Source organism: Meleagris gallopavo, chromosome 4 (assembly GCF_905368555.1).
Source record: "Meleagris gallopavo chromosome 4, MGAL_WU_HG_1.1, whole genome shotgun sequence".
Lineage (NCBI taxonomy): Eukaryota > Metazoa > Chordata > Aves > Galliformes > Phasianidae > Meleagris > Meleagris gallopavo.
Genome location: NC_139407.1, coordinates 50,628,029 through 50,772,207, shown reverse-complemented (window position 1 = coordinate 50,772,207; position 144,179 = coordinate 50,628,029). Strand labels below are relative to the sequence as shown.

At 33.9% G+C, this 144,179-nt stretch overlaps 1 long non-coding RNA gene and 1 pseudogene across 3 annotated transcripts; one reads left to right on the top strand and one right to left on the bottom strand.

Annotated features, from left to right (window-relative positions):
• The first annotated feature begins 29,881 nt into the window (after positions 1-29,881).
• On the top strand, positions 29,882-120,174 carry LOC146544503 (uncharacterized). 3 transcript variants are annotated; one of them, XR_014883177.1, is made up of 4 exons: positions 29,882-30,028; positions 62,522-62,587; positions 89,106-89,205; positions 113,872-120,174. It is a non-coding gene; the product is annotated as an uncharacterized LOC146544503 (long non-coding RNA). The 3 variants fall into 3 exon arrangements; XR_014883175.1 differs by lacking the exon at positions 29,882-30,028 and adding an exon at positions 30,038-30,564; XR_014883176.1 differs by lacking the exon at positions 29,882-30,028 and adding an exon at positions 30,038-30,564 and having other exon boundaries at positions 89,106-89,192; positions 113,872-120,173.
• Positions 44,835-61,378, bottom strand: LOC146544504 (uncharacterized; annotated as a pseudogene).
• Positions 120,175-144,179: the final 24,005 nt, after the last annotated feature.

Sequence of the window (144,179 nt, the reverse complement as noted above, 5' to 3'; positions counted from 1 at the left end):
TCTTAGGAAGATATGAAGTTTATCTGGTGGATATATTTTATTCTCTTTTGTACAGAGATCAGACAAATAAAAACTTTTCTTTCTTGTTGTGACTTTGTTAGCAAAACAAATCACTACAGTTTGTAAAACTCTTAAGACCTATAGAAATGAAGTTCCATAAGTTCAATAAGACTATGAGACACAGGGAAAAGGAGGGTATCAGAAAAGAAATCTTCTAAGAATACTATACTGTTATATTCTAGAAAGTAAAATCACATGTAGATCCTATTTAGCCCTTTAAATATACATAACACCTGTCAGCTCAACAGATAAGGCTTTTAACAAATCTTTTTAATACGTTTTTGTTTTCCTCGAGTCCATATATTGAACTACGTTTCCAAGCTCGCTTCTAAAATTAACATTTCAGTGAATGTCTTGCCATTATTTCCATAAAGGAAACTGGAATACAGGGCATACATAGCCACTGTCCATGTTAAGATAGCCTTTTGTAAACTGTTCAATTCCTTCTTCATTTCTACGTTTTTCTATATTCTGGAAAGTCTACATTTTCTAGGTTGTCATGACAGAAGGATCCCAGCTATACTTCAGATACACAGGCAAAAGTGCAGACAGTTACCTCTCTTTGACCCAGATCCTTCAGTAACTTTCCAAGAGCATAAAAAATCTTCACATTGTCAACACTTTGCAGATGTCTACATTCTTACATTCCATTGTAGCATTTACCACACATTTCATATTCTTGTTTTGCATACTGATGGATGTCTAGTAGATACACTGCCATAAGATTTCTGGACACTCAATGACATGCATATATTCCTGGAATATGAGTTGATCAAGATAAGTCTGGACTGACAGAAGAGATGTTATTATTAAATGTGACAGAGAAACTTCACAGAACTCAGATTCATTTATTTATTAATTTTAATGCCTCTGTCAACTAGCTGGGTATCCAGATCTAAATCACTATTTTTATTCCAGTCAGAACACTGATAATTTAACTTAAAATTTTTTAAGTGCTTACCTTCCCTATCCATCCTGGTAAAGTCTGTAGTAATTGCCCTCAAAATCAGTGAGCATAAAAACTTCACGAAGAGCATGAGCAGAGCATGTTCTGAGGGGTAATCAAAGCAGGGGAGCAGAAGTGAGTGTCTCTACACTTGACCAAGTAGGGACAAAAATTAGGCAGGCTCAGAAAAAAGAAAAAAAAAGAAAAAAGTAAATTTGCATGTTATTCATACTACTGTAGAAAATGAAGAAAAGTGAAGATGTTATTTCCTAAGCAAGAAGAATGTAGGAGTGCCAAAGTCTTAAAGTCTCCAGCTGACATAAATCAGCATAGCTGAAATGAAACACACTAGAAATAAGAAGACTTACACATGCACATAATCTGGATGAAGTAAGCTTTGCAAAAGATAAAAAATAAAAAATGTTTTCTAAATTGCCTTCTATTTCATAACAGAATAGGCAATGTTAAAAGGAATCTTAAGAAAAGAACAGTGGAGCCTTTAGTTATGCAGACAACTTGAGTTTGTATGGAAAAAAAGAGATTCCCTCGTGTAGGACTAAAACTTGAAATATCAATAGTGTACAATTCATTTAAGAATAAAAAGGAAACAGAAACAAGATTGTAGGGTCACAAAGATGATGAAGGGCCTGGAGCATCTCCCTTACAAGGAAAAGCTGACTGACCTGGGACTGTTCAGTTTGGAATGATTATAAATATCCAATAAACAGGAGTCAAGTCAATGGGATGGGCTCTTTTCAGTGATGTGCAGTAATAGAACAAGGGGCAATGGACAGAAACTCAAACACAGGAAATTCCATACAAACACAAAGAACTTCTTTACTGTGAGAGAGAGAGCACTGCAACAGGCTGCCCAGAGAGGTTGTGAAATCTCCTTCTCTGAAGATATTCAAAACCCATCTGGACACATTTCTGTGTGACCTACTGTAGGGAATCTGCTCTAGCAGGAGGTTAGGACTGGACAATCTCCAGAAGTCTCTTACAACATCTAAAATTCTGTGATTCCATGTAATGGAAGAATTTTAAGAAAATTCAAATTAATGCAAAATCAAATTAATCAAAAAAGGGTTATAGCTGATTTTCATACATCCAGCAGGAGGTTATGTTTCCTGGCAGACTGCGAAACAGAAATGAAACCATAGGTAAAGATTTGATCCTCAAAAGATCCTCATCATTTTAGCATCTAAATAATTAATTTAAAAGCAATGAAGATGATTCTTGTGTGTGAGGCTTCGTGGAACTAGATGTTCATTGTCACACAGCTGGTAGAAAATGAAACAAATTAAAACTCACTAAAATATTTGCAATAATTATGTCTTTCACCTCCACCACCACTGAAATTCAACTGCCTTTAAAGAAATGAGTATTTTCTTTCTATATTTGATGACAAGTCTTTAGTTTGTTATGGTTAGATGGGAAAAGCAACTTTAACTCCAAGTAGCACTATCAATGCCTCCTCTCAAAATGCATGCATAGATATACAAAGTTAAAATATGTAACATTTCTGAAAACCTGCCTAAAAATCTTCTTCACTGAATAACACTAGACAGCAGAGCTCCTTACTTCAGCAATAGAAATACAGACCTAGTTTTAAAAGCTCAGTATCTTCAAGAACTTTCAAAATGCCATAAATCTTCCAGAGCCTTCATAGTATGATTCAGAGCTTTAGATTAAGCTCTACTAGTATTATGACAGTTACTGGTTCATTTACTCACTTTTATACTTATGTAAGGATAGCTTCTGGGACTCATGTACAAATTAGAGCCTTAATAGTCTATAATGCAGGGGATGCATTTATAAAAAGTACTACCAACAATTATTCCTACAATTAAGCCTAATTCTTCTACAAATATATTAAAATAAATGTATATATAAATATATATGTATAAGGCTCCTTAAGACAGATAAAAATAAGCTTTGTGCTAAGACTTCTGTTCCTTTGGCTTGAAATACTAGAAATACCATGTGGATTCATCACAAAAAAGACGTAGAATTCTTAGAATGGGTCCAGAGGAGAGACACTAAGATGATCAGAGGGCTGGAGCACCTCTCCTATGAGGAAAGGTTGAGGGAACTGGGCTTGTTTAGCTTGGAAAAGAGAAGACTCTGGGGAGACCTCATTGTGGCCTTCTAATATTTGAAGGGAGCATATAAAGAGGAGGGAGAATTGCTGTTTAAAAGGGTGGATAGGTTAGATATTAGGAGGAGTTTTTCACTCAGAGTATGGTGACACACTGGAACAGGTTGCCCAAGGAGGTTGTGGATGCCCCATCCCTGGAGGCATTCAAGGCCAGGCTGAATGTGGCTCTAGGCAGCCTGGTCTGGTGGTTGGTGACCCTGCCCATGGTAGAGGGGTTGAAACTAGATGATCATTATGGCCTTTTTTAACCCAGGGCATTCTCTGATTCACCCTGCCTCTTTCACTTCACTGAACTTAATAAAAAAAAAAAAAAGGAAAAATAAATTTCTATGATTACTGATTGTGGTTTACTCCTCTTTATAGTTGTTCAGTGAGGTGGTTTGTCTTGCTTTGATTTTTATTATTATTATTTTGAATTTTGTTCAGTTAGAATCTTCATGAAGTAAAGAAGTATGTTCCTATTTTAATTTTCCATTCTGGCTTTGTCAAAATCCAATAAATGAACACTAAGACAGGGGACAAAGGGTATCATAAGTCCTCACACTCTGATTCGTATTTTTCCAAATTGACAGATAACTACTAACATTTGCTTTGAATTCTGTTGGCCTTAATTCTGAACATGAATCACTCTTATCAATTATTCTTTCATTCATGAGCTATGTCACTTAATTCAATGTAACTTTGCAATTCAGTGGTTTACACGTATATATAATTACATCCATATGTATATATTTATACATATGATATACATGTACAAAAACACGTACACATTTTTACGAAATTTTTGTACCCTTATATTAACTTTTTCCTGAATGAATGGCAGGTACAAAATCCAGCAGGTCAAGGGAGGTGATTCTGCCCTGCTACTCTGCACTTACCTGGAGTACTGCATCCAAACGTGCAGTCCTTAGTACAGGAGAGACATAGGCCTGTTAGAGCACGTCCAGAGAAGAGCCACAAAAACAATCCATGGAATGGAACACCTCTCCTATGAGGACAGGCTGAGAGAGCTGGGACTCTTCAGCCTGGAGAAGAGAAGGCTCTGAGGTGACCTGGTAGTGTCCTTTCAGTATCTAAATGGGAACTAAAGGGGAAAGAAGTGGACAGACTCTTTACCAGGGTCTGTGGTGACAGAACAAGGGAAAATGGCTTCAAGCTCAGGGAGGATAGATTTAGGTTAGGTAAAAGGAAAATATCTTTTACAGTGATAGTGGTGAGGCACTGGTACAGGTTACCTGGTGTTGTGGTTGATGCCCTGTCACTGGAGACTTTCAGGGCAAGGCTGGAAAAGGCCTTGGGCAACCTAATCTAGCTATGCATGTCCCTGTTCATTGCAGGGGAACTGGATTAGATGGCCTTCAAAGGTCCCTTTCAACTCTAAGGACTCTATGATTCTATGAAAAAGGAGGAAGTGTTGCTGCATTAACAAATGAAGAACAAAAATTTTTGGTTTCTTTTATAATGTCTTGGGTTTTTTTTTGTTTGTTTTTGCTGTTGTCATTTGTGTTTTGCCTTTTCTTTTTTTTTTAAATAAATACAGCTGACATGCATTTTCACATTTAAAATGACTTTTCCATATTTAATGAGCTAATTGTGCACACACTGTAAATGATCATGTCCAAAATACTGATCCAATATTAAAAAAATCAATTACAAGGCCCAGGTGCCATATCTTACATGCATAAAGTGCTTCAGATACAAAGGTTGTATATAATAACATCACCTAAACTCAGATGATATTTTCAAAATACAAACATTTTGGTAAGTATACGAGGGCTCGCAATTCTCTCCATGATAGGGTTGGAATTAGGTGATCATTAAGGTCCCTCCCAACCTAAAATATTCTCTGATTCTATGACTCTAACAAGGTAATTCAGGAACATAGTCTTTATGTCAAAGACCTTTGATCAAAGATCTTTCTAAGGAATTAACTCAATTTGTATCTAATTTAATTGGTGTATGGCTAACTGAACTGTAATCGATGGTTTTCAACTTCTGTGTCAATTTGAAAGCTGATGCTTTTCTTCAGTAAGCTTTCCTTTCAGATATGAAGAAAGGCCTTCAAGTCTGAAAGTTTGTCTGATTTTTCTGTCACAACAGCTGATTTAATAAAAAACATCTCCAACTAAAAGCGTGTCATGTCATGTTGTTAGAACATCACGAATACACTGACTTGGCACAATTCATGCACTTCTGCAATTCTTTCTTTGCATTGTAGATATATAATTTCTTACTTTGAAAATGAAGAGTAATTTATACCTTCTAAGATTTAAAGAGAGAAATGTTTGTAACTAGAAAATAAAAGCCCTATTTTATATCTTCATTATTAAAAAAAGAGTATATCTAGCTTTGATTCTGCAGAATAATACTGGCAGAACACATGAATTTTGCATAGCTATAAAATGGAATACAACCTATAAAAACCATTTTCTATTTGGTTATAGAACAAATAGAAATGGAGTTTTTATAAATCTGAAGCAGATCATTACTGGAACTATCATTTAGTATAATTTGGGAGAAAAAAAAAATCTAAGGTCTTCCAAGTACTTTACTCCTGCTGCTCAAGTTATGTAAATTATGATTGCATGCAAATGGATAGATAATTTGCCTGTTTTGTTTGTTCTGCAGTTTCAGTACACAAAATTCTGAAGTGAAGCTAAAAAAAAATGCTGAAGTTGTTCAATATCTGAAAATATGACTCTTAAACAATTTTAGTAATCTACGTCTGAGGATATGCAAGCATATTGCTAGTACAGGCAACACAGCCTATAGCCAAGACACTCTGCATCTTTACATTACCTCATAAATTCAACAGGCTGTTTCTGACTACAATTTATAGCTGATGACTAGATGTACAATGGAATTTCTTTACTAATATTTCACTGACTCAAGAGCAGAGTATGACTGCTGATTTTTTTCCCTTTTTTTTTTCCCTAGTTGTTTTTGAAGATATATACTTTTCACATTATATTTTCTCACTTTTTTTTTTTTTTAATGTTTTTTATCCTTTTGCAAAAACCTTTTATGTTGTCACCACTGGCTGGCTGTAAGCCTCTCTATTTTTTTCCCCATACAGTAACTCTTTAAGTCTACTGTCGAAGCATGAAAAAACAGCTTAAATACAAATTACATTATTGTAGACAGAGGCAGAAACATCCTTTACCAGTCTTGTTTTCCTCTAGCAATATCTCACCATACCGAGAACCACATATTTTAGCCAAATTAAAAATGGAAAAGATTAGTCGTTAACAGAAACAGAGAGATCTCATTCCCCAAAAGATGTACTTTTGAGTTCAAACTCAAACTTAACAATACAGTTTTATGACATTGCACTATAGCTGCCTCTGCCAATCCGTTGTCTCCACAGTGTCTCCAGTTGCTACTACTAACAATTCAAAACTTCTAATCAACAGTTCTTTGGAGCATATGTTAAAGCGTTCTTTCCTATTCCAGAATTTTTTTTTTTAAAGAATAAAGAATCCTATTTCTTAGTGAATGAATATTTAAATGTATATATCCAAATGTGTCAACTCAATTCCATAATCATTAAACTACCATAGACAACAGATGGTAGATGGAGAATAAATGGAAGAACATATATGATTATATCATAAATACACTCAGCTTTGTAAGTTTTTAAATTTAGCTATAAAGCCAAATATTTCTCAGCACAACTTCTTGTATTTAAAAACCTCAAGCTCTGATATTATCATCAACAGTTTTCAGAGGTCTTTACATCAACAATGCCAAATGAGGACTAGCTCATTTTAAGTGTCCAGTAAGAGACCTGTTTCTGTTAAATGAACAGTACAGTAGTCATGAATGACAGATCAGTTATATTTCTCTTCATACTCTGTATAATGGTACATTAAAGACATGGAAAAGGAGTACAACAGACTCCACTATTTCTGAAGTCACAAAGGATAAGGTATTTTTTTAAAAAAGTGGAAGAATAGAACAAGAGATCTGGTAAGAAGGATTTTACAGGGAAGGGGTTTTTTGTGTGTTTTTTTTTTTTCTTTTTTTTTCAGATATTTTTTATTTCGGACACAATTGTAATGAAATTCTTTCTGTAATGAATCACAAAAAATTAAATTCATGTTGTGTTGAAGTTATCACTAGCTAATATGAATTAAAAATAAACGTTGATACTTGCATTGTATGATTTATATATTGTCAACGGTATCAACTTTTAAAACAGCATGTTCACTAATGTATTCTCACACAGCTTGCTTTCTACATAATTTTTAAGCTTACTTCACATATCCATGCAGCTATCTTGAGCCATTCCTTCTGTTGTTGAAAATTTATTCTAGCACTATGACTGAGAAGAACTTCAATTGTGGGATGTTATTTAACGCTGGAAAAGGCTAAAGTGACAGCTTGGGCAAAATGAAAATCATTGAGAAATTTGTGATAGAAATGAGTGTAAACAGATGGTTTGGAGTGAGATGAAGTATTGTTGAATTTCTATGTTAGGATGATAGAAGAACTCCTGATTAAGATTATTATTTTTTTTTTTTCAAATGGAAAACTTCAAAAAGTCTTCAGTATGCTAGACCATGGGAGATGGATGAGCATTTCCTAAGGTTTTACATAAAGCAAGAAGTTGCTAAGATCCTGCAGCAACTTTTGCAGCTGGTCATGAAAGCCTAAGTCTTTCCATCTGCACACACTACTAAAGAGGTTCTTTATAAATCTGGACGAAAGTACCATGTTTTTGGAGAAGAGTAAAATCACCTAATCTTTGCTACTGCTCTCAAATACATTATCTCTAAGTGTTTTCAATAAACATTCACTTGAACTTGGAAATCTTTTTACATTCCTTGCAAACTTCAAAATGTTTAGCATAAACATTTGTACTGTTTATAAAAATCATTTCAGTAAGATTGGATTTTACAGAACATTATACATATCAAACATGTTTCTATTGAAAGTTGTAATACTTTGTTACAATTGTGTTCAATATAATATTGCTATGGTGATGTTCCAATTTTGTGTAATTTTGTAGAAAATTGCTTAACATGCATGTACAGTCAATTCCATAGAAATTATAATCAATTCAGCAACCAATTTCTTTTGGGAGTCTAAGTGTACAAACCAATCTGAGACATAATAGCCCTTCATTTACTGTATTGTAATGTACTAATGTTTCACAAAACTAGGAGAATTTCTTTGTATTTTTCCACTCTGAATAACTGCCTAGTAAATAAATCTAGGGAAGTAGGACACTAACTGGAGATGTGTATCTAAAGTGTAAGCTAATTAGAATAATGCAACTGATCCTTAACACTAAAGAAATAGAGAAGGAAAAAAAAAAAATCAAGTTGTGACTATACTTAGGCCAACAATAATGTTAATCAAGATGTAGCTGCACAGTTGAATATAGCTAAAATTGCATTAAATTAGAGTTCACTTAGCGTTATTAGAACTCTTGTGTTATTAAAAAAATCAGCTCACAATACTACTTAGATCTATTTTAAATGTAAGAGTTTAATTTCGGAGTTGAGTTACATAATCTGATGTGAAGTTAATATGACATGAAACAATCACTATGTTTGTTTCTCTTTTTAGATTAGGTTATTATTTATTAAAAAAAAAAAAAAACAACTTTACATGAACTTTCAAGCCTTTTTGAAAATTCTGAACAGTTATTCATCCCTGACCCAAATGAGTTGGGAGAATAAGTGGAGAAACTTACACAATAACTTTGTAGGAATAACGGATATTATGTCTTACGTTTTAGAAGTACGTCTACCTCAGAAATATTTCTCTTCAGAGTATTCTCATGGAAGGACATCGATCTCTTTCATATTGTAAATATACTTCTAAATATCCTTTCCCGATTTAAAGTAGAGCAATACAGAAAACAAGGGAAAAACAAATAGTAAATGCCAGAGAATCATAGAATCATGGAATAACCAAGGTTGGAAAATACCTACGAGATCATCCAGTCCAACCATCCCTTTATCACCAATAGTTCTCACTAAACCATGTCCCTCAAGACAATGACTAAACATTGCTTGAATACTTGCAGGATCAGTGACTCCATCATCTCCCTGGGCAGCCCATTCCAGCACCTGATCACTCTTTCAGAAAAGCAGTATTTCTTAAAGTCCACTCTGAATCTCCATTGGTGCAACTTGAGGCCATTCCCTCTAGTCCTATCACTAGTTACACAGTGAAGAGGCTGACCCCCAGGCCACTGCAACCTCCCTTCAAGTAGTTATAGAGATGTCACCACCAATGGAGATTCCACAAACTATCAATTCTCCTTCAAAGATGACAAGTCAGGGACAGAAGGAGAAGCATTTAAATAGTGTAAGAGCACAAGAGTCTACTGGTTTCACTGGTTCTTGACATTAAGGCTTTTAGTTTTGATATCCTGATTATTGTATTTTCTGAAATACATTAGTACCTAGTCCCACAAACAGTGAATCTAAGAAATGGTGAGTTATCAGATGTAAAGTTTAGTTAATTCCAATATTACAAAACAATACCAAAACAATTCTCATTTCTACATTTTTTTTCTAGAGATGCTGGATTAGGAAATAAAACAACATGATTACAAGTGTGAAACAATCAAGTTTATTAAAACAAAAGTTTAATTATCTAGTCCATAGAATAGTAAGCTTTGGGAGTTCATCATAGTGCCTAGTGGAACTGAGGTTATACACATCTACAATTGGTCCTTCAAATTAAGTTAATATTATACAATGACCTTCATGTTTTAAACTGAATTTGAATAGAAACTCATTCATTGGATTATTTCCATCATAATATTTCTCTGAAGATAATTAAGCATTTCAGTCCCCAGTGGATCCAGTGAAATGTTATGAGACTCTTAAAGTACTTACTAATCAATCTTTTCAACAAAGAGGTGAATTCTGAGAGATGACAATAGAAAATAGAACTCCAGGATACCAGACATTTTAACTCTTTAAGCAACAACGCATCAAAATATATATATAAGAGACTATTTTAGCTAGCAAAAAGTGTTGAAGCTTATATTTTTCATATACAGACCACAATTTTAAAAATAATTGCAACCAACAGACAATCACATTTTTGTAATTAAAGTTACTCTGCAAAGACTGAAGTCAGGCATTTATAAGTCAGACCAAAGCCTTGGAGACCTGAAATTAAGAGCAACGTGCTTATTTCTTATTTTTTCCTTCCTACTCTTACTAGTATACTAATCATATTTGTATCAAAGTATGATTTCTGTTTCTCCAGTTGATCCACATTATAGTTCCTACTGAAGATGCAAACCTTTATTTGTGGTATCACAAATGACTACGAGAACATTTGCATAATCACAAAAGACTGAGTAATGAATGATGAGGCAAGAAAATCTCTCAGATTCCATATTGCTTCATTTACTTCACAGAATCCCAGAATGGCTGAGGATGGAAAAGATGTCTGGAGGTCATTTAGCCCAACCTCCCTGTTCAACCATGGCCACCCAGAGCCAAAAATAACAAAATGATGTCCAGATGGTTGAGAGAAACTCCACAACTTCTCTAGGCAATCTGTGCTCAGTCACCTACAGGGTAAAGTGTTTCCTGATTTTCAGAGGGAACCTTCTACATTTCAGGTTTCTGTCCACTTTCCTCACAGCACAGGTGATCTAGTCCCTTCATAGCTCTTCAGTGAACTCTCTCCAGTATGCTCACATCTCTCGTCATGGGGAATCCAGAACTGGACTCCGCGCCCCATGTGTTACCTCATTATTACTGAAATAGAGGAGAGGGATCCACTCCCTCAACCTTGAAAGATATTAATAAAGATATTAATCTATTTTACATGATGTCCCATACTTTCTTTCCTGCTTCTTCTACTTTCTATCACGTGTGTGTTTTGTGATATTAACTATTCACTTTGTATTAAAGAATTCTGATGAGTTTTAATCCATCTACCACACACCACCTACCATTAATTCACAAATTCATTTTAGACAGAAGTTTAACTAAACCTATAAAGTAAATAAACATAACATCTTCATGATCAGAACATAGAGGTAGTTTCCCTTCTCTTAATATGGTGCATGATAAACTAGTTCTAAATAACTATCCAGATAAGATGGATAAGTTGTGATAAAAATATACAATTGACCAAGGTCTGCATCTGGAAATTCACTCTATTGCACAAGGCACAAGACACACTAGTGTATAAAGAGATAAGACTTTGGAAAGATTTAAAAAAGGGAGGACAGAACAAACAGTAAACATTGTGAAGTACAATGCTACGAGAGTAGAATGAGAGCAGAATACAGCTATAGTCATGATATTACAGCATGCTTTCTTTCTCCTTCCATTAAAATAATTATTTTGTTTAAGTAAAGAAAACCTGAGGAAGGAAATCTGAGTATCCATTTCACTTGATTGATCCTTCCTGTGCTGGAAGAAAGATCTACTTGGAGGATGAAAATAAACATTCTCTTACTATCTTAACCATTTTTTCCTGTCTCATCCACTCAACCAAGTATTAGACATTAAGTTTTAAAATTATATACTATGTTTTTGAGTGTTTCTTTTGCTTGTTTCTGTTACTTCAATAACAGCCATCATGGAAATCTACCTCCTGAATTATGACTGTTATTGACATTTTCAAAAAGTAACAGGTATTTCATTAATTAGTTGCTTATTTATCAAATTTCTGTTTACATAAGATCACATTTCTTGTATTTTTTGTTTATGAATTGAGAACTACCCAAACTCTGGCATGTAATTCGTCATACTACAGTCATCTTATCCATTATGAGCTGCTACAGAAATTCACAAGTGGTTAGTGTTCAGAATAGCTATGGAAATATAACTGATAGAAAAGCCTGACACTGCAGATTTCTTAGGGGAAAAAGGAGTGGAGAAGGAACAAAATGTAACAGAATAAACAAAATGAGCAAAACGTAATTAAAAAAAAATAATAATCAATGTACCTTTTAGGGCCCAAAATTCATTTTCAGTTGATATCTTACAAGATACAAATAAAAAACATGCCATGAATTCCATGTTTTTAATAGCTCCTTTCTCAATTTTGTAATGAATTATTACACTGTAAAGAAATGAGAGAATTTATGTTATCAATTACAATGGGTTTTTTTGTTTGTTTTTGCTTGTTCTTTTTACTTTTTAAGGTACGGTAAAAATTTAAGAAAAAATGAAAACGGAAGAAAGATTTCCATGTCTGAAATACTGAATCAAAGTGATACTCAGAAAAGTGGCAAGAACACAATATTGGTACTCTTAATTCCAACACAGTAGTCTCAGAGATAGAATGGTAATATTACACACACACACAAATATATCTGCATCTATATTTGGTTTATATATTTCTAATAAGATATCTCATCAAATTTGATGTTGAGGATGCCATTGACAATTCTGCCTTGCTACATGCTACAACCGAGACAAATTAATATTTTGTCTCCTAAAATTTGAGTTAGATTTTGCAAACATTTACTTCAATGTGCTAATCTCAGAGTGATTTATAAATTATGAGTATTTACAAATTATAATTGAATCTGGTTTGCCACCAGGTTCTGAGTAACTGGAAAATTAAATAGAAATTTAATAGTGAAAGAACTGATTACAGACAACCTGTTTGGACAAGGTCAGGGTGTGCTGAGCTATTTCTACTAACATTTTTTTGAATAATCTCAGAAGTTTTTTTTTTATTTCATTTGAACGTAGTATACTCCCCATGGATGATTTTAAATGACAGATTTTTAAGTTATTTATTGATAAATATGTATATCATCTCATATAAAAAATGCAGTATTTCATAATTTCATACTAAGTAGAAGAGTAATATACAAAAGTAAATAAATTTGTATCTGAAGTTTTGCCAGTTCTTTTAAGTAGCAAGAACTAGGCTCAATATAAAAGCAAAGCAAAGGGAACAGAGTTTCAAATATTAAAAATAAAGTCTTTTGATGTGAGTAGCTTTGTTATTGTGTAGAAACTTATTGTGAATTAAAAAGTTACCCTTTAACTATCCAAATTCCTATATTTTGAGGGGATGAAATGAGAATAAAGACTATGTACTTTTCCAGAAGATCCAGTTCTAATTCACACTGAAATTAATTCAGAGAAAGACTTATCTGCATTATTTAGATTAGCAGCGTAAATACAAAGGGTTTAAAATTCTCTGAAGCTACAATAAATAAAAAAACATTTTAAGGTAACTTCTAGCGATTATTGTTATTTTGATATTAACCTTATAGGACCGCAATTATGAAGAAGATCTATTTGTGCACACAAATATCTGTAACCACTGTTGTCTGTAGCATGGAAACAAAATCCAAGTGATTAGATGTTTTTATTTATCAAAAATATCAATTTGCTTTCTTTCTACTGGGATATTATACAACCCCCATACTTCACATTTTGACAGAGACAACACAAAATACTTCGTCAACCAGGTTTTTTGTTTTTTGTTTTTTTCTTTTTCCAAGTGAAAAGTAGAATGACTGAACACATGCAAATACCTATCAGCTCGGTGGGGAAAGGGACATCACTGTCAATCCATTTTTGCTTACATTTCTAGAGAAAATACTTACAGGAATAATTTTCTCTTTATCAAGAACATCTGTATAAATCAGTTTTCACCCTTGTATGGCTGAAAACAATGGGGTGTCTCTGCAGATGACTGAACATTAGCAGGAGATTGTCTTAAAAGGAAATAGAGACGCAAAATGACAGAAGGGATCTTCATAAATTGTACACTTATACCTCCTTCCTACAACAAAACATAAACTGCTAACATAAGTTTGCTTTTGACAGAACCATATCACAGCTATGGTAGTTCAAGCCTTTAATGGGGATAACAGCCTAAAGAGCAGAACTATAATGCTATGCCAAACAAAAACAAAACAAAAAACCTCCTAAGTATGCACACAAATTTAGTTTGTACTTCCCCCCTCCCAAATGAATAAGGCACTGCTATATCTTGTTACTCAAGCTTCTGCCTACAGCTTTTGGAGCAAGCACACCAGCTACTCAATTAAAATTTTGAAGCGTTTCATCACAGTTTGACATAATGCAGTACTGTAAAAGCTTTAATCTTGAAATGCCACTTCCAGTCAAGAACTCAGCTTACATGTTTGATAATCTAATTGTGATGTCAGTCATCTAAAAGCATTAAACAAGAAAATAACATTTTCATTATTTCAGAATAATTAGTGTAATGCATTCAGGTTCATTTGAGCTCCAATATATTATATTCATATACTGTCAAAATTTCTCACAGATATTCTGAGCTATAGCACTGAGATTTTATTTTTGTCACAGAAATATTCACACAAACTTTTAAAGCATTGCTCCTTACACCTAGGAAATACCAAGACTGAGTTCATCAGTGCCTGAATGGCCCTGACCAGCCTCATGCAGGCCTACTCCAAGCCCTATCTATGGTCCCAGTCTGCCTGTGCACTGCCTCTCTTCAGACACATCACAGCCTGAACTAGAACTCACTAGTCCTGTTATGGAACCCAGCCTGCAAACTGATGCTCTGGCTTGATTTTGGCCCATCCCTGTCCCTGTGGACAAAAATCACAGGGTTTGTGATAAAAAGCGTGCCTCCACAAAGACCGATTAGTACAGAAGAACAATGGTAGGGAGAGAATCTAAATAACCCCCCAGACCTGACTAATCCAGGACCCATCACAGGAATGTATTCAGTTCGTGAAATGCTCACCTCCATTAGCACAAAAGAGTGAAGAGGGACAAAGGCAGGTAAGGGGAGACCAAGTCACCCCATCAGAAGCACAAGCCCAAACCCAGATGCTCAAAGGATGTCATAGAGGGTGACAGCACCCAGATGCATCAAGGGAGCAATTCTCCAAATCTTCCTAGAAACACAGGGGTATCAATGCCTAGAGTGATAGGACTCTTTAGAGGATGCAGGAGAGAAGAATCATGGGATTTATCGGAAGAGCCAAAGACGGTAAAAAGGAGGGAGCAGAGTGATTTGGAAAGGAATAGGAAAGGGGAAAAGGAGAGATAAAGCAATAAAAGTAATGTGTAAAGAGGTGACTGGTCAGTACATTTCTCTGGACGTGTTGGCTGCCATCTCTCCTGGGGTGCTTTAATCACATTTTGGTCTCATATTTGTTTTACTTGAAGTTATTACATAAAGTATTAAAGTTTTAATAGCTACAATCACTTCAGAGATTTTCAAGTGTCTTCCAAACATAACCTATGTGATATTTTAAAGCACTCATCACATGAGCCTCGTCCTCTGTAGGATTTTATTGAATTTATTCAAATGAAAAATTTCAAAACCTTATTCATGCATATTTGCTATTTTATCTGTCAAAAAAGTCTTACTTTATTTAATTTATGACTATGCTTCAGCAGAACAGATCAGTTAATGCAATCTTTGAAAAATCCTGAAAATGAACTTGCCACATCTAATCCATAAGCACTCAAAACCTAAAAGTTTTATCCATATTGTTATTTACATTATAGATCATCGTATAATCAATTAATATTAAGATATTGTAATTACAAAATAAAAAAGAGAGTTAGGTTATAATAACAAAAAGAGAAGAGACAGAAAGTTTACCCATATCCTGGACTCTCTTATGAAACTCCAGCAAAGTGGATCTCCTGAAAAGATCCTTCCCCATCCTAGCCAGCTCTTAAATGGGTCTAGAAGAGGTGGAGCCAGGCTCCACCCCTTCTGGCAGCACAGGTGAATTGCCTTCACCTATGCTCCGGTGGCTGACTCATTGCTCACCTCAGGTGATCAATCAGAGGTTCAGGCCATGATTCAGCAGTTATCATACAATCATCAAATTCATTTTTTTTTTTTTCTAAGACAAAACATTTACTGTAAAAGTGACATTTAAAAAGCAAGCAAAGTCGTAAATTGAAAGACATTAATAAGAGGAAGATTTTATATTATGTCATTTTCTCCTCAGGTTTATCATCAAAAGAAAAATGATAGACAATAAGAAGAGTAAAATCAACAAGATGTTTTCTTAATTTCTTTCTAGTAGCAATGAAAGGCCTACAGTAGAACAGAACATATAGCATTCTACAGAAATAGGAAGCTTCTTACCAGTCAGAGAATGAAAAGAGAAAACGGGAAGTTTGAGGAAAGGAGAAGAAAAACAGTAAAACTCACTTCTCCTGTTATCCAGTAATTTAAAAATAATTTAGAAACTGAGATCAGTTTTTATTGCTATACACAATACAGTTTATAGAGACTGAACGCTAACCCATTATTAATGTACAATACTGAAGAAACTAGAGTTACACTATAGTAACTATGGTAATACAGGCATGTCTTCCTTCGGGTTGTCACTGGATAGTTGCTAAATGAAAAATAACTAGCATAAACTAGTGCAATGAATATATGGCAAAAGGAGAAACAAATAATTAGAGCATTGAAATATATTGGTTTTGCAGTAATATTTAGTACTAATGTCAAGTAGAAATTAATAAGGTATACAATTGCTGGTAATGCTATTTATTGGATACTTTTTAGGAGAAAGAAGAATTGATTTTCTGGAAGAAATTACAGTGCACTTTGGTAGCACACATTTAAACAGATAACACTTACTTATCTTATTACATCATTTTCTGCTATTTATAAATGTAGCATAGATTTAATGAAATATACTTGGAAACTGCAGAATACGTTCATTCACAACTCCCAAATACGCTTTTTTAGCAGATCAAATTTTTATTTATACATCATTGAAATGCAATTGTTAATTCTCTGAAGTTCTACTGTCTCAGAGAAAGTTGGAGGTGTTTGGCACTAATACAAGGGCTGCTCTGAAAGTAATGCCTTTCATTTTATTATGTTGGCCCACATCTCCAGTGGTGGATGTTGCTGGTACAGCATTAGAGGCTAAACATTCCCTCCAATACTTCATTCCATTTTGTTGCCACGTGACAGATGGCAGTAGAATGGCAGGCTGACAAAATGGTATCTGAAATGGAAGTATAAATGATGCAAAGGTACAAAATCGAATTCCTCCATGCAGAAAAAAATGACACTAAATGCCTGCTGAATGTTTATGGGGATCAAACAGTGCGTGTGAGTACAGTAAGGTGGTAATGTGTTTCAGCAGTGACAGCTACAGTGGGTCACCTCCACTGGTGCAGATTTTTATGAATGCGGCATATAGGCTCTTGTTCAGTGCAGGCTAAGATGCACAGCTAATGGTGGTAATTATGTAAAAATATAGTGCCTTGTAGCTGAAAATTTGCTCTATCAAACAATGTTATTGTGCTCTTTTCCATGGAAATAAATAGGAGGCATTACTTTCAGACTGATCTGCGTATTTTCATGAATGTTTGTAGAATGTAGACTAAAAACAATTTCTTCTGTTTTTATATGTGAAACAATGCTATAAGTCTCATGCTTGGTTTTTGCACCTCACTCATTAGCATTAAACCATATTACTTAGCAATAACTATGAGAAAAGAAGATAAATATGGAAAAAGGAATTAATTAATACTACAAGCCCTGAAAAAATTAGGCTAAACCATTGTCCGTTAAAGTACATAAATGAGGATATTACCCAAAGTACATTGTTGCGAATTGTCATTAAAACATTACTTCTTAACAAAATTCCACAAATGCAGAAAAAGTTGAACTACAATTTAAACATAGTAAGTGAATGTTACTAATTCATTTTAAAGAGCTTAAAAATACATATTTTTTAAAGAAATATGTAAATAATTTAAAAAACTAAAGCCTGACAGTGGTAGACCTGAATGAAGCAAAATGAAAATCTCATCATGCTCACATATAGCTTGCAATCTAGTCCAAACTGACACAAAATATTACAGTTTTCTTTCTTTCTTTTTTTCTTTTTTTAATTGTTGACTAGATATTTTTTTAATTATGGCATTACTAGCCTTATTTTCAAATGATAAAAATAATAATTAAAAAAAGAACAGGACAAGTAGATTTGTACTGTTCAAATAATCAGAAGTCATTGTGTGTGAAGTTTTATATGGCCTTAAAGGAAAGCTGAAATTTTGAAAATACTGTTATTACTGTGTATGCTGAAATGTATCATTTAGGTTCTCAGATGTATTCCACTTCTGTCATAGCTACTTCAGCTTTTTTATATATTGTCTTTATTTAAATGCTTATCTGATGCTTTCAAAGCAATGGAAATATACTTAGAGCTATGCTAAAGGATTCTACGTATCTTTCTAGCTGATACTTTCCTTTTGATTTTTTTGTTTTATTGCTTTTAATTATTATTATTTTTCAAATTGTTACATAGAATATCACTAGAAAAAAATTGGCTATGTCATTATAAAACCTGTTTTCCAAGGCCTAATACAGTATTATGGGCAGTGGCATGGGGCATGGAATATATGTTTCATGCCACCCAGTATTGCTTCCACCATGGCAAGCACATAATGTTTGCCACTGTGAGTTCATGGCAGAGTCATATAATCAACCTGCCAAGCCTCTCCATACTTACAGTTCTGCCATCACCCTTCATGCCACAGACATTTCATTCCCTTGGCTTCTTTAACTGCAGTGCATGTTTCACATTCATGAATAACTTGCACAATAGTGTCCATGGCTAAGTCCATCCCTCAAGCCCATTTGTATGTCACATCTTTTCCCTGATGGCCTGAGGAGTCATGGGCCCACCAAGGTAGAAATAACTCACTCTTGTGTTGTCAGTCCAAATCTATCAAAGCCACTTCAAATCTAGTGCCCTGATCTATCTGATGGTTATTTTTATGTACTCCAGTGAACTAGTTCCTGGGTACATGAACATCTACCCAATGCACCTTTATGGCCATATTCTCTACCAGTGTAGTAATGTCCTTCCGGCATAGCAGCTGGCTGCCTTTGATTCCAGTTCATACTTAAGTTCCAGAAATCAGATTAAGCAGCACTTGACATTGGTGTTACTTCATTAAAATCACAACAAAAATCTTACTACATTCAGAAAGGAGGGGAGGGCTTAAGAACTTGATCAAATTATTTATGCATAGACTTACTCTTCTGTCTTCCAGTCAACCAGTGCCATCTAATTTGTTCTTTCCAGAGATAGTCCTGCATATAGTTGCAAATTTCTGTCCTGAATTTCCAGAAATGTGACATCTTATTAAACAAACTTCTTCAGAAGGACATATCGCACGGTGATTTGGAGAGAGCAATTATTCCTTTCTAGCCAAAATTAATACTGTCTTTGACTTAGAAAGCATTTTTTAAGCAAAAATACTCATATTTCATTTTGCCCAATCAAAAATAAAGATACTGAATACAGTACTAAATATATAGATGGACTAAATATATACAGGACTAAAGTTTCAATTAAGTAACATTAATTCCTGTGGGAACTTAACTGCGTCAGCGTAGTCTGACCATGGTGTCTTTGTCTCTGTCATTCATTCCTGAAACACAGTGTCTCTTTTTTCTAATATTTTTCCTTAGTGCAACAACTTAACCTAGCACAGCACAACACAGTATAGCATAGAGTAACATAATGTAACATAGCATAAACATCTGTTATAATGTAACAGTTTTCATTACCGGGCATTGCCAGAAGGTGCTATGCCTTCATCAGAGCAGTGACACTTTGATAAAGCACTGGTGCAATACATCATCAAGGAGCTGCATAGGGTGATGTATTGGTGTAATACATCAAAATGCCACTGCTGATGAGAGGTTTGATCCTGCTCCTGTTGAACTCTGTAGAATATTATCATTAAGTAAAATGAAAAAGGAGCAGGATCACAATGTGCTTTAGAAAGAAACGAGTATTTTATATATTTTTTCGTATTTTGAAAGTCTTTTTAAATTTGTCACCTTTAGTATTTTAATTTAGTATTTCAGTGAAGATTTGTATTACAGAATTTAAGATAGAAATACATAGGAGATGATCAAATCTGTACATGTTATTCTTCCTCTCTAAAATCACCAGGGATTTATGGGATAATAAACTGGAGGGGTTTTGAGTTCACGTGGCTTGCACTGCTAGATGCAGAGTTTGTTGCTGTGAGAATAAAACCTTAAGCACTGGCAATGTAAAAAATATCTGTTGTTAGAAATGCCGTAAGAATAGAAGACTATAAAAACAGTAATGGACTAGGCCACAGATCATGCATATTACCAGTATCCTACCTCTGACAATAGCTAAATGTCACTTGCTTATATATAAAAACAAACAAACAAACAAAAATAGAAAAAGCCTATTCTACCTAGTGCTTGGCACATTCAGTGTTTTTGCTCTTTTCTGGGTACCTGTCACATTTGTGCCCTGGCGCACAGAATGCTTTCAATCTACCTTTTTACAGACTCCCAAGATATACCAGACTGTCCTGGGGCAGATACTTGTGGCATGTGCAAAGCTTTGACATTATCTGTGAATCCAAATTATTGTTACTGTTTTTATGATTAAACACCCCACTCACTATCTGCCTGATTGCCATAACTTTTCAGATATGATTGAGAGGGTTTGGTGACCACATCAGCCAATTCTCTCAGGATTCTGGAATTCATCTCACTGGGACCCACAGACTCATCCTCAGGTTCCTCAGGTGGTCACAAACCTGATTTTCACTGGAAGGACACTGCCTTCCTCATCCCTCCTACCAAACCAAACATTTGAGGGCTGCGCGGCAAGCAGTTATCAGAGAAGACTGAGGAAAAAACGTTGTCAAGTACCTCAGCCTTCTCCCTGTACGTTGTTACCACCTTGTTGGTGTCAGTCATTGAAGGGGGAGGGTGGTGTGGGGGTGGTGGTTAGACATTGAATTCCTAGATAATAAACAAAATAGAAAATTAATAAGGAAGACAACCATCTCAAAATCAAATGAAAAAAAAAAAAAACAAAAACAAAACAACAAAAAAGCAAACAAAAAAAAAACAAAAAAAACACCATAACAAAAATAAAACAAAACAAATATGTTTGACAATCTTTTCCAACAATGTAGAGAAAAAGGCCTCTCAAGAACTTTGAAACAATGAAAATTATTTTGATGCATTCTCTATAGCAGTCAGATGAAAATAATGCTTTAGTGAAATACGAGTTTTCTTCATTATATAGCATTAAGGGGGGGATTTTTCAAAGAACAGTGACTTAATTCAGCTTGCACTGAAGTCAGTAGGATATTTACAATTGATATCAGTGAGAACACAGGCCACAGTGAACACTTTAAAATGTCATAATCTATAGTCTCACTGTAGTTATGACAGTGAGCTTAAAAATTGCCAATTAAAGTTTTAAAGTCAATAATTAAAACAAAGTTTAAACCTATTCTCATATGGTTTTTGTTTGCCTACAGGTTACAGTAACATCACAGGTGTTCAAGTACATATGTATTATACATTAAAAAATGTATAATATTTTATACACAAGTGTACTTCAAGTAAAGAATGAAATAATGAATCCCTGAAGATTTTAACTAATATTAAAGAAACTTCCTGTTGCACAGCCTTGGGAAGTTCTTATGACTGAAGTGACCTCAAAGAACAACACATTAAGAAAATTCTTCACATAAAGGTTACAAAAGAATAGGAATGGTCCTTGAATTCAGCTCTTCTGCACACTTGGGAAAGTGTATTCTCTACCAAGAAAATGGCATAGCAATTCTTCCAGCATAAGCAGTCTGCAAATCAAAGCTTCAAAGAAAACTGTAATGACAGTTTTGCTCCGTGTTTTGGACTGGATCAATAGAATAAGTAGAAAAGTGTAAGAAGTATAAGTTTCCATTCCATCTGAATTAGAGAATCAAAAAGCCAAACAATAAAAAAAGGACTTCAGGAATGTGAGGGAAGAGGAAATTAAAAAGAAAAAAGAAAAAGAAAAAAAAATACAAAATGAAAATGCAATCCATACGAAAGTAGTAGTTCTGATTCTTCTCTAATCAGAAATTTATTTTCTATGTATAATGTGCTACACTTGATGGCACAAAATTTTGTTGGAATCTTTCTACTTTCATTATTATATTCTGTACCTGATAAATGTATCAATGTAAAAGTATATTACCAAATCTATTGAAAACTTAATTCATTTTACAGAATGACCACAAAATGCCTTGCTCAATATTGTTGTTATTCTTTTCATTCCCAATTGTATCAAATTGAAATTACTGAAAGTGACAGGTCCTGTCAATCAATGGCAGCAGGTTCCAGCTTCTTGAGATTGGTTCAGCAGGACTGAAAGTCAATGCCTCCACTGATGACAGAAAGAATTTTAAGTCACTATAGCACCACTTTAACTGAAGAAAGGTGAGTGATTTCAGGAAAGGAATTGAGAAGCTGAAACAATTAATAGTGTGTAATGAACAGAAAGAAGAATACACAACAATACAAAAGATCATCATTACTTTAGGAATATTAAAGTAAAAGATTTTGTAGGAGCTTACAAACATTTTAGGTTTCCAAAGAGTATTAGTATCTTTTAATTCCATTGAAATATAACCCACGATCCATGTTATTTTTGAAAATTTCAGATACTAATTTACTATTAATGTCTGTAGCATAGAGGCGAATCACCATGTCTGCTCAAATAATTATACTTTGCAATAATATTACCCTACAGAATCATTACTACTTATATAATAGACTATACCCTCAAGTTGAGCTCATACTGGAAAAAACCTTACTGAGATATTTCTCTCTGATTCATTTTAGCCCAATGAATAACTCTTATCCTACCATCCCTTCCAGAGCACAGTCATTTGTCTCCCACCCAAAATGTAAAACGTAAAATCATATTTTAAAGAGTAACAAGAACACAGAAACAAAAGAAATATAGTTTACACAAAAAGATTACATAGCATACGTGTTACTAACCTAACAGCAGCAACGTAAAAATCAGTGGAAAATTCATCTTGAGTTTCTAGTTGACTGATAATGAAAAAAAACACCTAAATACCTATAATTTAGAAATAATTTTTGATTTATGATTTAATTTAAAAGATGCAGCTGAGCATAAAGTCTTGTTTGAAATTTCAATATTAGAATTAATTTAGTGTAAAATAAAAAGCCTGACAAACTTCCTTCCTGTTTGTTAAAACATAGCTAGACTTTGATTTCAGTTTTGGATTTACAACACCAAATCAATTCATATGTATACACATTATTTTAGGGTGTTTGCACAATACAATAATTGGCATGGTACATATAATTGGAGATGAAAGAAAACTGCAAACTGACACAACAGTTAATACAAAATAAGTACTGTGAAAAAAAATCTTATTCAGAAAACCTATGAAAAAATCCAACCCAATAGCACTTTTTGCTCAGTTACAATTTTTTGATAATTTTCACTGCTAGAAAATACTAAACAATGAGTCAATAACATGGAAGAGAAAGAAACAAGGAATTAATTGAACAAAAAATCACTTACTGACTTTTAAAATGCTCATTTGATGAGCTTAATGAGTTACAGAGACCAAAATATTCATTTTCTGGCATGTGAAGTTCAGGCATTTCTGCATACTGACTTTCTAAAACCAGCTAACATACTTTTATGTGTAAGTGATGTTGCACCTGAAATCAGGAGGCAACAATTCAAGGATTTTAGAACAGATCCCTGAATTACAATTACTGATGAAATACTGATGACTTTAAAAGCAGAAGGAACTAACAAGTCAATATCTATGATTTTTTAACAATCCATCATTGCTCATCTTTGAAGAAGTATTTTTTCCACTGCAAAAGTAAATAACAGTATTTATAGAGGCCTAAAAATTTTAGGCCAGAAGCAAGCTCAATATAAAATTATTAAGTTATAAGGACATGTTTTCCATTATCATTCTCATGTGGTAAACTACAGTACACAGAAAATACATGGTTATTTTCAGACTGCCTCTGTGGTGACTGATTCTGATTCAGACATCAGACAATTCTGAAATACAGCCCTTGAGGATTTTCAGGCCAACAAGGTAAATTATATACTTTGTACAATTATTGTGGGTACTTTTCTTTCCTTTCTTAGATAATGAGAAATCAAGTATCTGTATAAAATCAGGAGACATTAATTAACCTGCAAAATAAGTTCAGTGCATAAGCTAAAAAGACTGTGCTTAAAGCTGTCCACCTACACTATGTTTTATAATGAGAACAGAATAAAATGGATTCTAAAGGCAAATTTACATAGAATGGAAGAGCGATCATTAGTAATAAGGTGGACCTCTGCTCCTTGATCTCATTTAACATCTTACTTTTTATAATTATGTCTTTGTATATTTTTAAGCTATGTAACAATCACTTTCCATTGTGTCAGCTGTAATCATTTGAACCTGTTATGTGCTTGACTCAGTCCATAATGGAACATTACACATTCCTTTTTTTTCAAACACACTTGAGTTCAAATAGAAATCTATTTCATACTGCCCAGAATTCTAAATCTATAGCTTCGTTCCTTTTTTTTTTTTTTTTTTTTTTTAAGTAACATAAATAAAGCTGAACACACACAAAGTAAAAACTTTTGTCATGGAAGAAAACAAATACATTTTTATAAGTGCGATAGAGGAATACTTATTACAAAAGTGCTATAGTGCTATCTCAGGACTACTTCTATTAATTGTATTATCCCAAAATATCTTTGCCGTCTGAGAAGGGGGCATTTAGCTGTATGAACTAATATTCTAAGGCTTTTAAAATGTGGTAGTCAAATTCCAGTCCTATTCAAAGTCCTACTATAATCAAAGTTAAGTGATTACCATAAAAAAAAAAAAGCCAATACTTTAGTCAGATAAATGCAGCTTCCATTGCTCAATGATAGATATCTCCTGAAGATATTGTTGATTGTAATTGTCTGAATGACATATTCTAATTGGCCTGATGAGGAAAGCAGACGTCTGGAAGCAGAGATCATACTCAAGTGGGGAAAAAAAAAGAAAAAAAAAAAAAAAAAAAGAATGGTTTTGCTAAACAACTCATAAAGTAATAAAAATAATTATTCTAGAGATTTTTAAACTGATTTTACACTGCAGGCTGTGTATAGATGTTCAAAGTTCTGATTCACTAACAGTGAAGCAATTCAATATTGGAGTGTTAATGTATCTCCCCTTTCAAATTATGCTGTTTTCATGAGATGCCATGAATCTGGGGAGAAATCCTTTGAAGAAATGGGACAAATGTCGTTTTCACTGTTTTGTTGTTGTTGTTTTTTTTTTTAATAATATCATTGTGGGTCTCATCATGAGATTTCTAAAAACACCCTACTGAAGGAAAACAAGACTTTGTTTATTAAGTGCGTATTTCTAGATGTATATTAATATTTTAATGTTTTCCATTGATAAAGAGATGCCTGTTACTTTCAATACATCGAAATTTATATGTACACTGAATAGTGAACTGAAATGTAATTAATACTTCTTCTCCTATTTTAAAGAATATTTCTTGCATACACGGTATTGTTTCATTGTTAACAATTCTTAACAATTCATAGATAAATCACATTAAGGGTACTGGCTTTACTATGTCTTTAATGGAACCACTTCCACATAATTCTTCAATTAAAAATTTTTCAAACTCTGTTGTTGAAACATTATGAATGGAGAATTGCTGATTTAGAGAATGCTGTAAGAATGGAAGATTGGCAAAAGTTTGCAGAATACAAGATGATGAGAAATAATTTAGAATGAAAAATAAAATTGTCCCTGAACTTCAACAATAAAAATCCCTGAAGACAGGGATTTTTTTAGACAGGGATTAATTTTAGAATTGGAGTTACATCATAATTCCTCTAAAAATGATAATACAAGTGTTTCAAAAGACTGATTGGTAAGAATAAAATACACTAGCAGTAAGTAATTCATAACACAGCTGCCAAAGCTATGAGAACTCTATTAGTCTCTTCGTAAAATATCTATTAATAAAAAACTACATTAAATACTGTGCATCTGCTGAGCTTTCCCAGCAAGATGATTCCTAAGAGTGATATGATGTGGACTCAAACCACACATCAGAAGTCAACTAGCAGAATAACAAGTGGGCTTTCGTGCCAGGGAGGAACAATCAAGCAGATGTTTATTCTAAGACAAGGAGCTAACTGAGAAATTCCTTGAGCATATAGACAGGGAACTATATAATGTTTTTATTGATTTTTAAAAGGCACTTGATAGAGTGTGTCAAAATAATTATTCTGCATCTTAGAGCATTACACTATCCCAGAAAGCTAAAAGCAATTACCCCTGACTTAAGAATATGGAAAACACAAAGAAAGTTAACGGTTCACTCACCAATTTTCTCTCCTCAGACATTTCTTTTCACCTCATTTTGCCAACCATACTTTATGACTACATCTGAGATGACAACTTAAAAAGAAGTGTCAGAGCTGATCTCTGTTTTCTCGACAGTATTAACCCAGTAACTTGAGCTTCTGGAAACATCATAAAATCCTTGAAGAAAATTTAATATTTAGAATTCAGATTTTGAGAAGAAAGAAAATACAGTCTGAAAAAAAATGAATTATAGACAACAGTGAATTTGAAGCAGAAAGAGACAAACTGCTTCAAATACCCAGAAGTAACAATTGCTACAGCAAGACTGATATGATAAGACTGATATATTTTTCAACAAAAGCAAGTGTAGGGTCTTACACCTAGGGAGGAATAATTGCATGCACCAATACAGGCTGGGGGATGAGCTGCTGGAGAGGAGCTCTGCAGAGAGGGACCTGGGCGTCCTGGTGGACGACAGGTTGGCCATGAGCCAGCAGTGTGCCCTCGTGGCCAAAAAGGCCAATGGCATTCTGGGGTGCATTAAAAAGAGCGTGTCCAGCAGGTCGAGGGAGGTGATCCTCCCCCTCTACTCTGCCCTGGTAAGGCCACATCTGGAGTACTGTGTCCAGTTCTGGGCTCCCCAGTTCAAAAAAGACAGGGATCTCTTGGAAAGAGTCCAGCGGAGGGCCACAAAGATGGTGAAGGGCCTGGAGCATCTCCCCTAGGAAGAAAGGCTAAGTGAACTGGGTCTGTTTAGCCTTGAGAAAAGAAGACTGAGAGGGGACCTGATCCAGGTTTATAAATATCTGAGGTGTGGCGGCCATAGTGGTGAGGCCAGTCTCTTTTCAGTGGTACGTGGAGACAGGACGAGGGGAAACGGACATAAGCTGCAGCATAGGAAGTTTCGCACGAATGTGCGTAAGAACTTCTTCACGGTGAGGGTGACGGAGCACTGGAACAGGCTGCCCAGGGAGGTTGTGGAGTCTCCTTCTCTGGAGATATTCAAGTCTCGCCTGGACGCCTACCTGTGCGACCTGGTGTAGGGAACCTGCTTTGGCAGGGGGGTTGGTCTCAATGATCTCTGGAGGTCCCTTCCAACCCCTACAATTCTGTGATTCTGTGATTCTGTGATATGAGACTTGATTTAGTCAACATAGCAGCAGGGTAAAAGTTAGGGAGCTAGAAAGGTGTATCAAACTCAGAATCTGCAATACAAGAGAAAGACAATGAAACAGTAAGTTACTTCTCTGAGAAAAGTTAAATGAGTTAAACTTTAGAGCTAGATATACTAATCTAAGAGAAAAGGTAAAAGTAATCACTGAATGTTTACAGAGTCTGTCTTGAAGACTGTCCATTACGTACCTTGCAATAGCTGCAGTCTGGTCCTGAGAGAAGACACAGTAGCTGATGAAGGTCGCTGTTTTGCAAAAGAATTATCTACAAAGAGAGAAAGTGCTTAGATTTGCAATTGTATTTATGTAGTGCAGTACTTACTCTGCATTTATGTAAGAGAGTGTGACATCTGGGATACAGAATGATCATCTGCTTAGGGGAACACAAACCTACTATCTCTTCAGAAAGTATTTGCATTCTTCAAGTTATAGACTGGGTAGGATGTAAACCATTGTCATTCCTCACGTTGACATCTCTGTATATTACCGTATGTTTATCAAAAAGAATGGGACCTGAAGGAGAACAAAAGGGAGCTGAAATCTGCACATTGATAGTCTGCCTCCCTTCTTCCACAGTGACAAGACTTTTAGATTGATTTTATATTATATAACTATTGAATCTAAAACCAGAAATCAATAACCACAGAAAAAAAATGAATGGGCACAGTCTTCTGTGCAGATCTGTTTCCTCTACAACTTGTCTATGGTGCCAGGAGAATTTGAACCAAACAGAAATCTATTTGTTTTCTATCTTCTTGTTATTCTAGGAATTAGTGTGAATCAGACCTTTGAGAAACTGGAAAATTCTACACTACTGTGAGTATTTGTGCTGCCAGGACTACCACGTCTTGCATATTTTGACCTTGGAATGTGGACCTAGAATAGCAGATAGAGGCTGAGATACAACTTTTTAGCTCTTCTTGTATCAGCTAGTCACCTATCATTGTCCATGACTCCCATCCAGGATCTAACAGTTGAATTCGTGCTTAATTAAATACACATTCAGCAAAATACCATTAGAAAGACATGCAAAGTATATTAATTTTTGAAATTAAAATTGGATTTGGATAAGAAAAGCAGATCCTTGTGAAAATCATGCATAAGTTAAATGCAAGAGAAGTGGAGCAGAAAATTGATGTAATTCCATAACCAATACTGTTATAGTAGAGAGGGAGAAAATAATAATAATAATAATAATAAATATATATATATATACACATACATATAAGAAAAAAAGGTAAGATATTGATTAAAGATAATCTAGATGTAGATCATAAATTGAAAAAAAAAATATTTCAATTTTTAGTTAGAAGGTTAATTGATTGGAATGAAGATGCAGAAGCAAGCAGATCTCACCTTACTTCTTTTCAGCAATAACAGCCTTTATTTTACTGTAACATGAGTGTAAATCTGAGAGAAAATGTATATGTTTTCTAACAATTCTGCATAACTAATGATAATTGCACATGATATCTGTATTACGTATGAAATACTATGAAGAAAGGAAAACATCATCAAATAAAGACAACCTCCTTGGGCAACCTGTTCCAGTGTGTCACCATACTCTGAGTGAAAAACTTCCTCGTAATATCTAACCTGTCCTATCACTATCCACCATTTTAAACAGCAATTCTCCCTCCTGTTTATATGCTCCCTTCCAGTATTGGAAGGCCACAATGAGGTCTTCCCAGAGTCTTCTCTTTTCCAAGCTAAACAAGCCCAGTTCCCTCAACCTTTCCTCATAGGAGACATGCTCCAGCCCTCTGACCATCTTAGTGGTCCTCCTCTGGACCTGCTCCCAGAGCTCTATGTCCTTCCTGTACCGGGGGCCCAGCACAAATTATGATGGGGCAATTTACAGTTCTATGATTATGGGCAAGCAGAATACTTTGTAGAGGTTGAACAGAGACACCGGGATTGTGTGAGCCAACTTGTTCCATTTATTATACATATTTGTATTTGTTTATACCAAATACACACAATTTTAAAATATATGAGCAGATCTAGGAAGCACAGAGTATGATAAACAAATGTAACAGGACATCTATTTTTTGTTTTTCTACTTTAAAACTATATTTCTGTGTAATGTGATAAAACTAGCAATGAATATTTTTCATTCTTTCATTATTTATTTTTTTGCTGTTCCTTGTAAACTCTTACTTGTAATTAGATGAAGAAAATAAGGAAAATTGATATTGATAATGATATTGATAATTGATATTGATATTGATAAAATAAGGAAACTGATATTTCTAAGTAGAAATTGGTACGATGGTTATTATTATACACAAATTGAGTCCCTCACACCATGAATGACTCACATGACAACAAAACACTACAAAAAAAAGAAATAGTCTCGTTGCTAGGCAATTAGTTTGCCACCGGGCAAAAGGAAAAATACACAAACACACAGTCAACAAATACTTTTAGTACAAATTGTCACATGGCAAAGTCCTGTATCCAAGGGAACCAGTGTGAAAGTTTTCAGGAATCTGAAGACATTTCATTCTAATCTGAGGTGAGAATTAAATTTGTTCTTCATACTTTTGACCAAGTACCACAATCAGCAGAGAATTAATTGTTTACACAAATATTTAGCTAGAAAGAAGAAAGTAAGAACCTTCTAAATGTCAAACTGGAATGCTAATTCACTATTGCTTCCTGCCTTTTAACTTCCTGCCTGTTTTTAACAAGAGCTGAACAGTATAACTACACTGATAGGGAGAACATAAATACCAAATACAAGAGATGGCATGAGCAATGCTTTGTGATTCTTTTGAGAATGGGAAGCTACAAACATCTTACAGCTAGTATAAGGAAATGTTTGCATTCAGACCTTTGCCAGGAGACAGTGTAAACAGAAACTGCAGTGCATGTGATATGAAATTAAAAGAAAAAAGGCAGTGAATCCTTCCTTTGGTATCTCCAAAACCTTTCAACATGAACAGCACACTATGCAAACAAATTAAATTTGATTTCCTTAAAAATTAACAAAAATCTTCTCTGCTCTTTTGGATGCAAGTCAACCAACCTGCACAATTAATCGTAATGTGGGTAAGCTAACTCTAAAGAGCATTTTATATTTGAAATGTATTAAGATAATAACATGAAGCAAGCACAGGAGAAGGCAGCCTGTTATTTAAAATTTGTAGAAAACCACCAGAGTTGATTGTAGCAGGAGGTGGAATCTGCTCAAAAACAGCACAATTTTGCTTTATAACAATAACATATTAATAATTTTGAAGTGCTCGGTAACAGAAATGTCTTAAAATGTATTTAGTTAATCAGGAAGAACGCTACTGCAAAGGACAAAAGTTCTTTAGAGCACGTTTTATAGCAGGACACTATTTCTGAGTCCTGAAACAATGTAAGATCTGTAGCAAGGAGATACTTTCCGTGCCATAGCTTAAAATAAATAAATAAAAATAAAAAAATCAAACTTTCAGATGTCAGGTAATTTTCTCCAACTTCTACAGAAAATTTTACTAAGATGACAACTGACAAAAGACAAAAAACTTATTTGCAATCATCAGTGATACTATGCAAAAAAAAAAAAAAGTATCAAGAAGGATAAAAAAGCACACTTAGAAATGTGATGTAAAGTCAGAATTATACAATTGCTACAGGGACAAAGCAATGAAGCAATAAGATTAAAGAAGAGACCTTTATAGCTTGAGAAAAGATTATAAAATTTCAATGAAAATTCCAAAAAATTCCAAAATGATATCAAAATATAATTTTGTTCAATTTAAATTACTCTAAATCCATTATAAGAACATTAGCAGGATATCTCAAATCTCTTGCAGAGGATTTCTAAGAATTTTCCTTCTTACTTGATTTTTAGAGATTCTGACTAAAAGAAAAGAAATATATTGGTCAGCAATAAACTACTTTTTGGGTTTGTTTGTTTTTTTTTTTCTTTCTCTAGACTTTGTATTCAATATTCTTAAATTCAATTTGGGTTGGCATATTTAAGTGAGGGGAAAAAAAAAAAAGATTTTAGGAAAAGATACAGCAGCACTGTGTGGCTCATACAATCTTGAAGATATCAACAGCCCTTTTCGACAGTCTTCTGTTAGCCAAGTCAGAAAAATACTAGAATTAACTGTCTGTCCTCAGAGAAAGAGATGTCAAGGTAAACTAATGCTATTAAGGAAATGTAGTTCACATAGGTGAACGAATTCTGAAAGAACTTCAAGAGAAACTTGAACAGCAAAATCAACTTCAAAGCAAAATACCAGAATTTCTGACAAACTATCACAATATTTAATTTTAAACTAAAAATAAATTGAAATAATAGAACTATTTTTTTACAACATTCCAAAGGAAGTCCTAGCTATGGCAATTATATTTAGTTACTGCTTCCTTTTGAAGCATTATATTCTTACTCCGACTTACACTTTGTAAAACTAAGGCTGCTGGATTTATACTGCAGGATCTTTCACCAACAATGTTTAAGTTAGTATCTCCGATTCTCAGGTCAGTAAAAACTGCAAAAGGACATTTATCCAAACATATTATTGATAAAAATCATACTTTACACTAAAGGTTACTTCACATCATTCATTTGAAACTCCTATTACTAAGTTAAAAATACTAAATTTTCCTACAGCTGTGCACTATCAGCTTTGACTGTCTGCACCCTCTTTTCCTCCCCCTATCCTGTCCACACTCCAGATCCCCATTTCAGCCCCTGATCCATCAGCCCCTGCCCCAACACGACACAGAAAGGCCAGTCTCCAGCCCCTCAGAGCTCTGCCCTTCTTGGACATAGAAGCTGTCAAGCAGGCCGACTTGCAAGCCTATATCCTAACCTGGCCCCAAGGAGGAACCTGGTGCCCAGGGCAGCAGCTGCCCCTTAACAGTGGGATATAATCCCATGCTTCTCCTTGGCAAATTGTTTACAATTTAAGCAAGTCAAACGAACAAACAAACCCTTTACCCTAACATCCAAGCCAAACTTAAACACGTAGAAGTAATAGGGTACTCTACAAAATATGAAAAATAATGAAAAATGTTGTGTATGTTTGTTAACTGTAATTCTCTCTGGAGAGAACCTGCTACATTTGTGTTTGTTAATTCATCTAACACAAAGAGGCATATTTTCTTTAATGCAATTCTAAAGAAACAACGCAGCAACAGTTTGAATGGTTTTAAAAGGAAACATACACAAAAGCTCAATAATTTCCTTCATGCAGCTCAACTGATATTAAACACTTTGGATTCTTCTTTTCAAAAGCACAATATATATTTATATTCATTCTAACCTAGATGCCACCTTACTATACCAGCCTCCAATTTATTTAAAACATGCTTATCCTCAATACTCTTTCCAAAATGATTATAATAGGAATAGAAAAGACACAAGTTGCAGTCATTTCACTCTTCTATTTCTAACCGCTTCACTGCTTGGTTTAAAATCAAGTTTTAAAAAACATATTACCTCCTACAAGTCTCTGTAGGGTTGACAGGACAGAGTCTTACACTGCACTGGTATTAGAAACTGATTACAGATCCCATTTTAATTCATTTGTTTCAGAACACACAATCACAGAGTGTTTTCACTTTCAGCATAAAAACAGTGAGAAAACATGCCCTGTCCATTGGTGAGCATTATCAAATAGCATTAAATTCTTCTCTTTCCTTTTATCCAGGCAGCTGAATACTTTATGGAATCACAAACAGCTTTGCTGAGGAAAGATAACAGATACCATGACAATAGCATGCAACCAGTAGTTAAACCCATAAATAACACATAAATCACCTTCACATAAAGCTGTTTATCTAATGTGGCCTCATAGTAAAGTTATATCACAAGTATAAAGACATGATTTGTACTCAAATTCAGATAGAAATCTCTAAGTAAAAACAAAAGAGAATAATAAAGCTGTATCAATTCTCGACTATTTCTGTAAAGAGTTAGGGGTTTGGAGTGTAGTGGCTGGGGAGGAGAGTTGTTTTTGGTTTTTGTTATTCGATTTATCGGTTTGGTTTGGTTTCTGTAGTTTCTCTAAATGAAAGATATTTCTGCATTCTCCTCTTTGAATAGGAGAAAAATTATTTTAGCATTCCTATTTACAGTGTCTTAATGTAAGGGATCTGTATTTATTTATTTATTTTTTCCAAAATTATGAAAGAAAACACTAATAAGAAAAGAAATTACAACTACTGCAAAAATGCAGTAAAATAATATATCAGAAGATTTATCTAAACAGAGAAAGATACCGGTTGTCTAGGAAAACACTGCTCGTTTCACCGTGGCCTTTAGGAAAACATACCCCAGGAGACTGAGAGTGAATGACATGAATAGGAACAATTCAGCTGTATAAGAACTTTATCAATGTTGCAAATGACAGCTTTTAATCAATTTGAAAAATTGCAGAGCTCCAAATTGTATAAAATAACTTCTGAAAATGACAAATAATTCGTCAGCTATGATTACTGTAGCATTTGTAATACAATTGTAAAACAGGAATATCTCCCTGGTGATATTTTCTAAACCTGGTAAAGTAATGCACCATCTTGTTAGCATAGGAGTTAACCTAATCTTTGATGCAGTATTTGTACAGTACAATAATATTAATGCAATAAAATAAATTAACAATCTGTAGCTGAGAGTTTGTTCTATCAAATAATTTTGTTGTGCTCTTTATAACTTCAGTAGTTTCAATGGAAATAAATGAGTAGGAGGCATTGCTTTTGGAGAAACCTACGTATTTCCTATCTTAATTATTTATCAAGCATTTCCACTTATTCTGACTGATGTGTTCCTTTGGTCACCTGATCATCAATAGAGTTGTGATTTCAATCCTCACAGCCTGTCTTGTGTGCAGGGGATGCTACTTGTACTTGTAAAGATTTCCTGTATGTGAATCCAGATTCATCATAATATTTAGTAAAATAAACATCACCTTAATAATGCTTATGATGATCTTTTCTGTTTTTAAAGAATCTTACTTATGAATATAATATGTAGAAAAACATATATATATATTTTACTAATAAAAAATAGTAAATACATCTTCCCCCGCCCCCCCCCTTGGACACTATCAACTTTTTGGGTGAATAATAATACCAAAGATACCCCCAGGAACCTGATTTTCACTGAATATCATAATATCATGAGTGTTTTCATGTTTCCATGATCCTAAAAATCAATATAAAGTAAAACATATATTGCAGAGTAGATTTCTGATGTGTTATGTGCACAAATCTGTCTCTTCTGGTTACCTGGAAACTGCCAAGAGATTACTCAAGAGATTCATTAACATACAGTAGAATTTCTTATATACTGGAAGCATAAAAGAAGGAATAGTAGATTAACACTGATAATGTCTCACGGGTAGAGTTAGAAAAACCTTACACCTACTAACAAAATAAATTACAAGTGACTGAGCTTTCATTGCTTAGAGACTTCTGGTTTCAAATAATTAACAGCACAAGCAATAAACAAGTTATGTGTACTGAGGGTACATTTTAAAGTAGTAATGGGATAAAAAAAAAACAGACTTCTTTCACAATAGATCATCTCATATAGGTAGTCGTTATGTAGAGCTTATTTTATGAACTAGACATAAATTTTGCCATAAATGTTGAAAAAATTATATTGGTTTATCCTTGAAAAGATCTGTTATAAATGGTTATATCCCAACATTTTTATATTTTATCCCCTATTTAACAATTATCTTAATAAGACTATGCTGTTCTGAATTAAAAGAAATGCTGGTGAAAAGGAAGAAAATTTTAAAAATCTAAAATTAAGCTGTCTGTGCTTTCCCACATCTCTCTTCCTCCTACTGACTTCACTGGGAATTCAGACTGTCAGGATGTCTGAATATTAGGGCATTTACATTGAGGTGCTTTAATATATGTTTAAAAGCCAACTGCAAGGGCTTCTGTTTATAATTTTTTCAACCAATCTAATTTGGAAGAACAGATATCTTAAGAAAGTCATGTCCCTGTGTACAGCTCTGAAGAAGCAAAACATGAAAATTTACACCTTTCCTCACTGTCTTGAATTTTGTTTTAAGGACATATGCCACATGAATACAAATGTCTGCATTAAATGCATTTGTACGTATAGACATATGTAAGGGATATTTATGAAATTGAATAGAAACATGGGGCCATTACTGTTCCTTAGCCCCTCAATCCACACAGAAAAGGGAAGTACATACTTGAAGATAAATTCTACTCAAATGCTGTCATTGGTTGGAACTTTCCTCAACTAAGACTACAAAATACCTAATAAATAATTAAGTACTTTTAATGACAATTTACTGGTTTATTTGTATACATACAAGTATGTTACCTACAGTTTGTATCAATTCCAGGATGATTAATGAAGTGGCAGAACATAACACATATCTACCTACACTCACAAAAACATAAATCATATCATAAAGTAATAACAAATTCCTTTTTATGCTATTTCACTCTAAAATGAAACTACATTTGTAAGGATACATGATTGATTAAAATTTTACATCAGAAAAAATTAAAAAAAAGTTACTTTCATGTACGGAGCAGGGACTAAATAGATTTTAAGATAATGAAGAGAAGAGCTTGAATATTTGATTTCCTGTTTTCTTGATACATCTATGTGGAAGATGTACAAAAGACAAGAACATTTGGCTTTATGGCACATTTATTTTCATTCTAGACACAGAAAATAGCCATAAGCATAGCCAAAAGGGAAAAGAAAAAAAAAAAAAAAAAAGGAAAAAGTGCTACTTATCTTTAAATTTGTATTTGTCTCTGTAAAAAAAAATTGCAGAAATGCTACTAAAATTGTTGTGTAACATTCTGTAGAGCGCAGAAATACTTGTCTACCTCAAAAATTTGGAAGCTATTTAATTTCAATTTACTTTCATTCTAATATTACACCAGTAAACAAAATGTAACAGAATAGATGACTAAACCTCTTCTCATCATTTCTTACATAGGTTGCACCAAAAGTAGTAATGTCTTCTATTTATTTCCATAGAAACTATGTAATTATTCAAATCTGATAGCTTTTTACTTATAGTAAACACATAGTAATTAATAATGTCTGAGAACTAAATGTATGTTGCTAATAAAACCAATTACTGAAGTTTTGTTCCAAATTTAAGACTGGTCTGAATTAATATATTAACCACACCCATCAGAGACCTATAATTCCCTGATATGCATACAGATATACACTCAATTTCCTGAAATAGACTGTCAAAAATGTGACCCAAATATCTAAATATTGAATCATCAAGTTTAAAAGATGGTTTTCTCTTAAAGATATAATACTGCTGCATAGTTTTCTGATGTTTATAAAATTATTTTGTCAAATATAAAAATACTTACTAAACTTTATATCAAAATAAAGCTTGGCAAACTCAGCCTTATTAGACAGCCAGCTTTGCTACACCATTTTCCATACAAGAAACAGGAAGAATTGTACTCGAGTCAATCAAAACTATTAGTTCCTCATATAGTTACATACACACAAATACTAACAATCAGATGTAGTCTTCACTTCTAATCTGAATAGTCAGCTTTTTCTGAGTATTAAACATAAATTGAAAAGGTAATAACATCCATTCTCAACAAGTTGGCAATTAGTCCTCTGTATCAATGGTTTTCATGTATCAGTCTAATCACTGACCTGGTCAAGTTTGAATGAACTGCACAAGACTCACAAAAGAATCAAAATCAATAATTTTGGCACTTGGATTAGAAAAACAACATTTTTTTTTATGATTACAGTGGTGCAATTATTGTAAATCAATAAAGTTGAACAGCAATATCTCTCTTATTATGTTAACCAAATGCTTTTTAAGGTACTTACTCTGAAGCGTTGTAAATATTTATTAAGCCCCCTTTATCAAAAACTGATTCAAAACTCATGAGAGCAGCCTAAGTGTCTATCTCTCAAAGGTAATTGGAGAGTTAGAATAATGTCAAATGAGAGAAATCTAAAAGGTGGTTAAGATGTTGTTCAACATAAATATAACAGGTTTTTCTTTTTAATAATAAATATCTCTATGTTAATAAATACATTAAACATAAAATTAATTTAAAATCATTATTCTGCAAGTATGGGACACAAGTTGTACCTTAAATCCTAGTAAATTTCTGCATTGTTTTATTTATAATTTGCTAAATACATTACTTTAATTCTGATAACAGCTGAGTCTGTAGTTTTTCTGGTGTCAGTAAAGACACTGTTCATAGGAAAGGAAAAATCCTAGAGACATCCACATCCACACGAATCTAAGTTTATCCACATTTGTAACAAATGCAAATTAACATTCAATCTTTCATGCTTCTCTGACATTCTGATGTTCTTTATATCACGGAAATGCAAAGATCAATAGAATAATTTAAGTGGATTGAAATATGGATAAAGTTTCCAAGTAATTCTTACACTGTAAAGAGCAAATATATATATTTTTTCTTTTTAGAATTTACATCAAACTAAATCTTTACTGGATTTCTTTTTCAGTCATTTGCTAAATATTTGCACTGACTAAGAAATGCAATTGGTATTTGCAATGAAACTTTAAGAAGTATAAGTAGGTTTCAGAAAGCTTCACCCAGCATAATTTATGCTTTTAGAAATGTGTGGGTTTGGAATGGCTGTGGATGTCATGGGGATGATGGCTGTCAATGAAGTTTCAGAACATATTGGTGCAAAAAAGGTCATTATGAGGTTTGAAAGCCCAATGTAAGTGCTGAGGAAGTAGAATATTGCTAATGTCAGGAGGGGCATAGTTACCTTTCTCCAGCTTGTCTCAATTGGGCTGAAATTCAGGTCAATTCAATAAATTAAAAACATTTCTAAACTCTGTTTTCAAACTTTATGATGACAAATCATCTCAATCTCTGAAGGTATTAGGAATATTTGGAAAAAAAAAGAAAAAAAAGAGAAAAAACAAACAAACAAACAAACAAAAAAAAGCAAAAAAAAAAAAGCAGAACTAGCCAGGCAACTGTCACAGAGATAAGCAATCATTATTTTAGGGTTCCAGACAACAACTCTTGGAATATGGCAAAAGTAATTGAGGTTACTGTTTTTCTCTTAAATAAATAATAATAATTAAAAAAACAAAAACAACTCTAATAAATGAGACATTTTTTGAAAAGCTAACAGTTCATAAGATCTAAAAATTTTAGATAAAATAAGGCATTTTCTTCGAAAAACAAACAAAAAAGTACCAGTGCTGTATCATTCAAAGAACTACTTTTGTTTAACAGAACTCAAAAAGATGTTTTCTGGTAATTGTCTCTGTAAGTGATCCTATCAAATGATAAGGTCAGCCTCCGAATATCAATCCAGAAAGATACATATAACCTTTGAAACAAATAAGTAAAAACATCTATCACAGAATCACAGAATGGCCTGGGTTGGGAGGGACCACAAGGATCATGAATCTTCAACCCCACCAAATCTATACTACTATGATTTTGACTTGAACAAGCTCATGTAAGTCTAAGGACTAGAATTTGTACCTATATCTGTTCATTCTCATCCTAGTGTTTTAAACATAGAAACAAATCTTTTCATGGTAGTCAAACATTAGTAAACTAAAAATGTATCTGTGTAATTCATGCTAAATCTTAAGACAGAAATAGGTAATAGTGCATTAATATTTCACAGTCTTCTTATTTTCAGGCTGTAGAATTGCAATCATTGTGCTTTCTAAAATGTTTTATTGACTGCCCTCAGGGTGAATATAATGAAATACTTTATGGAAATATCGTAGGCTGTTTTCTGTAAAAACTGTGCAGTGATTTTTCTAGCAAGATATTTTTAGAGTTGATTAGGGACAGCCATACCTCACTTTTTTGTCAAATTTGGACTTGAAGAATTGTCAAAAATAAAAGTTCAGATAATTTTAACCGACTCTAGTTGCATCTAATTAATGTCTATTTCACATAGCATGTGTGGGACAACAAGGGGATCAAGCCTAGCCATCACGGGTTCATGGCAATGAATTTGGTGAGCTCTGGAGCACAAGTCTTATGAGGAGTAGTGTAGGGAGCTGGGACTGTTCAGTCTGGAGAAGAGGAGGCTCAGGGGCTATCTTATTACTCTCTACAACTACCTGAAGAGAGGGTGCGGTGAGGTGGGGGTCAGGTTCTTCTATTTAGACTTGAATATACTACTTCAAAAGAGCTGTTCTTCTGTCCTAATAAGCATTAAGTTATTTGAAGGTAAGCTGTGCAAAAAATATTTTTCTAGCAAAATAATTCTTCTGAAATAATTATTGTTCTTTACTTTCCTCACTGGTATTAACAATTAATTGCCATTTAGAAAGTTTATCAATACATATAAAGCTCATCTCTAAAGATTATTCTGTGTCACTGAACTGCAAAAAACTTACAATCTTGTGCAATTGCATGAATATTTTCATTTCACAAAACCAGAACAGTTTGCCCTCAAATACAGAAAATTCACTTCAGTAAAAAAAATACCTTCCCCATTCTGTCTGTTATAGTTTACACAGTGGTAGTTTGGGTCACAGTAACTCAGATGGCTTGTACTAACTCATGATATTGTGAGGAGACTGTCTTGCCTTTTAACTTTACTCTTTTAGCCAACTGTCTTTGTAGCAGTTTAGAAATGAAATGGTCTTGAGACAGAAGCTCTTTAGAGTATTCATCCAGGCTATGAATCAGTGAAGTGATGCTGGATTTCTTTATTTTCGGTCGAATGGATATTTGTGCAAAGCTGAACCAAATAAGATGCTAGTAGGACTGCCCTACAGTAAAGTCAACTGCTCCTTAATGACAGGCAGGCAAGAAACTAAAATCCATGAACCAAATCAGAGATAACAGGGATTTGAATTTCTGGGTACTTCAGTAATTACTACGAGGAGAAATATCTTCTGTTTTAGCCATGTATTCCATTTAAAAATTAAGGAAAGATATTTTTCTTGAGCTCATCCCAAAAAGTTTTCATTTTCAGAAGCATACATCCTTCAGCTAGCATTTCTATGAACTTAAAACTTCAGTTCTAACATGCCACATGGAATTATTTTTAGTCCAGAACTAGCTCTCCTGAATTGATGAGTGTCTAAGAAAGTTCTAAAACTTACCACAGATGGGATAAAATTCACATTTTCTTTCATAATGCCAGACTAATCATTCAGACAGAAAAGCAATTCCTTATGGTAATTAATTGATTGCATAACTTATCATAACCCTATTTTCTTTTTCTTGTATTCACTAATATATCTAGAAATGTAACATTCTAACTCTTTGTCACAGAGTATAAAAATTAATCACCTTCTAAAATACCTAGGAGCTTAGCATACTGAAAGCAGAGTATAATTAACAGTGTTATATCAATTGAAGTTTCAGCAATTATTTTTTCTACAGCATGGAGTTCAAAGCAAATTAATGGTGTAGAGTTGAAAAGACAATTACATTTCAAATTTGGAAATAATAGTTCTGTCCATTAAATATTGACTGTCTTTAAACTGTTTTCTTGCTGGAGCTATGAGCTTATCCTCTGAGTAAACATGATGAAGACATTGAGGACCTGGAGTGTGTCCAGAGAAGAGTAATGAAGCTGATGAGGTGTCTGGAGCACAAATCTTAGGACTTCCTCAGCTCTGGAGTGGCTGACAGAACTGGGATTGCTTAGTCTAGAGAAAAGGAGCCTCAGGAAAGACCTTACTGCTCTCTACAATTGCCTGAAAGGAGGCCGTGGTGAGGCTGGGGTCGGCTTCTGCATAACTAGTGATAGGACTAGAGGGAATAGCCTCAAGTTGTGCCAGGGGAGATTCAGGTTGGATATTAGGAAAAATTTCTTCTCTGAAAAAGTGGTCAGGCACTGGAACAGGCTGCCAAGGAAGGTGGTTGAGTCACCATTCCTGGAGGTGTTCAAGAAATGTTTAGATGGTATACTAAGGGATGTGGTTTAGCAGGGAAATATTGGTGGTATGTGCATGGTTGGAATGGATGATCTTGGAGGTCATTTCCAGCCTTGGAGATTCTATGATTTTATGAAGATGAAGCCTTCCTTCTACTGCCAGAAATCACAAGCTTCCACCTGCCATTCTTCTCCGCTGTTTCTATCCAAAATTCGCCATACATTACATGCCAGCAGTCTTAAGATTCTTGCTACCGAAGTCTTTATGAATTTACTTTTGTTTTCTTGTGTATCATTCCAGCTGCAAAGAAAACCGTTCTCTTTTTCATGCATCTTCCTCACCTTACACCGCTCTACATCTACTGGAGTACATCTTCTCAAGCATGAGACACCTTCACCAGTTTTGTCTTCAACAAGAAATAGCAAGGTTTTCTTGCCAAGAAAGACCTAGACAGTGGGATCTATCTTAGAAGTTACATTTGGACAGAGACTACTGCAATATCAGAAGAGATATTTGCAGCAGCTGGGGCAGAGGATTTCATCCTGCAGTTTGCTATTGTTACTTGTTGTTAATTTTCTCACAAGTACCATTTCTGGTCTTCCAATATGTGCACGTTTTGCTACTGTTTTACAGCCTATTCACAAAGCTCATCATTTGGCTCTAAGGGAGCCAAATACAAGTCTAGTTCTTCATACACCTTCACATAGGTCAGAACCTGACAGGGAACATCTCACACTATAAGCGAGATTCTGCTCATGTCTCACTTAACCTATAAGTGGTGGGTACACTGCTTTCTCTCATGCCTTAGCATGAAGAAGCGTGAGATTTTTTATTGCTGTTTTTTTTTTTTCCCCTCCTCTTCTGCGTCCACATGTAATCAAACACACACACACACACACACACACACACACACAATCCCCTTCAGCTTTCTTTTACATAAAAATAATAATAAAAATAATTAGCATGCTAACACATTATCTGGCAAATTTTACGTATTTGCTGATAAATTTACAATGTATTCATAACACCAGAAGAAATGACAGTAACTATAAAATATATTAGTATGGTACAAAAAATACCTACTAATATGTAAACACACTGTTACTCAGTAGGACAGATGAGATTTTTTTTCGTAAAAGGAAATTCTAGATTAAAAGTGCATCTTTTGCTGAGGAATATATTGTCATTTACAGCACTGAGATGTTATCTGAAAAGAACACTGAACTTACTGATTAATGGCACTGTAGCTAGTAACTGCTGTGCCACCTCCTTAAGCTTTTCATAACTGATATGGAGAGAAATATTTCCTGAAATGTAATTACAGATGATTAATAATAATAATGAAATGAAATAGCAATGCTGTCTAGCTTCAATTATTTATAAGTGTAACATTACTTAGATTTGCCTCCACAGTTTTAAAATAACGTAGTACTTTTTTTTATGTAGCTCATAAACATTTTCCTGAATTACTTACTGGATGTGTATATGCTTACGTTTTTAGAATCCTTTCAGCTATTTCTCTTTGCTGTATCCTTCTTCTCTGTTCATTTTTGAATCTGCACTCTCTTGTTTCCTCATCCTGTTTTGACAGATTGAGTGCTTTTCTGCTGTCTAATTTTGTCTCCTTTAAATTCTTCGTTTCTCACTTAACACTTTCAAGTGACCTATCAGCCAACTCCTAATGTACATTTAAATCAGGCTATTCTGAATAACATTTACATACAGAATTTGAGAATTTTTTTTTTCTTATTTCAAGTTCTTGGCTGGAAATTATATTATGGTCCTCTCAGGCCACTTTCACTAGTTCAGTCAGCACAGAAATAGCAATCTATGTATTGCAGGTCATCTGTTCTTTGCCAAGAAACTCCTCTTTATGATTCATCTGCACTCTGAAACTGTTAGAAAGACATATAAATTACATGGAATTGAATATATCCTAGGAACATACTGAGACAAGAGAAAAATTTTAAAAGCTCCTATAATTATTAATTCAGATAAAAAAAAAATAAATACTTTAACTCATTTCAATATTGCTTTTATCTTCTGAATAAATATGTTATTAAGATTATACCAATATTAAGGAAGTTGTAATTATGAAAATATGTATCAAAGAACTGCACAACAGGGTAAAAATCAACTTGTGGTTGAACCCAACAGACAGCTAAGCAACATACAGCCCTCACTTCCCCTTAGTGGGATAGCAGACAGAATGAAAAACTGGTTGGTTGAGATAAGGGCATTTAATAAGGGAGAAAACAAGAATAAATAAAAAAAAGTGATGCACAGTGCAATAGCTTGCCATCAGCTGATCAATACCCATATAGCCCTTGAGCAAAGCAGCCCCTCTGGTAAACTACCTCCAGTTCTATTTTTCAGCATGATGTCATCTGCTATGGAATACTTCTTTGGTCAGTTCGAAGTATCTAATGCCTGTTTTATATCAACTGTCAACCTTTTCAATAAATCCCCTACAGCAAACAAATAAATATAAAAACTGAAAGATAAAATAAACAAGAGCTTTATGAAAGATAATTTTAAATTTCAGTCAAACTTTAAACTTCACCAGTTATTAGGCAAAGTTATCACATTAGCTTTTGAATACAATTGGATACTTAGAAGTAAAGAGGTACAAACTTTTTTGGGTGGAAAATAGTTTGTAAGAAATACAGATGACCACAACCTGACCACAACCTCTTCTAGTGAGAGAGTACATCTTTAATATGTTCAAGTGAAAGTTTACCAGTTGTTCAATTTGGATTTTGCCAAATTTTTGTGTGCATACATGTTCAATTAGCATGAAACCTTAAAGAATGTCTGTACTGGCTTTATCATTCAAGGACAATAGACAATATTTCACTAAGTAAAACAGATTTAATTGCCAAACAAGATTTCAAGGAATAGAACTTGATTTAATCACAAAGAAGCTGCAAGGCAATTTTCAATTACAGCTAGCTTTTTATTTTTATCCAGCTGTGTATCCCTGCTGATTCCTGAAATTACATGTAAATTGTCCCAGATTTTGAAGTGCTACACCTACTGAGGTTTTCTTTTGTCAGCTGATGAAGTATCTGTGATTAGAAACTCACTAAATTGGCATTTTTAAGATTCATTACCCCACCCTGCATATTTTTGGACTTGAAGATGGAATACGAAGAAGGTTTTGTTGTCCCAGGGGAGATTATTCTTCCTAATTAGGCTGTTGGTAGTGCAAACTGCACACCTACACTACAACTTCAAAAGGTAATACAAAAGCAAAGCCTTCAAGAAGAGTCCATAGAGTATTATTGAATCAGGTCAATAACATTCTTGTTCTTTGAAAAAAAAAAAAAAAAAAAAGATAAATTCACTCTAGAACAGTTTGCATAATGATACTGCATATAAACTTTTACAATTATTCTACTAATTTTCCATACCTGAAACTTAGGAATATACACCTGTGAGTATAATATTTAACCCAATTATTCATATTTGCAATGCATGTGTGCTAATGTGAAGAGTATTTGAACTCACAAGGTTGCCTCTTTACATACCATAATTATGCACGATGTTAACAGAGAATCACAGTCACAGAAATGCAGCAGTTGGAAGGAACCTCAAGAGATCCTGAAGTCCAATCCCCCTGCTAAAGCAGGTACTCTACAATAGGTCTCACAGGTAGGTGTCCAGACAGGTCTTGAATATCTTCATAGAAGGACACTCTACAACCTCTATAGGCAACCTGTTCCAGTGCTTCAACACCAATACTGTAAACTTCTGTATATTAGTATGGAACTTCGTATGTTCAAGATTTAGGCCATTACTCCTTCTGCTATTGCTACATACCAGTAAGCAGAGCCTGGCTTCATCCATTTGCTTCCCATCTCTCTTTAGATATTTATCAACATTAATCAGATCCCCTCTCAGCCTTCTTCTCCCCAGGCTGAACAGATCCATGTTACTCAGCCTTTCCTCATAGAGGAGATGCTCCAGGTTTTTTATAATCTTTGTGGCTCTTCGCTGGACTGCTCTTAGGAGATCCCTGTCTTTTTTGAACTAGGAAGTCCAGAACTGGACACAGTATTCTAAGTATGGCCTGATGAGGGCAGAGTAGAGGGGAGAATCACTTCCCTTGACTTGTTGGCCATGTTCTTTTTAACACATCCCAGTATACTTTTGAATTTCTCAGCCACAAGGGCACACTGCTGACTCACGGCCAACCAGTTGTCCACCAGGACATGCACGTCCTCTTCTGCAGAACTCCTTTCCAGCAGGTCATCTCCTAACCTGCACTGGAAACGGAAGAAACAAAGGACTCATTTTTATGCACAGTTAACCCATATGTATTTTAAACACAAATGAAATACTTTTGGAAACTACAGACCTACGTATATCACAGACCCAAATATACTGCAATAGAATAATAGCTCCATGTAGCATGAGTATTAAAACGGACCTGTAGATTGCAGCCATTCAGCATCTTTGACAGGTACAACATAACAGACAATGATAGTTTGTAAACTTGCTAGCAAGAAATGAAAGTATTTTTCTCAGTATTTGGTAAATATAGTGGAAAGATTGGCAAAGCAGTGAATTAGAGATAGTTTGTAGTTAAAACAAATACAAGCTCATTCCAAGAAAGACAGACACTGAGTAAATCAAACTATGGCCTCTCACTAGACACTAAAATAACTCAGACATGTCACAGATGGAAAACTACAGTACACTGCACTCATAGAAGAGAAGCCAGAATATATTTATTGATATAATACAGATATGGTATAATGATTTAACAAAGCTTACTTGTAACTAAAGCAGCAACTTAACAAGATTCAAGATGGCTAAATACACTTGATTATTTACTGCATAGAAGGTAGGGTTAAACACACATCAGTCAAAGATGTGATCTTAGTGAGGCTAACAAAGCCTAAAACAAACTTAGCAAGGATCCATATCAGCAAGGTGTAAGGGATCTCTGCACAGGTGTAACCTTGAGAAGCACTCCTACTCAAGGAGAGATGTTGTGCAGCCAGCTGATATACAGGAGAGCTTAAAAAGTGCTCTTGGGCTGCTCATCCTTTATAGGGGTAAATGCATGTACTCCCATCTCTTTCCTGAGAGGTCACTACAAAGCACTTTTTGTTTTGGGTAGGATAAGCATGTAGATAGTTGTATTTCTACAGAAGCTTAATGCTGCTAAGATTAGCTGTCTTTCAACTAAAGCTTCAATAATAAATAAATAAATAAATTAGTAACTAAAGGTATATTAATATTAATTTCTGTTATGAAATAAAGATACAAATCTGGCTGTTACACTCCATAGTGGTAAGAAAAAATTAATGTTAGTAATTTGAAGTTTTTAAACTCCTAACCAAAATTTTCTTCTTTCATAAGATGTTATTATTCTAAATTTTCAATAGTATGTCACAAAAAAAAAAAAAAGAAATACTCATCTTCATTTGCCTGTTAACTGAACTCATATGATTCAAGATTTTTCAGTACTCTGAGAATAATTCATCATTTCACAGGACTTAGTATCAGACACTTTTTTAAAAATAGGAGGAAAAAACCCTGCTCTCCCAGAGCCAATATTTACATACTTGATAATCAAACACATAATTACAACAGCAACTTCCAGTTTTCTCTTTGAATAGTTATGCTGTGGAGTCAAGTCCTGAAAGCATATGTAAATGGTGGTGCAATACTGTACTGATATATGCCAATACTTATATTTTTATTTGCTCATGATGTCATAGCATGCCAAACGTAATCCAACTGGAAGTTATATATATATTTGCTAGATTGTACTAAAAAAAGAAAAGCAAACCATTTTGTCTTTCCTGTTATTTTTATAATTTTTATATTCCTCTGTTAATATCAACCCACTACTGCAATTGAACACAGAGGGCATTTAAAAAAAAAAATCCTCTCCAAAAGCAATTTTAAACTGGTTGTGTTTTATCCTACAGCATATGATTCAAAACATATTTTACTACAACAAAACAGAACTCTAGAACTTTTGACAATTTTGAAACAAGGCAACTGCATTGAAATTATACCCTAAGGAGAAAAAATATAATGAAGTTGAATGTATTCACTTTTGGCTTGCAAAATAGCTTTTTTTTCTCTCTCTCTTCTGTTTCTTCTTTTCCTTTGGTTGGGTTTGTTGTTCTTTTTTCTTTTCTTTTGCTTCTTGGCTTGATCAAGGTAAGTCTGCTGCTAAGAGAATACTGCAAGCGATAATCAGATATTCTTTTACAGAAATACTTTTGAATGCCGTGTTTAAATATAACACACAAAAAAGTAACCACAGCCACGCTCTGTTCTCATCTCTGAAGTTAGCTGATGTACAAATCTAGCATTAACAAGTTTTATGTTTTTTTTTTCTTTACATTTGTCAACTGTCACTTCCATTTAAAGTGAAAATAAAAAGATTTTTTTGAGCAGGCTAACAGTTAACAGTACCTTTGATGTTCAATAGCGTAAATTTAAATCCAATTTTGTATCTTATTTCATCTCAGAAATGCTTTTATGAAACTCTCAAACTACGCAAAAGATATCAATTATAATAGTAGTCAATCTCATGACTCAAATGATAGAGAAGATTTTGTATATATCATCTGTGGTTAATGACATCCCATAAAAATATAAAATATACTGTTTTCCCCAGAGTTATTCCCAAAACTCACCCCAGCTGCTTTAATACACCAGTCACAATCTAGATCCTTGCAAGCGAGGTGGGAGTGTGGGCATATGCCTGCTAGGCAAACATGAAGGAAAGAAATGTAGACAAGAAGTCTGAAAATGCAACAACTGAGTTGACAAAGACTTTAGACAGCAAGAGACAGAATGCTCAAGTGTTTTCAAAAACATAAAGATTTTTTCTATACGTGTGAATGACCCTGCCAGAATGAAAACAGCTTTAAGCAAGGATTTTTGTTGTTTATTCCATGGTACAGTTAGACAAATGTAAAACTACACAAGAGCCTGTAAGCAATTTAGAGCTCAACTCTCAGTTGCCTTTCTGTATCTGTAATAGTAGCAGATTAGATTTTCCATTATGCTCTGATTGAAAATGTGAACTCTGAATTTTCCTTTAGCACTGTCTAATATTAAGTATTACACAGCTTGAATTGTGGAGATGAAAATTAATAAAGGGATCATTACATAACTTTGTACTGCTTTAGAAAAACAGAATGTTGCTAATGTACTCTTGAATGCATGAGCATAAGTTGAAAAAATAAACTTCTATCAATTTTCAAGAAATGAAAGAGGTTTTGCTTCAGCTAGAAGCATTTATTTTGATAGCAATAAGGATACTAAATTACTCTAAAGTGAGCTTTGGAAAGGGTTATACTAAAATAAAACTTTATTGGATTTCTAGACAGAAGTAAGGAAAGTTTTAACTTCTCCCTCTAGACCAAAAATAAAAAATAAAAAAGAGCACTTAACAATCTAAAGGGCAAAGTTCTAAAAGTGGGAAATGTTATCATTTGCTTCATACCTTGAAATGGCAAACGTGTAGCCTGGCCTTTTGTTACTTAAGAAGTTCTCTTCCTGCTTTGGTCATGATGGATTAAATAATTTTGTGCCTCAAAGCTCATCCCTTATACTCAGCTCAACAAGTATTAAAAGAATTCACTCATAACTCTAAACCATTAGCATACTAATTTAGGCCCATTCCACACTTCCTTATTTTTATGAGCAAGCCTTTGTCTAATTGAAAATAAGTTTCATATTCATTTACAGTCACTGAAATAGGTGTTACATTTTTACTGGTATTACTCCTTCCCCCTTATAACTTAATCATGGATCAAGCTGTAAGAAACCATCATCAAACCAATCTAAGTGCTGGAAGGTCTGGAAGCACTTTTTCAGCGTTTACACATTGTGACCACTAAGACAATGCTGATGTGGTAGTTGCTGTAGCTTATGATGTCATCAACTATTTTTGCTGTAGATTTATTATATCCTACTCAATTTTAATCTCTTTATTTTGCAGATTTTGAGCCCATTATCTGTAACATAACAAACCTCATCAGTATAGTTACATCAACAAATAGAAACAACTAAGTAGAACAGTCTCAAAGAACTAGTTTTGTAAACTTGCAAAAAGAATACTTGCTTGCTAAGGGCTGAGGGTTGAACACAACTCAGAAATTGCAATGTAAGATAAACTTCAGCAAAACCTGCATTGTTTCTCACATAATCTACACCTACTTTAATCTACATTTTTAAAAGTGTTTAAAGGAAAGTCAGTATAGAAATTTGAAAGAAAAACAGATACTTTGACTAGTTGATTAGAGGTTTCTGTTCAATGTGGTCTGCCATAAATGTAAAAAACATTATAATGCAACTCATATAACATCTGTAATAGGTAGTTAACAACATTTGGCCTTTTAAAAACAGAATAAAGGGAATGCAATATATTAACTGCTTTTCAAAAGTGTAGGAGAGTTAGGGTCTTTTCTTTCCTAAATACTCTCTGAAAAAAAAACCCACATTTTCCTCTGAACTGTATCAGATCAAAAACAAATACAGAACAAAAGTGAATTTATTTCAAAGTGATTCTGTTATATATTTGTTTGTTTGCTTATTTCTTAGTTTTAAGCTGGTGAAAGTGTATTGCTGTCTCAGCTTGCCTCAGGCACGATCATCTGAAGGGAAAGACTTCTGGATCTGCCTGGTTTTAACCAAGCTCTTGGGACACATAAGCTGGTAAAAAGCTGATAAAACAAACAAACAAACATCACCAACTTTCCCAGCTCAGTCAACAGTTTTTACATAAATGTGCATGCAAAGATTTAAATGATTGAAATAAAAATAAAACACCTTACCCAATTATCTGCTTTTTTCTAATGTATTATAAGTTCACTGAATCTTTTCCCATGCTTGAGATTTTTATTAAGCAATTAAGTAATTTTACTGAGATACTCACAGGCTTCAAATAAGATTACACTTGCTGGCTTTAGTTATCTCTTTTTTAAACATCAGTATTGGCCTTTCTGTTACACTTGAAAATGTATTCCCATGTCCTTTTTTTAAATCTAAATACCGTTTTCCTTTATAGTAATTAAAAACAAATTGGGTCAGGACAAGGATGAAGGCATATTTCGCATGATATTTACATGGCATTTATTCTCATATTGGATGCTTTTCGCACACACATCAAAAATTACTTCAATCCATCTCTAAAAGTGATGTCACCAAATTTAAAAGTTTTCCAAAATTTTCAAAACACATTTTTTCTCAGTTAATAATATATCAGAATGGATGAATGCTCAGCTTAAGGATAACATAACATGACATGAAAATGGATCATAAAGATCACCTACAGACTTGAGAAAAACATTTCTACTACTTCACATTTTAAAGCTAGCTACCTCATTTGCAACTTAATCTCTAGCAGCAAATCTTTTCTTTATTCAATAGCGCCTAATATTAAAGATCAAATAGATAATATTTCTTCCATCATTCTAAATGAAAAAAAAAAAAAATTAAAAATGGATGAATAACTTTTTGAGGCCTGTTAATATAAATAAATTATGTACGTTATGAAAGTAATGCCTCCTATTTATTTCCAGAGAAACTACAACAGATACTGAGTGAACAAAACTATCTGATAGAGCAAATTCTCAGCTATAAAACACTGGCCTTCAACATAGTCACCATCATTAGCCAATTCATGTGGATGAGCTGATAAAGAATCTCTTCATTTTGTGGTGTGACAGTTCTGCATGGACATCCAGCATCACAGAACAGCCTAGGTTGTAAGAAACCTCAAAGATCATCTAGTTCCAACCCCTGCCATGGACTGGGCTACCACTATTAGATCAAGCTGCCTAGGGCCCCACCCAACCTGGCCATGAACAACTCCAAAGATTGGGCATTCACAGCTTCTTTGGGCAAGCTTTTCCAGTGTCTCTCCACTCTCTGAGTAAAGAATTTCATCCTTACATCTAATGTAAATCTCCCCTCTTTTTGCTTAAAATCATTCCCCCTTGTCCTATCACTATCAGACCACATAAAAAAAATTAATCTCCTTGATTACAAGCTCCCTTCAAGTACTGGAAGACCGCAATGAGGTCTCCCCAGAATCTTCTCCAAGCTAAATAAGCCCAGCTCCCTCAAACTTTAATCAGAAGAGAAGTGCTTCAGCTCTCTGATCACCTTCAGGGCCCTCCAACAGCTCAACATCTTTCTTATGAAATAAGATGATAAAAGCTTACATATATGAGCTCTATTTGTCCCTTACCTTTTCTGTTTGTTTGTTTTTCTCATCTGGTGGAATCTGTTTTACTTTTGACTTTATTCCACTTGGATGTGTTCTGTGCACACTATTGTGAAAAGAAAATACTTTAACTTTTTGTCTTGCCCTCTTGTAAAATTAAGCTACAAAGATAATTAACAATTATAATTAACAATTGTAAAAAAAAATGAAAAGAAAAAAGTGAGCATTGAAAACTAACAACATTTTAAAAACCAACACAATACTGTTGTTACAAGTAAGATTCTTAGGATAAATTTTTGTCAGCTAAGTCAGGCTATTTTCTTTCTACATTCTGCAAGAACAACTTAGGCTCAATGAAATAATGGTTTGAGCAGTTGAGTACCACATATGGTGTGTTTCTTGCTGTCAGCATGAATTCTTGGCTTGGAAACACTAATATATTAAACCACATGTTTTGATCAAAACACTACTTTCTTGCAAGCAATTTGTAATCTGTATGCATACAGCTCTAGCTCTATGCAGACTTCATATAATCTGAACTAATTAAAGGACTTCAATACCTATAGAAAGGTCATCTACAAGAGCCATTTGATACACTCAGAGTTCATTCTGATGTTCAGTAATGATCTAACGCTGAGTCACAGACATGTTTTTTTGAGGCTAGCATCAGGAAATTGCAAGCAGTGACTATTCAGTCAGGATGAGAATTCAAACATTTATAGTTATAAATTTATTTGAATTCTAGGAATCTAAATTTTGAAAGATTAGAATTTTTGTATCAAATTAATCATAATTTTAGTTTCATTTTTAAATTTTTAAATTTTATTAACTGAACTGACTGTTAAACTGCTGAAATGTATTACTCACCATTTCACTGTGCTCACATCTGCTGTTTGGTCCCCAAACAGTAAGCACCAATGAATGTCAGTAGGTGACATTTTTTCTGCAGAGAGGAATTCAATTTCACACTTTTTCTTCATCTACACTTCCATGTCAGACACCATTCTGTCAGACTGCCCCTCTGCTGCCATCTGTCATACGCCAACAAAACGTAACGGAATCTGAAAGGCCCACAAAATAATACCAGTACCAGAGACTGATAAATGCCTGTAGATGTTAGTTGCTGCAATTGGTTACCATTTTTGAGTAGGTGTACTTGTATCAGTATAATCCGACTGGATTTGCAGTCTTTCTGAATTTTATCAATTCTGAAATAAAAACAATTATGATTTTTAATTTTCATGAAAATTGAGCTTGAAATACAATGATACAATGTGTAATGATATACAAAATGTAATGTAATGATATACAAAACAACTATACTGTTTGTGACACGAGTAGTCCAAAAGTGGAAAAGATTGAGACTAGGTATACATTGTAGGAAACTTCTGAAAAATCACATTCAAGTCTGATCCATTTGTCACTTGCATGATTTCCCTTTCCATTTTTTTTAATCATAAGAAATGTACAGTATTCATTAGCTTAAATCTCTAAACTGAACATACAGTCTCAGATTTTTGTAACACAGCAACAACCAAGAGCATTTGTAATTACATGGCGCAAGACAACACAAGCACTACATCTATCTTCTGTTATCCGTTAATGATAATCAACACAATTCCATCAAAATAACTCTTACTTGTAAGAGAATCCAAAACACACTTTTATTGCCTTACACATTGTTTGCAGTCAGAATAACTTCTAGTAGGTGTTGAGAACCTACCACCTTTCCCTGACTCCTTGCAGAAAACTTTTTATTTAAGAAACAAACAAACAAACAAAAAAGAAAAGAAACAAATAAAAATAAAAGTATACCACGGCAGTACTGAAAATTAAATATTTAAGGGAAAATATATATTTTTTAATTGTTTAATCTTACTTTTTGACTAGAAGTTGAGGAAGAATCTGCTGTGGACTTGCAAAATGCATAGAGAGATATATGGAAATTAATAAACAAGATAATTATAAAAACAATTTCAGCACACTTGTTACAGATCCAATTGACAAGACTTTTAGCCTTTCTTACTATGATTTGACAGGGTTATTACTGACTTAATATGATAGGCATTGAGTAGCTATTAAAATTAGTTTCTTTAAGAATATACATAATAAATCAAGACAGACCCTTTTGTGTCCTGCAATACAGAAGGTTAAGTAATGTAAAAGCAACTAAATTCTTAAGTGAAAAGCTTAACTCTTTATATTGGAAACTGAGTATTTGGTAGCATAATCCTATTGTTCTGAAATGTTAGGGGTGAATCTGTTCTAAAGAAAGACAAGCTAATTAAAAAGAAAAAAGATTGTTTTAACCTTCTTTTTAACTCTATTCACTGAGCTCTCTTTTTCATGTTATGAATGTTATGAAACATTTATCCTTTTTTCTTGCAAAGATTTTGATGCAAGAATCTTCCTTAGTTTCTGCACAATATCTATTAATACAAATAATTAAATTAATTTTTCTGCTATTGCTTTGTCCTTTCTGAGCACTACTCTGAATTGCAAAGAGTATCCAATTATCTTTCTCTCCATTTCCAGTTCTCTGGATGGCACTTCTTTCATGATGGTTTTGAAATTCTTCTTATTATTTACTGTTATTTATCATCAGCTTCATCAGTTGGTTCCTGGATATTTCAATCTTCCTACCCTATTATGGATATGCATATAATTTCTATGTCAAACTAAACATATCACGTGCACTGCAGAAACTTTTCAGATTGTAATACCACTATCACTCTGAATCACTAAATACTCATAGCTTATTCCCTAACAGTAAATGCAATGACATAAATATATATATATAAATGTATATATAAACATATATAAAGAAAAACTATGTATTTTCTTTTATCCAAAAACACTTCTGGTATGCTAAGTCAATGAAAACACTCATGGAAATAAAGATGTTTATTGTAATAAAACTAGTGACTCTAGTCACACAAAAGTAGAAGTGAAGTTCGTATTGAGCTTCTCTTGAACATTCACTTGACGATAAAATAAGCTATAGAGTTTTAAAAGTAAAGTAAAGAGGGTGCACTCCCACTGGTAGCAAAGCATTCATACTGATAATTACTAACTCTCCCAAGCTAGGACAAATTTTAGTTGCCTGTTTATTGCAGCTTTAAGTGCACTTCTTGAGACAAAAGTACATAGGAGACAATCCTTGATGTTACTGCTCTATAAAAGTTAATGAAGTTAAGGCTATATATCTTAAATTCCAGAATAGTCGCACAATTAAGGAGAGTTTAAGACAAAAGATGGTGTTTAATCACATAAGCAAGTGTCTGAAAAAAAATAAATTATGTCTATTAATCTGAAGTGTATAATAAGCAGAGGTAATTCTTATGAATGAAATACAATTTGTAATAAAATCCTCTGTACTATTTAGCATAATTACTTAGTTACATACGAGTTTCTCTGGATAATAGCTAGAGATTTGCTTAGGAAATATACAGCTTCATAGCAGAATGGTATAAATAACTGTTTTTGGCTGAGGGTATTGAAGGGAGAAATAAATTGAATAATGCATTTTAAAATGTTCATGATCAAAAAGTACCAACTTGTTTTCTGATACGCATTGTTTTCCAAATAATAATGATCTTGTGACTGTAGAAAGGAAAATAATGGGCTTACAGGTTGGAATTCCTGTAAATTCTTTCATTACTTTTTCTGTTTGCTAGTTAATTGTGTGTGAAAAATCAGAGGTCACCCTGAAACAATCCCCTTAAGGCCAACTTACTGAACTATGAATCATTGCTCTCTACATTTTCTTTTTTGTTTTGTTCAACAACAATCAATTTCAAGTGCCTGTCTGAGCTGAAGGTTTAGTATTATGAAACAAGAAATATAAAACATGATTTTCAAAAATAAACAATATTTGTTGCCAAGTTTTAACTGAAGTAAATGTTATCACACAACATTTTTCTGATGTTACTTGAAATTCATTGTCAACAACTTATTAATCAACTCTTAATAAAGGCGTTAGTTTATATGAATAGCTAAGAAACATGTCTCTGACAATGATGTAAAGAGCTGTAAGATGAGGAAGAAAAGGATAGAAAAGTTTGGAGAAGACAACATTTGGAACAGTATCTTTCCTGTGCTGGTTGACCCAGAACCGTATCCAGCCTAGAGAAAAGAAGACTGCGGGTTTGACCTCATTGCAGCCTTTCAATACCTAAAGGGAGCCTATAGAGGGGAGGGGAATCAACTTTTTGAATGGGTTGATAACTGCAGGATGAGGGGAAATGGTTTTAAGTTGAGGGAGGGGAGATTTAGGTTGGACGTCAGGGGGAAGTTCTTTACTATGAGAGTGGTGAGATACTGGAACAGGCTGCTCAGAGAGATTGTGGATGCCCCCTCCCTGGAGGTGTTCAAGGCCAGTTTGGATGGGGCCCTGGGAAGCCTGGTTTAGCATTGAATGGAGAGATTGGAGGCCCCGCATGTGGCAGGGGGGGTTGGAGATTCATGATCCTTGAGGTCCCTTCCAACCCTGACCATTCTGTGATTCTGTGATTCAGAACTCCAGATGGGGTTTCACAAGAGTGTAGTAGAAAGGAGAGAATCTTCACTCTCAAAGTGCTGCCTACATTTATATACTCATATACACATATATACATACATACACATGATAATAAGAACTGAGTTCCAGATATTTGAAGGTAACAAAAACATGCTGGAAAAGAAATCTGAACTGAAAATTGCACTGGTTTTGGCTGAGATAAAGTTCATTTTCTTCATAGTAGCTGGTATGGTAGTGCATTTTGGGTTAGCGATCAGACTAGTGTTGATAATATATCCAGTGTTTTAGCTACTGCTGAACCATGTTGACACAGTCTCACAGACTATCCTGCTTCTCATGCAAAAAAAGTTGGGAGTGAACTGTTCTGGCCTCAGCTGGTATGTTTTGATTTTTGGAGAAAAACAAGTAACACATCACTGTTCTAATTTTTGCTGAGCAGGACTGTAGAGAGCCAAGGACATTTTAGTTTCTCAGCTTCTCATACTGTCCTGGCAGTGGGGGGGGAGAGGGCTGAAGTGGAGGGATAAGGGGCCGGGGAGGAGGGCTCCAGGAGCTGTGAAGGGACAGAACCAGCACAGTCGACCTAAACTGACCAAAGGGATATTCCATACCATATGCCATCAGGCAGAATGAAGTCTGTAAACAAGTGAAGCTTGTCAGGCAGCCTGCTACTGCTTGGAGACTGGGGGGGCATTGGTCAGTGGGTGGTGAGCAATTGCTAGTACATCACTTACTTATATACATATAGAATTTATGTATGTATGATTATATATTATCATAGCTACTATTCTTTGTTCCCCTCTTTTTCTCTTAGTAAATAGTTTTTCCCTCAATCCCTGAATTCTATTTTGTATTTTTCCCCTAATTCTCTCCTCCATCCCATTGATAAGAGGGGGAGTGAGTGAATGACTGTGTGGAGTGGAGTGGCTTGCCGGGATAAACCACAGCAAAAAACAGCTGACTCCAACTGACCAAAGGGATATCCCATACCATGTGATGTAATGCTCAGCAATAAAAGCTGAGGGAGAGAAGGAGGGAGTGTGTATCCAGTGGCATGGTGGCAAGGGCTTGGGAATTATGGCAGCTTTCTTCCCCCATGATCATTACACATGTGAAGCCCTGCTTCTCAGAAATGACTAAACATCTACCTTCCAACAAGAACTAGTGACTGAACTCCTTATTCTGCTTTGTGTGTATAGCTTTTGTGTTGCCTTATTTAATACATGACTCTTCTTACTTTTGCCTTTTCCCATCTGCTGTGTGGGGGTAAGCAAATGGCGGTGGGAGACTTAGCCACCTGCCAGGTTTGAACTACAACAGTAGACAAGCTAGAAATACTGTTGAGGCAAGACGGAAACAAAGGTAAATGTAGTGACCTAAAATAGGGTTACTAAGATTATATATATTAAAGAAATGATAATATATCATGAAAAGAATGAAACAGTTTTAAACTACGTGAGAACGAAGTGGTATTTCATGATTTCTCTTCATATATACTTTGTCATTCTGTTCAGAGACATTACATAAAAGTAAGGGATTTCTGTGTCCAAACTAATACTAGCCTTCCCAAGTAGTGCAACTTAGAGTTCACTATGAAATGCATGTATGATGTTTCGTTGCATTTCTCTCTTTCATGGAATCTTGTAGAAGGAAAGAGCAGAGAAATCAATTTCCCCTCTTTTCAGTTTCTTCCATTCTCATTTTTGGGATTTCAGATAGAGATTTTCTTTTTCCAAACGAAACCAAATCATGAAAGGGAATATCACATATATACTTTAAAAATATATATATACTGTCAAAGTACAGATATATAGTATATTTTGGAATGTTTAGAGGGGTGTTCTGGATTTTTTTTCCCCCACTGAAGTTCCTACACCAAAATTGAGTTACAGTATTGTGAGTTAAATTCACAGGAACACAAATAGAAATGTATAGAGAAATATACTGTTAGTTGCTCGTATTTGTAACCCAACTTAATGTAGCATCACTACATTCCTAGAAATCTCACCACAGTTCACTGACTTAGCATGAATTATTTCCAATAACGACTCATCTAAATTCATAGTTCTGTGGTTGCACGGTATATCATCATTTTTCTCATTTGCATTAACCTATAACGAAAACAAAAAAGATGAAATTTCTAGCATTATATATGTAAGCCTTTGCTTAGAACAAAGGAAAATATTCTGAAGTTTTCAGGCTTTCATACTTTCACAAATGATTCTAAATGTATTATTAATTTATTTTTACTTGACACTTTTGTCCCTCAAGAAATTTATTTTCCACATCAGTTGATAACGCATACTAAAAATATAGCAACCAAATATTTCTCTTAATGTACTGACTATCTTGAGAATTGTATAGAGGCAGAGGTTTTAAATTTGTCATCTTAGCAATGCAGGTCTTTTTAATTGTTCATGCATTTTCTCTGCATAGGCAATATAGAAAATAGGTATGATGTTTTAAAATAGAGATGGTCCACAGAGTAGGACAGAAGAAATGCTGCAACCTGTTTGTTCTTTTTCCCTTAAGTTTTCATCTAGTACTTCTCCTGATCATCCTGTTGCTTCATTGCAATTAGTATATCTGGATTTAGGTATCTAAGCTTTTTCAGCTAGCTGTGACAGCAAAGCTTTTATTCCAACACAGACATAGGGGTACGCTCAGAGCAAGGTTGAACACTAACAGTGTGAACATATCCACTTACATTACACTAATTTTGTCCAAATAGGAAAGGTTATTAGAAAAAGGTTAAACAGAGGCATATACCTGGCAGTCTACTGTAAGAACAGTTAGGAATGTGACAAAATAGTTGTGGCTGTGGCACCTGACATCTGGATTATATTTGCTTTTACTTTTTTTTTAATTATTATTATGAAATAGGAATAGTTCATCGAAAGTAGATGACAAATGTTTTACCTCTCTCAATATAAAACCACCATCAGAGGAGTTATAAATCATTACAAATATATTTGTATCTGAAACATATTGACTTTAGAAGCTTAATTTGTATCAAAGCGTGCTGTAAAGATTAAAATTAGTTTATTTCAATGAAAGCAAATTCAGATGAACAACTGAAATCCTCATGATCACAAGATTTTTTTTTTCCCTCCAGAGAAGGTCATCCTAGACAACATGTATAAGATGATAGTTCAGATGTTTTGGTTATGATTCAATGTAATTTCAGTTATTTTATTGCAGGCACAACAGTGCATAAGTGCTGAAAAGCTTGCATTAACATCATTTACCTATCTATTGCTACAGAAAGTTTATAAATTAAATGGGTGAGCTGTGAAACAAAAATTTTTGATGAAATGTGTAGAATTTACATTAAATAGTTTACATGAATATGACAAGCAACAGGTATACAATTACCAAAATAGAACTGGAATGAGATTAACAGAGCGCGATGGATAAAAGGAAGAATTGTAGGAGAAAATACAGCGATGCACAGAAAAGCCAGAGGTAGTGCTTTGTTATGAAAGACTCGCGTATATTAAACTGAATTGAAAAAATAGAACCTAGCACACCTGCATCAAGACTGTTCATAAACTCATCTTATGGTGCTGAGTAGAACTTTGAAAAAAATACATATATTTCCTAGGAAGTTTTCAGTCCTGGCAATCTACTGTTGCCTGGTATGTGTCTTAACTGTACATCTTATGTAGAAATAGACAACAAAAGTAAGTTAAAAGAGTTGTAATCACCTTGTGATCCCTACCTGCCCTGCATAATGAAAATCAGGAAAGGGCTGGAGGGGGGAAGGGAACAATTCCCTCCATCCCCCTCCAAAAAACAAAAAAACAAACAAAAACAAAAACAAAAAACCTTTGTTTTCTATTGCCAGGGCAAGTTGCGATTTGAGGACTTATGCCTGCACTTTTTGTCTCACCTCTGCAAACAGAGCTATAGACTCAAATGTCACAAAAAACTTAATATAGCACCATGTGAAAGTCTGATTTACTACACTAAGACATCTGAGTCTTTTCACTTTTCCTCACAATGCTAAGAGATCACTCAATACTATGTATTTTATGGCATCAATACAACAACAGCAAAATATATTCACAGTATGTTAGATATCTGTTTCATTTATCCTCTTTAAATACTATTTTCTAGTATTACATGATCAAATAATTTTGCTGATATTTCTCAAGGTCTGTATCTGACCAAAATTTCATTTCTCTCATTCCTGGGAAACACAATCTAAATGGAAAAAAGTACAGGCATTTTTTGATATGTTGGAAAAATGAAGGATAGAATGCCAATAAAAGAGCATTTTTAAGTTTATGAATGAGCCTAATGCTTCCAATATCTAATACTAACCATAGTAAGTGATTTCAGTTTTAACTAAATTATTTAGTAATATAGCTTAAGCAGAATAATGACATCACATTCTACCTCAATTGTATATAAGAGAATGCTTAAATACAATTACAGCACATACACAATTTTAAACTTATTGTATTACCCTGTACATTTTTTCCTATTATTTCATATTACTAATAGTTATCTCTAAAATACATAGAAATCAAACACATATTCCATTCAACTTATTTGCATTATTATATCAGTGTTAACCTACCATAGACAATTTTCTTCACTTTTATCTCATACTAAAAGCTGACATCTCTACAACTGCAGATAAAGATAAATTCAATTGTAATTCTTTACAAGAAACTTGTGAACTTTTGTTTACTAAGCACTAGGAAAATTTTCATTAAAATTATTAAGTTGGTAAAGTTAAATAATCAAAAGAAAGAATATATAGGATTAATCTCATTGTCATATATATGCATTGAAACATACACTTCTGTAAATGTTTTCCTAGCACATGGAAAACATGCTGCTTACGGAGCAGACGGTTATTTTTTTTTTCCCCACAAACAGCATTTTTCTGCAGTATTCCAAACCTTCTCTGAGTACAAAACAATTGTTCACTAATTTCCATCTACTGATATGTGACATATCAACATAATAGCATTATGATGACAAATTTTAACATAGTGACTTGATGCATCCGTTAGCCTTCTATATATTGCTACTTTAATGCACTGACAGCATAGAAACGTTCAGCATAGTTTGGTCTGGGCTTTCTCCACTCTTTCCCACTTCCTCCTCCTGGCACTATCACTGCCCACTGCCATTCATACCTGGTACAGAGTGGAAAGTGTACTTGAAAAAAATTTGTTTTCCTCCTCTTAACAAAGAACCTCAGTAGAACAGAATTGTCATGTAAATGAGACAGACCATAACCAGCTGTTGAGGAGAAAAATCATCTTTCATGGAATCTTTAGAAAGGGGAATCCCTCAGATACAACTTAAGTAGCATCTGTTGTATTAAGAAATAAAGCATAAGAAAGGATGTGTGAAGAATGCTCTTATTCTCCTTTATTTCATCATATCACCAAATGTTTTGCTTTGATATCAGTGATACAGGAAATTTCAAATAGTATCATGAACAATAACTGGAAGATTCCTCCCAAACAAACCAATTCCTGTAATATCACTATATAAAGAAGGGTACTGCCATTAGTTATGCTCTATTATCATATAGGAAACACAGGTTGAGAACCAAGATGCAGGGACAATAAGGTAAAAAAGAGCCAGTAAATTTATGTGTCAAATTTCACATAACCCAAGCCTGATTTTTAGATAACAATATATTTCACTTAATAAATTCAAGCACTGCTCTAAATTGCTAATGATGCAGTTACAAGTGCCTAGCTGTTCTGTAAATCATACCACTGGGAATAAAGTCAGTCACCCAGAAAATAACGAATACACAATTACTGTCCACCTGTAAAAATGTTTTTTAAATGACTCACCCAGAATTACATGGGGATGTTGTGAAGCAGAAATCTGGATCCAGATCACTGCCCTGGACACTTCTCTGCTGGCTTCACCATGACTCCATCCTCCTTCCTGCAAGTCTCTGCCTCCTTTACTTAACGTATTTCAATCTTAGTGACAGCTGAAGGAGTCCTACAGACATCTCTCTCCCTTACCTTACTGTTTTAAGGTGGTAAAGGCTAATCTGCACACCAACAAAGGAGCCCAGACAGACAATAGTGAAACAAGGGAGAGGAGTAAATAACCCTGGTTGGAGTCTGGAATGCACATCATAGGAGAGCCTTCAGCCCACCAAGGGCCCATCTCCCTAAAGACACAGAAGCACAGGCCATTATGGCAGACAAGAATCCAAATTAAAGACCCAAAGGAAAAAACGCCCTGTCTCAGTCCCTTCCAAGAGAGTCATTAGCCCTGTTGTCCAGACAGGAAACCAATAAAGATTAAGAAAATGATAACAACTCTACAGATCACATTTCAGACTTGGCTGAGTTGTTGCCCAGGAGGTAAGAAATTTTATGGAATGCAGGGGAAATATATATATTTTTTTGCTTGATTTTTATTCTATTTTATTTTTAGGTTACACATGATGCGTTAGAGGATATTGAAGGGATGAAGCAAAAGTAGAAAAAGAAGAAAATTCAGGTAATGTGGGGAAGAAGCAGCTTAGGAAACAGAACTATCCACTGATGTGGACTCAGAGAGTTGGCCAGTAGCTTCACTGGTCATGCCCTGCACCTAATCACTTTGGTGTGTCCTGTCTTCTTACTAAACTCCACATTCAATTAAGGGTAAAGGCCTTTTTTTCTTGATGCACGTGTGCGTGTGTACATGTGTGCATAGAAATTGGACTGTGGAGTGACCATGGGTATGGAAGCAGGTATGCAAGCACAAGCAAAGATCATGCCTAGACAGTGAATATTAATAGAGTGGCCTGGGTGCAGGGGAGCGAATGGATTTCTGAGGGCCAGCACTGGGTTAGAAAGCACCTATATTTCTCTAAGGGTAAGTGCACATGTAGGATATCCTTTCTATGGGGCCAGTTAACTCCTGGATATGTCTGTATGTACACATGTGTACAAGCGTGAGATGGTCTGCACCACCAGCTAAAGTAGGCAACTGCTGCAATGATTGACACTGTACATAGGTACATATATTTTTACTACAGGATAGCCTTTGCTGTCTTTGATTGCAAATGCTCCATGTGTCCATCTGTTATTTGTGTAGCTAGCCATATATGTATGTGTATACATGTAGTTTACATGTGCTCTGTGTATTTACTGGGAATACATTTTCAGCCTTGCTACAGATTAGAGCTGGGGGCATGGAGCTATAGCAACCTCACCTCTCTCAGGCTGTCACATCCAGCATGACATATTTTCCTCTAACAACTGCGATTTACGTTCTGAATAGTAGGCTGTGTAAAATCAACGGATCAAGGAATCCTCTCAGTAAATGTTGCATCTTAAGTAAAACAGAAGGTGTGCACATAAACAGGGTCACATATTAATGTCAGTATGATGTCAATCACACTTTTTTCTGACCTTCAAATTCTTGGTTTTGTAACCCCTTACTATGCTTTTGTTAATACTCTGTAACATTTGTGGTTTGGTTTTTTTTTTTTTTATATATTTTTATTTTATTTTTAAACCTTTAGTAAAAATTTTGTAAAATTTCCAATATTCAAAAATAAATTGAACTCAAAAACATAGTGAAATCTCATCAGAACGCGTTAAATGTGTAAAATCAAACACCTCAACAGAAAGACTAGAATATTTAACACTGACAAAATTGAAGGAATGCTGGGAGGACAGCAGGACTGCCAGTACCTGAGGGATCTGTGAGTGTGTGTATGCTCATGAAGCTGTGCATAAGCCTGTACCAGTGTGACCTGCTGTCTATCCCAGTGGAAGAGGACAAAGGGAGGATTAGGGCCTGCCTGTATGTAGTCAAGTTAATAAGATGTGAATCTCAGATTTCTGCCCATATCTTTTTCTCTACTAGATAACTAGAATCTCTAATTTTTCCCAAATAAGTCCCGTTACTGCTAATGTACCATACAGTGGCACTTTGCATGCAGAAGTCGCTGCGTTAAAGCAGAACTGGTCCAAAATATGAAACACGTACTAAATTACTCACTTATATTTTACAAAATCTGAAGCAGCTCATATGATCCCAGAATTTCCCAAGGTTTTATGATAATTTGGAAAAAACAAACCAGTGAGACAGATAAGTGAGCAAAACGTGGCAAAATCATTAAATTTGTAGAACTTTCTGTCCCAGAAAATTTCTACTATATTCCCTGACACTTTAGATGCTTTAACCTCTGTAATATTGAGGGTCTTCCTCTTTCAGCTCTGTAGCATGCTGTTCACTTGTGCCCTTGCAACCTTTCATTACACTGCAGCTGCTGTGGCACTGTCTTTACCCAATATGTCAAGTGCAGCCATCCACACGACCTTGCAGTGGCAAACTCTGAAGTATAGTCATGTCTTTTATATCAGGTTTCTTGTTGAAAGTGATTGTCATTAATGTTTAAAACACCCTTTTCTTCCTCCTCACTCCTGCCTTGTAGCTATTATTTTTAACTCCGTACTATGGTTTCATCAACCACAGTCCTGAATTTTCATCATACTTGACCAGGGCTGTATATTCTAGTAATTAAGAAGCAGTCAACAGTTCCAAGCAAGTAGAGCATTCAACACTTACCTTCTTCTGTTCTGAGAACCTATTTCTGATACAAGTACCTACATGAAGTAAACACTTTTTTTAAAACAATAAATTCTTCCAGGAGCTACAAATCCAAAGATAACAATCCACTTCTAAATACAGAAGAATCCTTCTCAAGACCTTCATAAGGTACACAAATACTTGGTTGTGATCCAAGTGTTTTTATCACCATTAATGGATATCATGGATATGCACTGGACCTAGTAGCAGCTCTTAACACCCAAATCAATTAGATTTTTTTTTTCCCCTCTAGTGTTTGATCTTGTACGTGATACTGGCTTATCTCAGCATTTCAAAACACTGGTAGAAGCAGTAATTCTAGCAAGTAATTTCCTTTGTTTATAGCAAATTTCTAGTTTCTGTAAAACGGGTTGGTTTATAGTACTCTGTTCCTTTAAGTTTAGGCCTATTTGCCTTTTGTAATGGCTTTGATCATTACACTGAAAAATTTGTAAGTGTGGCTGACAGTATTTATCATCATTCCATACTCATGCTATCACACCATAAAATGTAGTTATCTTATTCCATATCTTATATCTTTTCTCAATATATGTAATCCTGAAAGCACACTAGTCCTTTTCTTTTCCTCCTAGCATAGCATTATGACATGAGTGATTCAGAATTTATTCTTTTTTTTTTTTTTAAATGACCATATCAGAACATCATTCAAATTTCATCTGATCTTTTTTTACCCAATAAATTATATTTTATTGTCAAATATTAATTCTGGAGCATTTTTTATGCTCTACACCATGCTGCTGAGGTGTTTTGCTTTCATTTTTTTTGTTCTTCTCCCTCATTAGGAAACCGTTTCAGATCACCTATTTCTGATATAATGAACTGCTACGTTTTCAGATTTAAAGAAGAAATTTAAATAGATTCATTATTTCCTTTTGTTCCACTTTTTGTTTGGGTAGAAATTTCTATCTTACATGAAAAACAAATCTGTAGAGGTATTTTATCTTCAACTGGAACAACTGACATAAGTGATGAAAAATGATGTTAATTAACTAGGCCATCTAAAAAGATGGTATTGGAGGTAGAAAAGGGCAGTATAATATACAGGGAAGAGAAAAAGCGGGTAATCTGACATCTTGATATGATGATACAATAAATACTGTAACTGTAGATGTAAATTTCTTAATTATAATGAGAATAATAGAGTCTTGCTTCAAGAACAATCTAACCAGCAGTGCAGACAACAACATAACACAAGATATGGTAATAAGTGATATTACAGAGACCCAACATGGAGGACCACTTCATACAGTGATTCACCTACCTACAGTTTTGTATACACAACTGACTGTAAAATTCCTTCTTGCATTGTTTCAGTCTTCAACTATTAATTCAGCTCCATGAATAAAGACCTCTGCTAACCACTGAAAAAGAGACCACAAATCACAAATATAGAGTTGAGGATAACAAAATAGAATTAAATGCCTTTTCATAACACTGTAATCTAAAACACCTCCAAATCTGCCCCAGTAGAACAGCACAGGCAACATAACAAGACTGTGACATGCATTTAGAAACTCCAGAGCAGAAAAGTGCAACAGATGGAAAAGTCTACCTGAGAATTTAGCTCACAATCCAACAACAGAATTGTGCCTACTTCTAGTACCTATAACTAGATAATATCTTAGTAATACTGAAAAAAATAATTATTATTCTACAATACTATTAACTCTGCTCCATTATCTAAACTGAATGATACTTCTAATTTATTTGTAATCAAAATATTAAAGTATACATCTCTCTCTTTTTTGGGTTTGAATAAATGTTACATATTGTACATCTCATAATTCTCATTTGCTTTTCTTTTTCTATATGCAATTATTATTTACCCTTTTGGGTGGAATGCTTTGATCACTACTTAGAGTTACATTGTCAAAGAATTTAGAATGTAGGAATAATATACCTTTTAAGTTACTGTGCGTAGCTGTATTTACAGAATAGTCTTAATAGTCCACAAAATGACAACTTAGTGAAGGATTTTTTTTTTTTTTTTTTAATGTAACCTCTGTAGTGACAAGAATATTAAAGGAAAAATGGAAAGCATGCCTTCACACACTGTATGCATGTTACATGCATTTTAATAGAAATTCAAATTGCTGCAAAGGTAAATAACACAGTAATAGGGTACACAATGGTTGTTAATTTGAGAGAACATTTCAAGGACAAGTTAACATTGAAATGGAGAAACAAGCAATGACTAATATCAGTCTCAAATATCTGAATGCCTTCTAAATATTATCCAATTGGACATGTTCATAATATTCTAAGTTAAAAAGTCAAATATTAATATTCATAGTATGCTTATTGGAAGCATTTATCATTTCATATGTCAGGCATTTACTTGTGTAGAGTACAGTCTCATCAAAAACAGTCGGCTAATGCAGCATACATCTTCAGAAGAGATAAATTTGAATGTGTGAAGTTCTCTTTACATTTAATAGCTGCAATTGTTTTAGGTGAGAAAACAACTTTTAGTATCACATCCTGCCAAAAATGCTGACAGTAATAATGTTGGCAATGCAAAAGGCACTTTTCAGATAAAGCCTATGCAGACACACATCAAATTATAACTCACATGTAGAGCTCTCAAACTATCTCAATATTTCCAAACTGTTTCTTTTTAAACTACAAATACTGAAACAAAACAAAACAAAAAAAAGCCAACAAACTTTAGAAATGATAGTTGTATCGAGTTGTCACAGCTTGTTCTCATTCAACATTCTGCGGAAGAATTAACAGCTACTTTAAATTGTTTCATTGTTTATTTCAGATACAAAGAAAGTTTCTTTAAACTTGCCCTCTTAATAGAAATCTGTTTCTAACCAAAAATATTTTCAGGATTAAGGTTTACAGAATGCATTTATATATTTTGCATTGTATTCATATAATTTAAAAGTTTCCCATTTTTTTTCATACTGAACTAATTTTCCCAGAGTATTTGACTATAGTAATAGCAATACTATCTTACATGTTGTATAAGTCCATTGGCCATAAGTTGCTACAGGTTTGTTAGCAACCCATGAATTTATCTGCAAGCAAATGCAAGTGACTTATTTTCATCCAACCTGAATGAACTGCAGATTTAAGCTGTAAAAATTACTATATATTCACACAAAACCATTGATAGAGATTATTCCTTGAAAATCTGTGAATACTTGCTGAGAATGTAGTCCTATATAAAGAAATAGCTCATGAATTCTTAAATCTAGCCTGCCTTAGAAAACAAAAGACTTGTGCCACTGTGTAAATGCATGGAGATATGACAAAATCCTTGAAACTTGTGACTACATATTTCTCAAATCTAGTGAAGTATCCCAATATCATTGCTTTGTTTTTCACCGTTTTAATTTCAGAAAAGTTAATGTTGTTGTTAAAAAAAAAAAATTGTAATTATGGATTACGCAGTCTTTTATCCACATTGTTAGAATAATATTTACACACTGCTTTGGTTAAATGCAACTTTCACTCCTACTTGGTGAAGATTATTTTTGTTTGAACAGGAAAAATGTTCCTTGAGATGAGCCTTTTTTTTTTGCTTCTCGTCTTCTGTCACAGAAACAGCAGTTACTGCCTTAATTTTCTTGTAACTGTATTTGCTCCAAAGTTGCTATTAATTTCCTTGCTTATGGCACTGAACTGCAATACAGACAAATTCAGACATTCCTTCCACTCCGATTTCTCTAAATTTTCTGTCTGCTTCTTAGTAAAACCTTCTAAATGCGCCTCTTATCTTCCTTGTCTGTTTCCTGTAGTAAAAATGCAGACATACAGTACAGTTCTGACTAGCACTGGGTCATAATAAGCTTAGCACTGAATTTAGAAGTGTCAGGACACCTATGTGAACTTTTCTCAAGTTCTTTTCCCCACTTGGTTTATCTCTAGTAACAGTACCTCTAATAGACCAGATGTCCACAGCTAATTTGTTCTACTACTATTTACCTATGTGCGGTACAACATAAGTTTTATAAACACAACAGTAGCCCCCAGTCAACAACCCTAAGGTGCAGGAAAGCACAGTAAGCAAATTGACAGAAACAACTGAAATAACACCAGAAAACAGAGATAAAAGGCTTTTAACCATTTTAACTGTATTCTTATACTTTCTTTTTCTATATGGTTGGGTTGTCCCCAGCAGACATGTAAGCCCTCCCATCCAGCTGCTCACTCACTCACTCTCTCAACCAGGATAGTGGAGAGAATTGGACAGGCAGAAGAGAAAAAAATTAAATTGATTGAGATAAAGACAGTCCAGTGAGTGAAAGGAAAATAAACAATTTTAAAAACAACAACAAAAAATCCAAACAAAGAACTTACACTATGATGTAGTTTCCTTATTTAGCAGAACCTCCACTGAAAATCAGACATGCCACTCATAACGATATCCTCCTGGTTACTCACATGGTGGGAAAAATATTAGAAGTTTAACTATTGCACTGATAAAAGTATGGCTTCAAATTTTTACATTTCATAATCCTTGAGACTAACAACCATTTACAGGAATTTGTTACGTGAGTTAAAAGAACCAGTATCTGGTTGACAGAATAAAAATTTAGACTATCAGTGGCCAAATGCTTTACCTAACTCATTTTTCTAATCTTAATAACCTTTTCCTGAAATGAGTGAGAACAGAAAGTAATGCCAAGTTCATTTGTGACTTGCTTTTGGTAATGCACTTATACAGTTGATAAATTATTATTCACAGTATTTCTACTAAAATAAATTTGGAAATTAAGTCATCTGTGTCATTTCCAAATGAGCTGTATCTCAAGCCAAGAACTTTTACCTAGTTTTTCTTATCATACTTTCTTAGCTACAGTATGACAACGTACAATTCTCTCAATTATTTTGGTATCTACTTTCCCAGAGTCCCCAGTAATAAGTATGGGATTCCTCTGGTACTTTCAATATCTTTTCTTTTAATTGTAGGGCTATTTGAAAATTAGAATTAAATGTTCCAGTTTGTTACTGATAATAAAGCATAATATTACCTTACATGATAGATATTATTCATAAAAACAGAGACAGAAGCACACATGAACAGGTAAAGCTAGGAAATAGGATCCAGAATTGAATTCCATATCTAGTCCAGGTATTCTTATTCACCTTCTGTATTGGTAGGGATTTCACCCATGTGAAGTCTGCCAAAAGGAAACTACATAAAATTTAAAAATATGTGCTATTTTACATAAAGCAATAAAAAAAGGATACACTACCTTGAAAGCAGTCACCCTAGATACAGATTTAGAGCGGAGGAAAATCAAATGAAATTGCACCATTGCACAGGCTTAATAGGGGAAATCGAAGAATTATCATCTGTAATATTACCCTTTTTACAATATATAATTGATGAAGCATCCTATACTGGGTACTAATATTGCATTATGATAGCAATACAGCTTTCAGCTAAGAAACCACATTGACTAACCAGTGTGCAGTACAGTATTTTAAAACTGATCTTTCTTTTTTCTTATTATATTTATTTGAAGGGCCAGGAGCGTGCTCCCTGTTTCTTGCATACATTTATGACTGTGGTTCGGAATAATAAGAATATTTTACACCTTTATGGTTCCTTCTGCTCCAGTGTGCCTCAGTGAGGAAATTCCTTCTGAAGACATCCTTCTGGAGGATAAAAATGATACACATAGCAGCACATTCTTTCTGAGTAATTTTGTGGAAGCACAGCTTTTAATGATGTGTAAACTTACCATAAAGACAGATGAAGCTAAAGTATATAATGGAATTTTTTTTCTTTGTTTCTACAGTCTTTTATGCAAACAGGAGTTTCAGTTTTGTTTGCCCATTTTTTTCCCCCCATACTTGTTTTATATTTCCAAGAGAATCAGTATTCATACATAGAGGACATTTCATATTACAGGATACTTCCCTAAACTTTCATAGAATGGTTTGGGTTGGAAGGGACATTTAAGATCTTCTAGTTCCAACCCCGCTGCTACATCCAGGAACACTGCCCACTAGACCAGGTTGCTCTAAGCCCCATGCAGCCAGGCCTTGAGCTCCTCCAAGGAGGGGGCATCCACAACCTCTCTTGGCAGCCTATTCCAGCATCTCCCCACTGTCACAATAAATAATTTCTTCCTAATATCTAGTGTAAAACTACTGTTTTCGAGTTTAAAGCCATTTCATCACCTAATTCTTGCAATAAAACAAGCTAATATTTTGAACTAAACTTTCCTCCAATTATTTTACCATTTTCTGTATTTGCTAGAAATTTGACAAGTTTGATGTTTCTATTATTTCTGCTAATGACTTGTTTTGAATCATTTTCTTCTGGTTACCAACAGATGCTGGTTTATAACTGTTATCCTACCATCTCCTGGTACTGAAAGAAACAGAACCTCAAATTATTGGAAAGACTGACAGCCCCAGTTCTAACAGGATATTTTCTTTAGAAAGGATTTTTCTTACCTTTTCAAAGGGGAACTTTTTGAGAGCCCATCTAGATATAATTTCATTAAAAGCATACCACATTCACGATAAAATAATTAGGAGTAGTTCTGCATCATTAAAATTTCTACATTGTTTTCCTAATGAAAAGGATAGAAGGAATGAAAGAAACTTGGAGAATCTGACTTGCTGCTGAAAGGAAAGAAATGACATCCGTAGTCTCTCCTATCTAAAATTTTATTTTTAATAATTTTATTTATTACACAGGTTGTACGAGGACTTCATGCAACAGTACTTTATATATTTTGCCTGACCAATGTGCCATTCCTGAACAGATGACTAAGTAGAAACTAAAGACGGGCAGTAAGACAGACAAAAACATGCTATAATGGAATTCAGGAGATAGAGTTAGCAGACAGATTAGATAACACTGGCTCAGATAAGGTAAATAAAATTTTGGAGATCAAAATATTATTGTTAAGTCCCAGAGTCTTATTCTGTCTCTCGAGTTGAGTGCTTAGTTGATTGACTTCTTTTAATGTAAACAAATAAATTAAAATACTACTCAATCTTGGTTTGTATTTGGATGCACTGAAACTAAGAAAACTGCACAGCAGGGAACTAGAACTTCATTTTCTCAACGCATGAATAAGACTGGAAAGAAAGTCTTTGATTTGATCCATAGAATCCATTTAATATCTGAAAAAATAAGATAAACTCAAACACCTCTCCATTTTGCAATAGCTCTGTTACTGTAGATACAATTTAATTTTCAGTACTATTTTGGCCATTTTGCCCTGATGTGTAGATTAGTGCAACAGTATCCTGAGGTGCCAGATTTTTCACCTCAAAGCACTAGAAGACTTGAATATGTTTTCCTTTATTTATGCTGTTCCATCTGAGAGCCTAATATCTAATTAAAATATTATTTAATATTAAATTGTTCAGTGGTTCCTGACTCTTCCTGGAAAAAATGTTTGTACTTAGCTGTAGAGCATTTATTAGATTGTATTTTGCACCTTTCTATCACACGCAAAAACAAAAAGATAACATGCAAAAGTATACCAGAAAGAACGCTTTTGATCACATTATGAACATTAGCTATACTGACAAACAAACAATTGCTTAAGGTTATTTCTTCACTGCATAACTACTTACTTTCCCCTCTAAAAGTCCCTGAAGTATTTAGAAAAATGCCTGCAGTACAACAATCGTGTGCATACACAGCTTGTCAGACACACATGAATTAAACCTGGCCAGAAAACTTCCATCTAAATTGAATTTCCACATAGTTTGCTAGTGCTTCAAAATAGAAATTATTCACGGTGCAGTACCACTGTCTGTCACCAGTCACTACTGTAACAGAAGGTTGAAAGGAAAGATCCCAGTGAGTTCAGTACTTTCCTAGAACATTGTTCTATTAATCACAGTTGTTGCCATAAGGAATGGAACCAAATTAGGAAACTCTAGTAATAAAAAACTAAATGTTCTCTTTTGTTCATTAATACCTAAATATGACTGTGGTCATATTCTTTCAATTCTATTTCTTGAGAGAGTGTGTTTGTTTGTTTTGTTTTTCCCCTTTAAGTTCCCATTAAGGAAATTCTGTGATCTAGTTGGTATCTGAAGGTGTTGGTTTTTTTTTCCCCCCCTTTCATCTAGTTTGTTTAATAAAAAAAATATGCTGACTACAATTTTTGTGACTTAGTCCTGTTGCACTGCATGATGTCCTCAATGAACATTAAATTCATTGTGCACAGTTAAAGAAATGCAATCTTCCTTGTGTAACAAATGGCATATGCTGTACTTCTGTAACAGCTGAGTAAAGGACAATTTGTTATTTAGAAAGGCAAACTTATTTCAGGTGTTTAACTTACCAAGAAATGTTCAAACACTTGGTACAGTTTGCTCTGCCTGTTCTTAATGCTCAAGTAGCCTTAAACAAATATTTTCTACACTAATCACACAGATGGAAATCCCAGTCAGAAAATTTCATTTTGAAGCAACAGAAAAACAATTAAACAAAAACTTTAAAAAATAAAAAGGCTCAAAGACAGGAAAAATAAAATGAATAAAGCCACATGTGCTGGAAACAAAAAACAAAAAACAACAAAAAAAACTCTCTTGCTCTTTAGCTAAAGACACTTCTATCCTAGGTTATTATTCTAACTACTACAAGTTAGATCCTCCCACTCTCACCTCAATGGTATACTACAACATTAGGGATGTTAAAGTACTTACACCACATTTTGTATAAGCTATGAAAACATAAGGGAATTTTCTTGCAAGATCAGCACTCCTTTCTCCGTTCCGTACACTTACATTCAGAAGAAAAGTATAACAGTGATGCCAGAATCCTGACAACCTTCAGGTCTCATCAACTAATGGATAAAAGAAGACTAAAAGACAAGCAGTGAATTCAGAATCAAAAACTGCAATGAACACAGCAATGCTAAGCATGAGTGCATAGAAAAAATTATAATAGGAAATACATGTCCTTCTCAGACCAAACAAATATTAAAACTGAATTCCTTTAAATTTGAGTGCAGTCAATAAAAACCTAACACCTAGGTCCTTTTTCTGTAATATTGCTAAGCATAGGAAGAAATTACATTATCTCAGCTCAGTTTTCCAGCAATCCTTCAGTCACTGTATATAAGCACAGAAAACAAACAGACAAATAGAAAATGTAGAATAAAGGCATGTATAATTCACTTTTAAGTCTCAAGTTCCACATTTACACTGTCAAATGAAATATATCTAACTGCTGACACTCAAGAAACAACTGAAGCGTTACAAAGGCTTACATTATAATACGTTTCCATCACTATATATATGTAGATAAAAGAGTTTCCTGCCTAGCCATCCGATTACTGACATTTCTGTGCAATCTGACTCTACAGGTTATGTCAAAAATAAAGCAGTCTTAAATCTCATAAACGGAGAAATATTCATGAAGCTAATGGATCTTTCAGAAAAATATTTTAAAATACATTACAAATAAAATTAGCAGATGGTGTCATAAGCATATGTAAGTAGTTTCTGTAACTACTAGTGTTCATTCATAACAAAAAAAATTGTTCTAACCCATAGAATATCTGGAAATGTACGATACTTTCAGTCAATCAGTGAAAAAGAAAACAGAATAGGGTAAAAAAAATTGACAAGCTATGGGTATAACTTTTGAATCAAAGTCCATGGAGGAAGGAAGCCTTCTTCTCAGTTTCTTCACTTGGCTGTTTATCAAGTGATGTGCTATTGCCTATTAACTAAGAAAGAACATTATAGAACAAATACCCTGGCAATATGGATGTCTCTCTGAGATAAATAAAACCCAGTGTTTTACCAATGTATTTATTTTACATGACAGCTTTTCTATTGATAGTCAAAAATTCCATTTATTATCCACTACTTTCCTGTGTTTTCTTTCACTGATGAAAAATTCTATAAGCAGAAATGAATTACTATGAAAATAATCCATATATTTACTGTTTATTAGATAAAAAATAGCTCCACAATGTAAATTTCTCTTTTCCCTGGAACTGCAGAAATATTATAGTCTGGGGAAATCCTAATCCCATAGAGATGATAAATATGTTCCTTTCAATACATAAATGAGGGAATCTATACCCCAAAAAAATTAAAGGCACAACATAAGTAATCCAACTAATTTAGTTTAAAGTAGCAATATCCACAACTATAAGCTACTTTACAACATAGGTTATCTTTGCATACAGTATAATTTAGTGCATAACACGTTTGACAGATACTCAGATTTTAATAGGTTTACAACATATATGACAACAAAATTAAATACTGGTCTATATATATAATGCATTAAAAAAATTTCATGACAGTTAATTGCAGCACACAGCATAAAATACACATTGGAAGTACTTAGTACTTTAGAAATTAAGTATTTCATTACTAAAGTACTTTAGAAATACTGAAGTATTATTAACTGTTGCGAAATATTTTAGAGTTTATGAAGTTCACAACGTACTTACATCTGATATTAAAATAAATGAAGCCTTTTTTTTATTTTTCTGTTTCTTTAAATTTGTCTAAACACAATTTCATTGCCACAATTATTCTGCGTAAATCATTAAGTATTATGGTATAAATCTAATATGACCCACCACAACAAAATCAAAAAATTATCTCTCTCTGGTCTGTAGGATGATTTTATTTTATTTCATTATTATTATTATTTTTAAGATGTCACTTTTGGCCACATAGGATCTTGAGCTGATATATTAGATCTCAGTATCTCCTCCCTTAGCCTCAACCTCAAATTACAACCAGTGGTTGGGGAGAATATCTGCAACACCTTTCACACCACGTCAAACAATCATACTTGTCTCCATTTGGTCATCTGGTGAAATGCATTTCTATCAGTTGGAATTGTCTGATATTCTTTTCCACTTGTAAGACCTAGGATATTTGATCATAGTAACATACAATGAGACTACAGTAACAGGAAAACCAGAAGAAGTTTGGGAAAATATAAACATAAATACTATGCCTGAAAAATGAAAAAGTCAGAATAAATGTGATTTATATTTGGTCTGACTCCTTCTTTGCCTTTGCTTTGAGGTTCAGCTCTGCTCAACGTGTACCTCAGCTTGTAATAAATAAACCAAAATAAATACAAGTCTGAGAAATGAGTTAAACATTTTACTGCTCTAAAGGCATGGTAAAAAAAATCGTACCATTAGATTAAAAAAAATAAAATTGTTAGGAATGAAAACAAAATATAACACTGCAATATAATTGCTGTAATGAATGATTAGTATAGGAGAATGTTTCTCTACAGATGTTTTTCTACTGTGTCCCCATCTTTCAGTCAGGATGTACTATTTAATTTTCTCTATCTTCTTCAAGTTTGTTTTTATAAGGGATCTGAGGACACCCAGAGGCCATTCTTCAGGACTCCATTTCAGCACCTGCTGCCATCACCCTTGCCCCATCCTGCAACAGGAGTGGGCTGGCTCCAGCTCCGCACAGCCCTGATATGGTCAGGGTATTTGCTCAAATCCTGGCCTGGCATCATCCCCAGGGTGGTGTTTGATTCCCAAGGCTGGGACTGTCCTCACTAACCCACAAGGGTTTGGAGTGGAATGTGTTCTGAACCCCCGTCCAGGTGCCCTGCTGAGGTGTCCCTGTAGCCTCTGAGTCCTGGCCCCAGGCAGTCTGGATATGCGAGCCATGCTTATAAGGAGGAGACCTTTCATCACACTGGTTTCATTGGAAGTGTGCTACCTAACTCACACTAACAACTTCTCAGCACTACTTTTCAGGCTCTACAAATATGGACTTTTTAATCTTTAAGTTTCACAGTAAAAATGATTATGCAAACTATTTATTCTCTTAAAAGTTGTCATGTAAAAAGGGCAAAGAAGTTTAACAGACAAAAAGCTCCTCTTGCATTTCACTTTGTCCTCAGATATTGGATGGGCTGGGAATGGTGAAGAATAGATTCTGAGAGATGCGCATTTAGGTAGTTCAAGTCTGGTCACCTTCAATATATGAGCTTTCATGATTACGGATTCAGTAATACCATACCACCCAATACATCTCATCATTTGAATGGGCTCTCATGACCACTCTTAAGGAGTTTGGTCACGCGCACTGAGAACTTTCACAACTAGATTAGTGAATAGTGCAGTTTATCAAAGCAACAGAACACAGATTCTATTGGACTGTCAGCAATAAATGCATCATCTGCAAAGCATGTGAGATTTACCAAGAACAATACAACAGATTACAATCATATTAAGTCATAGAATAACTCTATTGAGATTTCTAAGTTTACCAGGGAGACACTTAGCATAACCAAGTGTGCAAATCTTACCCAATCGGTGTACCTATGGGCAGGTGGGGCAACAGAGGCTCAGCTCCTTAACTGATCCTGGCTTGCCTGCAACGGTACCCTTCTACACCCCACATTTTCCTTCTCTCTTAAGTCATTCAGTACTATTTTCTTACTTTCGGTGGAACTTGAGCGACTGTAGACAAACATACCTATCTTGAAAAGTTTACTTGAAACCACCTTTTTGACAAAGAAGTGGTAAACTGCTGGCTCAGGAAGCCAGACAGTTTATCAGCTCCAACAGTATCTTCAAGACTCCACCCCTGGAGGATGATCATGGAGTTTGGCCATGGGACCTCCACCCCAGTCCACACTCCATGTTGGTTTTTCTTACAGACAGCATACCAGGTTCTCCTAGTACTAACAGCTGAAGTTGCAGGTCACATTCCTTAGGGAACTATCATGGAATGGACAATCCACCACATTCCACCCTGGAAATCTTCCTTCTCTCAAGAGGTGGACATTTCAATAAGTCATCTCCAATAAATATTTCACAAAAGTAAAACTACTTTTCCTAATAATATCTATTGTCACTGTACACATCTAGAATTGAATTCAGAAGATGGACATAACTTTTCTTCTCATTTTAAGATGATGGTTTAAGCTGCAGAACTTACAGCAGTCCCACAAAGAAAGTTTCTTGTCTGAGTTTCAAATAAAATGATTTACCAGTTCAAGTTATTTTTGAAAAGCCTAAGGCTTTTTTATTGCTCATTTAAGAAGTTACTCTGAATTTTAAAAGACTAATTTCATAGTTTTCCACAAAAACACTGAGAAAAACAAAAACAAAGATAGAACTGTTTAAAACTACTTCACACATCGCCATAAAAACTGAGAAACAAATAGGAAGATCTAAAACTAGCTTGATTTCAGTTTTTAAACAAGAACCCAACTTCTTTCCCCCATATTACAAATATATCAGTTTTCAGTTACCTCTTCAGTGTCTCAGAACTGATTTACAACAGATTACCAGACAACCACTACTTCATACAAACTCGGCTTGATCCTCTGGATACTGGTAGATAACTGCCTCTCACAGCAGACTGCAGGATCATTAACATTTTTATTTTTCAAGACCTACTATATTTATGTTCCTCTTCAGACTTATACCACCTATTTCTTCAATATGAATGCCACACAGCTGCCCAGAGAGGTTGTGGAGTCTCCTTCTCTGGAGATATTCAAGACCTGCCTGGACACCTACTTGTGCGACCTGGTGTAGGGAACCTGCTTTGGCAGGGGGGTTGGACTCGATGATCTCTGGAGGTCCCTTCCAACCCCTACGATTCTGTGATTCTGTAATTCACCTTCACAGTAATTGCATGTTACAGAAAATTACAGTTTGAGAAGGAAGGACACATTTGAAAATAATCCAGTTAAATATCACTTAACTGCACAAGTGCAAAACAGAGACCTTGAAAGCACTTTTTCAGATTATACTTATAACAAAGAAAGGCCCAAATGCTATAATTATTTCTTATTTTTATCTCCAAGTACTCCAAGTGACTAAAATTCTACTGCACATCTTGCAGGTTTCACTCTTAACAAGGTTAAAAGGTTACTTCATGCTGACTAGTTATTTTTCCTCTGTAGTCTGTGTGATGGGTACCAGTCACTATTCATAGATGTGACGCTCAGCCAGCCACTCTGTAAAATAGAGCCACACCTGCCACTTCTTTCAAACTATATGTATATAAATTTAGTGACACCACATTTTGTTTTGATAATGCAATGAAAAAACTATATAGGGTTAATTTAAAGAGGACATAATTAAAACTGGCCAAGCAACTTAAATGCTATTTAATGTTATTTCCAAACCTTTGATTGGAAATATAATCTATCAACTCTTATGGTCTATAATCCCCATTTCACTTTTACACAAATCTTCAACTTCATAATCTTTTACACTCATGTCCAAACACATCTAAATTAATTATAAAATAATATTGCAAAATAAAATTAAAAAGTTTCTCTTATGGAAGAAACAGTCAAAACATTAAATATATATATTTTAATCCATGTTAAGTGTTAACGAACTTGAATCAAAGTACGAGTAACACATTTTATTTGAATGTATTAAATGCAACCAATGATTCTGCAAAGATTAACATTGTAATTAGTCATTAGTATTATAAATATTTTTGATCTATTCCCTTAGCTGATTATAAAACATCATGTTTTATAAGAATCATCATTGTTGGTATGCATCTCATCTACTTAGGCAGATATAACTTGTTTTATCTAGTTATGCCACCCCACAGCTTGTACTTAGTTCTGATTCTTATTCAAAGTGAAAAAACAGTCATCTTCATTCCCAAAGTTATGTTTCGAATGAAGTGCAATAAGAGAGGTGGGGGGAAGGGCTGGGTAGGAAGTAAGTAGAGATGGCAGAAATGAACAGAAAGAGTAGATGCCACACCTGGAAACACAGGAACAACAATGCTCTTCCAACAATTTTAGCATCACATATATTTAAAATTGTAGTAACATTAAAGCAACACTAATTTCACACATTTTTCCTTTTGCCACATATATTTTTGTCTCCTACTTATAAGCTGTAACTAACAGAGCTTTAAGTGGTGCATTATTTTAAACAACAAACTGATGGCCCACTAATTCAGAAGAAAAAGCAAGGCAGGAAAAAGTCCCATCTTTTCCATACACAGAAGATGGAACTGAAAATTTAAGTCACTACAAATGTTTCATCATTATTCACGATTTGTCTGAACTTCTAAGTTCATGCTCAATGGAATATTTAAGAAATGTTTGAACTAACACTCCTTTTAAGATCAATGTAGCATTCACTATTAACTAACAGAAACAATTCTAGAGCAATGCTGAGTTCATTAGAAACTCCTATATGAATAGCTGTAGAGGGAAGCTGCTGGTATCAACTGCTGATACAAATGAAGCAGCACCTACAATAAGACAATTTAGAATGATGTAGACAATAAGACAATGTAGAATGACAGGTGAAACAAAGTGCCTTTCTTACCCAACTTTTAAAAGGACAAGAGGATTTTGTTTTGAAATTTTAGTTCTAACAAACTTTTGAATTGTAAACCACACAGTCGAAGCGTTACAAAGACACTTCCTAAAAAAAAAAAAAAAAAAAAAAAAGTGGCATACTCTCTGGAAAGCTAAGCCATTTAATCATAAAGTAGAATGTTTAGTTCTGAATAGCAAATGTAAATATTTCACTAGTGAAAAAGTCAGTATTAATCATAATAATCACACACATTACGTACATAGAAGTATATATGCGAAACATCACGGGATGCTTAGATTGTGGCTTTTTTTGTAGATTGCTATAAAATCACTAAATGTGTTTACTGTGGTTAAAGCATTAGCCAGTAATTACACTGAAATATCTTTTGTTCACTAATGAACTGACTCCTTAATGCACAGCGACAAAACAAAACATAGCTTTGAACCTCGGCCTGTATTCAGACAACTGAATATCCTTTGGCATCTACATGAGATATGTCACAACTAAAGAAAAAATAGTTCAGACATGGATTGCATTAGTTAAAATTATTGAATAGCACAGGTTTCTTACTAATGGATCACGAGACTATGCATTTACAGATGGATTTTTCTGCTGGGTTCTGTCTCTCTCTTCCTTAGGGCATCAGATGCCACAGCATGCACAACATGCACACAGAAAAGCAAGAGTCCATCTCCTGCATGCAATGATAACAATACACAGTAAACTGCACAACGTATGTGAACAGCTGGTGAAAGACATTTAGCATCCTTGGGTGCTTAATTATTAGAAAGTTCTAAACACCACGCTATTTTTTCTCTCTTCAATTAATCATAGGTTTCCCTGTCTCCCACATTTTGTTCACTATTACGAAAAGCTAAATACTTTCTAGCAAGCATTTGCATTTTTGTTTAATTTTCTCCTTCTATTTTGTCACCCTGTTATTCTAGATAATCACTTTCCTGATTAAAAATTAATTTGTAACTACCTCTTGTACTTCTACATAAGGATTTGGTGATTAATTTTCAGACTATTAATGACTCTAGATATATGTAAAATTTAAAAACTTTTACAGGGAAAGGAACTATCAGATGGACAACAAAAAGAAAGTGATGCATTCTGTTTAAAATTCCGAAGCTGAACTTAGTCTATAAATTGCTAGAACTGATCATAAACCATTTTAGTGGCTGCAAAAATAATGACATAATATCATATGTATATATCAAGAAATCCTAAGTAACAAGGGGATCTCTGTAACTTAATTAACTTTCTATACTATATGATAGAGCAATAAGTCATCTGAAAGTAACTTACACTTGATTTCAAACCTTTTGCTTTACAAAAGAATTAATACACTAAAGATGTTTTTGTTATAATATTTCAGTAATGAGGATTCTAATATTTATCAACTGAAAACAAACCTTTAGTGTGTCCTTCAAATTTCCTACATCTTAGGCTTCCGAATAGTTGCTATTGCTAGTAGTTTTACTTGTTTTTGGAGACTTCTATACATAGATTTACAGTGCACCCAATCATCATTTATAATGTTTGTACTTGTTTAACAAACGACAGATTTTTGAGTCAACATTAATATTGTAGTGTTAATTTCTACCTCAGATTTAATTAATGCAGTATGCTCCAATTCTATTAAAATATTTGCAGAATTTTACACAAAAGAGACACCATAACATAAGAATAAGCAGCCTACCATATAAATCCTGCCTATTAACTTGCTTCTCATAACATTATCTCAAATCATTAAGCTCTTTCAGCAGTATAGGAATTTTACTTTTGAGTTGTATTACATTCCTCTATAATTTGAGGTGTGAATCAGAACATGAGCATAATAGTAAATAAAGGATAAAATTCGTGAAAGTGTTTACACTCATGCTGTAAAACAAAACTAACAAACAAATATTTTAAAAACATGAAAAGCTTAGTCTTTCATACAGCTATCCACCTCTGACATTGCTGTGAAAGAAACTGAACTGTGCATTTAGAAGAAAACATCTCAAATTCCTTAAGGCAGAGGCTATGTATTTATAAGATCTGAGTTTTCAATAGCTTTTCAGCTACAGCAGAAATATGATGGCAGTATTACAACTGCAGAATATATAGATATATACAATTTTACAGGAAATTTAATTCACAAGGGTAATATGTGTATGATGCCAGTAATACAGAGATATCTCAAATTATCATTTCACTTTTCCTTCATATTGGTGATAAGCAGTTTGGAAATCTGCAAATAAATCTGCACAATTTTAAGTCAAATTTTTTTTATATTTGTCTATAATTTTTAAACTGCCTAGAGAAACAAAGGATTTTATGGTATTTACAAACACTGCTACACTTAAGAACACAGTAAACCTTTGGTACAAGAGTTTAAACAAACTGAAAAACAAAAAAATCAAAGTTACCTGCATTTACAACTAACAGGAAAAATGTGTACTGAAGTCGTAATTCTACTATCTGGAGTTGGAAACAACATCAGGTTTAGAGGGATATAGCCTTGGTTCTGTTAGGGGGAAGGGAAGGGAAGGGAAGAGGGAAGGGAAGGGAAGGGAAGGGAAGGGAAGGGAAGGGAAGGGAAGGGAAGGGAAGGGAAGGGAAGGGAAGGGAAGGGAAGGGAAGGGAAGGGAAGGGAAGGGAAGGGAAGGGAAGGGAAGGGAAGGGAAGGGAAGGGAAGGGAAGGGAAGGAAGGGAAGGGAAGGGAAGGGAAGGGAAGGGAAGGAGGAAGGGAAGGGAAGAACACAACAAAACAGACTTTCCAAGCACATAAGCTATCTTTCAACAAACATTTATAATGAGGCATTCCAGCACTATGCGCTGTCAGAGGGACAGAGAGGACAGAAAGCAGAAGTGCAATTGACTGTAATTGCCCTCATTCAGAAAAAGGGATGAAATATCTGCTTCATTCTAAAGCGGGTCTTATTTCTTCATTAAATATACACGTGAAGATCCTTTTTGATTAGTCTGAAAAGAATCAAAGTTCAAAAAAAATTAAGATCAGTGAACAGTTAGGAAGTACGTGAAATGACATGTGCACTGTTGAAGCTTTATCGAGTTATATCTTAAATCTTATAAATCTATTAACTTTTGTAACCTTTTATTCAATGAAAATAAATACAATATACATTTCCTGAGGAATTAAATTGCCAAAGAAGCTCCTTCTTGCCAAAGCAAGATCTCTCAGTAAGACCTATCTTGTTGCTTCTATAAATACCTGTAGCAGATATGATTAGTAACTTTGTAATGTAACAGAGCTGTGTTACAGCTTGCATCTTCTCAGATAATATTGCAACTTTCTTTGTTACTCTGCCAGAGTAGCAAAGGACTTCTTTTACTGAAGAACTATTAAAGGCCAATTTACTCTTATTCTTTGAAAAGCACATTAATCAACACACATTTGCACCTCTCCTCTGCTGCTCTACTTACTTGCATTGGTAATAAGTACAACTCCAGGTGCAGAGATGTTTCCTGCACAGTGTTCCATCCTAAACACATCATTTTGATCAAAAGGAAATATGAAACCTTCCCATTTACACTAATATTAGGAGAAACTATAAGGTTAAAATCCCCTATTCCTCTACACAGTTTTTAATTAAAGAACTCCAGAAGCAACTTATTGCAACAAACACAAAATAGACAAAGTTACCGATTAATTTCTAGATGTACAGGCATGAATTATAGATACTACAACTTCTACTAAGAAGCTTGTATTTTGCTATTTCATACCATGAAGATACTAAGTGCAAAGAGTTATATTTTAGAGAAACTGCTAGAAAAAAAAGAGACCTATGTCTTAAAAACCTTTTCACTTACACAAGAGACTGACAGGAAGTTTTTATTGTATAACGACAGTCTTTCTACTCTGAGTAATGCTGAATACGTTCAGGATACAATTCAGTGTTACTTGATGTCAAAACACATTTTTATGAAAAAATGTGCAAAAAGTCTTCAGAAAATATTTACTATAAGAAAATTGCCTTTATAATTACATTAGTTTTTCTGACACAGTCACATCCCCTCTAAAGTTAGAGGCAAGGGAACTACTGGTTGAAACTACAATATCAAGAAACCTATTTTTCAAAGAGGCCAAGAAAAAAAATACATAGATTTACATCACTTAGATTTTTGAATAATGGCACCAGAAAGTTACGTAAAGGTAAAGCATAAGAAAACAAAACAATACAATTGGAACTGAAGCTAATAAATCAAGCAAAATGAAAGAGTGTCCATTACCAAAGGCCTTACTCTTATGCTGAAGGCAAGATGGCTAGGGAGAACTGCAAATGAGCAGAAAGGGAATGGGGATGTCTCATGACCTGCGAATAGTTTTATCTTTCTCTCTGAACAGAAAATGGAAACAGAATGGTGCAAAGTCCTTTGGGATATGTAGCTGTTCTTTTCTGAGACAGGTATACCTGGAACAATCCACAGAACTGGAACATTAATTCTTTATCTCCCAGCGCACTATATCATGTTGTTATTTGGAGTACAACAAAAATCATGAAACCATGACATTAGGTCATAGCTGGAGAATAGGACTATGCAGTGTTACTTCCACTGACTGTATTTCTTTTATGTACATTTCAGAAAAAGACCTCTATATTACTCAGTTTGTCTACATCATCGTTATCAATTAGTACAACATAATACAAACAGAGCGTGTTGTTTCTCAGGAGCTAATGTGCAGAGTATGTGATTTTAACGCAGGATAGTTTGAAGAGGAATAATCCATTTAGTTAAGTTTAATCTAAAAATAATCCAGATCCTGGGTTCTGTGATCTGTCTGTGTGGCTAACTGAAGGACAGACTATGAGAATAATTAGGAGACATTCTTTAAAAGCACACTTCAAATCATTCTGCTCACATGGGCATAACCAGATACTTGTCTTCTGGAGGCTGATGTTGTCCTTAACTGATCAGGGCAAGGGAGAAGACAAGGAAACTATGCAGATGTGTTTACATCTAGTAATGCTTATGAGATAAAGTGCACAATCAAGTTCAAAACACAGATTTGTCACTGCACTTCTCATAACACTCTCAGCAACATTTAGAGTCTTTGTGATGAATTATTTTGTTATTGGTTTTTTTTTTTTTTTAAATACTAAAGTAAGTAAAGTCAATTTCTGTGAATATAAAAAAGAAAGAAAAGCTGCACAAATATGAATATGCAATAGAGGTTTATCAAGTGTACTGCAATAACTAGCAGATTGTTTCCACTAAATACAAGGCAACTAAATGCAGTCTTTAATCTTCTAGATGTAACATCCAATAAAATACAAGGAACAATCATGGTGAGTGAATAATTTTTGCATAAATCATAGCAAGATAAGAAATATGAATAAAATTTTCATATTCTGTAATAGATGTTTGATCATCAAAAGAATATGTAAAATCCTTCTATCATTCTGTTTATTAACAAATGTTGAACATGCAACAGGTAAATGTGTGTCTTGATACTACCGAAGCATGAAAAGTGAAACAATGAAAATTATCTTCCCTTCCTCCTCAATCTCAAAATAACATACAAGCGGAAAATAGAGGAAATAGTACAACAGACTTGCATAGAGAAGAAAAAAAAAAATACATGTATTTGAATGATTATCTTCCTGTGATTCTGATTATCAGTCTACTTTATTCTTATAAACATTCATTACGTTTGTAGAGCAAAACAGCAGAAATATGTCAGACAAGGAGGACTTCATAGGATACTTCTGCTGTAGAAACAATTTGAGTCAGCTACAGATATCATAAAACACTGGAGAAAAAAAAAAGCGAGAAAAACTTTAAATCCATCACAAAATGTTATTGTTCCCTATTTGTAGTTCTCTAGGGCTATATATTATTACTGGGAGTTCTATGGTGTGGATACTATACAAGCACAAAAGAAAAGCAACTTTTGCCCCTACAAATATAAAGTGTAATAAAAAAACAATATATTTGATCACATAGATGGGACAAAAGAAAAGATGAAACAGTACTTTTCCTCTGATAGAACATCAAGTTGAAGAGCTGTAAAGCTCCTGAAGATAGCATGTCAAAGAAAAATCTTGAGGAGGAAGTTGTAAGAAATGGATAGATGTGTTTATGTATTAAAAGAAAAATACCTTAATTGACTGTTAAAGGAAAATGCTCATGGTTATAAAATTCATTTTCCATATGCTTGTTTCATAAGACTTATAGAGAGATTAACCTAACTTAAACAGCAGCACTATGGTTATAGCAAAGAAAGTCACACAAAGTGAAACAGGGATATTAATACTATAAATCACTTGTCTTAATTATCAAGATTATTTTAAGTATTTAAGATCTATCTTGTACTGATACATTTAATTTTTTCATCTACTGAACACATTTCATTAGATGTGCCATTTTTCTGTATTCCTCAATTTCACTAACCATTATAAACACCCATGAAACATAGTAGCAAAGAAAAGTGGCTTTCATTGGGAGTGTGTATAATTCTCATTACAAATCTATCCACTATCTCTAATTATCACTTAGAGCAAATTAATAGGAAAAAAAAAAAAAAAAAGAATACTGAGCCTCTTCCACAGAAGTAAATTTTTCAAAACAAAGCATTCCTGCCAAGAGAATTTCTGAGCAATTTTTGTATGGCTCTTTTCCAAATGCGTTTGATTACAGCCGTGATCAATTCTGCCGAGCAAGCAAAACCAATAAAATATTCATTTACTAATTTTACTCAAGGGCAATCTTTTAACCTGCATTTTACAAATATGAATTCAAGAGGCTTTCTCCAAGAGAAAAGTTGCTTTTTCCTTTGGTAAAAACTACTATTTGCTTTGCAAAATTATCAGCTTTGATGTCCACTTGCTAGCAATCACCAGTATTAGCTAGACCATTGGAATACAAAATAAGCAATCAATCGGCATTTAAGCAACATACGATGTTATGAAATTTCTACTCCCTATGCCACAATTAAAGATGCACATGTTATTTCAATTATGCAATTTGTTAAAACTCTACTGAAATACAGTTGATTGCTTTTCATTTTCCTTTTTAAACAGATTATCATTATAAAGATATCTTTATAAAGATCCTGGTCAGAAGACTAAGCTTCATGTTTCCATTCCACAATTTTCAAGAATTTCTCTTTTTTTTAGATAAACACTTGATTGGCCATCTTTGAAAATTAAAACAATTGACGAGAGGTATGAGCATATATTCCAATGAATCTTGGCATAGAAGTCTAATAGCAAAAGCTTGATGACATGAACTTCAGTGCCAGTTTCCCTTCAAATTTAAGAAAAATATGATTTCTTAGTATCTAAGATGGCTTTCAGGATTTTAACTTTAAAATCTCATTGTGTTTAAATTTCTTATTTTAATTTAGGGTACCTATTGTGTTATGCACTATATAAATCATGCTCAATTGAAAAAGAAAGTACAGTTGATTTTGCATAATGAGTTTTCAAAACTAATTTTAGGATACTATATCTATATTATTATATATTCTTTTATACTATATATTTCTTGGTTCTCTTCGTAGCTGAATAACTCAAGACAGTCTGTAACTTGTTTGGCTTAGATATACAGTAGTATTTCTTTTATGCCTTCAACACTTTTTATCAGATTTTAAATATAGCAGAAAAACTTCAGGAACTTCCATTTCATAGCACGTTTAACTTTAGCAAGAAATTTTACCGGCTACATCCTTGTAAATTTTTCAGTCAATTTTCAATTTCAAGCTAGGAAAAATATTACCAAATTGCACAATTATTCAAATGAAGGCAGAACTGAGGACAGAACACTACATTTAAGAAACAGGATGGAGAAGTAAAGCGTAAGAAATTAGACAGAATGAAATTAGAAGCCTGCAATTCAGAGACAGAAGACGATACAAAGGTCAAAAACATAAAATACTATGACAGGTGAGGAATGAGTAGGATGTTTACATATACAAAACAGAGGATGCAAAAAGATGAAATTTCATGACTATTTGCTGACTCAAATGAATGGGGTAGCACTCTCAGCAGGCCTGAACTAGATGAAAGTGAAATACACACATTAAAAAGTTTGTTTGTTTTCCTTTGGGTTTCTTTTTTCCATAAAATGAAAAGTATAGTAGAAAAAGAAGAAAGTTTAACTTCCTTGCTTTTCTTTTGCATGCGGAATACTTTTCATTTAATAATGTAACTGTTTGTAACTTTGTAATGTAAGTTTTCATTTTTTTTTCTTAATTAACTACAACTTATGTGATATTTATTTAGTAAACATGCATCTTCTTCACTGTTGATGAGACATAACCAACATATTTTTGCGGTCTTTTCTGCTAGTACTGTTAATTAGTGCACTAGAAGAGATTAGTTTTATTCTGTACTTTATGAAAATCTCCAGAGTCTTTTTAATAGATGTAGTAGGTGTACATGAGTCTAAAATTATTTAGATCTAATTACCTGTGCTTTGAGAGCCACCTACTTTAAATTAGGAGATTGTTTCATTATATCCCTGATATAGTGAAGAAAACAAACAAACCAAACTACACTGGCAAGATCAAAGACTTAGAAAGTTAGGTATGAAATAACTCAAATAATGAGCAAAGAGCTTCTATGTTCCATACTCCAGAATTGACTGAAATAGAAATCAAGCCTCTTTTTAATAAATTTTTTAAGGTCAAAGGGTACATTTACTTCATAGAAAAATATCAGAAGTTTTGATTATCTGAAACTGCAATACTTCAGACACTATACACAAAATTGATGAGTAACAAGCTTTTCTCCAGAAATGCAACAATTTATAACATAATGTGGATATAAATTATATATATAAATGGATATTCCAGATTAACGATGTGTACATCACATGTGTACAGCACATGACTATCACCAAAGCTTACCGCATTGAAAAAACAGAAGTACATTAAGCAAAATATCATCATGGTTGACTTAAATCCAAACATAATCAAAGTAACAGTCATTATGCAAGTCCAATAAAGCTTCCACAACCTCCAGTGAGCAATACAGGCAGGCTGGTAATAACAGACAAGGAGAAGCCTATGGTACTCAATGACATTTTTGCATGAGTCTTCACTGGCAACTGGTCTTCACACACTCCTCGATATCCACCATCTGGATATCCACTAGGTATCAAAAGCCTGAAGTTTTTTTTTTTTTTTTCCCCAGAGAAAGCCCATCACTGGCTACTTACACAGAAAGCTAGTAACTTCCTCTACAGGGATTATAAGATGCAAATTGTACAAACCTAGAAAGGTACAGTATGAGGGTGAGTATTCACCCTGCACTTCTATCTTTTCCCTTGAGTGCCTATATTCTCTGAAGAGAAAGACTCTGAGTGAGATCCTCCAGCTGATATTTAATGATACTTCCCAATCTAAAGAGGCACTGATTTTATATCTATCTTTATATCACTGATTCTTTATATGCAAAGGACATCTATAGTTGATATCTTGAGGTTTATACATGTTTTGGTAAGTGACAAAGATCAGGTTTTGGTTTAAAAATATAAAAGAAACCCTACACAGAGATAGCTAAAATAACAGTGTTAAAGTGACAAAGGTAGGATTTGGCAGTAAAACTGACATTTAAAAGATACTGCTTTAAGGCTCTTAATCTTTAAAAGATAAAGACAGTAGATATTTTGATGACTTACATTGAAATTCTATATCATATGTACTACCTAGATGGTAGCAGGCTGCCAATAGTTTATACAACACATATGTGCTTTAGGCATTAAGTTATTTAATTTATATGTTCTATGTTCATCATCCTATACGCAAGAGTGAGAGCGTGCTTACACTCTTCAGTCCCGATCAATCAGACGGAAGCCAGGCTGGTCAGTCTGTACTTATATTTTGTGTGAATTCTGGTGGTGTGTTGCACTAGATATAAGTAATGCTTTTTTGAGCATTACTAAGTTAGTAGTCAAAGCCTTTTGCAAGTTCTATAATCTAAAAGTCATGGGAAGAAATACATTTGATGGTTTTAATACAATACTTCCCTTATGTTGTCATGCAGACAGAACAATTTTTCTCTAGTATTACCTACTTTTTATCCTGTCTTTCTATTTTAAATAGATTACTGCTTTGCTATTACGATAAATACATACTGTTAATGAACTACTGCAACAGGTTTTCTCTTACTGAACACTAGAGACTATTTCCAAAAGTATACGCATATTCAAAAAATGGTTTTGTATATTATCAGATAAGTTGGAAATAGTTTTTTTTCCCCCTCAAGCAAAACTATGGTTCTCTTCAGGCAGGAAACTGAAAATATGGGACATAACTGATTTTTTCTTAGAGCTTTTCGAGCTGGAAAAAAAAAAAAAAAAGAGAGAAGAAGAGAAATACATTTTGCATAATAAAACTGCTTTGTTCTGCAAGTTATTACACTTCATGTTGAGTCTGTCATGTCATAACTTTAGGAGATTTTTTACTATGTTAGGCAGAGCAAATACTGAAATGTCCTCAAAAGTAAAGAAAGTAAATTACAGGTATGACAGAAAAGACGTTTATGGAGCTGAAAAGCAATGCACTCTGAAACAGTTTTTGTTCTTGATCTTAGTGCAATCAGATACATGATGAAGCTTTCCTATGAAGTTTTCAATTCTCTGCAGATTTAATTATTCTAAATGACTACCCATTGTTTTCAAATTAGTCTCCATGACACTGAGCTAAATGCAGTCTTCCAGTCCAAGTAGATTCCTTGCATAAATACTGCATAATTGAGCTGTTAATTATACTTGCAGTGATTATTATTGATGAAATAGTATTAAAGTGCAGGACAGAGTCAAATAAGGATCATTATATTTAAATAAGTCTATCTGACAATAATTGGTAACTGCAATAAAATGGTTTTAAAGTTGATATAATTTCAAATTGATGCTCTTATACACAGATGAAAAAGTGTACTTCTCTCATCCCAAGAGAAAACCAGAAATGCAGTTTTTATCATCATTTAATCAATTGCGGGTGTAAAACATTTGTTCAGAAGAATTAAAAACTGTAAATTCACATTCTGTTATTTGCAACATCTGCAATTTAACTAAAGATAGCATCAAAAGCAAGAATTTTTTGTTTTCAAAATTATGGTCTAATAAATGCCTGTCTTTTTCCCTGTTGTGATTCTTTTTGAACTGTTACTGTGAAATTTTATTCAGTTGCTATCAAATTCAGTGCCATGTACATAAGAAACTGAAGCAAAATAACCCTCTTCTCTTGCTGTTTCAATATACTATGTGCTCAAGTATGCAAATAAAATAAAAATTCCACAAGGTTGCCTACAGGACACTACGCACACAGCTTCTGAAGATTTTTTCAGTTTCCTAACTCCAGCACATCAATTTTAATTTTGACCCTTCTGTAAACCGTACAGAAATTACTGGAGGCTGTGTCAGAATTAACTGCCACACTTCTGCTACAAACAGTTGTGTTGTTTTTTTTTTAATCTTTAAATTAAAAGATGAAAAGCTAAATGTGTATCAAAATACACATTTATTTAAAATCCACTATGCAATATTCAGCATAAAAGTGAAGCAAAGTATTGTTTCTAACCCCTAGTAAGTATTTTCTGCTCCATTTATAAAATGAGGATACTTTAGAAGTATCTTTAAAAGCGGAAGAAAGTAGGTGGCTTGCAATTATGGAAGTAACACTGAAAGTGTTCAAACATTTTACTGTGAAAAAAAATGCCATTGCAAAATTTTTCAACAAGTCAACAATAATTCAATAACTGTTGTAATACTTAAAAATTAAAGGTACTTCCAATGTTATCCTCATTTCTCCTTGAAGGAATACAGAAGAAGTTTTGGTGGTTGCAGTTCAAAATCTAAATTCCTTTTTTATTTGCACATCTCTAGCTCAAATATCTGCAGTTATAATGTATGTGTGTATATACATATATATACACACACATATATTAAATACATTATATATATATATACACACACATATACACACACACACACACATATACACACACACGCAGGCACATAGGTACAACTAGATACATAAATTGTATTTGTCAATAGGAAAAATGTGTCATTATGAGTTTCTTTTTCACAAGAAAACCATAATCAGCAAGAGAAAATAGAAAATCAAACTTGTTATTTGAGGGCACATGCATGATACATAAATGCGATTTATGAAGAAAATTTAATACTAATTAATAAGCCTGGTATAATTTCATTTTGAAATCTCTACTGCTAAAAATAATACACTGCATTTTCCATAAAAAAAGCAGATACTATAACTTTGCACAGAAACTGAATAGCTTTACAGTTTAATCAAGTAGGAATGAATATCGAAGGTCTAGCCTGATTTCACAGCCATTAGTGCTCTTCTTTGCATGATCAATTCCTTTACCAGTAGTACAAATTTTTATGGAAGTCCAGAATAATAAGAAAAACAAAAACAACATAAAAAAAGGCCTATTTGTCAGAAAAATCAATGTCAGTTTTCTCATAAAACAAATTCTTGTTGAGAAATACCATTAAGTGTTTTTCATCTTGCTCCTGAATTGAAATAGCGTGGTAACAGAATAGCTAGATAATTGTACATCTTATTCTCTGCTTTAATGTATTAACTTAAAGCAAGAAGCATACTTGACTGATTAGAAGTTACAAAGCAACATTTTGGGTATGCTGATTGCAGTTACTTACAATATTGCTACTTACAATATTAACAGTGACAAAAATATATATATATATATAGATAGATCTGACTTAGTATCTTCCAACACAGCAGCTCTCTCTCTTGAAAGAGTTTATAAATTATTCAAAATACAGCCTACATTACAGATTACAGACATATGTAGAATTACCAAACAAATAAGTGATTGCATATTTTAAACGTATTCTAATCTTCACAATTTTTTCATTATTTTAATCATTGTCTCCCATTCTTTACATTCTCCCTTTAACTGTGCCCATATATGCATATTTACAAGAAATGCTCTAGCATTAATCTCAGAAAATCTCCAGTCCTCCTCTGTTACTAGAGCTTGTTTGAATTCCCTGACACCACTGTAGTATAGGACACAAACACATTATAAAAAAGTATCAACAGATACCATGCTAGAGCACAAGCACAAGAAATTCTGAGTAGATATTCAGATAAACTTTTTGTGCCATATGGAAACAGCAGAAGGAAACTCGAGAAAACTGGGAGGTTTTAGGATCTCCATTTTTGAAGGTGCACAGAATTCACTTATACAAGGTCCTGAGCAACCTGCTTCACTTCGTGTCTGAGGATGAGGTTAGGCCAGATAATCTCTACCGCTTAGTGATTTTAAATAAATTTAAAAAAAAAAAAGTATTCTTCCTATTTGGTCATCTCTTTTCCTTATTTCAAGCTTCTGTTTAAATGTCTATACTGCACTTAGTAAAAATCACTGCTTTTGTCACTATTACAAAACATTATTTTTTGCTACTCAAATTGTTAGGTTTTCCTGATTTCATGTAGCTACTATTTCCTCACTGTACATATCTACATGGTAACTTTTCACTCTGATACTTGCCTAGACAGTGTATTTCAAACAGAAATTATCCCTTCTGAGCTTATCAACTCCTACAAGACAACATTCATTCTTCATTTCAAAATATCTCTTGAAAACCCAGCTGTGTTCCAGTGAGATTCCTATCAGCACTCACAAGCATGAAGAATAATTCAGGAACAAAGTGAAGGCAAACTGTTTAAAGCAATTAAAAAAAAAAAAAAAGAGAGAGAGAGAGAGAGAGAGAAGGAAAGAAGAAAACAAAATTATGAGAGAGAGAGAGAGAAAGAAATTATGAGAGAGAGAAAAATTTTTGACATTTAATTCACAGGTTGGATATAAGGAATAAGTCATTTACAGCACAGGAACAGGTTGCCCAGAAAGATGGTGGCTGCCCTGTCCCTGAAAACTTAGAAAACCAGGCTGGAGCTAATCAAGCAACATGATCAAGCTGTGGATGTCCCTGTTCATTGCAGAGGAGTTGGACTAGGTAACCTTTTAAGGGTCCCTTCGAACACTAAGGATTTTTTCATACAAAACAGGGTGTAAGATAGCCATCTGATAAATGTTTTCATTGTCACCTAAAAAAGCACTTAATAAAATTTGTGCTAAGGCGGCTTAGATTCACGTGCAAATTGTTTAACACAAATGTATGTGAGGTGGATTCCATTATTAAAGTAAACGTATTTTCTCAGTTTAATATTTTTTCCAATATAATAGTAAGGGACACAGAAAATACAAGGCCAATGTTATTCTAGTAAACAATAGTAATTTAGATTATTAGCTAAGTAAGAACACATTGTTCTATTATAGCTATTTGGTTACACATTCCACTGGATAAAACACATTAATTATTCTCTTATGAAACACTCAAATTGGGAATACACAAGTAGAGAATGCGCAAAATTCTTAAACTCTTAGTCACAGCATTGAAAATGCTATCAGGGCTACATGCTAAACAGATGGAACAGCCTCCAGTAACTAATCCACAAAAAACTTTAACTACATACAGAAGATTCAAAGTGACAAGATTCTTTTATATATTAGCAATGAAATAGTTCTTTATTTTAAATAGGTAAGAGCTTTTTAAATCCTAATGTTATAATATTTTATGTGAATAATTATTTTACAAGACCTCCATGTATACCAGTAGATAAGCATAGGAGGGCTATTCCTGCTCCTCACGCCTCCCCTACACTCCCTAGCAAGTCCTTCCTTCATTTTTTCCTGTTCATAATCTTCCATATATAGCCTCACAGCCCTGCAGCTGCATTAATAGCACTGTACATACCATATTATGCAGACAATCAGCTAACAGAAGTGAGGATATACCTCAAATTCTGGCATAAAAATCCACTGTGAGTGACTATTGCAAATTTTTGTTCATCTAGACATTCTACCATCGTTCCCTTTGCTACTGTAGAATGAAGTAGGAAAAAGAGAAACAGGATAAGCACCATGTAGAAGGAAGAAACTGAGGAAAGCTGGAAATTTATACTCATATTTACACACACTATTAGCAAAGACTTCAGCAAACCTGCAAATTATCTTCCAAGTCAGAACAATAAATAAATTGCATTCAGTCATTGGTTTCCCTTTCATGCAACATTACCCCAAGATGGTATGGCGACACTATAAATTGGTATAAATTTTACCAATTTATATCTCAGCTTTTTAGTTAACAGAATAAAGAAGAAAATTGTCTGAGTGAACATAGTTCTAATAAAGCTTTCTTGCAAATTATCCTTGAAAATATTAGCTTATTATTTTAGAGCAGACAGGTTCAGAACAGTAAATTTAGTGATTAGGTCTACTTATCTTTTCCAGATCAAACTCATTATCTTCTTTCATGATTTGAAAGTATTTTGGAATTACGGGAAAAACATAAATTGCTCTCAAATACAAGGGACTAATACTACTGAATTATAACACAACACCAAAACTGTAACAGAGATCTGGAAAGGTAGTACACAGACGTTTAATGAGTTTAAAGACAACATTAACTTTGGCTTAGCCATCTGTATGTTTTGTTCCTTTGATAACAAAAAGGATGGAAATTTTCCAGGACTTGTTTGCAGTGATACTAAACAAAGCCAATAATTGTAGACAAATCTCTTTCGTCACCCCCACTCCCCTGTCACAAATATTTTCCCTTCTACTTTCAGAAACAGATTTCTCACATTAGCACTCTACAAGCATGTAAACACCCAAGAAATGGCAACATAAGCAAGAACTTCAATCAGTTTCAAATTCTTTTACTGAAGAACAGACTGAGTGACTTCAAACAGATTTAAGTATAGGAAAAATCTAGATAACTAGTAATAATCACTTTTCAAGCACTGAGCAGACAAAGAACCATTGACATAAGTCAGCAATTCAAAATAGGCTATGTATAATGTATTATAGACATTTTTTGGTCTATAATACAAATACTGTTTAATAAGTTGTCAGACTTTCACCATCCCCTTTTCCTGCTTATGAATGTTTAGGAAAAATAAAGTCACTAGAAGTATTTGATGAAGGAGGCTTACAATAAGGCTGGCTGTATGTAACCAATTCAAAATTTAACATGCAGAAAACACCTTTTTATAAGAACATACTGCACAGTAATTCAGACTTACACTTGTTCACAATGAAGCTGTTTGCTGCATTTTTACACTGCAGTCTTTCTTCATGCATTCTTAACTGATGAGGTTGGTGAATATTGTTAACAATTCCCACTTTGATATAAGACTCTACATGTGGAAAAGAATCTATGTTCCACTCAATCTAGTACTGCAGAAAGCTTTGTGATATTTAAATTCACATTTTTTCAAGACCAAGTACCATCACTGACTAGTGCAAAGCATTTTAATTTCGAATAAATTAAATTTATTTCATTTTTAAATAGTTTTGGGTTCATGGTCTGCTACTACCTTATTACTATATTGTCAGAGGAATACATTGACATTAGTCAAGTCAACAGGAGCTGGAAAATGCAAATTAAGTGCTTGTCTATGTATATGCATGACAAGAAAAAATAGAATGAAGGAATCAAAGCCAGGGAACAAAATGAAAAATAACAAGATCCATCATCTAGTGGAACTATACCCTCATTCTCACATTCTTAAGAGCATGTGGATACTTATTTTACCCAGTTGACAGATCACTGAACTCTCCTGCAGTGGGTAAGGAGTTCACTGTACTTTTTTGAAAACTGTTCCCTATATTGTTCTAATGTGTATTTGTAAATCATAAACATACCATTAGTTAGAAACAACCAAAATTTCTAAGACAAATATTTTATGAATAAAATAATTCCTGTTCCTGAGTTTTCATAATCAATTTTCAATGAACACAAAACTTTTACAAATGCAATAAAAAAGAGAACATACGGAATTTTTAATAGGATGAAGTAAATATTGTTTGCCATTTCTTTTCAGAAAGCTGCCTAGCTACCAGAAGTACCAATACTAGTTTAGCATAGCAGTAAGTGGTTAGCTGTTTAGGAAAGTCAGTTTTGGAGGTCAAGTGGAAACTGGCATACAACATACCAAAAGATAATTTAGAAGAAAAAAAAAAAATCATATTTCAAAACTTCAGCAACTGAGAGAATCCACAACATCTCTGCATAACAGGTTCTATTACTCAATCACGTCAGCAGTATAGAAACAACTGGCTTTCTTGTGCTCAGCTGGAATTAACTGTTTCTAAAGTAGTGCCCTTTGTTTCATTTCCTGTTTGCATGCTATTGAGAAGAATTTGGCTCTCTATTCTTCACTCCCTCCTGTGAGATAGTATTCACTGAAATCATTATGTCTATCAATACACGTCATCAATATACCAACATACTGATGGAATCATCCCAGAGCCTACTCTTCTGCAAGCTGAAGAGTTTTCACTCTCTCAGCTTCTCTTCACTTGGAAGATGCCTCATTTCCTTAACTACCTTTATGGCCTGGCACTGGTCTCACTCTAGTAAGCCCACAAACTTCCTATACTGGGGAGCACAGAACTAGACACAGAAATCTAGCTCTGCAGAAAAGCAGAGCTAAATACACATAGAAATAGCATTCAATAGTCTACCCAGTGAATAAACATTACATAAGAAACTTCTAAGTTTGTTTAACTGTATGTTTTATTTCATGAGTCAAAAGTTCCTAGTCCTTTCGCTCTCACGAACTTCTACTTGCACGTCTCACAGCAGTGTCCTTTGCACATAAAATCTTTTTGAGAGTCTGCTCTATCAAGAAAAATCACTGCAGCAATACAATTCAAAAATAACTCTCCATTAAGGCTGGAGAGAGACAGTACTCACATAATATGAAATATCACCATGTGGCTTTGCAAGTAGTTCAGCATATAGTGCAAAAAGGGAGTCAAATCCTCATGCCAAGTTAGGAATGTTTACAGAGGCTGACAGCAGCCTCATCTTTGATGCTCTCTGTACCTTGGAACAATGTTCTAAGGACTTTTTTCTTTGGAGAAGGACTATGCCTATAGGCCTAGCTTTCCTATTTGTGTTCCAATTCTAACAAAATAAAAAATAATGTTTCTTTTCAACTGCTTGCCTTAAACAGATCATATTATCCTACTTGCCTGTGTTTCTACTTTTAAATCTAGTAAACAGGTTCTTAACAGCATCTTAGTGACTATGTAAAATTGTTCTGCAATTTTTCCTGATGCGACGTCTGGTAGTAAGGACCTTGTGAGATAAGCTAATGTATTTGTCAGGAATATTAGATCAGCCTACTGGAAAAATCTTTAAGGATTTCTCAAACTCAGTCTCAAAAGCCACTCTGCCACTAAGCTGGCAGCCATGAGAACTACTTTGGCCCTTGACAGATGTTAGAAAGAAGTTGTCTGACAGAGCACGAGAGGCATCCTAAACTCACAATTTCATCTAACCTGAAGGTTGCATGTACTCTAGCAAAGGATAAGAATGCTAAAAATGTTAGTAGGAACCAAAAACTCTGCTGAGAAGAAACTTCACTTCTCTCAGTGGAAAACAGAAGCCTAAGCTAGTGTTTTCTAGGACCAGCAAAGAAAAATCAGAATTCAGGATCTAGAATGTAGTAGTGCCTATACCTGTACAGTTACTGAATCAGCAAAATAGTTACTTGCTTAGGCAAGGTGAAAGAAAAAAAGGAAAGATTCCTTCAAGAGCTAATGTAAAATTTATATTGTTTTTAAAACAGATGGGATCAAATAAAACAAGAACGAAACCCTCCACGATAAATAAAATAACATCAAGATGTATACCATTTTATCTGATATTATACAATATTATCATGTTGTGTCTCAGATTATCCTAATGTATCAAATTAACACTTGCTAATTTGGGCAACCTCTCCTACGTGGGGCAACTATCACTGAACGTCAGTTCAGACTTATATCAGATATATTTTATCATTTTGAAGTGGGACTAACAGAAATCAGCATGGCTATAATCACTTTTGTGGGATATAGATTTTAAATACATGACAAAATTTCAGGTAAATTCACACTAAGCATTTTCTTATGTGTATTAGTCAGAAAATACTGGTAGCTAAATTAAATTCAGTAGCTATTAAGATTTTTTTTTATGCAACAACTGTCATAAATATCAATCTTTCTAACAACACCTTAGAGCCCATGTAGAACTTGCAACCATGGCTACATAAGCACCACAAGGTATATAACTTCTGAAGGCAATACATACCTAACATTTCTAACTCACCTACTTTATCAAGTCCTCTGGCTGATTATGTTGTAAAGTCCTTATCTCTTACTTCATTTTTAAATAAATTGAAAATTCTGGAAGAAATTATGAGAATTGTCTCACATAGAATTACAAATAATATGAAAAGTATACGTTTGATCCTTAAAACAGAAGTATGCTCAAGTACTGTTACAATTATCATAACATCTGTAACAGGAGAAGGAAGATTAGTGCGTATTCTAATAATATGCATTTCTGACTAAAAATTCATTATTTGATAGTCCTCTGTAGGGAGGACTATCAAAGATATTGGAAAAACATTTATTAACTCAATTTAGTCTAATCCTAAAATCATAAAAACACAGAATCACAAGGTTGGAAAGGACCTATAAGATCATCTAGTCCAACCATCCTCCCATTACCATTGCTACCACAAGCCACTAAACCATATCTCGCAGCTCCTCATCCAGATGTCTCTTGAACACTGCCAGGAACAGCGACTCCACCACTCCTCTGGGCAGGCCATTCCAGTACCTGACTACTCTCTCAGAGAAAAGGGTTTCCCTTACACCTAACCTAAATCTCCCCGGCACAACTTCTGGTCATCTCCTCAGGTCCTATTTGTTGCCTGGGAAAAGAGGCCAACTCCCTTCTCATCACAACTTCCCCTCAGGAAGTTGTAAAGATCAATGAGGTCTCCCCTGAGCCTCTTCTCCAGAATTAACAATCCCAGCTCACTAATCAGAATGCTTCACTATATTCAGTGGAGATTTCCTTTCAAGTTCAGTGGAATTATGGAATTAGTATTTCTTATATAATCAATTCAGTAATATTACTAACATTTAGTACTGTGAGAGCAAAAAAGATCATTAATCTAGTGTTTTGAGTATGTAAAACAAATGTGAAGTTCTTGACACGTTCTGCTCAGTTGATTGAGTCTGAGTAAGAACAAAGAATCAAGTAATTGTGCTAAGTCCAGGAGTTGTGGGAAAGGTCTGAGACAATGTATTTTCAAACACTTCTTATCACAAACTACAGTCTAACAACTTGTGTTCTGTTCTGGACATTAATTGGCTTCTCAGTTGTTAATTTTGCCAATCTTCACAAAATTTGTAGATTTTTAGTTTATTATCAAAGCTGCTTCAAATTCAGAAGATTCATCTTCTGCAAGCCAGCAACAAATTAGTCTACAATGTAAATATATAACAGTATTAATTGATAGTCCACATACAGCTATACCTTTCTTTTTCTGCTCTTGGTGTATTCCACGCATTGTTTCTGGCCTTCACTGAGAAATAATTTCTTCTTTCTTTCAGAGTATACATAAAGCAATATCTTGCAAAAACAAATCTTGCCTACTATTACAGTCACATTGCAAATATCTACGTTCATACATTTTAGTATGCACAAGTATGCTGTTAGGTGAACAGCAACCACGGGCCTACTAACTCCCACATTACAGTACAGAAGTAGCTAGAAATGAAGATTTTTTGTTTTTGTTTTTTTGTAGAGTGAAATAAATTCAAAGTTAGAAAATGTCAAAGAATTCCATATAATTAACATTCAGAAGTCCACCAATGTTCCATTACCAGTATGCTAGATTTATACCTAAATAATGCTCTTATGTTTTTATTAAAACCTTGATGTCAATAATAATTAGTAAGCTATTACATATGTAACGGTTACTAGATAGACAGTTTTTTCTTGATTCGGTCAGAAGTTGCAATCACAAACTTACCACATAGACTATCTGAAAAATAAGTTCAGAGTTCTTACAAAAGTTTAATTCTAGGTACATAAAATGATTTAACTCCTTTACTCTTTCGAGTTAAAAAAAAATAAAAATAAAAAATCAGTGTGACACCCTCTCATACAGCCCCTTTTTCAAACTCAAAGTTGAAATAAAATCACATTTGTAACTTATAGGTGCTAATATGTATACCAGATAGATAGATTAACATCTGTTTTACGATATACTGTGTAGAAAGTTGTTTTAGGTAGTATCTAGGAGCTTTCGTTGCTATTTGGCACGTCTCATATTTCGAGTTAGATAAGTGCTTGGGCCACTTCTATTTACTCAGTTAGCTGCTTCTGCATTTCCTATGCATTTTTCTTCTTTTTTCATGAACTCTAAACAATTCTGGCTGCTTCTTTCTTCCAGAGTATGGTGAATAACAGCCAGGTCCCCCCCTTATTCCAAATCTAGTCTCTAAGTTCTATTTCACTGATAGAATTTGTAATCTTCTTTCAGAAGTTTCTCAGTTTACTCCAGGTTGTCTTAGAGCTCCCCTTGCTGTTAGACGCTATTATGAGGCAGCGAAGCTTGCACTAAAGCTAATGCATGTTATTAGGCAACATTCACAAAACCATTTATAGTACTGTGATGTAACAGCATTATGTAAACCAGAATCCCATACTTAATTGGGCAAATTTTATAACATTTTATAACATGTAACAGCTACAGCAATGCAATGTTTGTTTTTTCCAAAGATTTGCAGATTGCATAAACAACTGTTTATAATGTAGGATTAATATTTCTATCAAAATATCATAAATGGTGAGAAATTTTACTTTTAATTTCAAAATAAATATATTCCTACCATGGAAAAATACTGATGTTACCTATATGGAATTAAGCTACTGGAATAAAAAGGCATTAGTTGATAAATGATAAAATATAAAAACATTTGTGGAATAATATATCTGTAAATATAATTTTATTCTAGATTTTTAATAAGTTCTTCTCAGTTCTTAAAAACCAAAGTTATTTTTCAAACAGTGAATTGCATTTTTTTTAATCATTGAAGTGCCATTCTTAATCAAAAGGTTACTAAGATATAAGATTTTAGCTCTTACAGTACTTTTTAAAACTGAAAAACAATTTTATTCCACAAAGGCTATTATTTAGCTTTAAAAAGCCATTAAAAAAGCCATTCTTACATCTTTTTTTTTATATTATTTAAACAATAGGTGTCTAAAACTATCATAATCATCTGTGTGGCTGGATGCCATTTATTGTTGCTGCTAGCAATTTTAACTATCAAGTCAAGAATATCTCTTAAAAAGACAGAATACCTTTCAAATATACTACTGTTAGAAGTATTAGTCATATCTGACATTACTGAAACTCAAATTTTGGACCTGCCTATTGCTTATGTAACTACTGTCATATACTGTTTTTGAAACTACCAAAGGAGGTATATGATTTTACTAACTACTGTTACAGTAGTTACAGGAGGAATTTAAACTTCTGTCTCCTGGTAATCAAGAATTTACATTCACATTTAGAGTACAAGATACTGAGACAATATTTTAATGGAAACACAGAAGTTCATTATGATTTGATGGAGAATATTGTGAAGAAAAGCTTTCAATTTGGTTATCTTTGAATATAGAGCCATTTAAAAGCATAGCTTTTCACATAAAACAGAAATCGAGTTCTCCTCTATCAGAGATGGGGAAAAAAGAAACCCAATGCCTAAAACACTGAAAATTCTGACAACAGAAGACACAAAAATCATCCTTATCTGAAAATCTGGGGCATAGAGACAGAATATAGCATATAGTATAGATAATATAATATATAGCCAGTAGATCAGTTTATGGTTCTGATTATGTTTAAGGAACTGACATTTAAAGCAGTGCTTTCAATCTGCTTGATCTTTTCTACATCTCCACTGACACTGAATAAAAAGTAACACACAAAAAAAGACCTCTTCTTTTATCCATAGAGGTATCTAACCCCAAAAAGAACCACCAAAAAAAAAAAAAAAAAAACCATAAGGTAAGAGTATTTGTCATATTTCGTTCAGATGTCACGATATAAGAGTATTTTAATTTTTATGACGTACATTCACTTTTAAAGGATATTTTGCTCCTTCTTGGTGTCCAGCACAACAGTAAAGAAGCATAAGTAGAAAGGCCTTGTGGTATGAAATGATCTGACCTTTCTAGAAAGGAGATTAAAAAAAAAAAAAAAAAAAACTAACATCTTCATTAGAGGCTGAGAAAATATTAAAAAAAAAAAACAACCTCACTGAGACAACCAAGAATTTCCAAACTGTTCTGTATTACTCAGACAAGTCCCAAGTTTTATTCTACTTGGAAAACAAAAAGTCTTAAGACTGTAATGACAAATAACCTCTGTCTCAAAGAATCTCCACAGTCATGCAATTGTATGATGACTAAACTTATAATATTTGTGTCAATAGTAAGAAGTTCATCTTCCTTTGTAAAGGTCTTTTCTTCACTCTACTGATATTTGGCTTTACGTTCCTTTATCATTTTCAGCTGGGTTCCTAGCTAGTCTGAAGATAAACATTTTGAAATTGACAGATCTTTTTAGGGAACATGAATTTCAAATAGTTTCCTGGGGCAGCATTGCCATTATTAGTTTGCTTTGTTGCTCTTGTTAAATCATTTGTATTTTCTCACTGGTTGTCTTTTACTCCTAGTTGTTTATTTGAGCCAGTTCTCTGTGGTTCAGGCCTTCATAACAATGGACAAAATTACATGCTGTTCTCAGAAATTCCAGTTTCATTCATGCAAGTGAACAGAGAGATCAGCTAACTCAATCCTTCAGTTGGTTTAAATAATAGCTGTTTAAATGCATCAACACAAATTAATAAGTAGTCTTACAGACAGGTAAAGAGATTTTTTAAGAGTTTAGTTCCTATTATTCAAATCATTATTTATGCCTCTGGCTTACTTAATGTACTTGCTCTGGTTAGAACACATTCTTTTCAAGACCAACAGAGTAACTAGGACTAACAGTGAAGTGAAAAATGTATTCATGGTATTTATTACAATGTTACTAAGAACTACAGAGGGCCAAAGACAAGAAGCAATAGAATGGCCCAGGGTATGCTTGTAACAGCAGGAGGACAGGATGAGTTCCTTGACCTAACCCTTTGCAGAAAACTAGATAATGCTGAAATACTGAGTTGACCACATAGTTCCTACTTCAGAGTCTTACTTTATGTTTGGGATTCCTTGCTCTACTGAAACAAGACAAAAAGGGAGAACAAAAGACCCTGTTCAAAAGTCTAGGAGGCACAGAGGCATTTTCTAGCTTTACACACAGGGTGGGGGGAAAAAAAGAAAAAAATAAGAAGAATCAATTTAATTAATGGGTAATGCACTACTCTGCTGTCTAACAAGATAGATTAGGAAATACTAGTAGTACAACCATATAACCTCTTATTCATGTTTTCAGAAGCTGATCAGAACAAATAAAGGATTTCCTCAACAGTATTTTTTCATTTTGAACAATATCAAACTAATGAAGCTCCACTTTTTTTATGTTGAAGATCAATTTATCTACAGAAAATTAACAAAATGCTCAAGAAGAAATCATTATATATATTTTTTTTTATTTTCCCCAATCTACTTTGTCTCCTGCAGTTATTTCAACGTACGACCACTATCTACAAACCTTTTGGAAAGTTAGCCATTGCAAAAAAGATCAAGTTTGAAAAGATTTAGATTATATACATATTACATACCTATTATAAAGGCATATCACATTATTGTAACATCGCTGCTTGATTCTGTTTTTTAACTCATCGAACGTCTACCCTTTCCACAACTAGTTTCATTATCTAATTACTGCTTCACACTTACAAAAAATATCTTTTTTGATAGTAGCACATAGGGTGGATTCATTGAATGTGCTGTCTCAACTCTGTAAGAATTCATCACTCAGCATAGGATGATTCAAAATACAAAAAAGAAGATTCTTGTGTAGGCTTTCTTTAGACAAGAGCATTGATGTGCACTGCAAACACCAAGGTACTCACATACCTGCTTTCAGTATTGCATTTTAATACAGAGGAAATACATCAGTGGTATCGTGTTAGGATAACTTTACTTTTCTCCCCAGCAGCCACTCCAAGTGTACAACGTTTGCAAATACAACGTAGAATTAGTAGCAACTTAAAACTATACCTTCAAAAAAAAAAAAATCTAAATTCTCAGATACAACTTTTCCCAGAGTCACACAGCTAACTTCATCATTCCTATGTACTTCAAGAGAAAAAGGAACAATATTAATCTACTCGAGCAATCTGGAGAACATTAAAAAATATATATTTTTTTAAAATCTCACATGATAAGAAACTTAGTATAATCTCTACATTGAGAATTCTATTGAGACTCTTTTGATTAATTTAATTTTAAAAATCGATCTACCCTGTGGTAGTCCAAAACAATATTGTCATCGACACAGAAATAAACACCACTCCATTTAAAAAAAAGTGTTTTTGTTTTGAGACAGTTTCCGAACACTCATGAAAAAAATAATCTAAATGATAACTGTAAACAGCCTTTATTTACTGACACTTACTTTTTGACCTGCAAGTCCAAATTCATTAATAACTAGAAAAGAAAAAAAGAAATAGCTTTTAGTGCTTTAAACTCCTCATATTGATTTGTTATGAGAACACTATAAGAGTTTTCCAAAATACATATATATTCTTTTCATTGCAGGTGGTGGATTTTGCTCCCTCCTTCCCACTCCCACAAAAAAAAAAAAAAAGAAAATCTTGTCTTAAAAACTCCTTTGAATTTTTATTTTCATTATTATTATTATTTTAATGCAGACAATTTCACATAGGAGAGGCCAAAATTAACAAGTCATGCATTCTGTGTAGTACACCTAATGAGATCATTAACAGTTTGAAACGATGTAACCAGAGAGGGAGCACAGGTTTCCCCAGTGCTGTCTTTTAAGTCCCCAAGGCGTCAGTCACACGTGCCAGACACTGAAACTGGTGAACCTTTTGCTCCTCTAACACATGCACCAAGTAATAGCCGAAGATGCCATGTGAGAAACAGGATTTCATCTGCCAAGATGATCTAAGTTGAGATATTAATTATTCCTTTGGGAACCAGCTACAGTGAAATGCACTCTTTAAATGCTACCATGAATATATCAACTTGAATTTTTAAGATCCAAAGCTAGCAGAATTCATAAAGCTTGCGTAAGTAATCACAAAGCTACGGGCAAATTAACTTCAATATATATTTTTAGCTCTCTGGCTATACTAAATTCATAAGATCATATGGTGATCACTAAAATAGTAGTTAACTTCACAACACTGATATCTCTACTTGCTTCTTAAGTGCACCATGAATGGAAAAAATAAAAATAATAAATTAAATAAGTTGTAAATACAACATTCTTTTCCCCCCCCTCTCACCCCCTCCCCAAAAAAAATCACTTCAAATTTGCTTGTTATCATGAATCAAGCTGGCAACTAGAAGATTGTGTAAGGTCATAAAGAGAAGCACAACCTGAAGCTCTGTTGACATTTAGAGCAGAACTGTACAGTTGTGCTTCATCTAGTAAAATTGTTTCCTTTTAGATAAAGTAAACTGATCTGTGAAATAGGCAGTCTTGGAATATTAATCCTTCACAGGAAATACTTAAAAAAAAAAAAAACACAGGACACCTCCAAATATTTTAAAATACTAGCCTAGTGAACATATTGATTTCACCTCTGCCTCATGCCACATATTTTTGCAGACTTTGATGATATGTGTTCTAATATATGCAGAATCAAGTAGAAAACAGAGTATTTATTATACTCTGAAAGACAAATTTGCAAATGGAATAATTAACAGAAAGCCTTTTTTTTTTTAAGAAAAGCTTCATATTTACATATTAGTGTAAATTAACATTACAAATGCTAGCAGAGAGGTAAAAAGAGAAAAAAATGTAGAACTACAGAGAGATTTTTAAAAATGGTAGATTACATTGTAACAAATTCTATGATTTGATATTTTTCTTAAGAACAAAAAACAGTTTTGAAATACCTGAACAGTGTGTTCCTCTTATTTAAATATACTTTTGGAACATCCAAACTGCCCATTTCAAATATATTAAGGACTCACTGCAGGTGTGTGTCTGTGTTTACGTTGGAAGAGTATACTCAGTTTATGCTGACAGAAAGGGTCAGTATTGTAAAGACAAGAGAAACACTAAGTATTTTAATATCTTCAGTCAAAGGCAACCATGTAAGTTGGCCATTTTCAGAAAATATGACTGCATAAAGGGAAAACAATCAATGAGAAAAAAGTATAGGCATAACTTAACCTGATGAACAGTTGTCTTAATGAACAATGCCTCCCTCACCTTGAAATAGACCAAGGAACTTAATAGTTAATATATAGTAATAAATAGTTAATAATTTAAATATTTAAATTCTACTGTCATGAATTTTGTTGTGGTAAACTATAAGTCACATTCTGACTGATGTGTAGTTTTTTCTTTGAAGAACTACTAGAGAATTCTTGTATTATCTCTAAGCAATTTTTTAATGCCTCCCCCTCATTTTGTTTCACTTGCAGAAACTATATACAACTACAAGTATTCCCATTTGTTATAACAAAATCTGCTGTTTACTATTGATTTTATTCATAGCTTCTGCATGCAACAGCAACCTTACTTCAAGAAGAATATACATTTTTAATGGCTTCAAAAAGAAGATTCACAGATCCAATGCTTAAATCTATTTCAAGACACTTCTGCTCATCTTTTAATATTTAAAGGTCAAGCAACAAATATAATTCAGAACAGTCTGTATAGACAGAATACTCTCCATTTCTTTAAAGTCTCAGAAAAAGTAATTAAATTAAAGTGAGAAGAGTCAATACAAAATATTGAATAGCCTGAGGAGATGCAACTTCAAAGAATAACAAGCAGCTGCAAAGAAAAGCAGCAGGTTTAATAAAGTATTCCTAAAAATGAAGTTACAGGAGGAATATTCAACTCTTTTTATTTATACGAAGTACTACAGTAGAACAACCGAAAACAAAAGTAGAATTAGAAACAGAAACTCTAAAGTGATCATTTGTTTTTATTGTAAGAAACTTTACTAATATGAAAGGCTTTCTAAACATACATTACAGTTTATTCTTGTCAGTTGTTAAGAAAACACTCTAAATTTACATCTAATCATTTATTATAGCAGTGCTGAGAATAAATTTGAGTGCAGTCTGAGCTTTACAAGTAATAGAGTTCATTCTTTTTTCTTAAGTCTGATAAACAATACATGCTAGCTATCATTCCTGAGGAGATTTTTCCTTAGATCTTACATACATGAAAAGGGTGCTCCAGGAGCTCTCAGTTATTCAACTTCAGTGATAATAATGCAAGGAGGGCAATGTCAATAGATCACATATCCAAAAAGCCTTTCATAAATTTCTTTGCCTTAGGTTCACACATTTATTCGCTACTTTCCAATACTCATTGTTTACTGGAAAGTATATCTGCTTCTTTCAAGCAGACCACACAGCTCTGTTGAAACAAACCCTATGGAGAATGTGTTAAGAAATCAGAGCTCTAGGTAATACACTGCACCACTCATGTTTTGTATCCATTACACTGTTACATTACTAATACCTTGAGATTTACCAGTTGCTACACACCATCCTTGACTTAAATCAACAGCAAATCAAATAACTGTAAAAATTTACTACTCATAAAACAAACAGCAACGTCAGAAAGAAATATGTAAAAGGAAATAAAAGTATGCCAATGTAAATACTTTTCCCCAAAATCTGATGACTTGCTCTGGATTATTTTTTAGTCACATCAATCTGTGATTCTATCTTAGTGAAAATAATGTTTTATATCATCACACAATTCAAAGACAACTTCCTGCTTAAACACACTATCTTGTCATCAGCATCATTCAGCTATGATCTAGATCCTGGTTCTAATCCAAATCTCCTCCTCCCTCCCAGAAAGGAATATTTATCTTCAGTTTATTTAGGATAGCCCCAATAACCAAACTAAAAGAAAGAATTTATTTATTTAAAGTCAACAAGGATTGCTTTGTCAGATGTCACCTTATCATAGAATCATTTGAATCACAAAATCATAGAATCGCCCAGGTTAGAAAAGACCTTCAAGATCATCAAGTCTAACTGCAACCTAACCGTACTACCCTAAGTCTAACAACTCATCCCTATATCTCACCCCGAGCATCTGAGTTGGAAAGGACCCTTAAAAGTGATCTAGTGAAACTACCTAGCAACAAACCAGGACATCCACAGCTAGAAGCTACCTAGCAACAAACCAGGACATCCACAGCTAGGTTGCTCAGAGCCTGGTCCAGCTTTGCCTTGAAAAGTCTCCAGGACAGGGCAGCCACTACCTCCCATGGGTAATTTGTTCCATTATCTCACTACCCTTACTGTTAAAAAGTTCTTCCTTTTATCCGCTATAAATCTTCCCTTCTCTAGTTTGAAACCATTTCCTCATGTCCTCTTTCCACAGCTCCTGCTAAAGAGCCTGTCCCCTTCTTTCTTAAAATCACTCTGTTTAGATGCAGAAAGGCTGCTACCAGGTCTTTTCTTTTCCTGGCAGAACAGCCTCAGCTCTTTCAGTCTGTCCTCACGAGGGTTGTGTTCCATTTCTCTGGATGAGCTCAAACAGGTTCATGGTGAGTTTTAGGGGCTGTAACCCCTGCAAAGTACCTTTACCAGTTACTAAAGTTACAATGTCTGAACTACATAGGCTAAAATCCAGATGTCAGCTGACAGTTTTGAAACTGTAATGCTATAAGAGTAAAGGAATAGTCCTACACCTTTACAACACCCCCCCCCCCCAAAAAAAGCAATGAAGTAGTATTTCAAAAACTTGCAACTAGATCACTTTAGAAATCTTTTGTTCCTACTTCTTGTTTCCACAAGCTCAAATACTCAGCAAATCAAAGATGTCTGGGAAAAAGGAAACATGATAGGAAGCACTTTGACAGAATGATTTCCTAAGAAGCAGATGTGCTGGTGAATTAGCATAGAAGTTGACTTAAATTAACTTCTTCTGTTTAATTACTTGTATTATAGGTCCTCATGATATGCTATTAATATTTGGAAATAATTACATGCAGGCTAATCAGTTTTGATAAGTCTACAGATTCCTTATCAGAAAACTTTGGAAAAGTTGTAATTTTGTTCTTTGACATTGTTTTGGCAATTCACCCATACGTTAGACTCTGTATATTAATGGGTAAGTAACAAATAAGAACTAGGAGCAAAACAGAAGACATAAACAGATTTAAATAATCAAAATTGTAATTCTCACAACTTCTTTTCTAAGTATTTAAGAGTGAAGTTCTTGCAGTGACTGAGACAAAGGTAACAGGCTTCATTCCGAAGAACAAACCTGATGGTTTTTAAAACACCTGGATTAACCTTTTCTTCCTGACATTTACCCTTATTGTTAAAAAAACAAAACTGTCTAGAAGAAGAACAAGTAAGAAATCATTACATTAAGAAGGGTAAAGCATTCTATGGAAGTGTTCTATAGTTAAAAAAAAAAAAAAGAATTAAAAAAAGAATTAAATCATCAGCAAGTATAACCTTCCTCAAAAAAAGCCTGAAATAAGCACTATTTCTGACAAAGCTCTGCATGTCTATCACTCCTATTTATTGAAGTCTTTTTTCCTCCCTGTTTCTCTAATGTAGTAACACAATAATTATTTTAACATAGCCTCAAAAGTTTACCCTCATTTCTCAACGAAGTGCCCTACCCAAATAGCTTGATGAAACTCACAGAAAGGATCTGTGTTACTATGCGTCTTGCTCCAATTTATAGGAGGGAGAGGAGGTTCTTTGATATCTGTTTATCTGGCATAAGATTAAGACGCAATGGTTCAAATGTTGGTCCAACCAGTTTATTACAAATCTTAATCAGGGAGATAGTGAAGGAGAAGATGGACACTATTACAAATTAGGGTGATGGGGAAGGGAAAAAGGGCAATAGAAAAAATAGGAAAGAAGCAAGGAGTCTTGATAGGAAGCAAGAGAGAGATAGCGACCACCATGGATCCAGTGTGGTTCGTCGCTCAGTCTTGAGTAGCGATGGGTCATCAGGCATTGTTGTTCCACTGATGATGACAACTTTTCAATGGTAGTACCAACTTATAAGTAAGTCCAAAGTTATTGAGTCAGCTCTCCTTGGAGTGGCAGCTTCTGGCTCTGGGATCTCAGCACAGGCTCCTTTGTTCCCATCTTCTGGGCCTTGCCAGCAGATAAGAGGGAGCAGGGATGCCCACCTGCATCCTGTTTTTCATAAGACACGATGGTTATCATTCCCCAATTTTGCCATACCAAGCTGGAGCTATTTAGTCACAGGCCAGATCTTCTGCCAGTAAACACTCCAAGTGCAGCTCTGGAGAAAGGTGCTTTCAAATGTCCACAAAGTGATGTTGATTGTCACAAGGTAGCACCCATCACTTGCCTCCTCAATAAATCAGAGTCTTATCACAGGAAATACCTCAAGAAGCAATCTTTGAGCCAGAAAACAAAGAAGGGTTCTCACAGTATGGAAGAGGGATGAAGAACTTAGCAATGACATCCAGAAAGACTTTTTTTGACCTAGCACTCATAGGGAAAGTTTTTTCTAATCCAAGCAATTGTTGCTATCTTGAGTAATTTTGTTTTGCTTTTTTCATCTTATCGAAGAAAATGTCAACCAACATTAATATTAAAATATTCTAATGATGTTGCCCTCTGGTGACAAAACAAAACTAGTCTATTGTACTTACTTGAACGTCACATTTATTGATCTGATTTTAATTTTGACCTCTCATTACTGTAGTGTTCCATCTATAATCTACATAAAGAAAGATGGCATATTGCCTGAACAGATCCTTGCTAAAGGAAATATTTGCTCACTTGCAATTTGTTATTATAATATATATTATATATATATTATATATTATATATATATATATATATATATATATATATATATATTTTTTTTTTAAGTGCTCCCTTCTTTGTAACATTGCAATACGGGTCATTAGTTCTGAGAGAGTAGATAATTCGGAAGTTCTTTTCAGTGCTTAACAGAATAAGCCTTTCACAAAAAGAAAACACATTAAATTTCCTAAAACTATTTTAATCAACCAGTGTGCAAAGTAAGCTACATATGTACTTATAATTTCAAGCTACTGACAGTTCATTACTTTTTCAGCTGTAGAAAGAAGAAAAAAAAAAAATTGCTCAAGTTTGTTCAGTAATGTCTACATGAAGCCTTTGGATTAAACTGAATCCATAGAGGAAATAACCTGAAGTCATGCTTTCCAAATATAAAACAAAAACCTTGAAGGCTATCACTTCTTATCTGTCTGAATAAAGTAGATCTTAAAGTATGGTCTGTAACCCAAGACTATTTGCTTCCATGGAAGTTCTCTAATACTCTAACGGAGTAATACTTTCATGCTCCCTCTATAGAACAAAAAAAAGTCCTAATTCTTGCGTGAAAAACTGAACTTAGTCAATAAAACCATTTCTCCAACACCAGAATAATCCCTAATACGCTAATTGCTTTAATGCAGGCAATTTATTTGTAGCCATGTCCACAGAAAACATAGTATATCACATTTAAGACTATATTTGTATGATATTTATTGATTTTGATATTTCAAAAAAAGTGAATTAGAAACATGAGTATCAATGATTTTAAAAAGGGTTATTTTCTAAAAATATATTTTCCTTGAAAGCATAGAAACTTAAACCCACAGAGACTGCAGGAATCTTTCTTTTTCATGCTGATGAGACTAATTTACACAGCTGAAAAAGCAACATACACTTCATTTCCATCACTTTCTCTTTCACTTTGATGTTGCTTCCACTTTCCTCCTCCTAATATATTCATGTTCACAGGAAGAGTGCAGCACTATAAAAGGCTACTGCTGTTATTTATGCTCTTACTTTATAAGCAAGATTTTGCCATTGGTCACTCCTGAAATAAGTTATTAGACTTCTTTCTACTTAAGAAAAAAAAAAAAAAAAAAAAAAAAAAAAAAAACCACTTTCCCTCACAGTTTGCATCTCCTCTCCCCCAAAATCCATTTAAATGACTTCATGTGAAATACTACAGCATAAAATTATGATAAATGATGCCTGTAAATAAGAATATTTCTTCAATTATCAATGCCTGCATTCCAACGTACTAATATTTAATTTCCCTGTGCAATAAATTTAATGTAGTGCTGTCAAAGAATTTTCCCTGTCAACTATTAGCCAGTCTAGCTTCTTCAAAGAGCCTCGCTGCTAAACATTATAAAATTCCTAAATCATTTTACTGCTTTAAAACAAAAACAAAACAAAAAAACCCACACACAAAAATGGAACTAATCTTATTAGAAAACAACCAATTTACACACTATCAGAGCTATTTTTAAATTGCCACAGAAAAGAAATAAATATAAAATTGTATCATGCAGAAGGCAGACTAGGTTTCAGTTAGCTCATCTTATACATGTCCGCATGATTATGCGCTAGACTATTTCGTCACACAAGCATAGAGTAAGTTTACAGTCAATGAGTTGGAACCTCCTGATTCAGGTAATGCTTGCCTATGTAATTTCCCTATTAGACCACAATGATGTTTTTCATTTCTGAAAGAACAGGGGAACAGTTCTTACTGTATGGGTGTTTGTTCAGTTCTCCAGATTCTAACTCATTATTTCATCTTAGCTTAAAGTAAGTGTCAGATAAACTGCACTAATGTATGGATTCAGTTACATGATGACTATACACACAAACACAGCTGGGGTGGGAAGGACAGTAGCCCAAAGGGGGGAAAAAAAAAAAAAAAAAAGCAGATGAAGAAATTTTCTTATCTTTTTTTTATTTTTTTAAAGGACAAAGAAAAGAACAATTAGACAGAAATGCATGGCATGATGTAAAACCATTTGTCCACAAAAATTACATAAGCATTTGCTTTGTCTTTGGCTGCAGGTATCCAAAAGCAGGTCATGCAAGAACGTCTCCAAACTGCTGCAGATCTCTGCTGATTTCAGACTGCCACAGTGCAAACAGAAGTTTCTGCTAACGTGCATTACAATGTCAAGATTGGGACTGCAATTTAGATACTTGCACTTCTGGGAAGGCCTCCAGAAGACACAAACAAAATAATGAAGACACAAACCAAACTAATGAACACTAGAAGAAAATGATGACTGTTTTGTCCCAGCAGACCAAGGTTTTATAATCAAGTTCATGTTAGACTTCGAAGTTAGAGAAATCGTACTTCAGGTCTGTCTCAGACACTCAAAATAATAGTGCTGCCTGGATGCTGCCAGGCTATTTCTGCATCAATTAACTACTTCCATTAAATTAAAACACCAAAGGGGACAACTCAGCTGATATAAAAATCTAAGAATCAGAGTAGCTTTTCCCCACTGTGATTTATCTATTACAACTAGCGTAAGCTGTTTCTGTTATAGCAAGCTCAAGAAAACAGCCATTACAAAAATTACAGCTCTGAAGTTGTCTTCTACTTGCCTAGCAGGCTCACTGTAAAAAGAGAAACCTTCCCCTCCTCTCTCCCAAACAAACCAACTTCAGACTATTTGAGAGTCATAGGAAAAAAGAAAAAAGAAAAAAAAGTGTAAGTATGAAATCCATAAAGAAATGAGAGTACTGAGAAGAAAATGTTACACATAACTATGAATAAGAAAATAACATCGCAGAACAGGCTTCTGAAGATTACCGTAGGTAGAATGCAACAGGAATGATACTTAATTCACTCAGAGGCAGCATGTTAAATATGTTGATAAAAAGGAAAAACAGTAAAAATCAGCATAGAAATACACTGGATGTATTCGAATCTCATTTGAAGGTTTACATTTTTAGCTTTTAATATGACATCAGAACTTGATGTTGAAACTTTCAGCTTTGGCACTGAAAAAACATTTGATGAGTTAAATAAAAACAAGAACACCTCTGGCTTTTGCATGTCTACATTTTAAAAATACTGCATATTATGGCAGTTAATATAAATAACACTAAAAACCCATGAGATGCCTGAAATTCTTTGGTGCAAATATGTAGTGTTTATGTTGTCCAAGCAGCCAGCTAGAGCAGCTTCACTATATCCAGAAGATGAGTTAATGTCATCCTGAGCTCCTGCCTTCGACTGCCATCATGTATTCCTTCACAGTCCAAGACACATACCACTTCCCATGGAATTGACGCACACAAACATGAAAAGCTTTTTGTACACCTTAATAATTATAGCGTTGCAGAAACAGAGGCTTTTCTGCTTCAGTTAGCCTTCTAATTAATATTTATCATATTTCTTCAATGAAGCAAGATCAGGTAAATCTCAACAGAACAGATGATTAAGTGATCTAAACATGGATTGAAAGATGTTTGTATTTTTTTCACTCTTCCTTCCTATTCTTTCCTCTTTCAAGAAGTTCTTACCCTTCAGTAAACACAGAACTGCACACTGCATCACATTTCGGGTTTGATTTGTTTGCCCTAAAGATAAGTATTTGCTACTAGTTCACATTTACCAATAATAGCTACTATTTTACCCAGCTCCATTTGCTGATCTGCAGTCATGTGATATTTGCCAACTGCATGTTTCAGCCACCCTTTACTGTATCAACTGATATTAGACAGATGTACAGAAAGCAGGATAGTTTATTGATGAGAAAGGAGATTATAAAACCATCAACACAGCAAAAAGCACTAAGTGGTTTACAATTCCCAGGCAGTCACTATTACTACAGCAAAGCATATCATGAGATATCTTGTTCCTAGTGGTTCATGGTTTAGATATGCAAGAACTTTAAAATGCATTATAGTATATATGCAGTAATTACAATATTATGAGATACTAGTTTGGCAGTTCACATTAAGAAATTAAAAGAAAAAACTACATAAGGCAGTAAGCCAAGAACAGTTTCTGAAGTAGCAACTTCCCAGCAAATACAGCGGATCTGAAGCAGTCTTTACAGAACAGAGAACATCACCATTTATAATGATTTAATCTGCCTTTTCTTCCGAATAACATGGGTAAGGCAGATGATAAAGCCAGAGATTGACTCATAAGTTTACGCTTACGTTTTTCAGGGGAAAAAAATAAGAAATAAAAAAAAAATCTATGTACAGATAGAGCATGATAGAGGTTGACAGATTGTTTTTATAAGTCTTGTCAGCTTATGTCGGTAGTTATTCTGATAAAAATAAACATTAAAGTCATGCAAAACAAAACAAAACAACATATCTGACTGTAATACCTGCAAAATATATATTCAATAAGTAAGTTAACTACTTACTTTCTCTTAATTAGACAGTCAACTAAATTATCTATTTATTAATTGTCCTCCGGGGAAAAAAAATTTATAAAGAGTGTATGGAATTTTTGTTTTAAAATTAAATCCTTCCTAGAGAAGTAACAGTCATGTAGGTTGTTGCTACAATATAAGTAATGCACGACTGTAAAAAAAACAAAAACAAAAACAACAAAAAAAAAAAACCACACACACACAACCTGTCTTTTCCATCTTATTACCCACTTGTTTTCATACCAGATTTCTAAGTCACCCAAAAACGCTGAAGCCCTAATTCTAGTCTCACTTGAATACAGTGAGAAGAAAATTAAATAAATTCTACTTTACTGACTTAAAAGAGATAAAGTCAAAAGGATTACTTTCAAACTTCAATTTTATCAGGTCAGGCCAAAAACAGCTGACCTGTAATGTAGCACAGGCTTTCAGCTAAGGCATTTTTCCAGTTAGAAACAATAAGAACTTCATTAAATTTAAGTAGAACAAATAAATTTCATGGCTTTTTGTTCTGTATTAGTGATTCACATGGGTACACACTATATATAGAAGTCACCTTTTCCCTGTATTTTAAGGCTTAACAATGTAGGTGCCCCCTGAGACTCTTTACTGGATCATACATTGTATAGAAATAAGTCCACAGTTTTCATGTACTTACATGTATGCTTAGCAATGCACAGTAGTGTACTGAGAATACAGTATAGGGTGCTGGAAGCAAAGAGAACTACTATAGCGGCCTCTGTGAGAAGGAGCCACGTTTCAGACAAAGACCATTCCAGCCAGTTCCAGAAAAGTCTACAGACAGTACTCTGCACAGCTGAGGCCATCAACCAAGCAATACCTCTGCAGAAAAAGTACTTTTATAAAAAATAAAACACACCAAACAGAAAGGAGAGAATGGAAAAGAAAGAATGAGAAACACAGGGAACAGCAAGGACAGAGGACAGGAGATGTTCCTGACACCACAGTAGATATTCACATTTAGAGATGAAAAGCAATATATTTACTGATAGAATCTAATTATTTAACAAAGCTTAATCATAAGTGAGACAGCACTTTACGATTCAAGACAGCAAAATATACTTTATCATTTACTACAGAGTTAAACACACTCATACTGTACATTGATTCACAATGTACAGAGCAGACCCCCTTGCTTCCTAAACTCCTTCAACCATAGAAACAAGGAGCATAGATACAAATTAATTTACTTATAATCCCAGACTCAGTCAATAACTTATACGCAAAGGATTATATGAATACAACCAACTTAAGAAACAACCTTTGCAAAACTTAACAAAACTTCAACAAACTATTGGCAACTTACCAAGGACTAACAAATATCCTGACGTTAAAATGTAAGGGATCTCAGCAGCACAGCCTCAAAAGGCAACCTACTTGAAAGGAGCTCCATCTCACATTCAGTCTCACTGCAAATGAAAAGGTGAATGAGCTTTTTGGGCTGCTCACTCTTTGTGATGTAAAGTGGCTGACTCACAGTCCTGGTTTTTGTGCATGCTCAATTGGCTTTCAGCTGTTGGACCAGGTGTCTGCCATCAGCTCTCTGAGCATGCAGTTTGAGAGAGATCTGTGGTCATTATCTGCCTTAGCGAGGCAGTAAATGTTATGTACTGTTATCGCTCTCTGCATGTAAATGTACTGTTATCATTCTCTGCCTCAGCAAGGCTTTGGATATAAAGGCCACATTGAAAGAGGAACTGTAGAGAAGTGTCTAGAGACCCTACACTAAAATAGAGGAAAGGTGAAAAGAGGACAGAGTGGCAAACTGAAACCACTGTATACTGATCAACTTCATCCACCCAATCCTCCATTCTCTGTACTGCTTGAGGATGGAGAGGGGGAGAGCAAAGCTGCATCGCTGAAGGAGAAGAGGGAAGATGTTGTTTTAGTGCTTGCTGTCGTGTTTCTCTCTAAATGAGCCAATAATTCAATATCTATTTTAATTGACAATGAGTTAATTTTCCACACGTTAAGTCTGTTTTACCCACAATGGTAAATGAGGATTGATCTTCTGGTCTTTTCCACAACCGTGTGCTTTTAGTTCCCACAATTTCTTTCTATTTTCTCCCTGATTCTACTGAGATCGAGCAGTGTGCAAAAGGCTGGATGATAACGCACCACAAATAGAAATTAGCAAGCTTGAGGCACATCAAGACAATGGGTATGCAGTAAACAATCTCCAGAAAAATTGGAAAGTAGAGACCTCATTATATATGTGGAAGTTCAAAACTTGTGTGGCTCTGCGGTACAGTATAAAAACAGCTGTACTTTATATGTAATGTAGGTAAACATGAAGTATCTAGATCTTCCATAAGCATGATTTTTTTAAAATATGTATTGAGAGACATGGCAACATTGCACACAAACACTTTTATATCTAGTATCACCTAGATGGAGGAAGAAATTCATTAGAACGTAGTCTAGATTTTAAGGAATATGAGTCACTACAAATACAGCTATTTTAATATATAGAAAAATAAATACATTGTTTTTATCATATTGACAATTACTTGAATTCATGTGATATATTCTTAAACATTGATTTTGCATTTTATGTGTCTTTTAATAAACCTGCATCCAGAGGAAAAAAACTACAGTTTTAATTGAACCAATTACGATATAGACTTAAGACAATGTCAGTGCCATCAAGGCTCGCCACTGAAACTTTCAGTTTGATTTAGTCTCGCTGTAAATTATACCTAACTTTTCAGAAGTGCTGTTTTGCTGTCCGCATGCTCACACTTTGAGCTGCCATAAGTCAGGGTCAAGATTATATTATATAATACCGTAAGGTCACTTACTCTTGGGAAATTGTACAAGCTGCAAGAGAGGAAAATGAGCAGAATGTCACATAATTCATTCTGCTACACCATCACAATTAGGTATCTGCATCAATGCCAAGTGAATCATATTTTGATTACATTTATAGGTGTTAAGTCACATGTCAACAATACAAATATCCCTGCTTCCAGACCATGTTGCTATTCCTTAAGTTACGCTCCTATGCCTGCGACTAGAAGGGTGGCACATCGGTGGCAGATAAACTTGTTTTTGTAACATATTAATTAAATTTTCAGCTGAATTGCCATTAATTCTGACTCACATCATAGCCCATTCCTCCTTATTCATTTGCCTTTACATTGCTGGCAAGACAAAGCAATCTTAAATCAAAACCTAACAGCAATTACATGAAATATATTGTACAGTTTCCTAGGTTACTTAAAGTCATATGGCATTTTCTGATTCTGCCTCAGCTTTATAGGGGACAGCGCTGTTACAAATGATTTTATTTCTTTCAAGAATGCTTAAATGAATCATTTAAATTGAGATGTATATGTTAAGGAACTGATAAAAAGTTCAGGTCTCAAAAGCAAACAGAAATAACAAAGTTTAAGGAATCCATCTACATATAAAATATATATTATGAAAGTATTGATCTTGTGATAGATTAACTAGACATTGCAAATTTATAATTAACTGTCAATAAGTTACTGGAATTCAATTCTTAATGTCTAGATCAGGGAACAAATCTATTAAAAAAAAAATGTGATTCTTCATTTACTTTGAAAAGTTATAAAGATCACCAAGAACATGAAGGTCTCACTTCAGCTGAGGTAGAACAGCAGCGATTTTTAAAGGGACAAGAGGATTTTACTACTGCCATGGAACTATGGAAGGGATTAAACTTAACATTTCTCCAACATTTTATATATTCCTTTGCTGTACGTTGGAAGTGCAAATTTCTACAACAATAAAATTGTTGAGCTTAAATGTTAAAAAATATTTTTAAATGCTTTGATTATTCAAAAGCTTACATTATTATATTTTGTTGTCATCAAACAAAACCTTTCTGCAAGTCTTAGATCATTCTGTCTAACTAATTTGTAATAATCACCTTTGGCACTAATGGCCAAGTCACAAAGAGTGTAAAAGATCTTGATCTCAGCCATAATTGTTTGATATTTCATATCTGGCTCTGAAAATACATTTTAATGTGTAAAGACCTTCCTTTAATAGAAAATCTTTATATTTGACTCAACAACAGCTATTCTTCGTCTTTCCACCTTCACAGAAATGTGCTATTTACGTTCCTCTTTGCCAGGTTACCAGACAATACTGTTGTTCACATGAGAGAAGATTTCATTTTCCACACTGGCTTTTGTCAACTGAAACTTCTGTTCCTCTTTTGTTCTTGTGCTCCATTATAGAGATACTGATTATTTTGCATCACAACCCTTTTAAAATAATTCAGTGAAGCAGAAGTATATATAACTTCGACTTACTATTAAATGCTGAATATAATTGTCCAAAATCAGCAACAAATACTAAACTTGTTCAAGAGTTCAGAATCTTAGCTAAAGCATCCTGTTTGCACTTGTATTAATAACATATTCGAGTAAATACATGGAAGCATACATCTGGATTACATTCTAACTATTTGGTCAAGGGAAGAACTTAAGAAATGCATTTAATTTCCAACATTTTAATTTTATTCTCACCTGAATACTTTATTTAGTTCTATAAAAGTCATTAAAAGGACTCCTTTTCCTGTGTGCCTAGTAGTCCTGACATTACTTAAAAACCAAAATATAAATGAAAATACATCAGTAATAACTCCTAGACCAGTTCTCTTTAACCAGAAGGCTGCCACATTCGGCACAAGCCTCAATTTGCATGTTTGTTCATATTATAGCATTGTAGTGTTGAAGGAGTAGTATTCAAAAGCAGTATTCCCATATTTCAAGAACACACTATTTACGGGAGGCAGCTCAAAAGGTCTGTTCAGTAACTTTGTTCTTGTGGCTATGACCTTTTTATGAGCCTCTGCGTTCAAGAACACAATATTAACCTTTCCATAGAAAAAAGCACATTATCAGTTCCCATCATAGTAGTGATACCTCCACTTCCACAAACTGATTACTTACATCGAACCTTTTAAAATGAAAATTACTTTTGCCAGGTATGTTTAAATATTCTTTTTGATTCAGGCAGTATCACCTTCAGAAGCAACTGAATCATTCATGTTCTCACCGTTTCTAATTTGCAAGCTCTAACAAATTTCACTGCAAGGAATTTTTAGATTTTATGTCCTATTTAGTAACATGGAAAATCAGATGCAGTGTGGAAACAGACAGGATTGTTTCCAAACATTTGATACAAATCCAAAACCCCTCAAGCCTGAATTTATTTGGTAGGACAGACAATAGAAGAATAACATTGCCAAGACCCTGCTGTCTATTCCCTTGTGTGGTTAATTATTTTTGGTAGTTGATTGCTATTGGGATTTTTTGTTTGGTCTGTTTGTGGGTGTTTTTTTTTGTGTTTCTTTGGTGTTTTTTTTCAAGGGCAAATTCACCAAAACAACTGCTTGTCAGTTCACAGAAAGCTATGGATTTCTAATACTCAAATCATATTAGGTAGAAGTCAACAGTAATGTGCCATTTGGCAATTTCAGGTGTTATTTTCATATTTCACATAAAAACTTCATTAAGAAAATAAAGAGATCATTTTCGTCTTGCAGTCTTTCAATGTAGAAGAGTGGAGAACTTGATTCTTAGATTTCTATGTATTCAGTTCAGCTGGGCAGCAGTTTAGAATTCCTTTCAGAATCCGTTGTTAGGTGGACTAATAGAAATGGCAATGGAAGAAAACCTTTGATTATGAAGTGACGAGAACTCAATACTTAAGAAAAACAATTCAGGTTAGGCTATAATGAACAGCACATACCTTTGTAGTTATTGTGAGTCTTTGTAACAGAAATGCTACACTCTGAAACACCACCATCTGAAAAGAAAGACACCATTAATTTTAGTGAGACACTGATTTTTTTGTGAATACAAAACCACTTTCAACACTGCCTATTAGCTGCATCTCTTTTGTCATACTCTGAACAGTCTAAACAAGAATTGATCCTTCCTAACGTAGCTGCCTCTGCTAGTATTATGGCCTCTCATAAATGCTAACTTTACATGGCAAGAAATAACATAGACACTTAACATAGGATTTACCTTCAGAAATTAGGAGATCTGAATACAGATGCTATTTTATTTTTTTTTCCTGTGATAGTTGTCTTGATATTGATACCTACACTGACAGGAGTTGAAAAGAAGAAAAGGCACAAAGGCAATGTAATTAAATCTGCAGAGTGATGTAACAGCAGTAAGATTGACAAGTGGCTAGGGAAACACAAAGGCAGATGTGATTCTCAAAATGCTTTCTGGTCTAGAAAACTTTAGATGGACTTAGAGAACACTTCTTGAATCTCTGGGAACTCACACATTATGGGGAAGTTCTAGAACTGCTGTTAGCCATTCCATATGTGAATTATGAGTAAGACGCATCTGTTAGTTTGTCTAGTTAGTTTGCCTGACTTCCTTCATATTAAATGAGGACAAAGACTGCTGCAGGTGCTGTGGCCAGTAATGGGAGATGCATGATGAAGAATGAATTGCTCTGGTAGGACTGAAACACTATAATATTGAAATTGCCCTCTGGTCATGATAAGCATGACCTGACGCCAACTAGAGGCAGATTATCATTATTTTTTAAAAGAAAATGGGCCTTTGGATAGTGCTCTTAATGAAGTGTATTTCTGTTAAAATGTAGCATGGACTGTAAGATGCAGTTATTTTCTAATTGTTTTCAAAAGATTCGTCTCTTAGTGGGACATGTAAATCTCTTGCTGTTTTAGAAGGAAAAAAGTAAAAGCTCACGTATTTTATTTAAAACATCACATAAAATTTTTCCATGTGGAAAAAAATGGCACCCGCAGACATTCATTAACACTTGTTGAATGTTTATGGAGACTAGCAGTGGATGTCAGCGAAGTGAGGTGGTGGGTGGCTTGTTTCAGCAGTGGCAACAGCTATGTGAAAGACAAACTTTCACAACGCGAAATGAAGAGCATCTCAATCATCTGACTCAAACAAACTGGCTAATGGTGGTGACTGTTGAAAAACAGTCTTCTGTAGTTAAGACTTTGCTCTATCAAACAGTGTTATTGCGCTCTTTGTATCTATTGTAGTTTCCGTGGAAATAAAGAGGCAGAATTCATTTCAGAATGACTTACATAGTTTTCTATAACAAGATTTGTAGGTAACATTGCGACCTTTTATTTTTAGAAATTTATATTTTATATATTCATATTATATAATTAGAAAGTGCATGAATTTGACATTAAAAGATTTTATCTAATACAAAATCTTTTAAATCTATGAGTTGCTTCTCATATTTTTTTCAGGTTTTTTTTTTTTTTAGGCATTATCTATAACAGCTTTGTCTATGTAAGTGTATGGGTGGAAAAATAGCAGTTTGTGGAACAGTTTAATCTGAGAGGAAATATTGACAGATACTGAAAAAAATATTACATAAAAGCTATATTTCTGTTAAGTCTTTAGATTATTTCTATTAATTCTATCAAGTGGTACAAATACGAAGCAGATAGGAAATAGTTGAAAAATAATCTGCCTTATTTAAGTGATTATCTCTTCATGCTGATTTTTAACATTTTAATTTCTAGATTGCACAGACAGTATGTTCAAAGCATTTCATTATACAGGCATTAAAAAAAAAAAAACGTGCTGAAACAAAGCTGAGTTGCTCAAACCAGTACTGTTGTAGCTATTACAAATTTACTAATTTATAAAATTTTAGATACAGAAAATTACAAAGACATAGAAAGAATCTGAATAAAGCATTTATATGAAAGCTGTTCTAATTATGAATAAACTTCTATCACCTCCATTTTTCTCTTTTCATATGTGAACAGACCACAGAATTTTTGCTTCCATTTGATGGAGGATTACCCCCTGTATACACTGTTCTTTCTGAAAAGCATAGAGGTATTTTTGAGAAATAAATGTGAATGAGCAGAACAACAGGGATGCAATCTACAGTTATGTAGAAATTCCCCATAGAATACCAGATTTATAATCCCTTGAACTGCTTTATCTTCAGCAGACTGCCCTAAATGACTCTGAAATCTTGAAAACATCTATACTTAATGCTGGCTGTGATCCTCCCTCCTCTGTGGCAGCATTTTTATCTTATTTCAGAACGATTCTTTCAGCAGATATCAATCTATTGCAAGGGTCAGTGAACAATATGTTCTAATTTTGTACCTACAGCATGACTGCATTTTAGTCCTTGCAATTTCCTGCCTCAGATAGGTATTTAGCTGCAGATTACATAAAATGACCTAACCTGTAAAGTATTAACAAATGATTTTAAAGTAGCTTTTAGACCGTTTTTAAGTGGTCATTAACCTAATTCCACAACTATATAAAACAAAATATTAATTTCCTTTCACTTTCATTCTAGAAATTTTACAGAAAGACATGTATAACTACTAACATTTGATTTCAGAGTTTGAAGAAGTTATTCTGTCTACATTAAAACCTGTCAGTCTTCGAAGGTATGGTCCAGATTAAGTTCCTACTTACTGAAACTGAAGTTTGAGTGGTCTTTGAAGCAAAGTATAAACCAAGTATTCTATTGATCTTGCAAATTTTACTTCAGAAAGTTCAGTGCAAATACTTAGAACATCAAAATTTTAGTATGTTGCACAACTAGTAAATTTAAAGGCAATAGAACTTCCTGGAGCTACTCTTTCAACAATGATTTTTCATTAGTTACAGTCTTTCAGTGAGGCATATTTTATGATTTTTTTTTTTTGTAAGTTTTGTCCTATTTTTCACCACTTACATTTTGATTGACTTGCCTGAAAGAAAGAAAAATAAATAAATAGTAAAATCATAGATAGGCTTGGGGTGGAAAGGACCTTATATCATTCCAACCTGCCTGCTGTGGACCTGGCCTTGAATGCCTCCAGAGATTAGGCATCCAGAGCTTCTCTGGACAACTGTTCCTGTTGTTCCAGCCTATGATTAAAAACTTTCCTCCTAATATTTAATCCAAATCTCCTTTTAGTTTAAAACCATTCTCCCTTATCCTAATGCTATCAGATCACGTAAAAAGTTCGTCTCTCTCCTGTTTATAAGCTACCTCTAAGTTCTAAAAGGCTGCAAAGAGGTCTCCCTTTAGCCTTTTCCAGGCTAAATAAGCTCCCTCAATCTTTCTTCAAAGGAGAGGTGCTCCAGCCTCTGACCATCTTTCTAGCCCTTCTCTGGACCCACTGTAACAGCTCCACATCCTTCCTGTACTGGGAAACTCAAGTCTGGACACAGCACTCCAGATGGGAGCTTGTGAGGTGAAAGCAGAGAGGGGTAATCACCTCTCTTGTCCTGCTCACCAGACTTCTTAATTTTTTATAGTGCCTGCAGGAGCTGAATGAAGATTTAAACAATAAAATGTTTATGATATTTTAGCCTTTCACATGTATTTCATTAAGATTGCAGTGTTTTATATTCAATTTTCCATTGCCAGAGATAATATAAATTACCTGTCCTTCTTTATCACTGATTACTTGCAAACAAACAGAATAGTTTCCTCTAAACACTCTCTTAAACTATGAATCAGAAGGCCCTTTCACTTGCTGTAGATTAGATGAGTACGTCAAATGGAAGATATATTTAAATTTTAGGTACAGAGCTAACAGTCATGCCATTTACAGAAACAGCTACTTGAAAAGATATAGAATTTAGCTGGGAGTGGAAGGCTGAAAGATGCATGTTATCAAACTCAGTGAAAATTCTGAGCAATAATTATTTGTGTGGAAATGCCTGTGTGTTATTTTCAAAAATTATATATACTGTAGAAAGAAATTAGTCCAATATACGTATGTGGCAATAATACTTCTAAAGTCTTAGACAAGGCTATTAGAAACAAAATATAATTTTCATTCTCTCTTTCAAAATTCGAAGCCAAAATCTGAAAAAATCAAGGCAGTAAGGACAACTGATTTTAGAAAAATTAATAGTAAATATAAGTAAATTTTTATTGGAAATTTTTGAATTGGCATGCTGTCTTAATACATCACCTTAATACAAACTGTCTTAGTATTTGCCTTAATGTATTGAAGTTAAATATGATCTGAATATTTCAGTACTTCCGTGTATTATAGATGAGAATGAGTGCCAACATCCACCATTTTAAGCATGTGTATTCAAGCTTCTTATTTATGGGACACAGATGTGTAGCTTAACTGTGAACCTTACACTAATGAGAAAGAATAAGATACATGAATATACTCTCAAAAATACAGAATATAAATTACGAGCATGTGCATACCAAGAAGCAAATGGAAAATACATGCTAATTAGTTGAGTTCATACTCATGAATTCATCAGAATATGTTAAAAAGTCGAAAAAAAAACCAACAAAAAACAGTGTTCTATGAGATTATTGGCAAAGAATACTTTTTTCCCCATCTTTGCTTGTGTATTCACTAAATTTCCTAATGTATCTAATGTGATTTCATCATCTATGTGTCAAGTTTTACACATAACAGAATAAACTGTGAAAGAAATGTTGAAATTCTATATACACAAAATAATTTTTCTGTAATCTTTTCAGTCTGACACACTATTTTTGGGAAGAAGAGAGTATTTACCAAGTGTAGGGCAAGAATTCAAATATTTACAGCCAGTGAAACTAAGAAATGTTTTTCACTGCATTTATCAAACGAGGGTATTCAGTTATATCAGAAATATTATATATCAAGTATATCAGAAATATTATAGAAAAAAAAAAACAACAAACAACAATGAAAACCCAGAACCATAACAACAACAAAAAAAAGAGCTCATACTCAGAATAGGCAGTAAAATAAAGAGAACTTTTTAACTCACCCTCACCTTCCTGTCATACAGTTGACAAAATTTTAACCAGATACTTCCACCAGCACCTTGTACTTTGATAGGATGAATAAGCCGTTTGACCAACAGGCTTTGTGATGTTCTCTTGTTAAATATCTTCAATTAATGTGTTATGTTATTTTCTCCACGGTAATTCAGAATATAATCTTTTAGATTGTTTCCAATTATTTAGCAAGTAATAATAATAACAAACAAAAAAAGTATTTATAAGTGACATAGAAATGTGCAGTAGTAATCTCTGCAAAGTACTTAAAGAGAGTGGGTATGAAAGACTCTGTGGAAATAAAGGTACTAATTGATCTTAATGGATTCTCACAGAACAGAGAGACAGCATGTACTGTAATTCAAAAAAATACCTGCTGTTTTGCAATCTGTGTTGCATCGGAGTGGATGGATAAGACTTTAGTGGAAACCAAGTTAAATATCATTACTTGATTAACTATCAGGAGACAGTACAATTATTTTATTTCAGAGAAATATTCTTCAGTGGCAACAATACAGGCTTTCTGATCTTCATAAAAATTATTATCAAATTAAAGCAGTAGTAACTGCTCTATTTGAGTATACTCCATTTGAGAATATCACAGGAAAAGCTATAGCTATGAAAATAGGGAGGGAAGATATTTGTCCAATAAACGTGCTAAAAACTGTTCAACCGAAAAACTTTTCTGAATTTTTTATTATCTTGGCTGATACATAATTTCTCATGTGCCACCCTCCTTGGAAAGAATGTTTGAAAACATTACAGAAAGCTTCTTATCCTTTTCCATGTTGCTACTATATCCCAGATTACCATTTCAGGTATTTTCTTTTTCTTTTAATTTCCACATATTTCACACAGGCTTTAAATTATCATGGAATCATAAAATGGCTTGGAAGATAGCTTAAAGATTATCTAGTTCAAGCCCTCCTGTCAAAGGCAGGGTTGCCAACCACTAGGATCAGGCTGCTCAAGCCCCACCCAGTCTCACCTTGAACACCTCCAGGGATGGCTCATCCACAGCTTCTGGGCAACCTTTTTAAACTTCTTCCCTGTGAGCAAAGAATTTCCTTCTACCATCTAATCTAAATCTCTCTTTTTGTTTAAAAACATTCCCTTTTGTCCTATCAGTATCAGACCATGCAAAATGCCATCTCCCTCTGTTTTATAAGCACTCTTTAAATACTGAGAGACATACATTCGGTAATCATTAGTCTCACTGGCCAGTAAAAAAGTATAAGCACCTTTCCTCGTTGTAGTAATCCAGAGGCCCTATAATTTCTAAGATCTTATAGATATAACATGTGTAGGACTAGCTTTAAAAGGCAGAAAACTTAAAACATTTAGTTATCTCAAGTGAGATAATTTGGATTTAGACAGGTTGTTTTTATAAAGAAAGATGTGTTGATTTTCTGGAGGGAGGATCTGTGTGGAAATGTATTCCATACTGATTTACATTTTTTTGTATTTGGAAGACTTAGAGTTTTCTAGACTTCACTCAGCAAAACATTTATTTATTTATTTATTTTATATAGAGCACATTTCTAAAGGAGGTGTCACTTCTAAGACATAGAAAACTTCATGTTATAATAAATTAAACAGGTAGATATCACATTATTAAACATAACTTTGTTTAGCATTAACAAACTGCCTTATCTTCTAGACTTTATGTTGGAATAAATCTTTAAATGGTTAGGTGGAATCTGCTAAAAAGGTAACGTTATGTATATTTTCTCTACCTAAAATTTCTTAACGCATTTAAAAGTTAGTGAAGAGTAAAAATTTGACGTGAGGCCATGTAATTACCCTTACCTGAGTTTCATGGTATAGACAATATTAAAGTTTAGCATAAAAGTATGACACATATTGTAGTACAAAAAATCATTTGGTGTCCTCTGACCCTCCCATAATGAAGTAGACAATGACCATTCTATTAATTTTCTGAAGTAGTTCATAATTACAAGACTACTTCAGACTGCACTTGAAAACTTACTTAAGTCATAAAACTATGATATAAATGAAAAAATTGTCACTATGAAGATGCAAATCACAAAAATAATTTGATAACAGATAAAAAAGTAATTTACAGTGATTAAGTAGAGCATCTGTTAGATAATCAGGTATCTCCCTCTATCAGTTATAAATAATACCTCTCCCTCATGTATTATTCTTAGCTTTCCACTGTCCTGAGTTTCATAGTAAGTGAAGTTCTATATAGGTACAGTTGGGGAGAGAGCATAAGGAATCATCAGTGCCCCAATACCTTTTCTAGGAGGTCTACAGTGTTGACAGCCTCTTCCTCCTTACTCTTAGGTCCACTTGGAGAATGTTACCAAACATGACATCACATATTTTAGCTTCTTCACTGATTCAGTTCCATGCAAATTTAACCTATACTATATGTTTTACATATGATGGATATTTGGTTTGTTGTTGTTGTTTTTTTTTTTTGTTTTGGTTTTCCTTACCTCTAAAACTGTTTTTATCCAGGTTCCAAGCTTGCAACCCTGTAAGAAACAGTAATTGCCAATTAGTTAGTTGTTTACAACCACAAGGAACTCCAGTGTTATCTTGGGCATATCGTTAAAGGTTTCTGCTATCACGTCATGGATAATACTCAACTATGCTGCATAATATTGAAGGGAAATAGATGAAGTTAATTCCATAAAGAAGAAATACTCGACAGTACTAACTACTGGTTGAAAGTTATTCACAACAATAGATATTACTCTGTTGCTTAACACCTAAAGCAGGTAAATAATTGTCAAATGATTCTTAGAAAATTTTCATTACAGATAAATATTATGAAAGACAGCTCCAGACAGGGCAGGACAAGTTCTAAAGAAGTTTGATAAGTCTTGTGGCCTACACTGCTAGCTTAATGCAGTACTACATTTACTGAGTTGCTATGCTACACATGACTATGGGCACATGAGCTATTATATTTTTACTGTTTTTAAAATAATATTTCCATATTTAACAAGCTGACATCAAAAACATTATAAGAGGACAGAGGAAACAGAACTAAGAGCACAGATGGTCTTATCAGGTTCCAAGATAATTTTTCTCAAGGACCAAACACTTAACCTGAAGGAAAAGATTCTTTTCTGATGAGCAGTGAAGACCAATACCCTGCTGTTTCACAAAATGTTTTCTTCGGTTGGCTTACAAAAAACAGTTTAGTTTCTCTGTGTAGCATAGTTTTCCCTGTAAACAAAGTTTTAGGAACAGTGCTGGATTTATTGAAAACGTCTGATCTACTAGAATAGGGAATAAAATCTGGAATTCCTGAAGCCTGATGTTTGAAACATTCCCAGTTTTTCTAGAATTTAGATTGTTTCATTTGTTTCAGGGTTAGATGTCTCCCCTTCATATATGAGTTCTACTTGCAATCAAGGAACATCTAATAATATTTTTAGAAGCTATTATATTATATATCAAGGTAGTTCTACCTGTATTTTGCTCACGATTTCAAGTTGGATTTAATCTAATTTTGGTTTGACTAGCAAGAGAAAGTATCTTCCAGTTTTAATTACCCTTCAAAGACAGTGACACAAAGATATCTTAACTGTTTTGAGATTGTACATGTTACCAAAATACACTCATGTTCCTGATCTCTGCTCTTTACTGGTAATTTCCTACTGAATCTTATGAAAACAAAACACCTATTTTCCAGCACAAATATGGCATAATTACAAATGAAAATGAAAAAGTATGTTTAAAAAAATAATGGCAGATCACATTCCTAAGCAATCTGAAAAATGAATTGAGACTGTAAAACATAAATATTGTCCTTCCATGAAATAAGACTACGAATTTATCAATAATTTTCACATTATCATTACTGTAACTATAACTATTACAAATATGTCTGGCTTAATGGAAGTGAAAGTAAAGATTTTCTACTATCAAACTGTGAGTTTAAACACCTGCATGGAATTAAAAAAATAAACCTCAGGGCTATGATTTACAAGTAAGAGTGCATTCTAGCGAAGTTTTATGTGTCTTGAGATTGGCTGATTTGCTAAAAGCTTTTCCTGTAGGTAGAACATAAAGTACATGTTCTTGTTTGCAAATGTATTTCTGTGTTGCATGATTTTTCTTGTAGCTCTATTTGTTTAGAGATATGTTGAAGTCAAATCCCTTGCTTATAATACAACCTTACAATATAAGCTTCTTTGAGGATCACCTGCATATGATAATAGATGTTATATCAGATCCTCCGGATTTTTAAATATGCCATTTAATTTCTCTTAGCTTTAAATCCAGTCTATCCAAATAATATGAATTAAATTCTATATGCCCCAAGAAACAAACAAGCAAACAAAAACCAACCAACCAACCAACAAAAAAAAAAAAAAAAAAAAAAAAACACAAGAAACCTTTCTTCTATTACCAATCTGAAAAAATATACAGTGAGTACGGCTGAGAACTGGAACAGCTTATCCAGGTAGTTTCCATTTTTGAAGATATGCAAAATCTGACCCTTTTTTAGCAGGGAGTTGTACCAGATGATTTCCAGAAATGTTTTCCAACTTCAGCCATTCCGTAATTGTACACTTGCTTGTACACTGTTTCTGCTAAGGGGAAGATGAGAAAAAAACTTCTTTACTTTGTTGGTGACAGAGCATTGGAACAGGCAGCCCAGAGAGACTGTGGAGTCTCTCTCTGGAGATACTCTAAATCCGGCTGGATGTTTTCCTGTACAGCCTGCCCTAGGGAACCTGCTTCAGCAGGACGCTGGACTAGGTGATCTCCAGAGGTCACTTCCAACCCCTAGGATTCTGTGATTCTGAAGAGAAGATTTTGAGACTCTAAGTCTAAGACTATGTAGAAGGAGAGAGCATTTGCTCCATCCTTCATTTCTGTAACTTAACAAGGGCATTGAGAGCATTTTTAATTCAAAGGAGATAATAAGAAAAGAGGGAAGTCATAAGCAAGACAGAAACACAAATCTGACCAACAATAAGGGAAGCAAAAAAGGAAAGCAAACCTTGATGAAGGAAGTTTATTTTTGTAAGATATGATTAAAGATATCTTATCCTTATTTGTTAAAATAAGGATAAGTGGAAAGAAACATGCAGAAGCACAGAGTTAACAGACAAACTGAGACAATAACCAGAAGCAAACATGGTCAGTCATGCTACTTGTGGGTCTAATTGCAGATAAATAGAGACTTTAAAACTGATAAGGATTGAAAGCTGAGAGTACAAAATGTCTTTTTGCATAATCTCACTCTCTTTTTCATATGTTTTAGAAGCCTCATTATTTAATTTTTAGACAATGTTTCCAGTGTAATGTACGAGTACTGAAAAGAATTAAGGGACTTCTCAAAAGCTAGAATTTGAACCACTGATGGTTAACCTTTTAAACAGAATTTGTTAGGTCAGGTATATATTAATCACTTATTGTCATTTATAATTAGCCATTATAGTATTCGTGAAATTAAATACATTCCTGCTGTTCATATGAATATCGTAGAGGGGGAAAAAGTTCACATGGCATCAGTGAGGAAGATTCATCCCACCACTTATGAAGTACCCACAGAGAGATCTGCTATTTCCTTACTATGTTCCATTTGTTCTCTATAAATCTCATGCAAAGCAAAACATAAAATACTGTATTATTATGATTTCCACTCTTTCACCACTTAAAATCAAATAATTTATAGGCAAAACTCCATTTTCTAGACTCCTCTGTTACTAATATTGTTTACGAATTTTATTTTTCTGACAGTTTGTTATTTCACTGCATAGTACCTTTAAATACCTTGAAACTACTGCCCACCTGACATAAAACCAGGAACTGTAGGTTTATTGGCATTGTGTATGACCAAGTGAAACATGAAATATTTCGTCCATATTCCTAATAAACCAAGCCTAGATTCCCTTCTTGAACAATGGCATAGGAATTTCATTAAAACTTTGGGCTTTCATAATGACAAAGTATCAAGAATAAAATAGGATGGTTGAACAGAAAGTAATACAGTTTTACTGAAACCGTAAGTGATATTTCATAAACAACCCAAAATAATCTGTAGGACAAAGTCATATGGAAATACACTGATTCATCAGTAACAAATAAACCATTTCTTACCAAATGCACGTTCAGATGCCCACTTCACTGTCACACAAAGGAAAACACGCACAGGAGTTAGGAGAGAGCCATCTTATGTTTCACAGATGAACCACAATTTTCTGACTGTAAGAACTACTGTCCTCCTAGGTTGGATTAGCTTCAATGAATCTTCAGCAAAGGGACTGCAGAAGGAAACTGCAGTTTCAAACCCTTTAACTTAAAATGCTGTGGTGCCTGGAAAAGACCAGAACTGTGCAAACTGTTCCAGAGCTTTTTTACTTTTTTATTAAAGAAATAAACAAATGAAAGAATCTTCACTGGAACTAACAGAAGTTAATTCATGGTCCCAAAATGAGCTAACAGAGCCATAGAGAATTTGTATGAGAGCTGCTCAGAAAGCAGTGCCTCCTATTTTATTATGTTGGTCAATGTCAGGGGCAGATGTTGGTGGTGTGGCAGTAGAGCTCAACCCTTCCACTAGTATTCCCTTACATTTTATTTCCATATGACAGATGGCAGCGGAGGGGCACTGACAAAATGGCATCTGACTTGGAAGTGCTTATGAAGCAAAGGTGTGTCCCTAATTCTCCATGTGGAAAAAATTAAACAGACTCAAGTTACATGTTTGTATTTTGATGTTCTACTGAAACGGTATTTTTTTTCTTCCCTTATTAAATCAGGTTAAAGTTCAGCAAAAGTGGTACTCAGAAGACATTTTAGGATTTCAGAATTAACATTATATTTTTATTGAGTCTGAGAAAGATTCTGTAACAGTTTCAAAAAGACATCATTTTATTACAGAACTTCTGCTTATTATCACGTTTTCATTAATCTCAGAGGTATTCTAGAATAAGACTTCACACATTTGTTTACGTATATACAGGTATTTAGGTAAAGGAATATCCTTGATAGAAATGGAAAATTAAATTAGTACTTGTAAGTATTGTACTGCATTGTATTTTTATTAAAAAGGTAATAAAAGAATCCTAACACAGAAAAAGATGAAAGGAACAAAATCTCTATGTCTATATACACTCATACACAACTTTTATAGTGAATAGATAATGAAGAAAAAGCAAAACATTTCCATATTCAGCACAGTAGACTGAAATTTTGCAAAGGTATATATGTGAAAGAGAAGTAAATGCAAAGGAATAATTCAAAGCACAAGGTGTGGGAGATTAGTGAAAACTGCAAACTCTGATCTTGGGAATAACAACTGAGCCACTCAGTATCACTAAGAAAAGAAAATCCTACTTGAATTTGAATAACCGCAAAAACAATAAACTGATCCACAAAAAGATGTTTAGTATAGAGAAAAAAAGTGTCTTGACCTGGAAAATTGTTGCACTGCTATGCACATAAAAAAAAGCACCCAAAACTATGTTATGCATAAAATTATGACAAAACAGTATAATACTGCTCTCTGTTTCTTTACAATCCATTAGAGTAACAGTAATAATACTCTTTGTGCATTTTGCCTTTTATTTCACTTGTGCTACCTATCCTTATTCAACCTTTTAGACAAAGAAATATATATGCTTGTAAGGAATCTCTGGCATTAACCTTACTCACCACTTAGTTCTCTTGTTGACGTTTCATTTTCTGCCCTCTTTTCCTTTGCCTTCTACCCTTACCATTGCTAAGAAAATATTAACATTTATTTGGTAAAATGTATTTTTCCTTGCCTGTTACAGGAAATATAGAAGATTTAATACTTGTGTATGTTTGTCACCACTCATGTTGTTCCCCATCGAGAAGGAAGGATACAGAGAGTATCTTCTGCATACATCACTAAGAAGTTCAGTCCTAGTACACATTTGGACAAAAATACAGTCCATATGAACTGCAAGCAAATGTGGAAATCAGGAAAAAATCAGGAAAAAATAATTATCTGTCCTTGATGGGGCTGCCAGGAGTACTATTCTGAAGTGCAGGTTAACCTTCATCTTTAGCAAAAAAGAATTCTTGGAGTAAAGGGAGTTTCTGATAGAATTGCCCATCTCCAACTGAGAATAAAAATTTCAAAGCTAAAATTAAGATGTTAATTACTGAATAACCATATAAAATGTAAAGTCTCTTTAACATACTTTACTAACTATCCACTCATAAAATCCAGCTTTAATGAAGCAAAGTAGATCGCCTTTCTCTGAGAGGTAGAGTTTATTAGATGTAATAAGCGAATGTAAAATTATTAGGTTGGTTTTCAGCATTCCTGTTGGGCTTAAGAGTCCAATATTAGGATAGAATATTAGCACAGATACGGTTATATTATAAAGGCAACCAGAAGGCAATGCCCTGGGCAAAAATATCTTACTTTGTTTACTAGTGGATCTATGTTATAACTATTTCTCTTAGTGTAACAAATAATGAATCGATTAAATAAACAAAAAAATAGAGATTTGCCACTTAAGTCAAAAGTATCCCAAACAAAAGAATAAAGTTTTAAGTTCATTAATTTTGCAGAAGAAACATTAGCTTTTCATTCTCCTGGCTTTTGCACATTGAATCATTGTTGTATTTATCTTAGATATTTAATTAAGTACTTGTATTTCTCCAGGCAACACTGCAATAGAAAATTAATATCTCTTTTTTCATGTCAGAAAAGACTTTTACATTTTTAAGTCAGTTGTTTGTATTTCAAATACAAGAATATGGATATTCTTTCCATTTTTATTTACCTATTAGAAATAAAAATACCAATAGAGCTAATTATAAAAATAGCATATACTGACATTTCTTCTTGAGAAATATGCACCCTAAAAATTGAATGTGAGTCAAATATACTATAGTCAGTCCTGTAAGTGCTTTAGAACATTCAAATCAAACATATTCTTATCACTTCCAGTCTCTGATTTATACGTACATGTTCCGTTCTTTTCTCCACATCCCTCCACTTTTAGAATCTTCAACCATCAAAAGTTACAGTAAGAGAGAGAAGAAGCACCTTGTACTCTAGGTTTTTCTCTAATATATGAATTATAGTCAATCCACTTTCATTTTCAAAAGGGATGTATATATGCAAAACATCTCTGGCATAAATTTGAATAAAAAATGGGAGCTCCAGGCCATGGAGACAGGTGTTTATTCCTACTGCCTAATTATTAGCTTGATGAGATAGCTCCTGGTACACGCAAAAATATATGGATGTAATGCTGTTCTAAGTAATACAGATAAAAAAAATACTGTAATACACATCTATATATTTATGTTCATATAAAAGTACAACTAAAAAATTGTACATGATTAATAATTTTTTTCATGTGCTAGTTTAAATTATACAAACTGAGATGCACACAATATGACACTGATGAATAAAATTTCTGAAGATATTTTTAACAACTGAGCCAGCCTCAAGTGATAAAATCTGAGCAAAATGTTAATTCAGAACAGAAACATGAGCAGTGAATATTACAGATAATAAGAGAATACATTCAACATCAGAGCAGTATACATAGAGTTCTGCTTTGTTATTTTAGAAGAACAAAGAGGAAGGAAACTGTATTAAAAAGTGAAGACTACCATTTCCCTAGAAAATATGATCACAGGTAGAAAAGCCAATAAAATAAATCATGTTAAATGTCTGTGAATGTATCAAGCAGAAAGATTTTAGAAACTCTCAATAAAAATTAGCAGCATAACATTTAAGTGCGTGAATGTGTATCTCTACCGTGGAACTGGTCTTGAACAGCTGTAACTTATCTGAAAACACATACTTTCAACTTTGTTCCTCATGGAAAAGACAGTTCAGTTTTTCCACTCAGATATTCCACCTTGATCCCAAAGTACTGAAGTTTATCTTCTTTTTCTGCAATAGGAGATATTTGCTTTTGCTGAAGAATAAGCAAAAATTCTGCTCATCAAGGATTTAAGCAGCATGCTGTAGGCTGAAGTGCACAGATGATGGAAACAGGGACAGGCTACAAGGAAGGAGTGTAAAGACATTCCCCACTCACGTAGGAATGGAATGAGGAAAACAAACTCTTAACTGGAGCTGATGACAGCAAAGAAAGTGAACATGACAATGACTGTGTAGGAAGCAGTTCTGCAAAAATGCATCTGGTTGCCTTGATGGAAAATAAATTAAACATAAATTAGCAGCATGCCCTTGTAGCAATGGCAGTCCAATGCATCATGGACTACGTCAGCATGAGTGTAGCCAGTAGAACCAGTTATCCTTCCCTTCATTAGGCACTTATGAGACAATATTCAAAAAACACATGCAAAACAAAAAAGATATTTACATGCTGGAGTGAGTCCAGAAGAGGTCACCAGGATAGGTGAGGGCTGGAGCATAGGGTGTGTAGGGAGAGGCTGGGAAACTGGGTTTGTTCAGTCTCAGAGAGAGAAAGCTAAGAGGTGACCTCACTGCTGCCTGTAACCAGCTTCCTGGAAGATTCACAGAAGATGGAGACAGACTCTTCTCAGAAGTGCACAGCGACAGAAAGATAGGAAAGGGTAAACCTTTCTTTCTATATATATATAATATATACTTAGAACATTCTTACAAAAATATATGGCTGAACTTTCAACACCGTAGCAGTACACTGCAGTATCATGTGCCTCCTTTTTTTCTTTTCTGCACACTTAGTCTGTAGCTGGTTGTCACCAGCAGGTGTGAAAACAGGTAGAAATTTCTGAATTTGTTGACATATGATACTTTGTTTCCTGACTGATTTCAAAATGCCTGGATCTCACCCAGTATCCTGGAAGCAAGTAAGAGAAGAAACAACACTGTGCAAAAACGCTATCAAATGCACAATTAAATAAGTAACACATCCTGCATGTTTATCAGTATATGCCTAAAATTTGCTTATCCAGAAGTACGTAGAAAATCTGAAATCTGAAATTCAGTTCAAGTACATAGCACTGGTGATTCAAATATGGCTCAAACAGATGTTCCCCTTTTCTACAGTACTTTTAAGATTCAGTAGCATGTTCAAGCTGGGTAGATTTCACAAGCATTTTCCTCAATTAGCAAATTAAATCATATTAAAATCATTGGCAAACCGCCTTTATAATATTTTTGCTATCTTGGCTTTTTTCCCTTTTCTCTGTAAATGTTTTTAGTGTGAAGCTATGTTGTTATGTGCCAGCACAGTAGTTCCCTCAATCCTCAGAAAGTATGCACATGCTGGCACCTATCCATCTGTACATTTAGTCAGAGTGCTTATTTTCTCTTACAGCGTTTCCGAGTTCTTCCTGGCACAGATCTTTGCCAGCAACTGACAAAATAGCAAACAAACAAAACACACAAACAACTCCACAACAAACAAACAAAAAAAAAAAAAAAAGAAAGGAAAAATAATCTACTTTCAGGGTCAATCCCTGTGAAGCAGCACTACTTGACTATGATCTTTGCCGGAGTTTGCTTCTGCTTCCTACAGACATCTACATGGGAAACCTGTTTCTTCTGTTTGTTGCTGCCATTTATTACAGGGTCCTATTCACCCTCTAAAGAATATCTGTCAGAGACAGCTGTATTGAACTACTTTCAGAAAGCAGTACTGCAATAAAAATGGTATTTACTTCATTTTCAACGTTTCGTGCAGGTATGTGAACTGATATTTTATATGTAGTACAAAAGTTTGAAAACTATATTATAATTACAGTAAAAGATTATAAAGTATCCATGTATCCAGACCATGAGAAATAGGGTTCACATTCTATTCTATTCTACTATCAAATGCAAAGCTACCAGGATGTCTGATGAGTTGACTATACATAATGATGTACTGCTCTAACATTTTTCATTTGAAACAGATGTGCTTTAACTATTCAGACAATATTTATGTGAATTTTATGCTTAATCATTCTTCCGAGTTTGGAGTTGGCTTATACTTTTAAGCTAACATTTTAAAAAATAGAAATTAAAGTACATTAAGGGGTTTAATTTTCAGCAGCAAAATACAACAATTTATTCTGGTCTCTTAACTGAGGTACAGTTGAATAATATGTCACATCCTTTGGAGTGCAAATAAATGGTCTTGAACTTGGGGAAACAGTCTTATATTTAACAATCTGAAATACTCTGAATAACAAAGACTTTTTACATATATTTTATTATTAAAAGTTTTTATCTACACTGGCATTAGTCACTGTTACCTATGATTTCCCTTAACTTAAAATGCAAATGAAGCAAAAAATAAAATAGAGTTGAAGCAGTGGACAATAGTAAAAATATCTTCCTCTTAGCCTAAATTATATAACATATGCTGCCTAATTACAAGGCATTCATTTTAAATATAAAATCACTCATTATGACTTCAATTGTCAAATAACACAATACAAAATAATTAAATCGAACCAAGTTAATCTTATGAAATTCTAATAATTTGCACTTTTATTTTGGCAGCTAGAAAGTTTCACCTGTCATGATCTTATATTATGAAACAAACCATTTATATGAGGTGGTGATACGTATATAAAATCCAGTGAAGATGTGTGGTGCTTATATGCAGATTCATAGTATGTTTTCTCTTTCTAAACATATCCCTATTTGTATCTAGGCAATCAAAGAATATTTTAAGTACACGTCCTACCTGCATAAACAGTGATAACTACTTTTTTTTTTATTTTACATGTCCATCCACAAACACTTTTAAAGAATAAAATCTGTTTATCAATATCAATAGCCACTATCTCCTTCTACATTTCAGAAAACCATAGAATGGTTGAGGTTGGTTTTGAGTAAGAGGAAAATGTGTTTATACTTAAAATAAAATCTGAGTTATAATTTGCATAACAGCATCAGAATAAATAACATTCTGCTTTTCAGTTGCATTCAGTCAAGGATTAAAAAAGAACAAGTATGAGAGCACTATGAGACACATGATGTCATACTCTCGTAACTCAACAAAAGTAGCAATTTTGCATGCCAGTGCTCTTAGTCATAAATAGCCCTTATTTTCAAGTTGTCTATCCAGGCTTAATCATTTTGAAAACTTTAAAAAGACTTCAACTTTCTTTTGATATTCAAACTTAGTCAGAAGATAGCATAGATTATGCAGTTAAATAGCACAGACTTTCAATTTCTTCTTTGATGACACTGTTTTTGAGTTGGGCATCTTGGTCATTACGTTCTCATCAGATACAAAAAAAATAGTAGGCATTATGTTCAGAACTGCTGAAGACATTATATGTAGCAAATATCTCCAAAAAGATACAATTTGTAATGTTCCCAAATAGAATGCTCTCTATGGGTGTTTTATTAATTTCACATTTAATTTATAATATAATATAATAATATATATAATATAGATGTTTAGTACTTTTCATGGTGTTATGAATTTTTTTTTAATTTTGCTAATCCAAAACAAAAATCAAGAGTTTGGATTTTCTTTTAAGATTCATTTGCCTATCGGCACTATAAACATTAACTGAAAAAAGTTTTATATTGTTTGTGTGATTTGGAATCATTGCAATTCTTACATACTTCTAGAAGTATTATTCAATCTAACCTTCTTTTACATATGGTACTTTGAGATTGCTAATTCTTAAGCTTTCTTCAAAAATAATTCATAAAAGATCTTCCTTTTCCCATTTGATATTTGTAATAGATCTCCTCTTTAAGTAATTGAACTTTCTCAGAAGAAGAGCAGCTTGTGTCCAAATGCAGTGTTATTTTAGAGCCATCCGTGCTCTTTTGATTTCATTTAAAATACCAAAATAGTGTTCCAAAGTAATCAGAATTTACACTGCAGTTAAGTCACCATCTAGCCCCAAAAAGCAGAATTAGCTAAGCATAAAACATTCTTGCTAAAAGATTAGCTTAAATGAATGTTGCATAGCCACTTTTTTTCATGTTTAAATCACTTTGATATAGGTTAATCTTTTCCCTGCAAACTTTTATGCCTATTTTTTTTCTTTTTTCATGAGCAAAATGTCAGAAGTAATGCACCATCTCTCCTTGTATAAACAGTGAAATGAACCATTTAAAGAACTTACCTTATGAAAATTCTAGTTTTCTATTCCAAATAGATGATGAAGCTCACTCTATCTCTTCCACAACAATCTAATGAATAAAGTATAAAGAAAATACTTATGCTTTGAACAATGCTAAGCCTTTATGGCTGTCAACAGTAACATATCCAGAGAATTTTTTCCTTCTAAAATATATAGCTGGAACCCATCCAACACCTAATTAACTCTATTTGCTTGATCCATGTAGCAGCGACTAGTCTCACTTGATTTTTAATCCCACTAGGCAGAAATTACTGAATCTCATGAACTGTAAAAGCACCAAAACCATTTCTTGCTTCTTCTTCTAGCCTACTGAATGCTCTCCTAGACTATCCACAAATCATTCTTCCAAGGAAAAAAAGCTGTCTTCACATACTAACCTGCAAACAATCAAGAGGGGAAACGCATGAATGTCACTTGACAAGATATTATTAGACCCTTGTGAATGTAGAAAATGGAAATATATTAGAAATATACATACAGGATAGCTCTCCTTTGTCTGGGACTGTAGTACATACCAGAATGACTATCAGTCTGTTTGGCATTTCAGGGACATGTAGGTGTAGGAATTTTTGCTGATTAATAGGTGTCTCTGTGTATTTTTTGTAAAGAAGATGCGATTATTTGACATTGTGCATTAACAATTTAACTTTGTTTTTTTGTTTGTTTTTGTTTTGTTTTTGTTTTTTCTTCTTGGAATTGTTGGGTTGCTTGTCTGTTTTAACTTCAGCTGTTGTTTCCTCTGAACATTGCGATAGTATTTGTATTTATTTTTATTCGCTACAAATTAACAGGAATGAAGGAGCATTTTTCTCCCTTAAAAAAAAATATGTATTATTTGTGCATGAATCCTATTTGTTTCATTTGAATATTTCAGTGTCAAAAGATTTATTTGGATTTATTAAATAACAGATGATCATAACATTTGCATATGCAGCAAAAAAAAAAAAAATGTATCCTTGGAAACTGTAATAAGCATAAATTAAACATAGCTGAAAGCAAAAGACAACTACTTTATATAATTCCTGTAGTACTTTAAAATGATAGTCCAGTTAATCAGTGCTGAGTTACAGTGCAAATCTTATTTTAATCCTTTTGATGTACATTAATAGCTAATAGGAAAATTGCGATGAATGTTACTAGAATAAGTACCATGAATTAATGAGTAGGACATTACTTTTTTGACCAAATGATGGATTCTATTGATTAAATAATCTATCAGTCTTTCAGTGTCATGGACTATCATGCAGAGTTAACGCCTATTTCCAAAGTGTAATGTTTATTCATGGTTTTGGCATAATTCCTTTTAATCAATAAATGTTTTCTTGTTTCAACTGGTTCTTTCTCACATATGGAAAGAGTAAGTAACAAAGAGAAAAGAGAAAGAAAACAGGAAAAGGAGAAAGGGAAACAAAAGGTAAGAAAGGAAAAGGAGAAAAGAGAAAAGGAAAAAGAGGAAAGGAAAATGAGAGAGGAGCAAAGAAAAAGTAAGAAAGACAAAGGAGCAGGGAAAAGAGCTTTGGTCCTTATTTTTTTCCTAACAACTTCAAGGGAACTTTACTAACGAACTCAGTTTAAAACTCAGGATTTTGTTTCCTAAAGAAAATAAATCTAAGCTTATACCAAACTTCACTTTCTTCTGATATGAATATATTAGAACAACAATTTTAGTCTCTAATTTACACATTCATCTCAGAATGACAGATTGGAAATCTTATAAGCAGTACAATCTGAAACTGTTTCTACATGACAAGGTGGCAGACAGCATCCTAATAATAAACGGTGGGAACTGTAAGGCATGGTCATGAATGACAGAGCATATTCTTGGCCCTGTCTTCTAAAAAGAAATGTAAGATATTGCTAGTATTGCTGAGACTTTACTTAATTTTGTGAGTTACAGCATGGAATTGAAATTTGCAGAGTTACATGCTATAAAAGTGAGACTATTTAGTTTACCTATAATATGTAAAGATATGCCAATTAATATCTGGACATTTGTTGTAAAATGTAGGTCTGTTTCTATAGGCTAATGTTTAGATTTCTGCAAGGTTATGAAAAATGACAAAAGTAAAAACTCTATTACTTAAACAAATTACTCTAAAAATGTTTAAGAAAACACTAAAGGTTTTTTTTTTGTTTTTTTTTTGGGTTTTTTTTTGCTTTTTATTTATTTTTTATTTGTTATTAAGGGTAGATGTAAATTGAAATTTAAAAAAATGTAAAATTAAACAAAAAAAAGAGTATTATAAATGAAATATTAGGATACTGAAATATTTTAAAATATCTAATAAAGAAATACAGGCATTTCATCAAGTTTGTCTTTCATCCACAACTCTTAAGTTAAAACTGATTGGTTAGACAACACAGGTGAACACTGAAATTTAAAGTCATTGCCAGTGACAAAGATCCTCAGTGTGTAACATTAGCCTTAATTTAGGCTTGCGCCACGGAAAAATAATCTGAAACTGAGGTTTCCATCCCTGAGATATCATAATATCCTTATTTATGAGCATATCAACTTCACAAATTCATTTATAGGTTTTGATTTTACATATGTAGTATTTTTGTGTACAAAATGTCTGTTTACTTCTAAAATGCAATATATTGATTTTTTAGATAATTATCACATTGCCTAATTGGGATCTTTACATGTGCTTACGTTTATTTTTTACCTAATTTTCTAGCAAGGTAAAAAATAGTAAGCAATCTTTTTTTTTCTGAGGAAAGGTTAATTTATACAAGAAAAAAAAAACACGTGAGAACAGAATAGAACGGAATGGAACAGTGTGGCTGGAACCATATTAATCAGTGGACTGTCTAAATCCCTCTTGATAGGCACGGGACCTACCAACCACCACACTAGGAAGCCTCTTCCAGTGTTTGATCACACTCACAGCAAAAAAAAAAATTCCCTAACGTTCAGTCTGAACCTTCCCAGCATAGCTTTCTGCGATTCGTGTGCATTCTGTCATCTGTTACAAGGGAGAAGAGCCCAGCACTTCCCACTCCACCTCTCCCTATGAGGAAGTTGTAGAAAGCAAAGAGGTTGCCTCTTAGCCTCCTCTTCTCCAGACTAGACAAATCAAGTATCCTCATTAAAAAAAAAAAAAAAGTAAATATAAAATGATGCTTCTAATACATAAGACCATATAA